Genomic DNA, 144,179 nt, shown 5'->3' on the forward strand with positions numbered 1-144,179 from the left:
TGGCAAAACTGAATAAAACCAGAGATCCTGAGATCTCTTACAGGGTTTCCAAGACTTGAGCTTACCCATCAGAATCTGGAACAAGTCCAAGATCAGAGGCGATGGGGGTTGGGGAGAGTGGCCTCTGGGAGACTGTGCAGAAAAGAGTTGACATAGCAGCCCTGAGACACCTGTTCTTAACAAGCCCTGCTTGCAAGGTTGGCCCTTGTCTAGCATCTGGGAACTTGGATTTCAGGAGTTTTCCCACCATTCCCTAATGATAAGGACAGTTCACTGTGTCTAGACTGTGCAAACAATATGTTCATGCTGAACACCTGCTTCCTTCTGGGAGTCTGAAATTTTGACACGTGTTTGGCAGAGGGTCTCTACGTGGCCAGCCTCCAATAAAAAGCTCAACGATGAGGCCAGTGAGCTTCCCTGGCAGACACACTTTGCAAGTATTGCCACACGGTGCCGTGGGAGGAATTAGGCGCCCCCTGTGCGACTCCACTGGGAGAGGACTCTGGAAAGCTTCTGCCTGGTCTCCTCCAGGCTTTGTCCCATGCGTCTGTTCCCTTTGCTGGTTTTGTTTTGTATCCTTTCATTTCAATAAACTGTACCCGTGAGTATAACTACCTCTCAGTCCTGTGAGTCCTTCTAGCAAATCACTGAACATGAGGTTGGTCTTGGCGGACACCTGATACAGTGACCGCCCGCCACCCCCCCCCCCCCCGGTAAATTAAATTACCAGGTGAGTCATTACCTATACTTTTATGGTGACCTTTAGGGCAGAGCTGGGAATATAACTCCTGGAGTGAGTCTCCTCAAACGCGATGCTCCAAGAGTGGAGATCTGGGCAAGAGAAATGGATTAATGTCCCAGGTACCTTGCAGCCACAGGAGGGTTGGGAATGCTTTTCCTGAGGAAGAGCCACCTCTTCCATCCACGGCCTCCTCTGCCCTGAACAATTCTACTGCAGGGGAACCGTCTCACTGGTATGAAAGCAAAAAAAACATGCCGCTACCAGTATAGTTCAACATACCCTCAACGTAAATACAGCGAAACATTTAAGGAAAGCCAACAGATTGACAGGCATGGATTCAACAGACAGAACTGACACACAATCAAAAAAGAGTTAATATAGGAAACAGAAGGAAACTTAAAAATAAGTACAAATATGTAATAAAATTAAGAAATTTTTATTTCTAGAGTCCTCCTTACTGAGTGCACTTAGAGTATGTGTTGGAAGAAACACTATACGTGTTACTTGGGTGCTGGCTTATTCAGTCATTCCTGGGCATTTTAGTTTACCCTCCGATCCCCAGATCACTCACTCTCAAGCACTGAGGCACTTCTCACTTAAAACTGCCACCGGGTTATATAAGTTAGGCTTCTCTAAAGACTTGGCAGGGAGGGTGATAATAGAAGAGAATTATCTCACAACACAGGAGATATCTTGAAATCAGATTTTAGACAGCATCGAGGCCAGAGACCATTAGACAAACGGTGAACGAGGGAATTCCTTACTGACTGTTTCTTTCCTTGGGTCCTATTCTGCTTCCATGTTCCTAGAGACCACCCTTTTCGATTGGAGTGGCTTTTTCCATCTCCTCTTTCTTTTGGGACCACCAAGTGTAATCTTTGGGCCGCCAGGAGAAAAAAAGAAGTCCCTTAAAATGAAACAAACAAATCCCTCTCCCCAAACCTTACCTGCACAAAGATGAAACACTCACATTACTGCACAGAGCTATTTAGCTCCGCATTCTCTCAGTCATCCCTACTGGGATGGGCTGGGGCTTTCCTGTTGTATAATCAGAGGTCCCTTTAAAGCATTTTAACCAAAAAGGGGGAAAAAAGAAGAAAAAAAGCAGTTTTCACCCAAAGCAGTTGTTTACAGTGTCCTCAATGCCAGCAATGGCTGCAGTTTAAAAACTTCTTTTCTCTCTAGTCATCCTGCTCCTAACTCCTTGTCTTTAGTTCTGTCTCACTAAGGAAGATAATTTTTGTCCTCAAGAATATTAGCAAAACACCCTGAGCATGGCTTGCCTCTGAAGATCTTCTGCCCCTGCCCTCAGGTGCCAGCATCACCTCCATGGCAGAGCATCCTGTCTGCATACAGCTGTCATGTGTGCGCTGAGAGGTATAGCCGTGAATGGATACAAAAAGAGGTAGTTCCCCTCTTGGCTGCAGCAGGGCATAGGCCCCTGGGTGTTATTTTGTGCAGGACCTGCATTCCTGAGCTGGGTGCTGATAGTGGGGTGACTCAAGCCTCTTTTTCTCTCCTTCCCAGGTGACCATGCTGCTCTGTCCCAGAGGGTAAAGCCTGTTTATTTCAATAAGTTCCTTTTGCATTTTGGCCACAATTGTCAGCCCCCTTTATGCTGACATTGGTGTAAATTCTTTTTAGGCACTGTCAGATAGGATTTTTAATGCTGTTGAAACTTTTATATGTTCAGAAACTTAGATGGGTATCTTAGTAGGAAGTTGCAAGAAACTATATTGGAGTTTATTACCCTGATACAGCAATAACCTGGCAATTGAAGACTGGGAGATTTGATAAATGAGGGAAATGGAAAAGAGATTGAGCTGAGTATGGCTCCAGAGGCATGGGGTAAGTTGTCACTGTTGGAAGTTTTCAGTACTTTGGATACTGTATTCCTGGTGAGAAGTGATGGACACCGAAAGGAAAGAGAATGGGTCAAAGAGACACCTTGTTTACTTCGGAATTTTGCCTGGAGTTGGCTTTGTCCTCTATCCTCCAGGACACTAAATGGGAAATAAAGCCTAGAGAAGAGAGCCTCTTTACAACAGCTTAGTGATCCTCCGAGGAGGCCAAGGCCAAGGGCCAGGTTTCAGGGAGACCAGGTTTCCATCAGAATTCCTCCAGGTCCTGGGCATAAACCTTTTATTTTATTATTTTATTTTATTTTGTTTTGTTTTATTGGGATGAGAACACAACATGAGATTTATGCTCTTGGCAAATTATTATTTTTATTTATTTTTTAAAAATTTTATTTATTTATGGCTGCGTGGGGTCTTTGTTGCTGTGCATGGGCTTTTTCTAGTTGCGGCGAGCAGGGGCTACTCTTCGTTGCAGTGCGTGGGCTTCTCATTGCGGTGGCTTCTCTTGTTGCTCTAGGCGCGGGCTTCAGTAGTTGTGGCACGTGGGCTTAGTTGCTCCGCGGCATGTGGGATCTTCCCGGACCAGGGCTCGAACCCGTGTCCCCTGCATTGGCAGGCAGATTCTTAACCACTGCGCCACCAGGGAAGTCTCTCTTGGCAAATTTTTAAGTGCACAATACAGTATTGTTAACTATAAGTACAGTGTTGCACAACAGATCTCTAGAGCTTATTCATCTTGCTTAACTGAAACTTTATGTCTGTTGATTAGCAATTCCTCATTCCCACCTCCCCCAGCCTCTGGCAACCACCATTCCATTCTTTGATTTCTTTGAGGATCCATGCAACACACATAACTTTATAACTGGAGGCTTAATTTGTTACTCCAAATCCCAAATGGAACAACTTGCATGCAAAGGAGGGAGTTGCCCATGGGTGAGGTAATGTGTAGCTTAATGCTTCTATGCTATTTGGAAAGTAAAGCAGAATGGTTAGGAGTGAAGGCCCCAGAACCAACACGTAGGGGTTCAACTCCCAGCTCTGTCACCCACCAACTGCGTGACCTTGGGCACATTACACAAACTTTATTTGTTCTAGTTTTCTCATTTTTAAAATGTGGGATAATAATAATGCCAACCTCATGGGGTTGTTGTATAGATTAAATAAGTAAATAAATATGAAGTGCTTAGAATAGTGCCTGGGACATTGTGAGCACTAAAGTAATAGTAACGATGATTATTATTACTTGTCCTAAGAAACATCGGCATGAACTATATTCCCAAAGAATGTAAATCTTTTAAATTTATTCAAGGCCAAAACCTTGCGTCAACTTTCTTCCCCCTCCACATCCACACTAATGTAAACATACTAGCAATGTATTTTTAATTGTATGCAGAGCATTCTCATGGCAAGGATCGACAAGAGCTTAATCAAGAGGAATCCCAAAGAGGCGCTGTATTAGGCACGCAACATATTTTCTAACTCAATCCTTACAATCATCCTATGGTGTAGGCATTATTATCTCGAGTTTATCACAAACTAGGGCTGACGGAGGTTAATTAACGTGTCTAAGCTTATATCTAATAAGTGGTTGATCTGGGCTGGGAAACTAGTTTTTGTGACTTTACAGCTCATGTTGAGACAGATTTTCAGATCAGCAGGACCCAAAGAATAGTTTTAAAAAATCGACTGTGTGGCTCTTTATGCCATGAGAAAAAATTCCCAGCTCAGTTTTGAGTAGCTTAGAGGCAGAGATTTCTGTGTTCATTGCTTGGAAATTTCTATTAGGTAAAATTGGCTGTGCTCCCAGTTTCGACTGAATTATAGAAGATCTGTTGTTTTCTGAGCTCAATAAGTTGTGAGCGTTTAGTATCCTGAGATATAAAGTCAATACTGAAGAGAACATCCCCCTTCGCTGTTCATTCTCTGCAGAGATTGAAATTGAGCCTCCTCTCTTCCTACCGTTTCTAAAACATTTGCTTTTGTAAACACACACCCCAAAACCACCCCCTGACCCCGCATCCCAGAAACTGAAGGCACAGACGTAAGCAGCATTCATTCATTCAAAACATGACGTACATAGAACCCGTCCCTTTGCTTTGTTCATTTGGCTGCCAGCACGCGTCCCCTACCTTTCTGGAAACAGCACATAGATCGGATGCAGTCGTTGGGGTTCTAGGTCCTGACGTCAGCTAAGAGGCAGACACTGGACCAAAGCCAAACCAGACACTGTCTTTCTGGAATCAAATCTTGAGCAGAGACTAAAAGATGAGGCACTGCGGGAGTATGTGGTCTCGTGGGGCTTGGAGAAGGCCGTTGCGCGTCAGTTCCTGCTCCCTTGATACCTAGAGCTGCCCTGGATCCCATCTTTCTGAGCTGCTCCCTGCCATTCTAGTACCTTCCTTCTGTGTCTTTAGGTCAGCCAGAGCCAAGTTTGTTTTTTTGTAACCAGACTCCCAGCTGGTGCACCTGGCCTGCAGGAGCCTCAGTGGTCTGGCCCAACCCGGCCTCAAGCACACACACACCTGGCGCTGCTCTCCTCTCTCTCTCCCCCCTCCCTTCTCTCACTGCTTGTCAGCCGAACTGACTCTAGTTCCTTGGACACACAAAGCTTACTTTTGCCCCAAGGCCTTTACCCCTGCCGTTCCCAATGCCCCCCCAACCTGCCCCCCCTCCTCTTCAGCCCAAATGTCATCTCCTCAGGGAGGCCATTGCTGACCACCCCAAAACCTTCTTATCTCATCAGCCTGTTCAATTTCTGATATAGTATTTATTACTACCTAAAATTACCTTGAGCTTTATTTACTTATTTGCATTTCCCTGTTAGAATATCAGCTCTAAGAAGGTAGAGACCTTGACTATTTTATTCGCTAGTATCTCTAGTTGTTATAACAATGTTTATAGCATTTAATAGGTGCTCATTAACTACTTATTGAAGGTATTGTATGGGGTACACCCTATGTGCAGCAATCACAGTGCCCTATAACCAAGTGGGTAAGAGCGTGAGCCCTGGAGTTAGGTCATCTAGGTTCAAATCCTGGCACTTGTTTGCTGTGTGACTTTGGGCAAGTTACTTAACCCCTCTGTGCTTCAATTTTCTCATTTCTAAAATGGTTATAATAAAAATATGTAGGTAAGATGAAGATTAAGTAAGATGATTCACTTAAAGCCTTTGGGCATTGCATGGAAAACAATGAGATCCAATATATAGCCACTATATTATTAGAGTATTTCTCAGTTGTAAGAAAATTTGTTATAGATTGTAAGATGCACCACTGACAATATTATTGATAGTTCTTTTGGACAAAACCAAATACAACATAAAATGTATACAACCTTAAAAAAAAATCTAATTTACCACAGTGTATATTTATACCCACAAATACATGCTACTTTCCTCTTCAGAATGACAATCACAGTTGGGGTCTAAAATGCCTATCTCTCAATTATGGCCATTGGCAGCTACCTGTAATGGTCAGGTCACCCCTGCTGATGATCTGGACCTTGTTAGCATCTTTGTGATGCTGCAGAATAATTTAAACACATACCAAAGAATACTGTGCGTTCTGTGGGGTTTTGTTTGTTTGCTTGTTTGCATTTCCCTCTTGGCTATTTTGTTTGTATTATCGCTAACTGAATTACACATAACTAAAGTAAAGAGCTTTTTTGGAAAGTAGCTGGAAGCTTTTGACAGATTTGGACATCTGAATGATAGTTTTTAACTCATCTGTTGGTCCCAACAATTGAAAAGCTGTGATCTGGTCTCAGAATTTTGGCTATTTTTATTGCCTTCAATTGCATTATCCAGTATGTGATTAATTTTGTGTACACACAATATATTTTTTCTTTTCTATGTTACACTGTAGTGAGTTTTTTTGTTTTTTGTCCGTGCCACATGACTTGAGGGATCTTAGTTTCCCGACAGGGGATCAAATCCGGACCCCCTGCAGCGGAAGTGTGGAGCCCTAACCACTGGACCGTCAGGGAATGCCTTGTAGTGGGATCTTTTAGAAGATCTTTTAACGGGAAATTATGATGTGAATTTAAGTTTACCAGCTATCAATGCAAATAACTCCACAGAAGTAACAGACTGATGAACTGATGCTCTCCCCATCCCCACATCTTATTAATTTCCCAAATGTACAGGCAATAAAAACTGTCTCTGAGTGCATGCCACCCCCTCATCCCTTACCCCTTCATTCTCAACCCTGGCTGCATGTTAGAATCACCTGGGGAACTTAAAAAAGCCCGCATTCCCAGGCTGCATCTCAAGCTAATTAAATTAGTAGCCTGGTATCAGTATTTTTAAAGTCCTTCAGATGATGTCAATGCGTGGCGAAGGTTGAGAATCACCACTTTACCAGTGGTGAGTTTCTTTTGCTACGTGTGAGATGTATCTTCATTGCACAGATGTTAAAGTGTGGAAAACAAAAAATAAAATAACAAACAACCCTTGTATTCGAGAAATAAGAAAATAGGGTATTATTATTATGATGTTATTATTAGCCTATCCCCGATGATTCAGACCATGAAAAATATTATATTGAGTCAGACCCACTTGGTGGAAGAACCGATGTTTCTTTGTTGTCCTTTATAGTATCTTTGAAACTTTCTACTAGGAATGTGCCCCAGTGATTGAGTTTCCTATGGTTATTGCCAAAGGCTCGACAAGAGGCTTAAGGATGAAGCCTAACACTTGAGACCTCTAGGGAAAAAAATGCACGTGTGAAATGCATCTGAATCTCCTTGTTGCTGAATGTGCCCCTGTATCCTGTTCTCTCTTGTTCCCTTTGGGTCCCTGATGTGGCATCCTGATTGCCCTTGAACTAGCTCTCAGTGCTTCACCTGATCCGCTGGGATTCTCTCTCCCCAAGCCATGGAGAGCAGATGCTCAGATTCTCTCAACATCAAGGAAAAGTGTCCCCTCAACTTGGATGATGGACAACTAACACACACAGTATACATAACTACACTACATTTTAATTCTTGGTCTTAGTTGGAATCTTGAAGACAGGGAATTTAATAGTGGCATGGAGTTTTGACTGATCGTCAGGAGTTTCTAAGATTGACTGATTTCTTTCTGATAGAGATTTGTGATTTGTTTTTTCTGCAGGCGTAGCAGGTCTGAGAGCATCACTATACCTAGATAAAGTTTGCATATTCTGCAAAAAGCCCATTTATTGCTAAGCGTGAAACCAACCTCTTGAGAAGCTGCAATTAACCTTCACCTGCTCTTCATTTTAAGCCTGCCAACCGATAAGACTGGAGACTTATTTCTTCACACCTGACAGCCACGCTGCTCACCAGGCAATTAGGAAAATATATTGAGTGGAGTGGTCTTCTCACAGATCACATGTGGAAATCAGCCTTTACAGAAGGTACAATTAGGATCCTCATTTACTTCATATGACTTGCTCATTAGAAACTCATTAACTGTTAGGTTGAAAATACAGTCCAGAAAGAGTGTAGAGTAGTTCATATTTAATAACTCAATCTTTCCTTAAAAGTAGTTTGTTAAATGGCAGCATAACAATAAATCAATACATTCAATAAATCTATAGTACTAGAAAGTGGGTTTAGACAGGATAAAGATGGGCCCAGTTAATTAAAGAAGAAAACAGATGGCTATGGTATATAGGCAGGAATAACAAAGGAGGGTTTAAAATGTAAAATATAAGTTGGAGAGGAGTTTTAGAAAATTGATAAACCTATTGCATAAAGTAATCTACAGTGACTTAAGCCTCCTTGAGAAAGATCAGATGAATATTTGCATTGTCTTCTGGTTTATTAAAGTTTTAAATATTTCATGTTTAACATCTTAATATCTGAGATGTGATATGATTAAAAATATAGTTTCCAAATAGTTAACTAAATTTCAGATAATACTTTTCAACATTTTGGAATAATTTGCATTTCCTCCTTTGTGATTCTGTGTTCAACATTCATTGAAATATCTATTTCTGAGTTATAGCTGATTTTAGTAATACAATACCATTTTGATTATTGTGGCTTTGAAATAGATTTTAATGTGTCATATAAGTCAACTTACTGCTTTTTCTCAGAATTTCCTTGCCTATATTCTTCTGTTAATTGTTGTGGAAGAATTTGACAAAAGAGTTTTTGTCAAGTTCTAAAGACAGGCATTGTCACCCAAGAAGATGACGGTAAGAATCATTACTGACACTCAGTTGGTATCTTAGGGAAGGGATGGAACTGACATCACCAACAGATGGCACAGAAAAGAATAATACCTAACAGTTTGTAACACTCATTATGGGCTAGGTAAGGTTTGGAGTGTTTTACATTTATTATTTGGTTTAACCCTCAAAACAATTCTGTTTTTACCTCCACTTTAGAGATGTGGAAACTGTGGGTGAGTTTTCATTGCTTGCTCCAGGGCGTGCAGCTGGCACACCTTGGAGCCAGGACCAGAATTCAGACGGTCACCGACAGATGCTGTGCTCTCAGATGCTGTACCTGACCACTCTCAGGTTGTCTGACAGTGCAGAGGGTAGAGGTTACTTAATAATTATACTTATATTTAACATGTCTTTCATCTCTATTGCACAAAACACTTTTACATGCTTTACTTTGCTTTGTGCCCCTTTCTTTGTGCAGAACACATATAAATGCACAGCTGGACATATTGTTCTTATTAGAGAGTTTTAGCCAGGGTGGAGATTGACTCACTGGTTTATACCTTCATGAAGTTTCTCTCATCAAGGTGGTTTCTTTAGCTTTATGGTTTCCTTCATCATACACATTAAAAATCGTGGCCATACAGCAAAAGACATTTTGTAAGTTAACAGGTAATTGAACATTCAGCCATGCTTATTAGTGGAATTATAATTTATTATCTTCATTGCTTAGAGAATTTTAGGAAAAAATATTGGGGGAAAAAGGGCAAGAACACAAACAAAAATATTAGCCCTTTTAGATTTCACAGTGAATGTTTATTTCTACCTGGTGGGAGAAGGAAAAAAGATGTGAGCAAGATTCATACCCACCGGGGGTATGTAAGAGCTATTTTGAATTGCTTCCTTAACGGTAGCCAGGTTTTCTACTCTCTCTATCACTATGACCCTCAGGAAAGGGGCTGGTTAAAGTCCATGAGAGGAAGGCCAAGGACAAAATGTAGAGGCAGTCTTCAACACACAGGAGGAGGAAGCAAACCAAAGCCCTTCCACTGACTAAGGGAATATGGGAAGAGGAAGAAAAGGTAGAGCTAGGAGGTCAGTGTCTCGGTCCTCGATACCGCTCCCTCTCTGCCTTAGGCTTTATCTCAGAGGACAGGTTTGGGGAAATAGGAACAGACAATATTAAGTAGTTTGATAGAAGCTGTAAGGAGAGTCCTGGTCATGTCCAACATGGCCCCTCACCCCTTTAGAGTGTACAACTCAGTGATTTTTAATATATTTACAAGGTTATGCAACCACTGCCACTATCTAATTCTGTTTTATCTAATTCTGTACCTGCAGCTTTTCCTAGCACAGCTGTGGCAGAGTGGAGCTGATAATAAGTCCAAAGAACCAGGCTGATGTTTCTGTGTATTTAATTAGGTGCTTCCACTGTTCATTCCTATTCGATACCCTCAATTCTGTATGTATCCCCAAAACTGGTTCTTCAGAGAAAAACACGATTTAGGTAGCCTCAGTTATGTGTGATGTATTATGTCAGACCCAAGGTTCCCTAAACACCAGTCTCGGTGGAAGTAGCTGGCTCATATATTTGAAGAATATACACAGATGTCTTTAGCATGTTCATATAACTTATAAGGTAGTGTGATCTAAGAACTTCTTTAATTACTATAGTTTCTTTGCTCCCTCATCAGAAATTCTGATTCAATGGCAAGCCCTCCTTTCTTATCAGTGAGTTGAATAGATGGGCAAAAGATGAACGCACACATTAGAGGCAGAAAAAGAGGATTTCATTTCCAGAAAATAGGGTGATTTCTTGCAAATCACTTAGTCACTACTATGAGGAAATTCGAGGGGGATCAGAAGTTCTATTAACCTCAACACCATGGGAAGAGGAAAACATGGCTCAAGTGTTCCATTAGGTAGCAAACAGAAGAGAAGAAAACCAGAAGATGGGACCAATAGAGAAAGAAGAACAAAATATCGGGGTAGGCGGTGAGGAAAGAAGAGTGCAGAAAACTGGATGGACACAGCAGCAGCTCCTAACAACTGCCTGAGGTTCCACTCAGAGGTTACAACCTGGATCATATTGTTGCTGAACCAGGTTTTTTAAAAATTAATTTTATTTATTTATTTATTTTTGGCTGCGTTGGATCTTTGTTGCTGCACGTGGGCTTTCTCTAGTTGTGTCAAGCAGGGGCTACTCTTTGCTGCGGTGCGCGGGCTTCTCATTGTGGTGGCTTCTCTTGTTGCGAAGCACAGGCTCTAGGCACATGGGCTTCAGTAATTGTGGCTCACGGGCTCTAGAGCGTAGGCTCAGTAGTTGTGGCGCACGGGCTTAGTTGCTCCGCGGCATGTGGGATCTTCCCGGACCAGGGCTCGAACCCGTGTCCCCTGCATTGGCAGGCGGATTCTTAACCACTGCACCACCAGGGAAGCCCTGAACCAGGTTTGTTTTGCCCATGGCACAGCGTACCAAAACGCTGGGATGCTGAGGTTTCCAGCAAAGCAAACAGAGGAGGGAACAAATCTCAAACCTGCCTCCCCACCCAAGGCAAGGGGCTGGGGTATTTATGGGATAACTGCATAAGGAAGCAGGTTGGTCTGAGGTATGGGGCTCGTGGGGCGCGTGGGGGGCATGGGGAAAGGTGATTGGAAAAAGGTGCTGTAAGTGTCCTTCTGCCCAGCTGTAACTAATTACAGGCCTCTGTGCCTTCAAAAGGTCACCGAGAGGACACTCACGCATGCCCAGTTGAGGGGTTGGTCATCCTATCCAGTCTTAATCAGCTCAGCTGGAACTAGACACAGCTGACGCCAAGTTCCTGGAAAACCACTCCGGCAAACATCTTACAGTTTAGGCTGCGTGCGGAGTCCTAAAACAACCTAGATTAGTGCAGGCAGGTGAAATGGATTTAACCCGTGCTTTCGATATGCTTTTAGGTCATGTTTTCCTTTTAATATAAAACCAAGGCTGTTCATTTGAAAAGGCTAGTTGTTGTAATTATTTAAAAACAATCGTATTGCTTAGCCACTCCAAGAAGTGGTGAAGGAACCAGGTTAGAAAAAGTCAGTGACACTGTATCTTGCAGTACAAGTTTCTGGAGCTTCTAGGAGCAGGTTTGTTAAGGTGAGTCCCCAGTGTTTGGAGGCAGACCCTCAACAGCATCTCACTGTTAATGTTTCATACTAAGTTAAGATTCAGGAGGTCAGCACCACTAGGCGACAGTGCAAGGCTCCTGAGGAGATGGAATGAAGTGCAGGTGTTTCCCCGAGCTCTGCGGGACCTTCCAATGACACTTGGCTCTGACAAAGGCGAATTGTCCCCAAAAGGCAAAAACTAAGAGATTCTAAAGAGACATGGGATGTTCTCTCATAAAAATCATTTATTGGCACACCAGAAATATCCATCTGTTCTAGTACAGTAGCTGTATGCATCTATAACTGCAATCCTGTGTAAACTACGTGTTACCAGTCACTAGAAATCTAATTAGCAGGATGAATTTAATAAGGAACAAGAGTAACTATGAGTCTACAGCGGCCCAGCCATCGAGTCTCATTGGAGAATAAATCATATATCAAATTAGTGTTGGCCTGCAACAGAATGTTTCTGTAGCCAAGAAAAACCAAGGTGGACACAAACAGGATAGCACCTATTCAATAAATCAGGTACACTTAACTAGAAAAACACCACAGCTGATAGAAATAATCTAAATAAAGTAAGCCCAAAAGTAAATTATTGGCTATTTACAAATATTACTTTTTGCCCAAACTTTAATTTGTTAGCTTTCCCATCCTACCTCTTCCCTTTTGTTATTCTTGTTTTTTTTTTCATGGTGAATTTCTTGGCTCCCTGGCAAATATTTAGACAACTAACCAGAACCTCTTTCTAGGTGCTACGTTTTCTAAAACTTCATGTCAAACAAAAGGATCTGAAGGGTAGCTTACATAAGTCTGTCTCTACACGGAAGTAATAAGCTTATTATTCTGCTATCCATCATAGCAATGACCTACAATTTCATTTCCTCCCAAACATTATTTGAACAATTCCAGAAAGTTGGGATGTGAATGGCAGCAGAGAGGATGGATTGTTCATTTGTAACAGGCACAGATAGTGAGTCTACATGGAGACAAGCGCATTAATCCTGAGAATGTGAATGCTGTGAACTGCAACTTAAGATCCTCCATTACGGACAATGAGTCCTCCTCCTTCTGGTCATTAATTGTTTTTCACATTCATTTTTAAGGCTTAGTATCATTGCAGCATTAACAAATAAGAATGCTGACATCATTTCTACCAAAGAAGGACTCTGTGGTGAATGGCAGCAGGTACCATAATTAAAATAGCACAGTTGAAAAGGCATTGAGTTGGTATGTTTCTGGTGCTATGGCCAGAATGTATGGATTTTTAGCATCATTCTAGGGGATCTGAAAGATCTTACCAATGAGCCTCTTTGGCCCTTGTTTATTTCCTTCCTAATACTAATAACAATTTGTAATAATTTTATTTTTGATTTGTTCTCCTAGGACAATATAAGCTCCAGGAGGGCAGAGACCACACCTGTGTATTCACCACTCTGTCTCCATTGTCTAGAACAGTGCCTGGTCCAGAATCGGTTCTCAATTAAAAACTTGTAAATAAATGAACCAAATCATGAAGTCCCCTGCCCTGCCTATATTTAGAGACCTTCCAATTTCATTCAGTGACCAGATTTTCTGGCCTGTCCTAATGACCTAGCTGTCCTGTGAGCCTACCCCTCTGTCTTTGTGTAGTCGTGTTGCTGATATTTTTGTGCTTCAGTGGATAGTAAAACTTTTCATTGCTGAAAAGACTAGCTTTGCAGAGCTAACGTTGCATGAGAGGTCACAGGGTAAGAACATTCAAGAACATTCTAAACGGCCAGCTCCAAATTCAGCTCATTCTTCCTTACCTCTCCCTACTACCTACCTCTTTGACAGAAAGTTTAAGAAAAAAGTTATCAGGAGAATTTTCTCTTGGCAGTGCCAGTTCAGTAAGTCACCAATGACATGATCAAAGGAGAAAGAAAAGATAACTCACCTACATTTAAAAAAATAATGTAAATAAAAGCAAAATCTGGCTGTGGAAACAAAGTAACATGGTGGGCTGTCTAGGTCTTCCGTTGGTTAGAATTGCTGAACATGGAAGAGAAAGCAGGCTTTACAGCAGTAGAGAGGCTGGAGGGAAAGGGGGGCTGCGGGGTGTGAGGACCAGCATCTCTCTCCTCCTCCCTCTCCCTCCGGCTCTGGCTGAGCTCCTTGCTGTTGCTCTCAGGCGGAGGTAAGAACAGGCAGCTGGCGCCTCCACAGCACATCTTTAGGCTATTGATGCTCTGCTCGAGTAGCAGTCGGGGACTGGGAGCCCCGTGTGAAGCGTGACCTGTGGGAAGAGACTGTGAGTCCCGAAGGCACTGCAGGATCCCCCCCTGCACCCCCTCCCCAGAGCACAGTGGGTGTGTTCCTCACTCAGAAGGGGATCTGTTCAGTTTTCTATAACATCTATTCTAGCAGACATTAAAGAGAATTCTAGTAGAGTTCAGCCTGTGCTAAGAACCTGGCCACCACGCTGGGCTCCCCAGTCTTGGAGACAGTTGATAATATGGTTCGCATCCACTTGCTTCTTCAAAGGATTCTGGGGAGATTGTGTTCCTATGACTGAAGACACAGGCATTGATCTGCAGGTAGAAAAGCCTGTTGGCCACACAGCAGTGATGACTGCCATGTCCATGGACAGAAAGCAGATGCGCAGACAACCCTTCCCCTATTATTTGTCCACTAGTTATTCCAGTTAGGATAAGCCTTTCATTTAGGGATGGACTACATGATTGCCAGGTATGAAGAAACGTGAGCACTTCTTAATATTTCACTGAATTTTGTCCAACCTCATACTTCAGCTGCACGGACCAGGCTAGAACCATTTCATGTACTGCTGTCTGTCATCTCTCCCCTTCTTGTCTCGTCCCTGTCTTCCCTAGCCCAAGAGTCTTTCTCTAAAGATACTCAGAACATCCTGGAAACCCCTAAAGAGCGTCGAGTATAATATTCTTTGCAAGGGAAACAGCTGAAAATGTGAAAAACTTTGAATGTGGGTTTTCTAAGACACACTTCTAGGGAAATCTATAGCTTTCTTTTGTCCAATGTAGAGGCAGAACTCTGATAGATTAGATTTCAGCCATCCAGAAAAACCCATCTAGTTGCAGCAAGACAGAAGGGCAGAGGTCACTGGGTTGCAATCACTTCTACTGCACATACTGATAAACAACAATGGATTTTTAAAATAGCTCCTAAGACGTGGTTTTATATACAGCAAAAATCACCAGAAGTGTTTTGATTCTCATGCCCCATCTATCCTATCGTAAGGCAGCCATTTGCTGAATGAGGGTCACAGTTGATGATGAGTTTTAGCTCAAGACGGAAGTCAAAGCTCCCGTCGTGGCAGAGGCTGGCAGGGCACACCGTCCCGCATGGCTCTGATCTTCTCTCCCACGGCCCCTCATCTGCCCCAGCTGCCACCTCCTGGCCCTTCCTTGCTTAAGTGAGGCCCCTCGTGCCTTAGAAACTTTGTCCTGGCTGTTCCCTCTGCCTGGAAAGCCCCACACAGCTCACTCCCTCACCCCCTTCAAGGCTCAGCTCACCTGTGACTACAATAAGGCCCACCTATGCTGACCACGCTGCTTAAGACGGCCACTGCCCTCCCAACCCCGGCACTCTTGGTCCCTTACCCTTCCCTCGGTCTTCTCTCCACTGGATATCGCCTTCTAACATACTATATAATTAACATAGCAATTGTGCTTATTATTCACTGTCTGTCTCCTGTAACTAGAACGTGAGCCCTAAGAGGGAAAGATTTTTGTTTTGTTTTCACTGATAAACAACAATACTCATAATACTTCAGTAGTGCCTGACATATTAAAGGCACTCAATAGATATTTGTTGAGTGAACGAATGAGAAGAACTTGTTGTTTTTATTTATAATAAATCATCAGTATATGTTTTCTGTCCCCGAAGCGCCTGACAGAACTGATAAGAGTGCAGAGAAAACACCCCAAATTTCTGAGCATCGTGCTAGCACTTCAGGCTCACACCTTCACTTCTCAGGCACTCATGGCGCTTTGCCTCAGTCATTTCATTTGTTTTCATGCCAGCTGATTCAAGAGTTTCCTTTCTACTAGAGAGGAATCTAGGGCTCAGAGGGACGATCATTATCCAGCCACGCAGAGAATCCCAGTTTCCCACCTGCTGTTCACTAGATTGTGTCTAAATATAACCGAGGGGCTTATGCCGTCCTGGAATCATCTCACTTGTCACGTCCATCCCACCCGGCGCCCCCCCTTCCTCCGCTCCTCGGTCTGGGCCTTCGGTGGGCAGGGGCTGAGTTCGCTGCCCGCGGGCAGCCTCAGAAGCAGGTCTGCAGCTCACCTGCACGTTCCTGTTCAGGCTGACTGCCGGGAAGAACAGCCCTTCCACGTTCTCAAACGCGATGGGACCTTGCTGCTCGTCGTTGATAAAAAATGTCAACGTTTTTCTATTTAAGTCTAGGAGGACCCCGATCGTGGCCCCCTTTGTGATCCCTCCCTCAGTTCTGTGGGAAAAGAAAACATGGGGTTTCACTTGCCTGTCATCATTCTAGAAGCTTCCCGTTTCGTATGGTTAAACCAGTATTTTTTAACTTGTTTAAAAGTATCGTTCCTCATCCCCACCCCAGGAGCCTTTTAAAACGTTTTTCCACCTGATCGCCCCTCCTCACTTACAATTTTAATACCGCAGATATACTGTGTATCTGCTTATGGGCTGTACGTATATCTGTGCTTTATATATATAAAAAGTAAGATCTTTTGCTCGCTCCCTGGAAAACCAATTTTCACTCCCCTGTTGAGAATGTATAGGTTCACCGCGCTGCTCTGCTGTTGCTGAGAGTGAACTCCTTCATACAGGGTCTCTACACGCAGTCGCCTGGTAGAAAACAAAGCATCAAAGGCCAAGAGCAAAAAGTAGCCTTTGGGCTAGCAGAGCTCTGCCTAGAGCTAGGTCTCACACTTTGCACATATGGTGTGAATTAAACATCATTAAATACAAAATGATTTAATTTGAAAGTCAAAGAAGCTGAACCTAAAACACATGCATGAAAAATTGGATTTGGGCCCTTATGCTATCCATGAAACAGAAAAGTTCATTCCAGAAAGATGGTCATTTGGGGCATGCTGAATTTGAATTGAAAAGTTGGAGGCTCTTCATAAAATGGCAACACCGAAGAAGAGGAATCTCCTCTCTGTAAGGTGAAATAATTAATTATACTGTAGGAGGTGGAGTGACTGTCATTTGACCACGAATTGTGTCTTACGCTTCCATTGATGGTTTCACAAAAGCCATTAAGCATGGATGATCAGATTCGTCTTTTTCCTCCTCTTTGAGAGCTAGCAATACTGAACTTCAGCCTCATCTCAGCAGAGCACAGAAATGTTAGAGTGTTGTTCTTTCCCCCGGCACGCAGAACACAGACTGCACATAGTGGTTAAAACACAGGGGTATCAATTTCATCTTGGAAATTCACAGCTTCAGCAACGAAGGCACTGGTGACGTGCAGTTTGCGTGCAAGCAGATGTGTTCTGCCTTAAGAAAGTGTTTCTCTGCATAGTGTGGCAGTTGTGTTATTACTCCTTCACTCCAAAATAAAGAAGCTAAAAGGGAAAAGTAAGCGTGGTACATGGCATCAGGGATCTGGTGACAGAGGGTCCCCCCAAATGTGAATTACTGAAGACAATGGCTTATATACATCTAGTAGGATTTGATATCAGGCTGGAATGGCATGTGTGCTCACTTCAAGTGATGGTGAATGGTACACAACTGAATGCAGATGTATAGAAACTATCCAAGGGAACAGGAAGTGAAGGCCCTAGGAGTCCTACTGGCTAGAAGAGGGGCAGTGATGAGGCTACAGAAAAAGCTGAGACAGTGGAGTCCACTGCCTACCGCTGCCTGACTCACTTTCCTTGTGATCCAACTGAATACAACTGTATTTTTGTTTTTTTCCCAGAGACACCAATGAGAATGTATCCTGGGGAAATCTTTGAGAATAAGGTGGACCAGGATCCATAAAAGACACTTCTCTACCTAGGAAATTTGTGACAAATACATTTGAGGAAGAAAACACAAACCAAATGAAAGAGGAGGTCTAGAAAAAATATGATAGCATGGGTTAAATTATACTTGCCTATATTTTGGTGTTAAAGGAAAACCTTTACCTTTGTTCTCTTTCCCCAGCAAACTGGGTACTCTGAATCCACACAATAATAAGACAGTTCTTCAAGTCTGAAACTATCCGAATTGGCATCCATACGACTTAGTTTAATGAATGGCTACTATTCTGAGAAGTGGCATTGATAATAATCATAATAAGAAGAACAGTGGCTTCTATTTTCAGGTGGATGGGAGGCATTTTTGCATGATTCATGTAATCGTGGGAACATTTATGCGTGGAAAAACATGATTTTCCTAACTGGTGGATTTGCAAACCGATGTTCTAAGTATCTTGTCCAACAGTGTTTCTCTGGTAAGTTGTAAGTCTGGATGTTAGAATCCTGGAAGGTTTTTCTATAATACATATGCACGAGGATTCTTAGTTTCCAGCCCTGGGTGGAACGTAGCCATGAAGGACCTAGGAAAGTACTCATGTCTCTGTCACTATGCAAATAAAATAAAAGAAAACTCCAGGATGGACTCAGCCAAGAGCAGCAGGACTTCTGCTTAATAAAGATCGCCTGCCTGTCTTCCTTCGTGTTGTCTGTTTAACAGGCCTCTGAACCTGGGCTCTCGCTCTCGACCGGAAGCCAAGGTGAAGAAGGCTTGGCTGGGGGGTAGGGGCTGCAGGGTACCTGTTGGTGTGCGAGTTGTTGTGCATGAACCAGCTCCGGTTATTATCCACATACATTGCCCAGGCTTTGTCGTCCTTTCCTAACATCACATCCTTCATCACGTCGATGCGAGCCACGCCAAAGGCAGGGTCTGGGTGGTTGTCATAGCGATCCACCGTGAGCTCCCAGTAGTGGACGCCCTTGGAGAAGCCAGTCTTCCCCAGCACCACCCGGTCATCGTAGCTACTGCAGGTCACAGTCAGGTTGTCATTGGAGAAGATGATGTCAGAGTGCGCCGAGCCAGGGTCAAAAGCAAACCAGGCCACTGGGAACAACAGAAGGGAGGGCGGTTACTAAGACGGACCCACTGAGCTCACGCCAATAACGCACTCCTGGGCCGGAGAGGAGCGTCTTGTCCCGTTTTCATGCTTCCATGCGGGAAGGAGGTGTCCAGGGCCAGAAGGGGCTGTGAGTGAGCAGACGGGGGGCACTTCCTGGGAGCTAGGGCTCTCTGCGCCCAGAAGCAGACAGAGGACACACGACCGATTCAGCAGGGGTTACCTGGCTCAGACTGCACTCCCAGCCAGGTGATCCGGGAGTGAAGTGGCATCGATTTTGGAAGGCGCAAGTCCCTTCACCCGGTGACTGGCAGAACAGTACACCGGAGACATAAGGGGAGAGGGCTGCGCTAAGATGCCTGTGTAACCCTGAGACGGGGAGGCTAGGAGCTAGAGTCCTAGGTGGAGGAGGGATAAAACACACTCAGTGAAACAAGGAAATATCCCTTCTGCAGAAGTGCTCATATCTACTCGTTTGGAAAATTTCCTCAGTGTTAGTGAAAGCTCAAAAGCTCTGAAGCTATCAGCAAGAGAAACTAATTTTCATGAGTGATTGTGACTTGGATGTAAGACAGGTTGCTTCCTTCACCACAAATGCAGTTTGCGTGTTACTCCTAAAACTAACGTGTAAAACGTTTTGGACGTTAGGTGCAGATGGAATGACGTCTTTGTACACAGCGCTGTGCCCGAGTTCTAAATGTCACCTACCCAGAACATGCTCTGGACAGACGAAATGGCTGATTTATCAAATCTGTGAGCCACCTCACATGCACTTTGGTCTTTGCTATTTGTAACAGAATAAGGTTATTCCATACCTGCCAACAGCTTTTTAATATCAACTGTTGTCATTCCAAGTGAAAGGCATGGGAGAGAGAAATAGGAAGCAAAATTGACATTGATAAGAAAACATGTCTCTTTTGATAGACTAATACCAAAAAAGGGCTCAGTTTAAAACTGCATACACTACTCAGTTTAAAACTGTATCGGTCTGATTAGTACCTTTGCCCACAAGTGCTCTGCTTATAGAGTGCTTTGCATTGATGTACAAGAAATCCGGGGGGAAAGTAATCTTCTCTGAGGCATAAAATTTAAAAATACAGACTCATTTTTCTGCGTATGTGAGAAACTGCTACAATGGGATTTGAATGACAATTAGACAATTTTATTGACATAGAATAAGCTGCCACCCTTTATTTTGTGACGGGAGTGGAGCACACCAAGCACATAAGTAAAAGATGACAATGACAATAGGTATACTTGCCTAATTGAGAGTAAGGTGCAGATTGTGTCTCAAAATTGCATCCTATAAAGAGATACTACACATCAAAGCTATGAAAAAACAACCAGGTCAATAAAAATTATTTGTATACATGTAAAAAGCACCAGCTGAAGAGAGTCACCAGAGGCCTGATTCATGAAAAACCAAAGCCCTTTCTACGTTAGTTTACTTGCCTGGGTAAAAATTGCCTCTCTGCTCTTTCGAAATGAATAGTACAGCTTTTTTTTTTTTTTTTTCATTTAATGAAGTCTCCTCCAATTGTTTCTAAACTGTACAGCTTAAATTTTCATCATCTTCCAAGTTTAATCTTTTCCACAAAAGTTTCCATATTCAGATGAAAATGAGAAAAATTCATCCAATTGAAATGGAGAAATCACTGAATCTTGATAAAACTCCATTCTACATCACTATTCCATGTACTTCTAACTCTGGTTATGCCCAAAGGCCTTTGCTGTGACTTGGGCTCAAGTCACATGATAATTATATAACTAAATGTGTAATGTAATCCCTATGTTAGTAAATACAACTGGTAATTATTAATAATGACATGAATTAAATGTAGCAAATATGAGAATGACCTCATCTCTTTCTTAGATTGTTTTACTAGATGAGTCCTTTTCACCTAAGGGAGGGGAGGGGGGATGGTGCTGATTGGGGTGGGAGTGACCTCAGAGATGTGTTGGAATCACCTGTGCAACTTTTGCAACCATCTCCCTCTTTCCTTAACATACCCTTACCTACTCCATGAGAAGTTTCATCAGGGTGGATGAAGCAGTCTAGTCTTAAAATGTTCAAAGGTGTGTGAACTACAATTTCAAGTGCTGTCAGTGAAATGTGTTTTTGATGAGCACCAGGGTATCTCCTAGAAAGGATCATTTAATTTTTTTTCAATTCAGTAAGGCCCTTATGTGCTAAATAAAGGATAATACACTGAATTAAAAGAATTTTAGAAGAATTAAGAAAGCACCTCAGAAAGGACTGATTAAATTAAAAACAATTTGTAAAGATTATGATCTTACTTTTAGTTTTTTTTTTCTCTGGGATGAATTCATATGCAGAATAATCATTTTCTCCAACTCATGGCTGATACTTATGTTTAGTTGCTATCAATTATCACTTCAATTCCTATTCACAGGTTAGAACTTAGTACAGGACACCTGGAGTTTTAAAACTGAATCTCATATCCAGCTTTGGAAATAAATTTGTAGAATCTGAATAGGGCTTTTAAATTTTTTAAATGAATCATGCCTTGTGCAAGTCTTTTTCAAAACAAGTTTTCTGAAATCTTTTTTATACTACTTTAAACACACCATCGTACATTTAAGTTTCAACGATACAACTAGAACAATGGTGTCAAATACAGCCATCAAATATCCCCAAACCCACATATTTTATTCTTGAGACAATATACATTACAAAGACTATAACAATATTTCAGTACATTAGACACAAGTGAAAAGGCTTCCATAACAAAGCATGTTTAAAAGCCAATAGCGCACAGAAAAACAATAAGAAACATAAAAGCACAAAGAAAAATGTCATTTTAAAGAGAGCTTGAAGTCCCTGCATCCTTTTTGCACTGTCATGCTGTGGCCTTCTTCATTCCAGGATGTGGGATGAGCAAACAATAAAATAACAAAAAAAAGAAACCTTTGGAAATATGAAATGTGCATCATGTGTATCCCTGATTACAATATAGTCCTGAAGAGATCAAATAGGACTGCAGTTTAGATATTTTAAGATTCTATTGGCTAGACAGAGTTCACGGCATAGTATCACTAGTCCAGCTTCCTGAAATCAGCCTGAAGCCGTGTCACAACCCTTTTGGCTGTGGGAAACTTCAGGAGGCCAGACTTTTCAGTGACTCCCATCTTTGGGCCTTAGGCTAGTTGAGGGTTTCTGATTTAGCTGGTGGTGGTGGTTCCTCCCCTTTGCTTAGAAAAAAATCAGCCATGACCCTGACTGTCTGACCAGTGAGCACAGGCTTCGGCAGGAAATACTTTCACTTTCTGCTCTCTGGTTTGTCTGCTTTGTATGATGCATTCTGCTGTTGGCAAGGTTTTTACTTTTATTTTTTTCAATAAAGATCTCTTGAGTCTATGTTTAATCAGACCACTCCAGGCTGGATGCACTGATCCAGTCTCCCAGACACAGCTGGTTTCCTGGATACAGCAGGGTTGCAAACCTCCATACTAAGGCCACAGCCTCCACTCAGCCAGCACCTGCGCGTGCTATGCCATTGCATGTGATGACAGAGCAGGTTTCCCATGGTGGTACCAGCTTGTGCAAAAAGAACAACTTCACTCATCACTTTCCGACACCATTATATACATTGACCACAGCTCGATGGTTGGTCCTCACACCACACACACAAGAATGCCACAAAGCTCCATCATCCAAATGCTCCTCATACGGGAAGCAGGCCACAGACATAGAGACTAGCTCATCACCCCCTGCACGCACATGAACGCCAAGAACGAAACAGGTATTCAGAGATGCCTTCAAGGCACAGAGATGGAGAGGAGAGGTCAGACGAGCTCAGCTCACCCGGTGCATTGAGAGACTGTAAAGAGGAATGCAAGCTCAGCTGATGGGGTGAGGGCCGGAAATCAAAGTAGGATCTCCTGGGGAAGCTGGGCTGTAGATTAAGGGTGGAGGAGAAAGGACTCATTCTACGGAGCGGCAATCTTTCCGAAGGCACTGGAAAAGGGACTGTCTGTTCTTCTGAATCTGTGTCTAAATGTAAGATCAATGCAAACTAGAGATCAGAAATCCGCCACCTGCTGTGCACAGTTTTCCCCGAGACCTGCCTTATGGATGCACTTTCACAAAGCCTCATCCACCCCATAGTTGCCAATGTGGTTTGAGACTGGGAGGGAATTCTTGGCAGGTCGCAACCCATGACCAGAGGATACTTCAAATATCACAGGCAATTGTTTTCTCTTCTCCCAATTTTTAGCGGTAGAGAAAGTGTTAGAAGTTTCCGTTTAATTAAATATCTTTAGAGTTGAATTTAGAAACCGTAGAGGTAAATTTTACCCATTGATGACCAAGAGGAGATTAATACTTCACCCTCTCCAGCTCCCTTGGATGTTACTACCTGTACAACAATGGCCTCTTAAAGAGTTTCTATTTAGGAGGTGACGATTTTGACCAACTCTTTGCTGTTCCATATTTTCCCTTTTGTCTCTTATTTTTTCCGTTTCTAAATGGACGAGATGGTTTTTCTATACCAGCACACTCAAGACTTGCTCTTTGAATAGGAGAGGAAGATAGGGCTGAACAAGTAATCAGGGAAGGAGCCTTACCTTTGTTTCTGAATTAAGATGAGACCCTAGGGATGCCCTTGAACATCTCTGGTTCTCTAACAATAAGCAGACCATGGGCAGTGGTGAGGTGCATTTGTGGCAAAAATGTCTTTATTTTCAGATAGTCAGGTCTGGCATGAAGATCACTATTATCCCAGAGTAAGGACATATCAATTACTTGATTTGGTTCTAACATTTAGAGTAATTTAGAGGTAGTTCCTCTAAATTACTAAAATCATTCCTTTCTCTTTTGTCGAACAATAGGTGGTTGTATGCAGTAGGGTTATCTGGTCAGAGACAGATGTTTTACCAATAGGGGCCTTCTTAGAGCTCAGTTTGATAGTAATAATTTAGGAAATACAGATGGCATGATGGTAGTATTCTATGTCCAAAACCACCAAGGAACTTTCTTCTCATTGAAAAAATAATTTTGTTTTGGTGGCCAGAGAGTGTTCCTGGGAATATTTTTCTGGTTTGAGTTTGTTAGCATGTTCCTCTGTGTTGAACACATCCTTATGCTATCCAGATGCTATTCTGCACATGCTCAGTGGAGCACGTGTGTGCAGAACGGGATTCTATTTGAAGAGCGCAGAGCAAGGGCATTGGCGGAGCATTTCAGTTTAATACTGCCAACCCAGTCTCATTTTCATTTCTGAACATATAACATTAAAATTAGCTTTTCAGGCTTCAGACTTATCCTTGGGGGAAATTTTTTTCTTTTTCTTTTTTACAGAAAAGTGTAAAGAAGATTTTCAGAGAAAAGAAATGGCTACTTATGGAGTTAAGGCTTTGTGTTCCCAATAATAATACATTCCAATTTCCTTCTACCCAAACTTCAAATGGTTTGGATAATTTGGCATGTGTGACCATTTCCTTGTTCAGAAATGATTTACATTATAATGATCTCAGGGTGGAATCAGTCTTTTAGTTTAATGGAAAAATTTGAAAGATAATTGCACAGCACCATAAACTGATATGGGCTTCTTTTAGGGAGAGAATTTACAACTGTATTTATCTCAGTAAAATATTTTTAACAAGAATTTGCTTGGAAATGTATTTTTCACCAAGTGATAATAATTAATTCATTATACTTAAAATACTTGTTGCCCTGAAAACTAAGGGAAAGGACATATATAGTAGAATGAATTTCAGAGTATATTGAACTCTCGAGTAATCATCTGAAAACCAGTGAAGAGACGTGTACTGAATCCAGACTCAGGGAGCATATCCAATCCCATCATACTCACCTTTTCTATTCTCAGCACCAGGAAGAAGCACTTAGAGTTGGTGATGGCACCACTCTGCGGGATGGGGCTGAGGGCAGCTATGGTTATTCGTGGGATTAATAACTTGACACTAAAATGGTTAGCTTTTCTATCCTTTTATGTAGATCCGTTATTTATTGATGACCCAATTGTCCCTGACTCCTCTCAATCTTGAACCATGCTCTCTATTCAAGCAAGCTTATTTAATATACATGTTACCCAATCACTCCATCTCTGTCTCTGAATTTTTCCCACCTATGGCCTCCCATACCCTACCAGCTGGGCTCTTACCCCATTTTCTCTAAGAAGCTCCTAAAAAAAACTTCCTACCTCGTCATGAAAATTGTCCAAACGAAGTGCAAGAGAGAGAGCACTTTCCACTTGATCCCAGCAGACTCTTTGTGCCCTTCCCCATGGGCACATGGTGCAAGTGTTGGGTCAGTTGCCTACAGGTCATCTAAGTCACTTGATATTACCTTAGGTTGCAGGAGTCTTAGAGGGAAGACACTTATCTCAATAACATCTGAGCAGCAATCACAAGCTTCCCCTTGAAGTCCCCTAGGTTGAGGATCTCATGGCCTCCGGGCAGCCCCCTCCAGTTTGCAGTTATTGCTTACATTGGTCTGGATATATCTCTTTGGGAACTCGACTCCTTAATCGCAGCATTACTATCTGGGGCCCTACAGAACGGCGCGCTAGTTCTTCAGATATTTGAGAGCAGTCACCGGTCCGCTTTAAATCATCCCTTTTCTGGGATAAATAGAACCGATTTCCAACCTTTCTTCTAGGGTGTGGATTTCAAATCTTTACTCTCCTCATCGTGCCCCTCTGGACATGTTCAAAGACATGAACCAAAGACAGTAAGACAATACTGGGAACAGTGGTGCCACACCCATGTTTAGCCAAATCACACAACTAACATTGCGCCTACACACAGCTACCCGAGTGTATTCTGTGTTATACCCAGGATGCAGGAAGGATGTACATCCCACTTCCTTACCTCTCCTTCAAAGCACAATTACTGAGATCTGGAGAAGGCTTTTCAGCCATTAATATTCTGTTAGTCATGACAAAGAGGAATTGGGTTAGTGCTTTTTTCAGAATACATGATATGAAGCTATGTTTCAGGTCATAGCTAATAACCAGGATAACTATTATTAATTTTTCATGTATAGGTCGCTGGAGGAAGAAAAATAGCCCCTTCGAAGATTTTTAATTTCTTGTCATGTTTCATCACATGCACTGATCCTGTCTGCTGAAGAGCTTCGCTGAGCAAAAGCAGTTTAGCAGGAAAGAGCAATGGGAAACAGAATGCCAACGGAATACTGGTGTGGCAGCTCCGGGCATACCGTAACTCTGGGACGGGGACTGCGTTTATAATGGGAGCGTGACAAGACACACTTTCCCGCAACTCTGTCGGTGACCATCACTCTCCTCTTGCCTTTGCCTGGACTGCTTTCCCTTCCCACCTGGATTGGCTGGACTCTGGAGTTGGGGCCTCTGCTTGAAAGAAGTAATCAAGAATTATCAAAGCAAAGATTGGCTGGGGACCACACTTATTATTTACTGACTTTTGGGTTTGAGGCAAAAAAAGAATATTTAAGTGGTGTGCTCCTTTTTTGCCTTACTGTATATTTATTTTATTTGTTCATTAGCAGACACTGCGTTAGACCTGAGCAGCTGGGAAATGGGACACATGAAGTTGGGAGGAGAACTGACCGTATTTAGAGAAAATCTGTATCTCATACTACTAATTGGTTTTTATACTTCTGAGGGTAGAATTTCTTGGCTGATTCCAACATGTACAGTGCACTAAAGATTTCTACAGATGTGGAACATTTGGAAATGTAAAGTGCAGTCTTTGAGGTATTATTTTTGGAATTCAAAGAGGAAAGGCAAACTGACAGGGATTCCATACGCTAACCCAGCTTCTTTTGTGCTCTGGTAGAACTCTTGGTTATCTTCCTGTCTGGTAGTGAACAGCTTCATAACTTAAGCAGTCCTTGGATGCTGGTTCAACAAGATGGTTGTATTTCAGAGTACAGTAAGGCAAGATATGTCACTAAGAGCTGCACAAGCAGCGTTAAAGATGAGTTTCAGTTCAACCATAAGCTAGCTGTACAATAATTTGCTTTTGTTGGGAAGACTTTAAAAGAGACAAAGAAATGAATGAAGGGGTTGAGTGTCCTTAAATGATCTAATAAGCATCCAAAGTCACAGTTATGTCCCACTGGTACATAATTTACAATGAAAGGTGGTATTATAATCTTTCTTAAGTGTGGCGTTAATTGCAGTTGAGAAGTGAGAAACACTTCCGTTCTGAAAAGCTCCTTTTAAAAGAAGAAATGAAACAGCCTCTTTCCACCCTTGGGACAGCTGCACACTCTGTCACCAAGTCCTCCACTCCAATTTAGAACACCAAGGCATTATTTATAAGGAACTATCATCAGAAGAACTGAAAATTCCTATATTTTAAATAGATACAAAAGATTCCAAAGGACTAAGCTGCTCCCCAGAGTGTCAAGTGCAAAGCACATGCCCCAAAAGCGAAAATAGGGTTTGGGTCTAATTTGGTCCTATGGAAAATCAGGCAATTCCCTGGGATGTCGTGCATGTTGTCAAAATTAAAAGGAGCAAAGCCCCTCTTTTCTGGGCTCTGAAAGCCGTCATGATGCCTCTCACCTTGGATTTCATAAAATCTACCCGGATTTGTTCAGGTATGGTTTACCTACCTTGAGGAATTTGTCCTGGAAACGCATATCCCTCTAACTAGATACTTTTAATTGGGGCTGCAGGGACGGCTCTGGTGCTCGGAGTCACGAAAACTACAGCCGAGGCAGAGTGGACCATACGCTCTTCCTTGTGTGACCCTTTACCGGCTACTTCCCACTAGTGTTGAATTTTCAGTGTCACAGGCAACCTCTGAGACCCACTAGAACCCCTGGGGGAAGCAGGAGGCGGCTATGCCAGTCCATAGCGTTTCCTGAAATAGTAACAGCTTTCGGCAGTGATTTTGAAGAGAGAAGCCACAGAAGAAAACCAGGGGGTATTAACTGTAAAGAACTTAGAGGTCATCTGCTCTAAGTCTATAGTTTTAGAGACAAAACAATCCCCCCCCCCCCCGCAAAACAAAACCCTGAAGTCCAGAGAGATTAAGGGACACATCTAAGTCACACTGCCAGCTGTGATGGGATAGGATAAGGGCCCCAGGCAGATCAATTCCTGGTAGATAAAATTTGGGGGCTGACAAGCCCATTGCTCTCTTTTGTGCCTTGGAAATGTATAAAAGGTAAGGAAATACAGTATGCTAACACATATATATGGAATCTAAGGAAAAAAAAAAAAAAAGGTCATGAAGAACCTAGTGGTAAGACGGGAATAAAGACACAGACCTACTAGAGAATGGACTTGAGGATATGGGGAGGGGGAAGGGTAAACTGTGACAAAGTGAGAGAGTGGCATGGACATATATACACTACCGAACGTAAAATAGATAGCTAGTGGGAAGCAGCCGCATAGCACAGGGAGATCAGCTCGGTGCTTTGTGACCACCTAGAGGGGTGGGATAGGGAGGGTGGGAGGGAGGGAGATGCAAGAGGGAAGGGATATGGGAACATATGTATATGTATAACTGATTCACTTTGTTATAAAGCCGAAACTAACACACCATTGTAAAGCAATTATACTCCAATAAAGATGTTAAAAAAAAAAAAAAGGTAAGGTCGATGCTATAGGCCATGGGGCACATTCCAGTGGTCTCAGGGGTGACCAAGGATTGTGTGGAGGACCTAATTATCATTCTCCACGTCCTGCATTATACTGAGGATGAATCTTTCTTGTCTATATAGAGTAGTTCCGTGGACTGTGGTGGTTAGGAATTGAAAGGCAAATACGTCACCCTCCCCTTTGGGGTTCTGACCACACAAGGTGGGCGGGCTGAGATCAGATGAGGTTCTTTTCCCCCCACAAGGTTACATATTCTCTTGTGGGAAGCGGGGCGGGTGTGTGTCTCAGTACATTAAGGTTTAAGAGTACAGCACATATCCTGGCCCCAAATCACTATAAAATATCTGCAAAGAGACTTTTGAACAGATGCATCTGGGGTCATTCTGGGCCTATATTCTGCCTGCATCACTGAATATTCTCTGGGTTATTTTCTATGATGTGTGGGAGAAGGAGCTAGCACGCTGGAAAGGGTACTGTGATGCTGAGAGCCTAATGGGAGAGAAAAAGGCATTTTAATCTTTATGAATAACACCTTCTATGTCCCCTTTTAGAAAGCAGTTTCTAAGATGTGATTTCGAGAGTCCCAACCCTTTTGTTGTCATTAGATAAAACAATCCTGGAAAGCACTGGGGAGATGGCTTTTACGGCTGTTCAAGTAAGACCATGCTTGAGAGCACTTTTGCTCAGTGCTCTGAGCACCTGTGTGCAGAGAATGCTGCAATTTACAGTCTTATCTACAGCCTGATTCTCTCATGATCACTGATTATTCTCCCCACTTTTCCTCACAGTTGAGATCTGGAGGGCTGAGAGCTTCTGTGAATAAATAGCTCTGTGGTTTCAACCCGAGCAGGGCTCCCAGTCCCAGACCTCACTTGGTGGGGTCTTTCAAGGACCTCAAAGATGTGCCTCTGACATCCTTTTCCTTCCCAGGCAGCGACCCATCACTGCCAGCTGAAAGTGTCCACGTTGGAGAGAAGCTCACCCCGGGGGGCTGGGGAGCCAGAGGGAAGACATGGAAAAAAGGACAGGACCCAAGGAGGTGCTTGGATATTATACCGGAAATGACAGTCATTCCCACATCTTCTTAAAGCAGCAATATTATTCTTTACAGCAAAACTCTAACATGACTGAAAGTGTTAAAGTCCTATTTCTGCCTGGGGTTTCTGGATGAACATGTGAGGCAGCTACACAGTACTGCTTCTACAAGCTGTCTTCAGACATCTAGCAAACAGACTTAGGATAGTTTTCCCTCTTTCCCTCTTTTTGGTTGAGTGCAAATAGCACTGCTTTAATGTCAGCATCAAAGTGTACTGTGCTGGGCATTGGAGCTGAAAGGCCCAGGCCTGGCACGTCATTTATCCTCTCCCAGGCTCCGTTTTGCCATATGTAGAGTGGAATAATAATAATAATACTTTCCTCATAGAGTGTGGTAGGCAGAACAATGGCCCGTCAAAAAATCTCCATGTCATAATCCCCGGAATCTGTGACTATGGCACCTAACATGGCAAAAGGAACTTTGCAGGTGTGACTAAGTTAAGGATCTTGAGATGGGAGATTATCCTGGACTATCCAGGTGGGCCCAAGGTAATAAATCACAAGGATGCTTATAAAAGGGAAACAGGAGGGTTAGAGTCAGAAAGAGATTGGAAGATGCTATGCTGCTGGCTTTGAAGATGAAGGAAGGGGCCATGAGCCAAGGGATGCCGGTGGTTTCCAGAAACTGGGAAAGAAACAGAACAGATTCTCCCCTAGAACCACCTCCAAGGAACGCAGTCGTGCTGACACCTCACTTTTAGCCCAGTGAAACCCATTTAGGATTCTGATCTCTAGAACTGTAAGGTGATAAATCTGTGTTGTTTTAAGCTGCTAAGCTTGTGGTAATTTGTTAAAGCAGCAATGGGAAACTAATACATAGGGCAAATCTGGAATGTTGCAGCAACAGAACAGAAGGGAGGTTTAAACAATAGCAATGGGTACAGAGGTATAAGGTCTGTATAGCAGTCTTAGGGTGAAGAGAAAAGAATCCCTATTTTTAGGACCTTATAGTAAATGGATAGCTTTTATACAATTCCTCTGCTGGATTTCAGTATCCTAAAAATATTTGCTGGCTTTCATATTGCTGTCTTTTTTCATGGAATCTTTTAATGGGCAATGAAGAAAGTTCTTGGAAGCTCTACACAAAATTACCATAGTATATTTTTTGGGGGGGGTACTTATACTGTAATTCCATAAAGCCTTCTGATATACTTAATACTCCATTATCAAGAGTTCCAGAATACATACTGACTTTTAAATGTATTAGGTGGAAATCTTTCTAAAATGCATTATATGCTTTCTGACTTTCTGAGCATATGCCACAGAACGTTCTCTCTCTCTCTCTCTCTTTTTTGGATTGTTCACAGTTTTTCCAGTTACCTTCCTTGCTCAGTGCTGCCAACAGCCTCAATTCACTTCTATATCAAATTCCTTTCTCTTCTAATGTGATGTTTCCGGTCTGCTGTACTCTTTGCAAATGGGTCAATGAGCTCAGCGGAATTGTGCATAAAAAGAGTGAGAGCCAAGTGACAAGAAGGGCTCTGCCGTGAGAACAACGCAGGAGCTTCTGTGCCTGAACTTTGTCCTTTTTTTCCCTACCAATCACAGGTCATTGTTGCTTACATCTTGACTGTAAGATGACTACCTACACTGTAGGGTGGAAATCTTAGTTCTTGAAGGGTGAGGTGGTACCGTAGTTTTAGGCACTCTGAGCCAGGTGCTATGGAGTTCAGGGAAGGAGGAAGAGTAAAGCCCATAGGCACTGGGCAGGGCCATGCTGTATGCAACGCTGTGATCGTCAAATCGGCTCGCTCAATTAATGTTTTTGAGTGAATGAGGCCTCCTTTGCAAAGTCAGCTCAAGGCATATTTTGAAGTTTTTACCTTACCTACAGTTATTCCCTCTGTTAGGATTTCTCTCTCTCCCTTCTCTGAGAAGTCTCTCCTCCCCTTTGGATCATGTTCATTTTCCCTGTAGTGTGTTGTATTTCATGTAGCTATTAGATGTAAGACAATCAGAATATTATGTCTATGAAAATACGAATTAAAAAACCCTCTGTTAGAAACATTTTTACTTTCAGAAGAGGCTGCTTGTTAGTCGACATTAAACTCTAAATAGTAGAATTAAGGTGATATTAAAAATGGAATGGCTCATACATTTCTCGTGTAAAATCTATCCGGAAAGCAATTTGCAAACATAGATCAAGGGCTTAAAAACGTTCATACTCTTTAGTCTAGTAATTCTACTTCTAAGACTGTGTCCCGTGAAATGATCTTTTTCGCAAAGATGTGGATTAAAGAGTATTTTTTGCACAGAAGGTGCAACCCTCTGTGTTCTAATTCCCCTGAAGGATTGGAGAGCTGCAGCTCCTTCTGTGCTGAGAAGGCTGTGTGAAGCAGCTCCCTTGCTCTGAGAGCTGAGGGAAGTCACAGAAAGACCTTTCTCCAGCCAGATAATAGTCTCAGTGAATTATCTAAGCACCAGGAATATTATCTTTGGTCTATCTTATTTTTTCTCCAGATTTGAAAATAAGAGAAAAAAGTAGTCTGTTTAGATAGGTAGAAGGAAAATAGAGAAAAATGAACAAACATTTTTCTGTCCTATTCTCACCCATGTCTATTTTTCTTTGGGGGTGGGGGGCAGGAGAATAGTCTCCCAGACACAGAATGAGCTCTAGAACTCTATGTATTCACAAGGCCTTGTCACATAATATTTTAAACAAATACTCTTTTGTAGATGGTTTCAGAGACCGTGACACAGCCATCACAGCTATTAAATGAATTACTTTAAAGATATATACAACCAGGTTGTGGGCCTTATTTTAAAATTTCATTAAAATTATTAATTGTTTACAGTTAAGTTTCTTCTTCAGTCAGGGTAATTTGGTTTAGATCTGCAACTGGCCTTATTCTCATGGCTGTTTTAGGTACATTCCCAAGAACTTTGCTTTCAGGGAACTAAGCAAACTTGAACTCCTCTAATAATTTGTTTTCCTTTCCTTTTCTCTTTTGATAACACATTCTTTATAATTCCATTGCATTAAATTATTTTTCATTGTTTTCCTGACTGATTCCCTTATACAAATTATGTCTTCCTTATGGTCCCATTTCCTTCTCTCACAGTGTTTATCATAATTTGTAAATATGCAATATTTGCGTGTCTATTTCTTTAAGGCCTGTCTCTCTTCCTAGACTGTGAGCTCCGTGACAGCTGGGGTGACCTCTGCTCAACACTCTATACCCATATCAGACACTTATCAAATACTGCCCAACAAACTGACAAACAAATTTGCTTTTGAAAAAAAAGGTCAGAATTCACAACAATGTGGATAGTTGATCTCCCCTGCATAATGTTACCTTTAGGTCAACAGAAGGTTCTGTGATAGTTCAGAGAGTGTAAGTGATAAGTGATTTAAACCTTGGACTAAATGCATGTAAATACGAGTTAGACTTGCTATCACATTCGAGATCGTACCCTTCTGTGATACAGACTTTTTATTTTGAACCTTGGAAAGGGGTTAACTCTTGCTAAAAAGAACATAAAAGATTTTATTAAAGTAGAAAGCAAACCAACCATCCCTCCCATCACCCACAATAGCAGCAAAGAAAAAAAATCTCCAAAGCAAATCTTTCCAGGAATGGTAAGAAATAAGATTAATAAAGTATAAGTTCAGTTAACTTATTAAAACTCTGTTAATGGCATTTTTCTCATTGGTTTCTAAAAAACAAAAAAAGAGGTATAATTCTTTAGTTCTACAGGCTTTCTCAATTGTTACAGATTGATCAAATCTTTTGTTTCCTAATAAGCTATTCATTATATTTTTTCTTGCTTTCTAAATCTTGTCTCACTGTTGGAATGAATTAGAATGAGGGAGAAACAAATAGAACAAACCAAAGTTATGGAGAAAGTATGTGTGTGAACTTTATTTCATCATGAGAAAATCACTTCTGTGCAGTAACAGAGAATACTGATATCTACACGAGGATAGGGTTTTCTTTGTATTTAGATACATACCTTATATTTGTACACAATATATAAAATTCATGGAGGAAATTAATTTCTACAGTACAGTTTCTTTGTTGGAAGAGGACTTGTTCCGTTAGTTTCTTTTAGAAAATGACCCCCAGTTCTGTGACTGTGGTACCAAGGATCGCAGTTCCAATCCTGTAATTTATTAGACACCATAATCTTATGAACATTAATCAAAACTTAGAAACTACACCCTCCTGCAGGATGAAAAGAGAGACATAAGTGCTCAGGCTGCTATGCTAATAACTGATTTTAGCAGAATAGTATGATTTCCATGATGCATTACGAATAGAAATAGTTTTCCCATAGGTCTGGTGACACAGATTAACAACGTTGCTGCAAATTGTCTCCCTGCTCTGATGGCATGCACTTCACTCTTCAATCAAACCACTTTGTACACACATGGGAAACAAGGCCATCCCCATCAAGGGCCTGCTGCATTGCACCTAGGAACACTTCTGGAGGGCTTTAGCATCTAGCATGGTGCTTTGGGAAAAGAGGCAATTGCTCTCAAGCTGATAGGTCTCTTCCCAGAGAGAAGCTGCTAAAATGATCATCCCGTGGGACGCTTGGCTACCACATCCCTATAACCCAAAGGGGGATAGGTATGTGGGCATTTCCCCTTCACCAGATCCTTCTCTTTGAGTAGCATCATTCAGACTTACAAGTGCTCCCCAAGTGTGGTTTGCACGACGAGGGGCCTTTCAACCTTGCTGTGGGATTTGAAGTTGTGCTTATTTTTAACCATGTGAACCATTTTAGGGGTGACTGGCACATGCTGAGGTTTGTGGGAAGCGGAGCACAGTTCTTCTAGCTAACATTTGGAATGTGAGCAAAATCAACATAATCAGTTATGCAGAGGGAAGTTACAGAGAATGCCATGGGATGGGGGTGGCTTCTATGATTAAAATGACACCCAGAAGGTCTGAAAATGCTTTGGCACTGACCACAAATACCTCGTCATAGGTTTAATTTCATGTGTTGCAATTGCTTTTAGAGTGAAAATGTTAAGAGCCTCAGAGGTTATACCTGGCCATCAAACCCAAGTCCCTCTCCTGAGATGGACGGCTTGCCTTTGATGACCAAAATATTTACAGTATAGCCGAGAAGCGAAAGTTGTCTGGAGATGGACCTTGTGCGGAGGCCCCGGGCAGCCTAACCAAGCCTAGAGGGACTGGCAAAGGTGAAAATGGCGAGGTAATGCAGAGGCGCTGGCCTCTTCCTGGCTGGTGCCCACAGGGAGCCTCGGTCCCAGCGTGTGAAACGGAACTTGCTGGTTAAGCCAAGAGTGGCCGACAGGCCCTCTCGGAACGGCTCCTGCGCCCCACACCCCTTGGAAACACGTTCAGTCGGATAAACCCACAGCTGGAAAGGACCTCGGCCCCGCCCTCAGACCCAAGCCAGTGCTACAAAGCAATTGAGAATCGTCTGGGCAAAACTGGCCAATGGTGTGTATCGTGGAGAATGGGAGCCTGCCCTAGAGCCTAGATACATCTGTCTCACACACCGCGGCACATTGAGGCCTTCACTTTTCAGCTTCTTCTGCTGCAGCTTATTTAGAGCGTTATCAAAGGAAGCCGCCGGCCAAGGCCATTGGAACTGCCACTGTGGACTCTTTGGTTTGATCACGTCCACATACCATGGGCTCTCTAAAGGCAGGAGAGAAACAGCGGCTCTGTGCCAGAATGCAGGGCAAGTCATGGAAACACTTGCGAATGTGGGCAGTGGTGGGGTTACCTCCGGGCTTGCCAGCCATTCTAGATGCCTCGCAGTTCTCGCTCTGAGGGATACTGCTGAAGGGCCTTACCCTCGGACGTCTGGAGGACCAGGGTCTTGCTGTACTGGCTGACTCCTGTTTTGTTGAAGGCCTTGATGCGAGCATTGTATGTGCTGTTGAAGTGAAGACCATCCACGGTGCACATGGTCTCCTTTCCAACATACACTTCCTGAGGGGCAGAAAAGAACAGGCCACCATTTAACTCCAACCCTTGCCCGGGGCTGGTCAGGAGGCAATGTTGCAGGGTGGACAGGAGCAGGTGCTTTGGGGTCTGCCTGATCTGAGCTCATCCTGTGAGCTACTGGGCACTGAATTGACCTCTTTTAGCCTCAGTTTCCTTCTCTGTAAAATGGGGACAAAAATACCTACCTTATGAGGTTGGTGTGAGGATTATATAAGGTCATACGTGCAAACTGACTAGCACAGTGCCTTGTGTTTAGCATGGGTCTGGCAGCTTACTGAATGCTAGTTATTAGCAGATAGGGATTAAAAGATTAAAACTGGGTACTTACAGTTAGCATTATACTTATTATTATTATTGGCATTTATTCAGTATATTATATCTACTGAGCAATATCTTTATTCATCAGTATGATTTGTAAAAAACAGGTTTGAAAACATGAAGTGGTCTCTATGCTACGTTTATAACCCACTGATAACTTCAGAAACTGTCACAAAGCATGGGAGTTTTGAAGTTTAGGAAGGGAAATCATGAGTATTCAGATTTTCACCACAGTACAGAGGGAAGAGGGAGGAAACAGGGAAGGGAGGAAGAATGACATTTCCAAAGCTTAAAATAAATCCTAGCATAATGCATCCTTAGCATAGGTTAGGCAGTTGCCTCTCTCTTTAGCTGTACACGTTGCAACATTATGCTGATGTAACAAGTAAAAATAATTTGCATCCAAAGCACAGCCTTAAAATGACAACTTGTCAGTGGGATACTAAGTAGACTGGGGTCTGAGATTGCAGTATGCTAAGAATTTTATATGAATTATCTAAGTGGCTCTTAACAACAGTACACGAGGTACATGTTATTATTGTCATCCCCTTTTTACAAATGAGGACCTGAAGGCTCAGAGAGCTGACAAATGGGCACAGTCCCAGAGCCCAGTGGGGGAGTTGGGACTTGAATGCAGGCAATCTGACACCAGCGCTTGCAGTACTGCACGAATCAATATTTTCTCTTCAGAAGAGTGGGGCAGTTTCTATTCAGGGACTCCTTTGCCCTTCTTTGATGGGACATGGAGAAAGCAGGCCTCAGATGAAGAGCAGGCAGGCCCTGCCGGGATGGGTCGGAGACTCCATGGTGGGTCCTCCAAGGTCGTCCCCAGTTTTGGCTGACAAGCCGTAGGTTCTCCACTTACCCGGAACTGACCACCATTGCCGTCATCCAGCTCCAGAATGTATCCTTCGGCGGGCACCGTGGACAGGGGCGGCTGTTTCCAAGACAGCGTAGCGCTGTTGTTGTGGGTGCAGCACTCCTCCAGCTGTAGGATGGGGGTCGCTGGGACTGGAGAGGAAGCTAAACAGAAATTAGTGTAACCCTGGCTTCTGTCGAGCTGCCAACATTTTCAGTATCTAGGAATGAGAAGCACGCCCTTACTTCGGCCAAGTGGCTGGGCTAAGCAGCTAGCCTGGTGTGCATGGAGGTGCGGGGCGCCTGAACCGGATCCCTCCTAGAGTCTCCAGGAGTGGCCGTGGTTTCTGGTCTACTGCGCTGCCTTTTCCCAGCTCATGGTGGCACTTCCTACCTTAACTGGCGGGGAGACAACGGCTCTGTTCTCACCCCCTTGAGCACCGAAGGCATCACCCCTAAGAGAAGTGTTTCACGTGGGAAATGGATGTCCCATCCAGCCCACTGAAGGCTGTTTCACCCATAACATGGCTGATGAATTTATCATAGAGTTTATTCTGAGTCTTAAACCACATTTAATAAAATGGGAACTGCCTATGCTGAGAAATAGCTCTGAAACCACTATATTTCTAAGGTTCTATAATTTTTTATTAGTGATTCCACTCAAGGTTTTGTGCACATAAGTAGCTATAGCTCTGGATTTTTGAAAATTTGGTACCAAGTGACACAAACAGTGATTTCTCAGTTTTGAAACTTCTGAGGAATTTGACATCATTCTTTCAAAGCAGCTATACCTTGAAAAAGGCACTAGCTCAAGTCTGTTCTTTCTGTAGGTGTAGAGCAGTCAACTGTGAGCCTAGAGAGTAGTATGGGAACAGATGGGGCCTGGCAGGGAAGGTCAGAGTGTCCTCGTGACCTTGTGAGAATCTGTCACAGTGTTACTAGTCACAATACCCCCCTGCCCCCCCCCCCATTTTGTGTTGAGTCTTGTATTACTTAAAACTGCAGATTAGTTGAGCCTTCAGACATACAGACAGAAATGTCAGGGAATGAATAATCCTAGTTCCTAACATATGAACTCAATTTATGTACCTGGGAGCAGTGTTTTTACTAACTGCTTAAAATTATTTTTCAGCACCAAAACATGAATTTATTTTTGTAGCACTTTAACACAGGAGAGAATGGTGTGGACCACGTCCAGGGACATTCAGATGAACAAATGTTAACTGTGGAACACCTGGTATGCTGTACCAAAACTGGACTTGGAGTGTCATGCACTGAATTAAATCTGCTCCTCGCCAGTCACCTGACTAAGATGGTTAATTTAACAGCAGTTTAGAAAACAGGTTCTATGGTGGATTACCTAGAAAACAAAAGCAGTGACTATAAGTGATGTGAACGGGAAGCAGGTCTATTATCTTATACTTAAGAAGGCTGGTACATGACAAGAAAACCATGCCTGAGTTACCAGATCAAACATAATTAAATCAAAATTACGACCAGTTAATTGGAGGTCATCAGTTTAGGAAGGGAAATAATGTTTCAAGTTTCAATTGCACAGGGTTCAGGTGGAACCTTATCAGAGAACAATGGCTCTGCAGCCTCAGAGGAAATCTGGAATTGGAGGAAAGGAAATAAATGCACTGCCTTGTCCAATACATAGACTACAGGACTGGCTGGGAAGAGAAGACAGAAGACAGAACTCCTTTGAATGATTCTAATGACCATCTACATGTAATAGGTATCATCTAGGAGTTGTAACTGGAGGTTAACTTAAGGTCATTATTCCAGTTAGGAACTTACTTTGTCATTTAAATTTTTTTCCGTATAAACAGAATACATCTTAACATATTAACAGTGGAGTAAAATCTGACAAGTTTTAGCAAACCATTCTTCAAAGGGCTTCTAGAGACATGGAATGATTCTCCCTGGGGATATTTGCTCTTAGCTGTGCTTAATGGTTACAGCATTCCATAAAACAACAATTTCTTGGACTCTATTTCATTATCTGCCCTATTAGTCTTCATTTTCCCTTTGTTCATGTTTCAGGCAAGTCTACATTTCATCAATTTTAAAATCAAAGAATAAGATCACAAGATGTTTTCAATTTGAATCATGCAAATACTTGCAATATCTCTGATAAGAAACCTCAAATTTCCCATATAGACATAGGTATAATTAAAAGATTAATTGAAATACATGGTGTCATATGTAATTAAAACATGTGAACTTCATTCATAAGTCCTCAGTGGATACACTTTAAAAGGCCAAGAAGAGAGAAAAAAGTCTAACCAGTCACTAATCTTCAGATCTTAACACTGTCCCAAATTTAAACAAACAAGCAAAGAAAGCAAAGTGAGAGAGAGAGAGAGAGAGAGAGAGAAAGGAAGAGAGAGAAGGAAGGAACCCAGAAACATTTGCATGTATCTAAATCTATTTCTCAATGTGCTGAGAATTATTTTTTCTTTTTCCTTATTTACCCCAAAGTGATGTTGCATATAAAAGGAAATGTGACATAATTACAGCCTCATTAGCAAAGACTAAGGCTGGCATTTCAGAACAATGGATTTTATACTGGGTGTTATATTATTATTACCCTTTTTCACTTTATTAGGTATAAAATAAATGACCTACAAGAATCCAAAGTATTTTCAAATTGATTTGTCTCTTGTGTTTTGGAAATGGACAGCATTACAATTCCTGGGCTGAACTCTGAGAGAGAAGGTTTTATTTTATTGAAATTCCTATCATTGGAGCTACAATAACTATCTTAACACCTTCATGATCATTCCTGGACATCTTTATTTTTCCTAAAGAACTAGTTTCCCCTGACCTGATCAGAATTCTAGTACTCAGTATCCTTTTAGCCTGTAAAATCAAGCTTCAGGCTAAAAATTCTCTTCGACACAGGAGGGTAGCTGTTCTTACTGACTTCCCTGGGGTCTGGTGGAGCCTCATCTCAAAATTAAATTCTGCCACAGTGGCTTGTTATACCAAGGTTTTCAAATGTCTTACCTTTTAAAGGCCATTCTAGTTCAAATTATCTCTCACGTTTTTCACATTTGTTTACTTTTCCCTCTTCCCAGTACTTTTCAGATTGAGAGCACTCACAACCATCCAGAATTCCTCTGTGAGGTTTCACAGGAGTGTGGTGAGGACAATGGGAGAAAAGAGATCCCGTGATGTGGAAACACTGCTGAGGCCCAGACTGTGGGCAGAGGCTTACATGTGTTCACTCATTTAATTTTCAACACGACCGCACAATGTAGGTACTGTTATTATCCCTATATTAGACAAAGAAACTGAAACACAGAAAGAGTTCACCACTAGTCAGTGGCAGAGCTGGGTTTTGATGCCCAGCAGGTTGGTTCCAGGGGCTGGATGTTTTTATCGCCTCTCCAGTCTGGGGTTCAGTAATAGTGAATGACAGGGAAAGTGTAGGCCTAATTCCAAGAGGAATGAAACATTTTTGGTTCCTATAATGTGAACAATAAAGCTTCTCAAGAATTGTTGGTATAGATTAAAGAAACATTTCACCTTAAGAGCTATGGTGGTTGGGAAAGCAATTCTACTCTGTCATGTTCTCTGAAGGTTCCTTTGTAGACTGTCTTTCCTTTTTATGGTGGTTGAACAATACAAATGGCATCTGAGGAAAGTTTAGACTTTAGAGGAAGGACAGGCTGTTTCTGGAAAGCTATCACTAATACTTTGCTAAGGATAAACGTGAACACAGGCTTTGAGGACACGAATTCCAGGCCCTCAGACCATGAACAGATTCCACACGAGTCTGCACGCGTGCTCATCACCATCACTGCCAAAGCTCTGTGCATTCGTTCTCCATGATTTACAGGAGGGTCTGTTCAGATCATACTGGCCTTGCCCATGACCTTGGTGCATACTCAGGGCTTTTAACATTCAACATTAGTTAATGAAGATAAATGTGTCCTTAGGTGAGTAGAGGCACTCAAGGGATTAACAGCCATTGGTCTATGTGCTAAAAACGCTTGATAGACCATTAGGTCAATGTTTCATCCTGGGCTGGAATGAACACACTGGTGTTTCATTTCAGTACTGACTCCTGAACCTTGGAACACTTTGTGTACTTAGGCAATTCTGGGGTAATATTTTTCTGGGAGAGGGTAGGTATCTGAAATCTATTCTGAGCCAAGCAGCAGAGCTCTTGATAGACTGGGAAAAAAAAATTAAAATTTCCTTCCCATGACCTGGTAAGAGTTGAAAATAGCAATTTAGAATTAAGGAAAAATGTGTTTATTACTCCATAATAAAAACAGAAAACAAAGTTTAATCAGTTGTTTTCTACAAAAGAAAAGCCTGAGAGATCAAGCACAACTCCCATAGTCTAGAAAGAGGGTAAGATGATTTTCTAATCAAAATGCAACTGGAAAACATGCCATCACAATTTAGGGATGTTTGAACAAAGAGGGTACCAGCATTCTCCACTCAAATCTCAATTGCTTGAGGGTGATGTGGAATCGGAAAGAGCAGATCAGTTAAATCCTTAACTAATAAGAGAATAATTTTAGGCAATGCATTTTAGCTGAGTAGCAGTTGGCCTAAGTGGAAATATTTAAAAACCAACCACAGACCTATCTTCTTTGATATTAAAAAAAAAAGGCACCTGAGATGAAATTTCAAAACCAGAGAGATACTCAGATTTTGAGTCAGGAATTAAACAGATATTCTAGTTGTAAGTTTGAATCATAGCTTTAAATGCATATTTCTAGTAACTTTGAAAATATTTTAAACTTTCTACTAATCCACTTCGCACAATTAGATATCATATATTGAAACTAACATATTGTTAGTCTCACAATGGTCAGATTAACACCATTCCAAATGCTACTTAAATTTGGCCATTTGTACATAGATATTGGGGTGTAATTTCTTGAGATATTTTTACTGACAAGCTGTGAAAGCACAGTTTATTAAACTGACTATGAATATCCTAAGAAAATAAAAAGACGAACACTACACCAGGCACGGTTGTGTATATACTAACAGATATCAAAGGGGCCAGTAGGAGAAGTCTTAACTACCGTCAATCAAGTTCTACTGTGTCATACCTTTTGGCTTTTTCTTTCCGTTGAAAGCATGACAGATAAAAATTATTCAGATTCTAAGGAGGACTGGGCTCTCACTGAATTAATTAAACTTAATGAGCACAAAGCAAAGCTTATAAATGAACTCTGCAGAGGGATACTTAACAGAAGTAAATTAAATTAACATGAAGTGTTGAAAAGGAAAATGGAATAATCCAGTCTCATACCAAATGACCTGCTAATATTAAATTCATAAATAACTGTTCTGGATAATTTTGTGTTCCAGGTGAATTTTTGCTGTGAGAGTTTTCTGCATTTTGGCCTTTAGCGTGTGTGGCATTCTCTCCTGTGTGTACAGTCATGTCCACACTTAACTCCTGTGTGCAGCCCTAAATGGCCAAGCGAGAATGCTTTAGGAATGTGGTCTGTGATGCACGACACGTGAACCTGCAGTTCCCACATCAGATGAAGGGCCAGTTCACTCCAGTACAATAGTTACCATGGTGCCAGCTGGCCGGGACTCCACCATGGCAGATGGACATGACTCAGGACGGATGGGGGAGGAGAGGACTCTCCAGCTGATTAAACCATCTGAAAGCCCTGAGGTTTCTATCCTCTACCTGCCCCTCCTCCTGCCCCATCACCAAGGCTAATTGGATTGGCTCTTTTTTTTTTTTCTCTTCCACCAAAAGCCCTTACATTGCTCTTTTGTGACACATTTTCTCCTCTGAGCTGCTTGTGACATAACCTTTCAATGATTCTACCTCCTTGAAGGAACTGGGCAAAGAGAGAGGCTGATCAAGGGGGCTTTACCTCAGGCTCTCTATACTACTTGGATGGTGACACATCACAGGCTACCATGTAGGTGTTAGAGAAAAACAAATTTTAAAGCTTGAAAGCACTGCTGCAACAAAAAATTAAATTTCTGAAGTTTAAGAGAAGACTTCAGTTATTCCTTGAAGAAGCCACTTAGTAAGGCATTAACTTTGCAGCACAAACCAGAAGTTGTGGGTGTGGGTTCTGGAACCATGCTCCCTGCGTTTGAATCCCGGCCGTGCCACTCACTAGCTGGGTGAGCTCAGGCAAGTAACCCAGTCTTCCTGTGTCTCAGTTTTCTCAGCTGCCTACTAGGATTGTGAGAATAAAATGAGTTAATCCATGGAAAGCAATTAGGAGTGTGTCTGGTTTGGTAGGCAGTCAGTAAATGCTAACTATTTTTGTTACTACAACGAAGGATTTTTATTTATAATCTATACACTGCTTACTTCGAAAATTAAGGCATCCCAAAGCAATACATATGAAACAAAAAGATGAGAAAACTGAAAATAAAAGAGGGCCAAAATCCATTAAAAAAATGAGGGACGTACATGTACCAGGGACAGGGATGACTGTAACTGCACGATGTAGTCTGTAGCCCTAACGCTCGCTGGGTTATATGGCTCTCTCTGTCTAATAAAAGCACGCATGCAGATTTTTCTTAAGAAACAAAAATGTTAAGGCACTGAATTCTAAGTTATTTACTACACGGATGCTTAAATTGGGAGAAGCAAGGAGCAAATCAATTTCTTCAGTTTTAAAAAAAGATCAGAAAATGACAAAGTTAGAGGGAGAGAGGACAGATCAGTGGTTGCCAGGGATTGGGGATGGGGGAGGGGAGGCGTGTGGGTGTAACTAAAAGGGGCAGCAGGAGGGAAATCTTTGTGGTGATGGAATCGTTCTGTATCTCGATTGCAGAGGCGGTTATACATGTGACCTGATGGCACCGAACTACACACACACACTGTACCAATGTCAGTTTCCTGGTTTTGATATTATGTGATAGTTAAATGCTAGATGTAACCACTGATGGAAACTGGCTGAAGGGTACAGGGGACCTCTCCTTAATATTGCTGCAACTTCCTGTGAATGTATAATTATTTCACAATAAGAAGTTTTAAAAAATCAGAAATATTTTTCAAATGGGCTATTACTTACACTGCCATAAAAATATCATTGCATGTTTGGTTTGAGCTTTTACCTGTTTTTCAAAGAGTTATTTTCCTTAAGATAATTTTAAGTACTTGTACTTCCCCTCAGCCACCCCAAATCGCAAACAGATCTTGCCATATCCCTGAATTGCATGGACCAAAAAGTTTAAAAAGTTAAAATTTATTTCATATTTTCATTTTCCTTCTGTGTCCAGGCTCTCATTTTCCTGACCACTATAGGCAGGCTGACTCTGATCCTCTCAAATTCCCGCTAATCTACACTCAATTGTTTGCCACTATCTCTACTCCTGTGGAAGCAGTCTCAATTCTAACTCCCTTGATTTATATCAATATATCTGGGTTACTATCTGTAACAAGATTTTATTTATGTACAGCTCTCTCTCTTTCTTCCTCTTTTTATGTCAGCTATTCTCTGATGCTGAGCATGTGAAATCTCTAAGATTCTCAAAGAGGCGAGCATTGAGTTGATCTTGACTTATCTGACTTTCTGAGAGGCAGGTCACCCAGCTAAAAGGGTACATTTCTATTACATGATAAGATAGGAGCCACTCCAGATTTTTGTAACATTAACCAGAGGGGTGTGCGTGTGTGTGTGTGTGTGTGTGTGTGTGTGGACTTTCCCACCTCTCAGCTGATTTATAAACCTGGAGGCTGCCTTTTGTTTGCTGCAATCTGGCAAGCCGCCTTTATCCTGCTTCCAGCACCAGGATCCACTCGGGGTACTGCTATGACTGGGCGGGGGGTGGCGCAGGCACTCACTTTTCATCTGCACAAAGTCGAGCTGGTGGATAGACTGCAGCAGAGGGCTGTTGTCCAGACTCAAGTCGAAGTCCGTGGTCATCCTGGGAGTGAGCGTGCCTTTCCCCCACTGATCCTCAGTCAGGTGCACTCTCCTTATGAGGGCGTCAGAAATCTACCACAACAAAAACCGCAGCCTAAGAAATACATCCCCACAATGGACACAGAGCTCTTCGGCTCTTCCAGAGCATCCCACCAAGTGCCTCGGGACTCACCCCCTTCCTGTCTCTGTGCAGGCAGCGAGGAGCCTCTTACGACGAGGGTGACCCGTGATTTATCATGAAAATCTGAACACTTTTGGGAGTCAGAAGGAGGCACTATATATAATCAGCTGCTGTTAATTGCTCTAATATATGATCTGGATATATGATCATGCTGTTTATGACCTATCAACTAAAAGCCAACAACATTAAATAATGATATGTTAGCAATTAGTTAAATCTACTAGAACCAATGGCCCTAAGTTTCTGATAGGAGCTGTGGGTATCCTGTCAAGACTTAGAAATTAGTTTTATTAAAGAGTTCAGAGAGGCTGCATATGCTAACCTGTAATATAGAATTTCCTACACTTTAAGCACATCATCTTCATGTATGACTTTATTCTTTGGTAGAGAACTTTTTCATTTCTTATATTTAGGTCCCCTCTGTTCTTGGCCAGTTTGGTAGAATGTCAGTTGGAAGGAATCTACATGTTCCTTAATAAAAGGTCCCTTAATCACTGGGATCAAAAGTTAAGTAAAATTTAGCTGACATCATAACATTCACTAAAACAACTCTGAAGAAATCATGAGACATCCAAGGAATGAAAAAACTTCAATTTATTTGGGAAATCACTGACTTACTGGCCAGAAGGAGGTGTCAAAAAAGGTAGAAACCTTGTATAATTACATCTCTAGCTGACAAAACTGTCCAGGATATTAGTAAAGGGACCCAATTCTTAAGCAAGGCAATAACTCTGCTTTGGAGGAACTTAGAGGGAATTATGTTTTCATGATCAAACATAAACAAAAACAAATTTAAAAGCCCATGCACTTCTCAATCTTGTAGCACGTGGCGGCAGAGACTTCTGAGAAGCCAGTGAAGTTCCGCAGGCACCCACGTCCACACGGCCGCACAAAGGTGGGTTCTGCTGTGCAGGGGCCCATGCCCAGCCAGGGCTGTTGGGAGTCTGGCCTTGGCGTCGTAGACTCAGTCTCGTGGGGCATTGAGAATCTGAAGCAGAAACTAGTTGACGCTTACCTGCAAAAAGCCACTAGGATCATTTTCCTTAATCACCTCCAGGCAGTACTCCATGAGACCCGTGGTCTGGCGCAATTTCACTGTGCAGTGAGAGATCTGATCTCGAACCACCTAGGATTGAGGAGACAACAGAATGGTCCAAAATGGCAGAGGGTAGAAAAGAAAGCAAACTGGGACTTTGGAAAGCTTCTTTCAACCAGAATCCAAGAGCATCATGGAATGGAACTAAATTTATGAGAATATTTGTGGCGTGGCAACGTCTGCCGTGGACAATGGGTCTGGAAGACCGATTGGATACTGGCTCTTACGGGGAGGGGCTTATAACAACTGGACCCATCAGAAAGGCACGCAGATGTTGGACCTCTGGGAAGCGGGTTACCTTGGTGCCTCAAGGGACATCTTCCACAGGTCCCCCTCACTCCCCTCTTCTGGGAGCTGCTCTACGTGGGAGGTCGTGGAGAGCCTGTCAAGGAGCTGAGTAACCTGAGGTGCAGCTGCAGCTTCTGCTCTGGGACAGAAGCCCTCTACCAGTCCCTCCTAAAGAGCAGACATCATCTGAACCCAGATCCTCTCTTGTTCCGATTCTCTTTTCCCTGGGTGGGTGGTAGAGTAGGGCTAGAGGTGGAACTTGCTGAAAGACAATGAGCTAATGACAGCAAGTATGCCAGAGAAAGATGGATACAGAATCAAGTTATAATCCACTTAGCATCACTCACTGCTTCACTTTGGAAAGCAGTTTCAAAGGCTATTTGCCGAGAGATGAGTCTACCTTAACCTAGAGAGGCATCTCTCTGAACATGCAGTTTTCGTCTCCAGGAAGTTGTCTTTGCCCAGTGTCAAGGGCATGGCAGTCCTTGAAAAGTTTCCTTCTTTAGAAATGTTCATCTTCTGTGTCCTCTGCTCAGTGACCCAAATCCTGAAGCAGTTTTTGAAGCACAGAGTTGAACAAGGGTTTTCTAGGAACCACAATTACTCATCCTCTATATTTATACTACTTGCAAAAAGCCTCAAAAATAACCACCATTCTGGATTTTATGGGTAATAACTAAAAGGGGTTTTAATAACAATTATTTTAAAACTTTTCCTTGTTCCTTCTTTTCAGTTTTCATTATAAATTTATTTTCCATGAAAGATTATGACATCCTCTTTCAAAAACAATAGGAAAATAAAAAAAAAGCAAATCACCTCACCACTCCAATGCAAATGGTTAAAGCATTTTGATATTTCCTTTCAGTTTTTTTTCTGAGCTAGATTTAGTTATAGCTGCAATTATAGTATGTGACAATTTTATCTCCTCCCACTTAACACCATATCATAGGCATTTCCCGTGTTGCCGCCATCAATAAATGTTACTGGTTACATAAATATCTGATTGCGTGGCTTATCATAATTTATTTAACCTATTTTTTGACACTTAAAGTTCTTCCTAATTTTTTGACAGTTCATCCGTTCATTATTGTTGATCTTCCTTTCTGATTTTTTAATTTTCATAAAATATACATAACATAAAACTTACTATTTTAACTATTTTTAATTGGACAATTCCGTGGCATTAAATACATCCACATTGCTGTGCAACCATCATCACCAACCATCTCCAGAACTTTTTCTTCTTCCCAGACTGAAGTTCTGTACCCATTAAACACTAACTCTACATTTCCCCCTCCTCCCAGCCCCTGGCAGCCACAAGTCTGCTTTCTGTCTCTAGGAATTTGACTACTCTAGGTACCTCATATGATTGGAATCATACAGTATTTGTCCTTTTGTGACTGGCTTATTTTTCTTACATAATGTCTTCAAGGTGTATCCATGTTGTAGCTTGTGTCAAAAGTCCCCTCTTTTTAAGGCTGAATAATATTCCATTGTATGTATATACCACATTTTGTTTATCCATTCATCCATTGATGGACACTCAGGTTGCTTCCACCTTTTGGCTGTTGTGAATAAAGTTGTTATGAACATGAGAATACAAATATCTGTGTGAGTTCCTGTTTCAATTTTTTTGGTTCTTGTTTTGGTATATACCCTGAAGTGGAATTGCTGGCTCATATGGTGATTCTGTTTAAAATTTCTCTTTTGAGAAATCGTTATACTATTTTCCACAGCAGCTGCACCATTTACATTCCCACCAACAACGCACAGGGTTCCAATTTCTCTACATTCTCACTAACACTTATTGTTGTCTGTTTAAAAAAAAAAAAATTGCCATCCTAGTGGGTGTGAAGTGGTATCTCATTGCGGTTTTGATCTGCATTTCCCTAATGACTAGTAATCTTGAGCGTCTTTTCACGTGCTTATTGTGTATCTTCTTTGGCGAAAAGTCTATTCAAGTCCTTTGCCCATTTTTAAATTGGGTTGTTTGGTTTTTTTGCTGTCTTTTGATGCACAAAGTTTATAAATTTTCATGAAGTCCAATTTGTCTACTTTTTCTTTTGTTGCCTGTGCCTTTGGTGTCATATCCAAGAAATCATTGCCAAATCCAGTGTCATGAAGCATTTGCCCTATGTTTTCATCTAAGAGTTTTACAGTTTCAATTCTTACATTTCAATCTTTGATCTACCTTGGGTTAATTTTTATACATGGCTTTAGGTAACGGCCCAACTTCATTCTTTTGCATGAGGATAGCCAGTTTCCCCAGCATCATTTGTTACAAAACTTCCTTTTTCCCATTGAATGGTCTTGGAACCCTTGTCAAAAATCATTTGACCGTATGTGTGAGAGTTTATTTCTGGGCTCTATTCAATAGTGGTCTTTTGTCTATCTTTATGCCAGTATTATACTTCATAGCTTTGCAGTACATTTTGTAATCAGGAAGTGTGAGAACTCCAATTTTGCCCTTCTTTTGCAACATTGACTATTTGGAGTCTCCTAATATTTTGACAGCTGATTTGTTATTGCTTTTAAACTTTTAATATAATTAAAATAACAAATAAAATGTAGGCTTTAAAATCTCTTTATCGGAATTGGTGAAAGAAACCAACTTTGATGTGAGGATTGTTTTGTGATTTTGACTGGCGGGGGTGGAGAGATCAAATTTTAAATTCACTGTTTGATTTATTTTCTTCTGACATCTAGTATGTTTCCGTCAAACTACCACCACCGTCTGTTGGTCTGGGCTCAAGGAATGCAAATTACTATATTTTATTATTTTACTTTAAAATCGGAAAGTAAAGAAAGGTTAAGTTTCTGCTTCTTAGGGGAAAAAAAACACCCACAGGTTAAACCCTTAAAAATGCAACACACAGGTGACCTACAGCTAATACGCTACTCCTCTCTGCTATATGAGGCTTGACTAAATTGTTCCCAGAAAATGTTTTTACATTTCAGCCGCCAGTGCATCAACGCCGCTAGGTAGCAGAAAGCTCAGCAGTCACCATTCACTATCCAAACGGCATCTGCTCTAGACTATGCAGAACTGACTGGTACTGAAAGTCCAGATAACAAGCACAGCCTGGATCTGAGTGCTGTAACCCAACGTAAGTCTGCTTGTGAGACAAAAAAGACGGAATTGTGTTTACTTTCCGGAACCTTCAGCTCAATGATAATTTTATGACCTAAATGTGCTGAAATAAATACATTACTCAGGCCTCATAAAATTCTATGTCTGCCTCTATACATTTCCTTCTCAAGCAAGGTTTTTTGATGCCAAAGGAGCTGTGGGAGTGTTGGGGGCTCTGACTACTCTGAAGAAGCTTCACTGTTGCACTGCCAAGAGTCTGTGAGTTTCAAGGCTGTTTGCCATTGGCTCCTGTAGTCCATGGTTCAAGCTTCTTGGAAGGACTCAACATCCCTAAATTCCTGGCTCTCAACTCCCACTGTTGCCACAATGGATGCTGGTCCATTTTTAAAGCATTTTAATAAACCGTTTCGCAATGATCACAGTAGCCTGTGATAAAAATCACTGTTAAAAATTAAACAGTGGGGTTCCCAGAAGCAGCATTTTTGGATGTTTCATAACTAACTTTTTTTTTTATAAGACTGAAAAAATTTTATTTATTTATATATTTATTTTTGGCTGCATTGGGTCTTCGTTGCTGAGCACGGGCTTTCTCTAGGTGCTGCGAGCGGGGGCTACTCTTCGTTGCAGTGCATAGGATTCTCCTTGCAGTGCAGCACAGGCTCTAGGCGCACGGGCTTCAGTAGTTGTGGCACGTGGGCTCATTAGCTGTGGCTCACGGGCTCTAGAGTGCAGGCTCAGTAATTGTGGTGCACGGGCTTAGCTGCTCCGCGGCATGTGGGATCTTCCCAGACCAGGGCTCGAACCCATGTCCCCTGCGTTGGCAGGGGGATTCTTAACCACTGTGCCACCACGGAAGCCCCCCCACCCTAATAACTAACTTTTAGTTTCTCAATTAATCTAGCAAGATTTCCCATCTTATGGAAATCAGCCAGATAATTAAATCTTTTAAGAGTATAAATATTTTTTTCTCTGAGTGTTTTTTTTTTAAAGATCTTTTTGATGTGGACCATTTTTTGAAGTCTTTATTGAATTTGTTACAATATTGCTTCTGTTTTATGTTTTGGTTTTTTTGGCCACAAGGCATTTGGGATCTTAGCTCCCGGATCAGGGATCAAACCCGTACCCCCTGCATTGGAAGGTGAAGTCTTAAACACTGGACCGCCAGGGAAGTCCCTCTCTGAGTGTCTTTATCAGCTTTCTTACTTGCTACCTTCTTTACTCTGTGTTATTTCTACCACTTATTATTATTATTTATTTCTACATTTTTTTATGGAAAACAATTCTTAGGAAGCCAGGCCATATCACTTTTTCTTTGAGTTCCACATTTCTGTGCAGTGGCTCTGATGCTCCGGAGAAACCCTTGGCACCATGTTTGCAGCTGGCTGGATTTAAGGAGTTTCTTTTATTTATTTATTTTTTATTTTTAATTTTTTTTGACTGCATTGGGTCTTCGTTGCTGCATGCAGGCTATCTCTAGTTGCGGCGAGCGGGGGCTACCCTTTGTTGCAGTGCGCGGGCTTCTCCTTGTGGTGGTTTCTCTTGCTGCGGAGCACAGGCTCTAGGCCCTTGGCCTTCAGTAGTTGCGGCACGTGGGCTCAGTAGTTGTGGCTCGCAGGTTCTAGAGCGCAGGCTCAGTAGTTGCGGCACACGGGCTTAGTTGCTCCGCGGCATGTGGGATCTTCCCAGACCGGGGATTGAACCTGTGTCCCCTGCATTGGCAGCCGGATTCTTAACCACTGTGCCACCAGGGAAGTCCGGATTTTCTTTTCTTAAGAAGGAAATGTACAAGTTGCAGGAGTGACACAAATAGGAACTTGGAAACAATCTTCCCTTTTTCATGTGCATTAAAGCCTAAACCAGCTCTCAGGGGACAATTAATCTGTGGTCCACTGTTTCAGAGAAGGCTTCCACAATTTTATAAGCAGTCACCATCTCTTCTGGATGGCAAGTCCTACTGATCACTCGAAGAGCTTTATTTTGTTGAGTGGCAAATTTATAAAGGTCATTTCTTGGGTCAGGATATGACACTGTACCTTTTTGGAAAAGGAGAATTTGAGAACAGACTGTTGTGCCCCTTTGAATACTTAGACTTTTTTAGTGTCAGAGAGTAACCCATGAGAGCTTATACAGTACAAATGTGAAATTTCATTCTGCCTATCCACAACTACATTCTCCCGCCACATCTCGAACAGGCCAATCTCTTGCCACTCAGCTCAGGTGATACAAAGAGCAGCAAGAACTGAGGTTAATTAAGGGGAATTTCATTATTTTATCCAATATTGACCTTGACACATTTCCTCCACCTCCATTCACCTCTCCATCGTACATGTGGTTCTTTAAAAATTGTTCTTTAAATCTTCTTTTTAATAAATACTTTTTCTCATAGTATTCTCTCTCATCATGGGGTCTGGAGGGATAACACTAATGAATTTTTAGTCTAAGTAAATACTAACATTCTCTCTCTCATATTTCAAGATATTCTTTCTTAAATAGAATCTATACATTTCCATCACCATTTAAAACAATTTCCTCTAAGTATAATGCAATTCTTTTTTTTTTTTCTGTCTAAGATACAAGTACTTTCAAGATACAGTCTTGAAGAATTTATTCTTCACAGGTCCCTTTGGTCAGTGGGGATAGTTTTTTCTATGTGTTCCATAATGTCCTGAAGCAAGATGCCCAACTGATACTTGGAATTAACTCATTGGTGAGTTACAGGTGAAGTACTTTGACCATTAGATTCATCTAGTAAAATAAATAATTCTCTTGATTTTCTCCTAGAGTAGAATATTATCTCCTATGTTATTACATTCACTGAAACTTAGAGGCATTTAAATTAAGGAAGAACATTTTTAATTTCTCACGTGCCACCATGCTCCCACATGGTTTATGGAAATGTGGCAGCTATTTCCCCCATTCTCTAGATACCATCCTCTGTACTAGTGTTATTAATTTAACCACATTGGCAACTAATTATTTCAAAGACAAGTCGGAGGTTTTGAGTTTTTAATCAATAAAAGGATCATTTAGGCCTATTAAATAAATAAAACACATACCTGTTTTGAGGAAGGCTTAAGATTTTAACAGTAAAACTGTGAACTTTCTATCTCAGAAGTGTGAATGCCAATAACCTCATCAATAAACATCGAGTGGAATATCCAAAGCATGCTCTTAGTGTATAGAATACTGTATCCTTGTACAGAGAAGTTAATGAAGGAAGAAATACAAGGTATTTGGAGGGAGAGAAGCATCCTGGTGTGGTCCCACCCACACAGGAGAACATTTACAATTTATGGTGTTCCGCAATGAAAGTGATGCATCCAGTATGGTGTTTGGTAAGATGGGAGATATGGTGGATTATTCCATCATCTTCAAAGTGTTCTGTAAGTGTCTTCTGGAGCTAAGAGTGTCACTCATATGTGGGTTTAGGCAAAGGGCATTAAAGAAGTTCTGTGACTGTGCTTCATTGGCATTGCCAGAGTGGGTTGAGGGTGTTTAAAGGTATGTCTTCTAACCTTGGTGAGTTCCAACTGTGTGTGGTGGCGTCCTGATGATTCCACGGGCTTCTTGGGCACTCTATTCCTTACAGGCCCTCTGTGACTTTTGCTCCTACACGGTGGGAAGCAGAGGACCACAGAATTTGCCGAATGAATTCCCCATTAATGCTAGTCTTGTAATCAATAATAACTGTGGTTAAATTATGAAAGTTGATCCCCAAAAGACTTCTGCTGAGGGCAGTCAAAGGTTTCAAGTGTTCTAGTGTGCCTAATTTTTCCAAATGTCTTCATTGTAATAAACTAATGGAACTCCTTGCCAGTAGTTTTATGGGAATTGAGTGCGTTATTGACTTTTTCTTTCTAGTTTGTTGTGTTTCTTTCTAGAAATGACTGTAACAGTCAAATCCTATCTAATTATTTTTAAATTCTTTGTGAGCTTGGTCATCTTTCCTTCCCTCCCTCCTTCCTGACTACCTTCTTCCTTTTCTTCCATTCTCTCTCTCTCTCTTTCTCTCTCAACCTGAATCAAAGGATTACTTGCCTATTATGAAGCATTGGCAAAATGGCTTAAGTAAGCCAATAATATCCCTAGGGTAAATTTCTACTCTTAATGATATGGCCGTATAACTAATTTTTTTGCTAACATAATGGGGACATACAGGCAATACATGGTAAATAATAACAAAGGTAACAATGACAATCATGATAATGAATCTAACAAAACCCAATGGTACACTTGGATTCAAAAGCAAGCATTCCATAGATAACTACAATTGGGACATGGAAGCCCTCTGTAAAAGTGAAAGCTCTATAAAACAGTAAGCTTTATGATTATCTCTCAGCATTCTCACTGAGTAATGTCATTGGTATGTTAATTTACCAACCACACATGGAAATTAAAGATTAGATTTTCTCAGAATATATTTGAATAGCTATAACTATTTTTTTTCTTTCAGAGGCTCTAGAGTTGCAAGGGAACCAAGAAACCAAGAAGACACCTGTCACCTATCACCTATCATCATAGTTGTGTACTATTCAACACATGAATTCATTCTAAAATATTGGGGAGAGAACACATTTAAGATGATTGTGGAATTATTTCAAATTCTGAATGTTACATAAATAAAAATAATTCTCAGATATTTCTTTGGGCTTACCAAAAGAAAAATGACATTTGTAAAGTTCCTGAAAAAAAGCATAGATCTCATTAATGGCACATTTTAAGTGTTGTCACAAATTCCCTCTGAGGATCACAGACAATGAAGATATTTTAAAGCCTTACTCAGCTAAGGAAGACCTGGGAAGGATGTTAACAAAACACGCAGTTCGTACAAGAAAACTGGGGACCCAGCTGACTCTGCTGATAGTGGGAATATTGCCCAAGTAGTACCAAATGTGAGTTAGTAATAGTTTTTGAAAGCTCAAAAGCATTTTTTCCCTCCAGTAGCTTTCTGACATTTGATTAGTTTACCACACCCTGAAAACAGACATTTGGCTCCCAGTGTGTTTTCAAACCACAGAACAGCATTAACTATAATTTATATTTCAGACAGTGTTCCTAAAATAGGGTCACATCTGCATATGCCTCAAAGCCTTTTTTTCAGCTTTTCAAAATAGCTCACCAAATTTGGTGCACTATTTTATGCGATGATCAATTATACTGAAGCCGCTAAAGAATTTCCTAGGTTCAGAGACAATCACACCAGCACATAGGCTAATTTTACAATATGAACTCTGGTATTATGGAAAATGAGTCCCTAGGAGCACTTCTTCAGTGTGCTGAGTGAGACCACATTTCCAGTCTTCCAATGACAGCAACCATAAAGCTAATATCTTGAGTACTGTGCTAAGCGCTTTACAATGCCCTGTGAGGTGTTGACTACGTCTAGCCTTATTTTACACACAGGTGAAAGAAATGGAGCTGTAGACTTGTCCATGGTTAGAGACCTAGTAAGTGATAAAGTTTGTCCTCACACCCCGTTCTCTATGACCCAGAATCTGGGCTCCTCATCCCTCAGCTCCATCTTGCCTCAGAACCAGAACCGTTCAATCTGCTCAAGCAATCAGTGCTTTCAGAGAGGGGCATGAGTAGATTATAAAGACTGCCTTTATGCACACTTGCTTTCCAGCTCCCCTAGCCTTTTGCATGGCTCAAGAAGAGAAAGTTGCCAGAAAAACACACACATACAACTCTCCTCTTTGTCAGCAAAAAGCAGGCCCCCAAGAGAACTCTGCCAAAGGGAAGCGGAAGACCATAAGATTACCCCTGCCAGACCGTGAGTGATGGGCTAGCCAACAAAGACAGAAAGAAGTACTGTGCTTGGCAAGCGATGTCTATAAAAGGCCAGTCTTTTCTCACAAATCTGAGGCGCAACAGAAGTGACAAGAAAGGGAAGAGGCAGGAGGAGAAAAGCAGAGGGAGGGAGACATGGAGGCTGGCATCAGCAGTCACGGTGTCGACCTTGCTGGCTGTTTTCAGAAGCAGTGACATACAATCCGCTGAAAACAGCAGAGAAACAAATCACTGGAGACAGAAGACAGAACAGCTTTGCTGCCGTGGGCCACAGCCAGCCACCTGTCTCTCGTTTCAGTAGCCCTTTGGGATCTGGGGCAGGGAAGTCCACCCCGGGCAGGGTGTAATGAGGGCAGGCAGCTGCCTCTGCTCAGTGGTCCCCGAGTGCATCAGCCTGGCCGGTCAGACCACCAGCACCGATGAACTGACGCTGGACGTGGGGTCCCCGAGACGCATTTCAGCTATTCCTGTGCCATCCCCATCCGTACCCACAGCACAGCCTATAACTGATTTCCACACAGTCCCGTCCTGCAGAGGCAGCACTAAGGAGAGGGAGACAGGGGGCTCTGCAGTTTTTGATATGGATAAATGATGTTTTCTCAATCCTCGATCCCCTATCTGTCCAGATTGCTGCCCTTACATCTCTCCCGTATAGAAAACCCGGAGTTGCCACTATCGTCACCCTATGACTTAACACAAACTGTTCCCAGTGTTCTGTTTAAAGATGCCAGGAAAGTGTCTGCAATGTTTCACAAAAGAGACGTCCGTTAAGGAAAAAGTTAAAATTTTATGGCTACATATTAAAACGGCTGGTCCACTATTAGAGGGAAAATCCCAGCTGTCCAGCTCATTACCCGAAGACAGCTGTGGTTTTATTTTAGATACTCTATGTGGTTCAAATGACATTTTAAGTTCCACTATAACAATAAAAGTTCTGGGTTTCCGAAGGGTGCTAAAAGGAAGGGCTATGGTGATAATGTTTTTAGTAGTGTTAGAGCAGGAGATGGACACAGAAAGCATCCATCGGTCCTCATGACGAACTGGATGCAGCAAGACCAGGGTGCACTCTGCTGATCACCCTCTTCTTCCCGCACAGCTTGGCCCATCCCTGCAGGCAAGAATGCAAGTCGCCATCAACACACGCCTCCCAGAGTTTGGGCTCCTCCAACGCCAGCTTTTCCATGAGGCGCTCTGTGACCCTTTTAGCTGGAAGTAACTTTGCCCTCCTCACAAGTCTAACGACATGGGCCACCTTCTCCTGGAAACTCACTTTCTACCTGCGTTGGAGTCATCTGTGGGTGTGACTGATCTCATCCACAGGACTGTAAGCCCCATAATCCTGAGTCACCTTTGTGTCCCCCTCCCCCTGCCCCTGTGCCCAGCACTCAGCTCCTAGCAGGTGTGCATTAGGTAGGTGCTGGCTGACTGGTGAACGGATTAGGTAAATCCCCGTATGCCTTCTCTCTGCATTGTACTACCAGCCAGAGGCAGTAGGGGGCCACGGTCCAGATTCTGGGTTCTGAAGCCAGGTTACCAGGACTGGAATTCTGGATCCTTGGACCAGTTCTTAATATCATGGTGCCATGGTTTCCTCATCTCTAGAATGTGGATAATAGTAATAATGACCTTGCAGAGTTGTTGTGAGGAATAGAGGAGTTGATCCCTGTAACACAGTTTGTATAGTGTTGCCTCAAAGAAAGTATCCGCGAACGTTAGCTATTGCTGTTATGAAAGCCAGGGCTTGGTCATCAAGGATGCTTATTCTGTGTTGCTCCTGGGTAACTACAGAATCACATTTCACAGCACTTCTAGATTTTAATTCAGATAAAAAATGGTGACTCCAGAAGAAATTTTCATTTAGGCCTAACTTATCTTGGATGAAAATGCTTATGGATTTAAACCCATTTCCCAGGTTGTTGCAGCTAAATGTATAAGATTAACATCCACATAGTACAACCTTCAGAGAACTTTCTGGGTAAAAAAACAGCATCTTTAATACACCCACACTTGTCTCCCGCACATTTTAGGAATGACTACATATGTTACCATGAAACACACACACAGTCCAGTGGCCCTTTACAAAAGTCAAAAGCAAAAAACTTGATCACAGACACTAAGGGACAGGAGCCTGGAAACTGATGAGCTAGAGAAAGTCGTCTAAGTAAAACTTGCCCTGAGTCAGCACTTTGTGAGTCATGCATGACACGGGTCAGTGTGGGTGTCTCCCGAGGAAAACCCAGGGCTCTGTTGATCACCTGCAGTTCAGTGCGAAGTCTCCACAGGGCTGGGGTTGGTGTGGTGCCCCTCAGGGGCTTGTGTTCATTCTAAGATGAAACCGAGAGGGTCTTCCAGTTAGGCCCACCACCCCGAAACAGCAATGGCCTCTCTGGAAGAAGCGGTAAGATCCCCAGCCTTGGTTTGCTGTCCAAGCCAACAGACTGAGGCTCTCTGAACATTCAATCCCCGGGCACTTTTCTTTCCTAACTCCTGGTTCAGATTCCAACTTTGAGACCTGCAATTGTCTTTAACAAAGAATCTGCTGTGCCTCTCCTTGATGCAATTGCTCTTCTGTGTCACATCGGGAACACTCAAAGGGACATGGCCCTGATATGGCACCAGTGAGGTCAGGCCGGCCAACTTTATTGTAGGGCACAGCCCTCACAGGCCCTTTCTGGCTTGGACCCTGTTGTCACAGCTCAGCCTCCATGTCACAGGCACCTTCAGAGTGACAGGTGGGTAAGTCACAAAGGCAGAGGAGAGAGGTTTATATTCCAGCCACATCACTGCCCTGGCTTTGGGGAAGGAAGAAGCGGGTATGTGGATCTAAATGTGTTTTGAGGAGCTGCAGGTGGGTAGCAGAGGAGGGAACCTTAAGGAAGAAGATAGAGTTGGGGTTTCCTTCAACTTTGGAGAGACCTGTTAAGCTTCCCTGGGGAAATGTTTCTCTTTTCATGCTGCCCAGCTCCCCATGTTCACAGCAGAGTCCCCTGGGCCCTGGGTGCTGGTGTGTGTTGGGCACAGATTAAGGACGGTGACTCCACTGCTCAGGGCTCAGCATTGCCGTCTTGCTGCAGGTCTTGCTGAGGTCTCGTGCCCCAGTTAGCAACTAGTTTCTTGCCTTGTTTCTAGTAACCATGAACTGGGCACTGGCCCTGCTTGAAGCTTCCCTGCCACCATGCTTTGGCCCCAAATCTTGTAAGCTCTGTTGTCTTAGTTCTTCATTTTGAAACTCTCCCTTGGCTCTCCTACTGGAATCCCACTCTTTTAGAAATGGGACCTCCTTTGGTTCTTCAGGGACTAAAGCCTGTTCCAAGCCTGCTGGGGATATCTGCCACTTCCTGGGCTGCTCACCAGCCACCAGCTCCCCCGAGGCTGTGTCTACTCACTGTTGCCCAATACTGAAGCTCCCTGATGCTGACTGCCTGACCCCAACAGAGGACCAATGGTCAGACCTCACTTCTCCCTCCACCCCAATGCCAGGCCAACATGGCACACTGCCCACCCACCACCCACTGGTAGCCACCCTGAGGCTATTGGCCATGTACGTGGCCCTCTCCTGATGGCCTACTTCTTGCTTCCTTCGGCTGGGCGCTGCCCGTCTATGTCTATCCAGCCTGCTCTCACGTGTTGTTGCCCTACTCCAAGGGGGCAATAGATGGGGTATCAGATGTCTCCAGGAAGATCAGTCCTCCTGCCAATAGGGCCCCAGACTCGTAATCAATTGATTCTACTGTGTGATGACCAAAGTCTGTACAGCTGTTCAGTTGCATAGTTTGCTTCAGAAGTTAAGACAAATCTTGTTTGTTTTTTGGAAAGTACAGATTCCATTTCCCAATTCAAAAATACATTTGCCTCTGCATGGTTGTCTGGCCACTCTGTCTAAGATTTCAACCCCCATCTTTCGTATTCCCCACCCATTTTTCCTTATTTTTTCTTAGCGCTTTTTACTAACATACTGCATATTTTACTTACTTATCTTGCTTCCTGTTTATCCCTTCTGGTAGAACATAAGCCCCAGGAGGGCAGGGATTTTTATTTATTTATTATCTGTACCCAGAGCAATTCCTGGTCCAGAGAAATCCCTAAATGAGTATCGGTGATGTAAAGGAGGGAGTGAGTGGTGAACGAAGGGAGGTGCCTGCTTCTCCCCGGCCGGGCTACTGGCCATCCAAGGCTGTGGGCGGACGTCTGCCTGTCACACCCTGGGAACCTGGCTTGCTGGCCTTCTGCTTCCCCCAGGGCACGGCGCTCACCTTTAGCTTGTGCTCGTGTTCCTTGTTGACACGGGCAAGCAGCTGGGCTTTCCTCCTGTTGAGGGCGTCGATGAGGGCGTCACACTGAGCTACCAGGCAGGCCTCAAACTCCACGCTGTTCTCCTGCGTGAGACAGCACAGCTCTCAGCCGCCAGGTGCCTGGGCACCGGGGGCTGCCAGAGACAGCAGAACCCCTGTCCACTCGGGGGGGCGGAAATCCCTGCTGAAGGGAAGGAAGAGGAGCCCCGTCCACAGTGCACATTTGCTTTTTACAAATAACGGAATAAATTTTATTCCACAGTGGTGGTGTTTCACTTTAAATTTAGATTCAAAGGAGTAAATATTACTGAATACATTTATTCTTATCAGAAGGAAATCATCTCCACAGTTTGACTTATATCAAGTAAAGTAAAGTTTTAGTCTGTAGAGCTGAACATGAATCCTTTTGAGGGCTGGCATGCGCCCAGCTGTGCACGGTGGAAGGTGGCATTCAGAAAGGCTGGTTGCTGGGGGAATGGGGTACTGTTGAGGCATGAGGGAGAAAGAATCATCGAATCCAGGGGGACAAAGAAGAAAGCAGATGGCAATCGTCTTCGATATGAAACAATAATCCAATGACAACAGAATAATCAAGGCAAAAGCCCTTGCTCCTTTCATTAAAAAAGCAAGCCATGGGTGCATGTAGGCAGTGAAGAATAACTGGTATACGTAACAGGCATCAGCCTGCTGTAAAAATCAGATGTGAACCAACCAGCTTGTGGGGAACAGTAAGCATGTTCTAAATGGATTACAGCTTTCCCATGACGTTTAAATTGAATGCTGGAGCTAAAATTTTTTACGTGATTTAAATCTGTACATGCTACAGACATTTCTTATAAGCAATTCTCTCCCTAAATTATAAGCATTCATTAAAGGTAACCCTTTCAATAAATTACATATGTAATTTTGATTCTCAAACCATAATCTGGAAAACAATTGTAATTTACAGCAAATGAAAGCTGAATACTCGTCACATATACAGTAATAGTATTGAAAAAATAGCAGTCAACTGAGTAAACTGAGTAAAATTTGGGGGGCTGGAAAGGAAGGAACAGCTCAGCCTATCAAATTTTAATTTATTCCCAAAGTCATCAAGAACTGTGTCTCTTAATATAAGGATCTATGGACAGGTATTAAGTCACTGTCTCAAATGCAAGGTCTTATACACGCCTGTATAAGGCGTGCATTTGTAGTTGCTTCAGCAATGACTTCTACAAATGTTAAGTTTTGGTGTTCATGGCAATTGCTTTTGAGCTCTCACAGAACTCTCCTGGAAAACATCATTGAAGAGCTCTCTATGTCCCAAGCAGGGTAATATTGGTAGGGAGGGGGCAGCTGTCTTCATACAGGCTCTGATTTAAAGCAGAAAGAAAGCTTTGCTCTGATGAAGAGGTGAGGGGCAGAGGCAAGCCTGGGGTTGCACACTTTATGCCAGCAAAAGCAAAGAAGGGACCAACTGATAGACTCCACTGCTTTGGAAAACAGAAGGAAGTGTACAACTGTTAGGTTGTTAGGGAATCAAAAGTTTTAACATGGGCCTGCACGCCAACTAAAGGCAAAGAAATCAGTGTGAGATGCTCTGGAAGCCAGGCTTACATTTAAAAAGCCATTTCTGCCTTGACATAGGCCAAATATTAACTCAGAAAGCCAATCTACTGGAGGCCAGAGCTAAGGTTATTTCTGTGAGGCAAACCTCAAAACATAAGAACAGTAAACAGTGAAAAAGGTCATTATTTTAGCATCTCATGCAATTTCTGGCTTCTCCCCTTCAGCTATAGTAGAGAGCTCACAAGCTCTCAAATGTCAGCTGATCTGTTGGTCACTGTGCAAATTATAGTTGCCAGGGGATCACGGTTGAAAAACATTTAAGTATCTAAGTAGAGGAGAAGCATTATTATGGGATAGGAAGGAAGGAAAGAAGGAAGAAAAAAAGAAAATGTGACCTGTTTGCTACCGTTAGATAAGATGTAATTATTGCAAGGTGCTTTGGGAACCTATAGAATTTAAAAAACTCAACAATAATGACTGCATTCACAAAGAAATAGGTATCTTTCTTTGCACAGCAGCAGAGAATTAGGAGCTCAGTGTGGAAGATGGGAACCAGTTGGAAAACGGGGTTGTGTCTTTGGCCTGTTGGGGAAACGTAACCACCTTGAGAAGGGGTATATTTGAAGTTGGCCTGTATGTGTGTTCGTATGTATTAGAAGAGAAAGATCAGGAAAAAAATACATAGGAAATTTCCCACAAAACATAAAAATAAAAGAGACAGACACCCCCCCCCCCCGCCGCCCGCCCCACAGTTACATCTTAACCCGCGGGGCGTGCTTTCCGCCTCCGGTGCTGCCAATACCTGGATCTGCTGGACCATGTTGCGCAGCTGCACCAGGAACTCCTTGGCTTCCTTGGCCCTGTCCGACAGCCCGTTCAGCGCCTGGGAGAGCTGGCTCTGCAGAGACGAAGAAGGAAACCATGGAGCTCTCATCACAGGAGGCAGCCACAAGGCCACACAGGGTGGTTTTCATCCAAGACCCAGGAGACCTCGCCCTCCTCAGATTCCTCTTGTCTGAGCTGGGCCACTGAGCCAACATCTGTACTCGAGGATGCTGGTAATAACGGCATCCCGACTCCTTCCAGAGGCCCCCCGAGGACTGTCTCCTCTGAGAAGGTGAAAACTTCTGGCCATCGCAGTCAAAGGCCCTTCCCAGCTGATATCTGCCTGGAAGTTCCTCATCTCATTAATTACTTAATTAATTCAGCAATAATTTATTTAATTTTAAATTAAAAAAAAAAACAGTGAGTCAGGTGATCTGATACTTATCAATATTATTTAGCTCCATGTGCTACTGATCTGGGATTAGGGCAGAAAGAGTGAAGAGAGCTCAGAACAGGATGAGGGAGGAAAGGGTGAGAACCCGTGCGATGCTCTGGGGTCACTTAAATGTAACGACAGATACAGAGGGCAGGATGATGTTTTTCCTCATCAGCGTCTTCGTCCTTCTCTCAAGTGCAGCCCTGTTGCCCCAGCTCCTCTCCACACTAGCCTCCTAAAGCAAGGTGCACTCTCTTCTGACTTTCCACACTGCCCCGTCCACATGCGGATGCAGTTCTGCTGGGGGGGCCAGGTGTCCAGGTAAGTAGTTGCTGCTGGGGGGTGGCACTTGGTCTCTGGGAGGATGCACTGAATTCGTTACCGGTTTCCTGAGCCTAAATAATAGTGGTTCTGAAACATCCTGCACAGGGGCTCCCAATCTCTGTTGCTGATTGACGAGACCTAAGTGGAAGTTGGCTGGGGGCTGGAGGGGTCTGAGAAAGATTCTGCTTTTCTGCTAACATGGGACCACTGTGGCTGGTGCAACCTTTTCCCTTTCGCTTCTGACTTTATGGCAGATGCCTTGTGACTCTCAAGAAGAGAAGGCCAACGTGGTAAGGGAGGACGGTGAAAGGAGAAAGTGCCTGGGTTCCAATGGCATCTTTGAGCATCTGAACCAACACTTGAAGTCTCCTACCACCAAACTTCTTGTTAGGGTGGGGGGAAAATTACCTCCGAGTTTAATGCCTGTACTGGAGTTTACCGTTACTTGCAGCCATTACCACTGTACTTGGTACAAAATTCCTGCTCCTGGCAGACTGGGCAAGTCCTTCCATCCCTCCTATAAATTACAGAGACACGCTGCCTTTCTCCACAACACCTTCTTTGAACACTAAAGCCCTTTCTCCTCCTTGCCAACACAGTGCCTCATCCACTCTGTCCTTTCAGTTAAAGGGCAGAATCTTAAAATTATATCTCTTGGTCCTATGGATGTTTTTCACTTATATTTGCATTATTAAATACCCAGTCAGGCATTGAATCTCTTTTTTTTTATTATTATTATTCATTTTAATTAATTAATTAATTAATTAATTTATGGCTGTGTTGGGTCTTCGTTTCTGTGCGAGGGCTTTGTCCAGTTGCGGCAAGCGGGGGCCACTCTTCATCGCGGTGCGCGGGCCTCTCACTATCGCGGCCTCTCTTGTTGTGGAGCACAGGCTCCAGACGCGCAGGCTCAGTAGTTGTGGCTCACGGGCCCGGTTGCTCCGCGGCATGTGGGATCTTCCCGGACCAGGGCTCGAATCCGTGTCCCCTGCATTAGCAGGCAGATTCTCAACCACTGCGCCACCAGGGAAGCCCCCCTGAATCTCTAAAAGTGTGCACGCTACAGGCTTGGTGCGAGCACTGTGGGGAGGCAGGAAGAGCACAGGCTTTGGAAGGGTTCAGATTCTGGCTCTGTCCCTTCCTAAGCGTGACCTTGAGAAAGTGACCTCTGCCTGAGTTACTCCAATGGAAAAAGTGGGAATAATAATATTTTGTAGTTGGATTATTGTGAAGGCTTAAGGCATTCATCAGCGTGAAGCCTCCTGCTAATAAAGGATAGTGGTTAGGGGAACTATTCCAAATTCATAAATGCTGCCAGTTACCGGCTGTTCATATCTTACACATAGTTTTACCTCATCCATAAATGAGAAGAACACTACGATTCTTGGGTGCTGTGGGCATCACATGAGATACTGTGTCTAAAGTCCAGAACCCTGCTGGCACATGGTGCATGCTAATAAATGTCGGCTGTTATTAACTCTTACTCCCCTCTTCCTTCCTGCCCACAAACACCTGCGAACTGACTGGGGTGGGATTCACAGGGCAGGTTCCTGACACAGGATCTTTTGGGGGATGCCCTTCATCACTTGTACTTTGATCGAGGTACTCAAACTCTGGGAGTCTAAACCGATGCAGCCCAGGAAGAAAAAGTAAAAAGTGAGCCTACAGTTGCTGAAAGGGCTACTCAATGATTTATTACTGGGTCCCAGCTGCACTATGACTTGGGGTAAAAGTTTTCTCAAGAACTTTTTCAGGAGCCCAAGGGATGAAGAAGGTAAAGAGAGTCTTATTTGGAAGAGTGAGCAATAGAATGGGAATCATATTCTAAAGGAAAAAGTTTGTTCTTGTGACTTTAGAACTCATATTCTCTCTCCTTCTAAATGAGTCAGAGTTTGCTGGGCTACCACAGTTTTCTTCCCCCTTTTATTGTAACCCATGCCTAGTAACCACATTTGGAGGGTTGAGTAGAGAAGTCAAATTCATTCAGCTGCACAGAACTGGAGTTACCTGATTTCTTACAGTCCAGCCTTGCAACTAAATGTGTGTGTATAATGTAAGTCAGACCTGACGCCCAATAAGAATTGTTGACCAGGTGCTGCTATATACTTAGAAGAAAATTATACTATAGTAGAAAAAGAGTGCTGGCCTCAACCACTCCCTGGATTTTATACAGTAAAGCAGTACATAAACTGCAAAACTCAATTTATTTGCAGATTTCCTCCCTTTGTGTCTATGTTCAGGCCTTCTACCTGGCTAATGATTGTTCTGGTATTTGATAAACAACTGCATTATAAGATAAAGATCTAGAAACCTTTCTCTTAAGATTTGCCACCTTGTGGAAACAGAGCAGGAGACAATGAAAAATCCTGGAAACGATCTATCACTAGACAATGCTCTTCTTGTAAGGATTTATATGTGCATTGCTTTTATAGGACAGTCTTTTGATTACATTTATAAGCCACATCTGATGTAGAAGAACATTATTTTTGATTGATTTTATTTCCCAGAAGCATTTAAATTCCTGCTCTATGCTAACAGAGATGTTCTGTATTCAGGACCACAGAGCAGCCCTGTAAATTTATACCACGACACTGAAGATGAAAATATTTAGTATGTGTTTTCATTTTGGCATCTTTGGCTGTACCTGTAGCCATTAGAAGCTGTTTATAATGCCTAAGCAATGACATCCTGATTTCTTGGATATCTGTTTTCCAATTTACTTTTGAAAAGATGTCATGATCAGAAAGTGAATGGGAGTGGGAAAATGATGTAGCCAAAGAAGCACTGACAAATTTCCAGTCCAGAGCTCAGAGAATGCTCGGAATAACCAAGATCGCCCAGAAAGATGGCACGTTGTTTGGAGTTTGAAGGAGAGAAACAAAGAACTCCACCTCCTCCCTTCCTTCTCCCGGGCTTTTTCCCCTCCAGCTTCTACCCTGGCTGGCTCCCCTAGCCTCCCAAAGGAGTGTATGTTATAAGAGGTCAGAGCTCAGTCTGGGAGCCCCTGTGGAGGATGTTTCAGAACCACTATTATTTAGGCTCAGGAAACCAGTAACGAATTCAGTGCATCCTCCCAGATACCAAGCTTTCCCAGACAGAAAGTCGCGTCTTCTTTCCTTTCCCTGCCGTGAACATTATTCTTCCCCCCCTCAATTTACTACAAATACTGGATGGAGACAAATTGGAACAAATGAAAGGAAGCTTCCTGGCTGTCTGGAATCTGAAGTTATAAGCACGAGATGGGTCAAAAAGGGTCAACCAAGAATTGGTACAAAATAGGTGAGGCGGCAAATATACAAAGGCACCTTGATGGCCCCGAAAATGACCTTGCTGCCACCCTGGGCAGCTCTGACATAGTGCAACCCGCTTGGGACTGTGGCCCACGCCACCTCTTTGCCAGATACCAAGGTCACCACAAAACACAGGAGAAAAGTGAGGATCGATGCAATGTGATTCAGAAAGAACCACCCCCCACCCCCGCCCCCCGGGAGAATAACAATTTTTCTTGAAGAAATACTGATTTTTGAGTCTCACTACATTACTGACATTATATAATTAAAAAGTAAAAACAAGAAATTCAAACAGTGTCAACATATTGGTCATTTCTTATGAGCCACGAACTCTGATGGGTGCTTTTATCAGGTGTCCTATTTAACCCCAATCACCTCCCTGCCATTTTGCAGAGGCTCAAAGGTGTGGATACTCCTGAGTTAAGGTTTTACCACTCACTGGTTCATGGAAGAGCCAGAACACAAACCCTAGTCTGATTCCAAAGCTGTGCTCTTTGCTCCAGCCTCCTGAGAAGAGAGTTCTTTCCTTACCCACAGAGGAAGAAACAAAAACAACCCATGGTGAGAGCATGTAACACTAAAGAATGTGAGTTGAGGAGGGGATTATGATTATTAGGGAATTTGATTATGCTTAACAGTCAGCTTACATGTAAACCACAGCAAGACTGGTTACCCTATGAAATGGTCAACTTTTTTCCTTCATGAAGCTCTTTTAGTGACTTTAAAAAGGACCCCTGTCAAAGAGAGGGGTCTCATGGGAGAGGGCCAGAAGCTTTAGTTTGGGGTCCAGTACTGGCTTTATCACCTGCTGACCTGAGATCTCGGGCAGGGACTGGGCTGAGTGTGGAATGAGATCAAGGAAGAGAAGAGTGAGTAGAACCCGGGGAGCCTCCAAGCTGAGCTACCCAAGGGGCCTGATTCTCCTTCCAGTTAGAACTTCAGTTCCTGCCTGTACCTCTCCTCCCTCCATGAAGGGCTCTTTCCTCTGGTCTCTCTGTTGGTGGGAGATCCCGGATCTATCCCAGCCCCAGCTCACGGTAGTTAGATGGGTGGGAGGCCTCAGAGGCTGGCCTGCTTGGAGCTGCCACCTTGTCTCTTACCTAACAGCAGGGCTGGGGCAGCGAACAGGCTGCAATCTACAAACTGAGTAGCTGGGCCTGGGAATGGAAACACACAGTCCAGGGGCAAGTGTGTGTGTGTGTGTGTGTGAGTGTATGTGAGTGTGAGAACATGTGTGTGCGAGGCTGTGTATGTGAGTGTGTATGCATATGTGTGTGCGAAAGCCTATGTGTGATTGTACGTAAATGTGAGTGTGAGTGTATATGTGAGTGTGAATGTGAGTATAGAGTGTGTGAGAGTATGTGACTGTGTGTGTACGAGCTATCTCATCAGTGGTGTATGGGGAGGCTCTTGGCTTTGGATGAGGCTTGTATCACAGGGGTCTTAAGGGTAGGGCACTGGTCCACTAAACTGCTGCTTATTGCTAATTGGTTGTGACAAAGAGTCTCTCCTTGACCAAACTCTATCTAGCCAGGCTCCTCTGAGCCCTCTTGTTTACTTTATAGGCCTCAATTTTGGCCTACAAAGACTTGAACAAACACTGACATAGTTTCTAATAGCTCAAGACTGCATCCCTAGGATGACCCTAGTCTCCCTTAAAGTGTCTGTCTGTCTATGTTTTCCTCTATGAGTTTTATAGTATCTGGCCTTACATTTAGGTCTTTAATCCATTTTGAGTTTATTTTTGTATATGGTGTTAGATAATGTTCTAATTTCATCCTTTTACATGTATCTGTCTAGTTTTCCCAGCACCACGTATTGAAGAGACTGTCTTCTCTCCATTGTATACTCTTGCCTCCTTTGCAGGTGGACGTGGGTTTCAATCCTAGCCTTTTACTAGCTGTGTGGCCCTGGACATATCACCTAACCACAGTGCATTCTGTGGTGCTCTGCCCAGGTTCCCTTTCAAGGCTGCTGCATCCTTCTTCCAGCTGGGACTATCTGCTGTTGATAAATTACACTAGGAATTGCTCTTGGCCATAGCAAACTGGGTTGCTCAAGGCTATGCCCCCTTCCAGGGGTGTCCCATGGGTAGGGACCGGCTGGGACCCCCTTACCTTGTTTTGAAAATAATCCTGAAGGGTCATCCCAGCTCCAGAACTCCCTGCAGGATTGGCTGAGGCTCCTGCAGGTCAACTCCTCCCTCTGCTCAATCCTGGCCTTCTCACTTCCTTGGAGGTGGATCTATGGAGACCACTGAGCAACAAACCATCCCTATTCAACTCTCTGAATCTGTGTCCAGGGGACCCTATCTAAAAAAACAATTTTCTAGGCTTCAGTTTCCTCATCTGCAACACGTGGATAATAACAGTACCTGTATCATAGTACTGTGGTGAGGATTATGTACTATATAAAGTTCTATACAACACATGGCATATTGTAAGCATTTAGTAAGTAGTATTGTTTTTACAATGAGAATTATGTTAAAATATACATACATAAATCATTAAAACACTTTGTCATACCACATGTCCCAATGTGGGGTTTGGTCAATTACAATTATCTAGACAGTTGGGTATATTGTAGTATTTACAATTGTTTGTTCCCTCCCCATCTTTGCCACAGGACTTGGAGGACCTCCTGTAGATGGAGCATGTGTTCCTGCCCCATTGTCACCCTTGGCCATGTGATTTGCTTTAGCTTAAAGAGGCCTTGTGATTTTCTGCCAGCTCTTTTGCTCTTCCTCTTTCTCATACAGATCCAGGGGTGTATTGATAAACTGGCCCTCGAAAAACAAAAACAAGAAACAAACAAATTTTGATTTTCAGTGTTTGCCAATTCCCATGGTGTAAATACATAGTTAATTTTAGGCCACCAACATGGCATCACTGAACAGAGCTGGGGAGAGATGTGCACCATCAACTCTTTTGAGCTGTGGGCTGGTATAAGTCAGATCAGTATGCCACAGGGCATATCCCACATGGTGGCTGTGGCCCTTAGAAAGAAGACATGTATAATGGAACTTCAGACTACTTCCTATGACATAATATGAGCAAGAAATAAACCTTTGGTTTATAAGCCACTGAGATTTGGGGGGTTGTTTGTTACTGCAGCAAAACTGACTAATACAGATAGCAATTATAACTTTCCCTTCATGATTTATTAATTTAATCAACCTTCCATTTTTACCATGGACCAGGCACAGTGATTCATGCCAGGAAAACAATAATAAAGAAAGCAGACATAATCTCTTACCTCAAGGAACCATCATTTCATTGAAACTTCCACCATTCTGAGCTTAATAATGTCCCCTTTAAAAGTTCTCTCCCATAGGCTCTCTAATAAAGCAGAAGAAAGCTGGAATATTCTAACAATTAACAACAGAAATGTAGCTTCTCCACTTCTCAGGGAAAATGAGAAGTATCTGCTTTCCTAGTAAGACATAGCCAGTTCTGGCCAGAGTTTGATTCCAGAGGTTCTCTGCACAGCCTTTATCCACCAAACTTCAGATCCTTCTCTGTCTTAGACAGAAAACACTCAAAATGGAGATGCAAATCAACACTGAAGGTTTTTTCAGCAATGAAATAGAGGAGCCACTTTTTACCTCATCACGAAGCAAAATAACTGTTGCCTCACCCCAATGTTCATAGTTTCTTAGTGGAAATTGATTTTCCATGTCTCTATGGCTTTTGCTTAGAGTGTTGCAAGCTGTGAAAAAATTCATGCAGAAACTGTTGTGATTGAAGGCTTGAAACTTTAATAAAGTGGCAGGTACACAGGCTGTAAGGTCAACACCACTCTGCCCAAGGCAGAGCACGCCTTTCTGTGGATATTCTAAGCCACCACATGTGTGTTGTTGGCAGTTACTAAGTATTTACAGCCGAGAATCAGAAATATGCCTTCCTTGGGCTAAGCCTTCGTGCAAATATTGGATTTTACATCCTGGAGATGGACTACAGGATAGATCTCCTTTGTGTGTGTGTTGCCTTTTCTCCTAGGAGAATTCTAGGGCCCCAACCAGCAGGCTCTGAGTGCTTTTCCAGAAAGCTATTTTCTCTGTGGATCCCCCTGGCTGCCTTCACGTCTGCACTGGTCCATCATGTTCTTCCAGGTGGTATTACAGTATTCTGCTTTGTCTGCTACTGCCAGGGAATTGTTTTAAGACAAGCAAAACAGATTTAAGATCTATAAATTTTCAGTTCTTAATAGTATTTAAATACCTCAGATAGAAACTCTCAGTTCTAAAATAAGGACTTTTCACTAAATAGTTTAAAACATGATCTTAGAAATATACATGAAAAGGTAAAAAAGCACTGAACTATTTTTCATATAGAAATGCTTTGTGCTTTTTCAGAGACTCAAGTTTTAAGTGCTCAAAACGGGAATGACTTCTTACTCATCCCTTCAAGTTTCCAGTAAGGAGAATTGGCAAGAGCAAGACTTTTTATTTGTTTTAAGAAAAAACTTTTCCCACCTTATTTCAAAGGCAGAACATGCTCATTTCAGAAAAATCAGAGAATAAAGAGACTTAGAAGAAAAAAAGAAAACCCTCAATCTCACCAGAGACATACTACTAATAGCCTTGATAATGAACCCTTGAAGTTTATCTTTTGAAATTTTGTATACACTTATAGTCAATTATATATGTCTCCATATAGTGTATATCAACAAAATTGGGATCATGTCATATACTTATTGATGTCTTGAAATCTGACCTTTTCATTTAATATGCTATAAATATTTTTCCATCTGACTGAGTACACTGACTACTTATCTGACTATATAATAGCTATATAACACTTTGATAACATTTACTACTTGGCAGACACTTCTCACAAAGCTTTACACATATTAACTCATCTTTTTTCACAAAATAACCCAGCAAAGGTGGTGACTATTATTATTCATATTTTTTATAGGTGAGAGATTGAAGGCAAGGGAGGTTAAGTGGTCCAAAGTCATACAGTTGTTAAGAAGCAGAGCAGAGATTCAAACCTAGGAAGTCTGCAGCCAGAATCTGTGCTATTCACCGATAAACTGTAGGGTAACCACTGTGCAGGTGCATCATAATTTATGTAAATAATCTCCTATTTTAGGATATTTAGTTTGTTTCCACCTTGTTGCAAAGAGCTAAAATGAAATTCATGTAGGAAATATTTGGACACATTCTTGATTATTACCATTTCCAAAAATGAAATTGCTTGATCAGCAAACTTCCATAGTTAGAGGGTTTTAAAGATCATGTTATCAAAATGTCCCTCTAAGTAATCATCTAATTTACACTCCTGCTGAAGGTAATATATAGGCAAGTATTATTGTCTGTATATCTCACTCTAAATATTATAATTTGTATCTATCTTTGTAATCTGATAGGCAAAGAATGGAACCCCTCATTTTTAAAATTTGCATTTTAAAATTACCAGCGTGGGTGGGTGGGTTTTTTTCAAAAGCTTCTTATTGATCTTTTCCTAGTTAAGGTATATGTTCTCACTAGTATTATTTGTGAAGCCCTTAGAAGAGGTCCTCGTCCATGGGGTGCTACCTAAGTGTTTAATTACAGAAACTAGTTTCTTCCCACTGCTGATGACCAGACAAGGCTGGCCTCACCACACGTGTTTGCTTACCTTAGGGGTCAAAAACTGGAAAGAGATCTGGAAAATTCAGGTTGCCTGTTGGAGAGGAAGTGAAGTCATAGGTTGCTAGTTTTAGTAGATTATGGTCAGAATGTCTGGTTCACAAAATCTCTACTCTTTTGAATTTATAATCATTATTTTGTGGACAGATACAAGTACACGATAGCTTCTGGTAAACATGTAACGGGCATAAGAGATGAATATACTCTCTTCTTACAGGACAGGATATGTATAATATAAAGATGATATGCATAATATAAACCCTTGTAACATATTTGTAAACATACTTGAACTTGTTAATTGGGTTATTAAGATACTTTATATTTTTGTTCATTATCTGTCTACTTGACTTATAATTTTCTAAAACAAATAGATATCAAATTTCCCACAAGGATCATGTTCTCCTTTATTTTTAGGAGTTTTTGCTTTCTGCATCTGTGGCTTTCTTCTTTGTTATATCTTCTTTATACCTTTTAACACTAGATCTTATCCTTCTATGTTTCACTTAGTTCTTTTGGCCTTGAATTCAATTTCATATGATACTACTATATATATACCCTCCTGTCTCTCTTGTAAAACTTTGCTCATCTTTCATTTTAAAACTACATTTGTTTTTAACTCAATCTGATTTTTTTTCATTACCATAGGGAAATTTGGGCTATTTACACTTATTGTATTAATTGATATAGTTGACTGTATTCCATCAATATTGTTTATATTTCTCTTTGTTATAATACATTTTTCCTTTTTAAAAAATGTGTGGCTTTCTCAGATTTCTTTTAATATCTTAATCCCACTCACCAATTATTTGTATGTTTTGCTATGCTTTTCCATTTGCAAGCTGCTACCTTCCCATCTTCATCCCATGTAAAACTACATTTGTCCATTACTGAGTCAAAATTAACTAATAACTTTGATTCTCCTTTCCCACTACAGTACCCCAAATGCTTCGCTTAATGTATCTCTCAGAAGTTAAAAAATACCGTTCTAAATAACCCTTGGATCAAACTGGAAATTGAAACTGAATTTATAATTTATCTAGATATTAATGAGGAGAAATAATTTGTGAAAATATATTACAGTTAAAAATATGATTATTTGGATGAGGTAGGAAACCCACATAGTCTTTATAACATTGTTCCTACTAGAAATACTGTTCTTAGATGGAACTTGGAAAACCAGCAATATTTTTTTCCCTTCTCCCTATCCTGCACCTCCTAGACCCAGAATAGAATCCTTCCCAACTCTAATATACTTTCAAAAGTAAATCACAATGGTGGCCAGATCATAAAAGAAAGAAGAGGCTTTTTTGCACTTAAGTGCTTACATCAGGATGGCTCTGGCAGACTCTTCTTATGTTCTGAACATTCAATAATTTCAGTGTCTTTTTTTCCAGTATTAAGTTATGAGTTGCATGGCAAGATACAGTGGTCTCTAACTCTTTTAAAAATATTTTTCATAACATCAAATAATAGCTCACAGCTAAACAATCCTGTAACTGAGATTAAAGTCACAAGTTTCCTTTAAACTTTACTGGGAAACAAATACAAGAGGTGGCATACCATCTATTCTTCAGCTTTTGTGACACTTTGGGAGGAATAAAAGCCACACTTGTGGCATCTACACCATTAAGCAGCATTAATGAATGTTCACTCCAAGGGAGCACCTGTGCCTTGGTAGTGTCACTGAGAGCAGGGCTCAGCCACCATTATCAGGGTGACCAGGTTCAATCCCTGGGTGTCGATTCTATTTCTTGATGTAGTATGCAGAATAATGCCCCTCCCCCAAATGTCCACGCCCTAATCCTTGGAACCTGTGTTATCTTACCTCACATGGCAAAAAGAACTCTGCAGATGTGATTAAGGTTATGGACCTTGGTTTGGGGAGATCGTCCTGGATTATCTTGATGAGCCCATTCTAATCACATCAGTCCTTAAAAGTAGAGGACCGTCTGGGCTACAGTCAATGAGAGAGAGATGTGACAAGAGAATAAGGATCAGGGAGAAGCCACATTGCAGGCTCTGAAGCTGGCCATGAGCCAACGGACACAGGTGGCCTCTAGAAAATGAAAAAGGCAAGGAAACAGATTCTCCCCAGAGCATCCAGAAGGCACTCAGCCCTGTGTGTTGGACTTTTAACCTACAGAACTATAAGATTTAAAAATCTGCATTGTTTTAAGTCATGAAGGGTTGTGGTAATAGAAACCTAACACACCTGAGAAGGTAGTCAGTTAGGAGCTGGATGCTTACTCCCTTGGGCAATGGCCAGATTGCTTCATCTTATATATTGTAAATGTATTTAGAATATGCATCCTCTGTTCTCCCTTTGACATTGGACTAGCTTCCAAAGAAAAGTAGAATGACCACAAAGAATTTGGCCCAGTGAAATCTGTGGACACATTTCAAGGTTAAGGAACAATAATTGGCTATTCAGCCCTTTACATACACATGTGAAGTATCTGAGGCACCTGACCTCCTCATAAACTAGAAATTCTGTGAATTTGAGCTGTCTCAATAGCCCTGTGGCTAATCACCAAGAGTGAAGCTTCCCCATGAGGTTGGAGTCAGCTATTGAATTTCAGTTATTTTAAAATAGGGACCGGAAACCGATTTTTGGTCTCTTCAGAGCAAGTGGCTATTTGTTCACAAGCCTAAACTGACGTGTGTTTTGGATACCAGTGTTCCTTTCCACTTGAACCTGTTATGACCATCAGTTTATATATACTCTGAAATCTCAGCTCACTTGAAATTTTACTTATCTTGGAAAAGCTACATTTTTCAAAGTCATGGGGTCATTGGGAGGCTGGGAATTGTTAATCACAATATCTGAATTTTTATTTTGACCTCAGGACCCTCCTATAACATTGAGGCAGATATTAGCACAGCTTCTTTAAAAAGCTTCTTTAGAAAAAAGGGCACACACAGAGAGACCACTACACACCTACTAGACTGACAACACTGAGTGCTGGTGAGGATGGAGAGCTTCACACAGGCTAATGAGAGTTAAAATGGCAAAACCACTTGAGAAAACAGACGCTTTCTAGGAAAGTTAAATATACAGCTACCCTACATGACAGCATATGTCCACAAAAGACTTAGATAAAATGTTCATAGCAGCTTTATTTATAATAGCCCCAAGCTGGAAACTGCCCAGATGTCTATCAATAGTAACATGGATAAATAAATTCTGTATATTCACATAATAGAATACTGCTTAGCAATGAATACATTCAAGATAATGATATATGTGAAGCATAAATGAGTTTTAAAACATTGTGTTGATCAAAAGAAGTGAGACACAAAAATATATCTATTGTATTTATGTAAAGTTTAAGAACAGGCAGAACTAATCCATGATAATGGAAGTCAGGAAAATGGTGAAAGTGTTATGTGTAGGGATATGTTCTACATCTTGATCTGGGTGGTGGAAATATATATATAAATGTAAAAGTTTGTATATATATAAAAATTCATCGAGCTGTAAATTTAAGGTTTGTATATTTTACTAGAGATACTTTACGCTTTTTATTTTAAAATGAACATTTTTTTCCCAAGGATAAATACTCCTTGTATATAATTAATCTTTCTTTACTAAGACCCCATGCTGTGGGGTTAGTATTTTTTCAGATGACTTTGTCTTTCAACTGAATCTCTGAATTTAAACAGATACTCACAAAACCCTCAAGCATCTTATAGTTGACTACTAGAAATATTTCACTCAATTTTCTGTACTACTTGATATTGGGAGCTGTTGCTGCCTTGGATGAAGACCGTCATCTCTCAACCCTTCCTCTGACCATGTTGTCACTTCACTTCTGTTGCAGATACCCAGCAGCACCTGAAATCTGGCCACATGGCATCTGCTAACTCTGGTCTGTGTGCCCTCTCACAATGACATCATTGTAATTTAAAAGATGTGTCTGGTTTGATAAATAACAAGGTCCTACTGTATAGCACAGGGAACTAGATTCAGTATCCTCTGATAAATCATAATGGAAAAGAGTATACAAAGGAATGCATATATATGTATAACGATCACTTTGTTGTACAGCAGAAATTAACACAACATTGTAAATCAATTATACTTCAATAAAAAATAAAATAAAGGATGTGTCTGGTTGAAGGTCCTTTAGGAGGAAATGTATGCCTAATCTGAAAAGTAGTAATTTCTCAGAGGGAGCAGGAATGATTGGGGCTATGGAATAAGAAATGGGATGGCTCACACCACCTCTACTAGTACCTCCACCTACCCTTAGAAATGTCCCGTCCTTTAGGAAGGCACAAATACCATAAGGCTCGAAATACACATGTCCTTTCTGGTCAACTCATGACGCCGTAAGTTTGTAGAAAGAAGAACTTGTGTGCAGACGTGCTTGGTTTGACTATGAGTTTGAGATGCATGCGAGCCTTTCATATTCATGATAAATCCACATATTACTTCTCTGACAGTCCTAACATTTAACTTATAAAGCCTAAATATAAGGACATTGAATTATCCTTAACATAACTCTCTCACTACCATGGCTTCAATTATTCTGAGAACAAATTAAAACACAATCTTATTATTCTAATAAATGATCCTCTTCATTGACAAAAGAGAAACTCTTTGGGTTATCTCAAATAGCTTCTAAAACATACTTCGATTTTTTTTTCCCCCAGCATTGAAAGGTTTGTTAGGATCCAGTATTTATAGGTCAATTTTCCATCCAAAGTAAGATTAATAGCGATCATCAGTATTGTTCAGAAAAATGGATTTAAGCTACGTCTGATTTCTTTTTACCCTTTCCCTCTGCGTCTTTGTCAATCCGTCTCCAGGCAAGTGAATTGCAGCTCCTGCCTAGTGAAATGGGAATGGTTTCCATGACAACAGCTTTTCGCTCTGCTAGTTAGAATCTAAGATTTGACTCCCGCAGAAATAAATCTCACCATGGGAATTGGTTGATTTTGTAAACGACTAAATAACTGTGCAATCATTTCCAGAGAAAAGCCTGTTAAAAGCTTGCATGAGCAAGGGTGGGATATGTGAGGTGACTGCCGAATCTGCCGCTGACATCACGCAGACACAGCGATGTGCAGGGAAAGGCCTGCTTGGAGCTGCAGCTCGCTGCGTTCTGCACCCGCCAAGTGTGGGCTGCACAGCCTAGCCCTCCTGTGAATTTCAATGATGTTTTCATCCGAGGTAGAAGGAATAGATTTTAGAGCACCTCACAGCAAATGACAAGTGTTCACCCCCAAATGTCTTTCCTCTTATTTCCAGAAACTATTAGTTCTTGAAAAGACGAGCTTCCCGGAGCTGTTCTTAAGTATGATATGAATTTAATTGCTTATTATCTCTGTTAAAATAAGGTGCTGCTATTGTCCAAGAATACTCTTTTCTCTTTACCATCATTTCCCCTTCTTAGTAATCTTATTTTATCAATTAAAAATAATTTAAAATTTATTATTTATTCTATATGTTAAGATATGTAGGAACATTTTCAGGTTTTTTATTTTCATTTCAAAACCTAACATGATGTTCAGAGTTTCAAATAATGTTTTATAAACATATTTTCCTAATAACATTTATACAACTCATAATGGTTAATTCTGATTTGTAAGAAAAAAATTGCCATCAATCTAGCAGTATATAATTAACAAAGTGAATTTCATTAATTCCATTCCTGAATCCATTAAGCCACACTTCCTTCTGAACCATGGGACTCACTGCTGGAGCAGGAAGTTCTGTTGGAGTGAGGTGGTGTCCTCAGCAGAGAACTGAGAAGGGAATGAGTATGCAGCTTTGAATAAGGATGCTGATTATTCAAGACTGTGATGAGGACCCTCTGCAAAGTGTGAACTTGATAGCTAAATCAACCCCTCCCTCCCCAGCCTAAGTTGCATTATGCTAAGTGGTTTTTAAATGTCATTGCAAGTGTTACACAGGAATTCCTCAGTATCCCACCTGTCATTCTCCCCACCCAGCAGAAGATAATTATGGCCAAATCTGGTAAAGTCTGCCTCTCCGTGCTGTGCACCTTCCTTGTCCCCTCAGCCTGTCCCCTGATGTCAATTCTTCTCCTTCTTCCTTTCATAGCTTAGGAAGGATCGGATACCAGTCACTTAAGAATGATCGAATGATTGACCAAATACGCCATTATCCTGTCATTGAAATTCATTCACATTAAAATTTTATCTAAACCAAAGAGTTCCCTTTTAAATCTTTTATTTCTAGTTGTCAAATGAAAGACTTTGTAGTTAAGGGAATTTTTGGTAATGTTGAGAAAACTGGGAAGAATTTTGGTGAGGAAAGGGGACCTTGAAGTTACATTAGTTTTACAAATGTGCTGGCCACAATGGCAAACCTGAAATGATCTTTTTAGGATAAAGTTTCTCTCCTCCCATCCCTCCCATTGGGCATCTTCCTCCTTAGGGTAAGAGCAGCCCTCTGAGGCCTTTGGAGGCCTGGTCCTATTGGCAGGTGTGGGTGGAGGAACTGGTGTCCCTTCATCGTGAGCCTTTCCCAGGAGCTGAGCCAAGCCTGCTCTGCTACAGACCTGCCTGCTTCTTCTAGACCTGGCCTCAACCTTCTCTGGGTGAACACAGGGCTGGCCTCCTCTTCTACCACTTCTAATTACATATATATCACACATATATATTCCCAGCATAAAATATTAGGCTCATGGTTAATAATGTTAACAGCTTAACTTGCTTATATGAGGTCCTAAAATGCATACATTATAACTCCTATAGTGTTTTTACCTCTGAATTTCTGACTGAGAATGTTGTTACTAGAGTGAATCAGCTTTATGGGAATTGTCTACCTGAATTGTCTTATATTTAGAATATCATCTTCCGTCTATTTCTAGTTATATATTTAAAATGACAGAACTCTGGTATGCTGATGGCTAATTGATTAGAGTTAAGTATGGAGAGAGGAGAGGTGTTGGGGAAGGAAGAAACCAGAGTGGGTAGAATATGTGGTCTCATGGGCAGAGCACAGCAGAGACATCAAGCTGGTGGGGGGGCATCCAAGAGGGGAAGGCAGAGAATGGTGGGAACGATGGAGAGAAGAACAAGATAGAAATGTAAAAAGAGAAGATAGAGAACAAGTTAGAATCAAACAATAGACCATCTGGGGTAGTGTTGAAATGCCTGTTGACTCATAAGCATTCTTGATCAATTCCATCTACAGAAGTTTTATGTGAAATTTGGTCAGGAAACCAAATATTAGGATTTATAACTTAGAGATCCTTTACCTGTTTTTATAGGATGTGCATACAGAGTTAATAGAACTAGGCATCTCACTAATTATATGACTACTTTTCAGTTCTCTGCTTGTAGAAAGAAACTGAGAAGCGGTGGTGGCTTTGAAATGTGTGAAGGAAAGTAGAACTGCATTCTTCAGAATTCCCTTTTTGGATGTCCAGTTAGGGTGGGCCACAAGAGAGATCCTTGAGGGAGATTTGGAGTGGGGGAGGGAATTATCAGTCATTTGGTAACTTACACACATTGTCACTTATCTGCTGGTTCAACTAGTTGGCATGAGGCAGCCACTGAGCCAGCAATTGCTCCACCTTCCCCTGGACCCTCCAGCTTCTCCAATTCCTGGGCCAGGGGTGTGTGTGGTTTAGTTCTATGACAAAAGGCCCCAAATTCTGCAAGACACCTGCATCACGTCACCAAGGTCAGAAGCAAGAAGAACTGACATGGGTTTCGGTCTGTCCTCATGAGCTCCAGTTTGTGCTTGTGTGTTTCAGTCTCCTCTAGTTCTGCCCTGTGGACTTCAAGTTCCAGGATCAGATATGAATTCAGATAACAGCCTTACAGAGACTGCTTAATCACTTCCTCCTACAATTGTGTGAGGTCAAATCCTTGTCACAAATCCCCCTGTCTGTCTGTCTAACTAACTAACTAACTAACTAACTAACTAACTAACTAACAGGCATATCTCCTAGTGGTACTGCTTCTTTGATCGAACACTCGCTGATATAGAAGGGAAAGAAAGATTTGAAAAACATTTAGTTCTAGAATAAGCAAATAAAGTCTTCTTTAATGCTAAGAACTCTGTGCATATAAAAATCAAATTAAAATGCAAACCAAAACCCATTGAGATACCATTTCATCCCCACAAGGATGAATATAATAAAAAAGACAGACAATAACAAGTGTTGGAGGATATGGAGAAATTGAAACCTCATACATTGCTGGTGGGCATGTAACAGGGTGCAGCCACATTGGAAAACAGCTTGGCAGTTCCTCAAAAAGTTACAGAGTTACCACATGACCCAGTAATTCCACTTCTAGGTATAAACTCAAGAGAACTGAAAACATATGTTTACACAAAAATTTGTATAGAAATATTCACAGCAGCATTATTCATGAAAGCCAAAAAGTGAAAAAAATCCAAATGTTCAATAACTAATGAATGGATAAATGAAATGTTATATCTATGCAGTATTATTGCTGAATATTATTCAACAATAAAAAGGAACGAAGTACTGACATATGCTACAAAATGGATGACCCTTGAAAACACTATGCTAAGTGAAAGAAGCAAGATGCAAGAGGACACATGTTGTATGATTCTATTTCTATGAAATGTCCAGAATAGACAAATCTGTAGAGCCAGAAAGTATTATAGATTAGTTGTTGCCAGTGGCTGGGGGAAAGGGAAATGAGAGTGACTGCTAATGGGTACAGAACTTCTTTTTGGAGTGATGAAAATATTCTGGAATTAGATTGTAGTGATGGTTGCACAAGTCTGTGAGTACTATACTAAAACCCACTGAATTGTAAACTTTGAAACGGTGAATTTTAAAAGGGTGAGTGAATTATATCTCAATAAAGCAACTGCTTAAGAAATCAATCTCAAAGTCTTTTTGATCAATGAAGCAGGGTTTCAGCTATATAGAATCTAAATAAAATTTGAAATGTAGGCAATTCTATTTTCAGTATAAGCTAATAGAAATCATGAAAGAAAGACTATGAGCCTTTGTTTCTTTCTTAGTAAAAATGGGATAACCATAGCACCCACATCATCGAGTTGTTGTGAGGATTAACTGGCTCAGTATATGTACAATGTTTACAACAGTGTTGGCATATCTTAGGTGCCCAGTAAATCACTGGTTCTTATTGCATGAACACTATGGTACCACTGATATAAAGGTGGAAAACAGGGATATGTATATTTATAGTAAGACTATAAAGAAATGCATGGAGGTGATAAATACAAATTCAGGACAGAGTCACCTCTGATAACAGGGAAGGGAATGTCCCTGGGGAGGCACACACTGGGAGCATCATTTGTCTGTATAATGTGTTATCTCTTGAGTCCTGTAGCTCAAACATCACCTCCCCTGAGATGCTGTCCTTGACTGCCCTGCCCCAGGTGAGACCAACAGTCACACTCAGACAGCACCTTCATCTACCCCTGCCTCAGCACTCATTCTTCCACGGCTGTGTCCCCACCGGAGCTCCTTGATGGCAAGGTCATGCCCACTGGGCAATGGCTGAATATTGAGGAATGAACATAATGCTTAGAAAACCATCCTGCAGGATGATGAAATCATGGGACTGATTTGTTACCAGCCGTGTTACAAAGTTAGGAATCAAGAGAGGACAATTAACACTCTGCAGCAAGTTATTTGATTGGTAATTAATTAAAATATTCCGGATGCATCTAACATGTGCAAGGCACTGGTCTAGGCCCTGCTGTACAAACACAAACAGGACAAGGGACATAAGATCTAGTACAGGCAAGACTTGCACATATGATCTGTATCTGGTAAGAAAAATGGCCAAAGACGGGTACCAACCAAATGCTATGGGAAAATCTTGAGAGATTCATTTTTTTCTCCCCAAGTGAGAATAATGCAACACATTTTAGAGAACAAGAACTAAGCTTTCAATTGAAGTATATAGCTTTTAGCAACATTTCATATAAAAATATTTTCAATGGAAATACATAGCTTTTAACAAAAATTTATATTTCATTGTAATTTAAAGAAACACCTAAAAGAGCAATCTATTTCGAATATATATGTTCTTATACAATTTATTCTTTTTAAAAAGTCCCCTTAGCTAATCTTATCATTGTACAGTCCATGCCTTCATTCAGGCCCTGAAAGGTAATATTTTCCTTCCTGATTAATAGCTTGCTCCAAGATGCCATTTCCTAAATTTTACTCCCACAAGGCTCTATTGTTAATGTTAGAAAAATGAATATCTAGCTATACCAAATTAAATTCTCCAATTGTTGCACATGCAGAGGTTTTCAGGGTTAAACTGGATGTCTGGCAGCTTAGGGAAGGATCATCACATGGGCAGTCCCTGCCGTGTGAAGGTTTGACTGCAAGTGATATAGAGGTCGTGCAGCTCTGTCCCCGAAGGCCTGTCCTGAGAATTCTCATCTCACAGACTTTACAGACAGGAGCCACATTCAATGTAACAGTCTAGGAAGAGAGCCACTAATGCTTTTCCCCAGTGAGAATGACAGCAGGGTGCTGAGCACGTCTTCCCTCATATTTTCAAGAGCCGTTCTCAACAGAGCACTGTTAAGAAAGTTCATGCATTTGTCTGTCTGCCTGTCCATCCATCAAATCCTTCTACTGAGTGTGTCCTATGTCAAAGTCATTGGTTAGTTAGTAGGGACACAAAGACCAGCATGACCCCAGACTCTCCTGGAGAAGCTGGTGATCCAGGAGAGGGGGGAGGCATGCGAACTTACATAAATGCAAAAAAGTGTTATGGTGCTGTGAGAGGTGTGCGTCAGGCTACTGTGGACTTAACAGAATGCAGCGCCTGGTTCTACTTTGGGGGGGTGTGGGTTAAGAGAGTGTCAGGAGGTAAAGCTCAAGAGCTGTAGCATTCCCAGCGAGCAAAGGCGTGGAGGGGTAAGATGGCCCGGCTTGGTTGGGAACTATGAGCCTTTCAGCATGGCTGCAGCAGAGCAGTGAGGAGACCTGGTCCAGAGATGTCTTGACGCTTTCTCTGCTTCCCGTAGTAAGCAGAACCATCACTGATCAAGTTGTTGCTAAATTTCTTAAATGAGTAAGTATAGGCATTATTCTTGCTTTTATTCTGCTGGCTTCCAGAAAAGGTCTGAACTCTCAGCTCCTTAGCAGTACCATTTCCCTTGAACCCAGTGATACGCAAGGCAAGCCTGCCTTTAAAATCCACTACAGAATGCTACTTACCCTGAAGTTTTAACTCTTTGATATATCATCATTAAAACAGTGCTCCACTACTTCAAAAAGCCTCCGAGATTGTTGATTTTGGCACAATCAACAAACGCAAAAGCAAAGCAAAGGGCTGGGTTGGACTCTGAATCCACAAATTAAAAGTCATCCCGTCTCAGTCTTATCATTTACGTTAACTTAGTTTAGTGTAAGCACCATGATGGGCTTTTCTTATTCTTTCATCAAGACTGAAAAGATTATACTGGGTCTCACTGTGACTTAGCAGCTAGAAGGTGTACAGGCTGTGGAGCGCTGCCCTTCCTAATCCTCCCAGACACACTCATTACAGTGCTGCCAACATTGATCAGAGCAACTGGGAATGGCCTTCAGGAAGAGGTGCCATCCCTTTTTATTTTCATTCACTCATTCAACACACACACACACACACACACACACACACACACACACACACACAGAGTGAGCACTTACTCTGGGGTAGACACTGTTCTGTGTATTGGAACTCACTTGGTGAACAAAATGAGTTCCTGCCCTCATCGAACACATATTCTGCTGAGAGGCAAGAGAACAAAGCTATATCTGTATCTAATATATGACATTATATAAATATAGATCTCTATCTCTTTCTATCCATCTATCTATCCATCTATCTCTCTATCCATGATGTCAGGTAGTGACAAGTGCCTTGAAGAAAAATAGAGTGAGGTAAGGGGAAAGACAGGAGAGAGAGAAAGTGAGTGTGTACGTGGGCAAGTAGTGAGGGGTCACAGGGAGGGCCTTTCTCCGAAGGTACCCTTTAAACAGAGACCTGAATAAAGCCAGGAAGCAAATCATGTGACAATTTGGGAGAAAACCAGTCCACGGAGAGGGAATGTGCTTAGCAGGTGTGAGAAGTGTCAAAAAGATGAGCGTGGCTGGAGAGGGGTGTGGTGGGACAAGGGAAGTAGAAGAAGGCTTCACAGTGAAGGGCTAGGTCATGTAAGGTTTTGTAGGTAAGGAGTTCTTGAAAGTAACTGATGGAGAGCCGTTAGACAAACTGATATCACCTGATTCACCATTTACATAAAATAGTTATTATAACCATATAACCACAGGGAACCCTCCCCGTGGAAGACTGTATTTTTCAAAGATGGCCATATCTATATATTTATCTCTTCCTAGATGTACTTCTAACAACGTGACCCACCAAGAGAAGTGGTCTATGTTCCCTCTCCTTGAAGCTAGAGAGGGGCTTGGGATTGTCCCAATCATTGCAGTATGACAGAAGTGATCTTACGTGCCTTCCAAGGCTAGGTCATAAAGAGGATAAAGCTTCCTTCTGCTTTGCTTCCAATCTCTCTCTCCCTCTCTCTCCCTCTCTTTCTCTTCTCTCTCTCCCTCTCTCTCTCCCTCCTTTCCTCTCTGTCTCCAGAGATGCTCACCCATAGGAACCCACCTGCCAGGTTGTGAGGAAGCCCAGATCCCTTGGAGAAGCTGATGCAGAGGAACTGAGGCTTCCTGCAAACAACCAGCACCGATGTGCCAGCCATATGAGTGAGGCTCCTTGGATATGGATTCTCCACCCCTACACAAGCCTTCAGATGACTTTGGTGCCAGCCAGCATCTGACTGCAACCTCATGAGAGACTCTGAGCTGGAATCATGAAGCCAAGCCACTCCTGATTCCTGACCCACAGAAACTGTGAGAGATGACGAATTGTTTTTAGTCACTAAGTGGTGTCACTAAGTGCTAGATCATGTAAGCCTTTGCAGGTCATGGTAAGGAGCCTGGATTTAATTCTAAGTATGATGGAAAGCCATTGGAAGGTTTTTAGTAAGGAACTGATATGATCTGATTTGCCAGTTACAAAAAATATTATCATAACCAGATAACTACAGGAAACCCTTTGTCCCTGAACATGTATCTATCTTTTCTCCTTCCTCCTGTCTCTTTATCTCATCTCTCTCACCTGTGCTCTCTCTTTAATGCCCCTCTCTCTTGTTGTTGCTCCTTTCCTTTCTCTCAGTTACTCGCATTCCCTCCCTCCTTGGCCTCCCCAACGCCACTCAGAGGAGCTGTGATTCTCTTAGCCAAACCACCACTGTGGGGAAAGGATTGAAGAGGAATTTGGGGTGGGTGAGGTGAAGGCAGGCAGTTCTCACCTGGCAGGCCTCTGCTGCACATTGAGATTGAGAGATTTTTTTTACAGAAAACACCCAGGAAGAGATGCATTCACCTAACTTGCCAGTGTGGGTGTAATTAGCAGAGGAGTAGAATGCAAATAGCTAAATCATCCTAAACTTGGACTGTTAGTGAGGTATAAATGGAGGCTCCCTGAAGAAAAAATGGAGCAGTCAAACAATCCATACTTACGGTCTTTTTATCTAACAGGCACAATGATCCAGCTACTGAATTCTATTAATACCTTATGTGGCTTGTCATTAAATTAATTCTCTCAACGTGTATTTTTCCGAAATCATTAGTATGGTGGAAAAAAGGCCTATAAATGTTGTAAAGCAAAATGCCAACTCCCTAACACTTGAGGAGACACTTTACAAATAACAAAAGAGCCAAGGTCTGTGAAAAAGATTAGGAATTGCTTTTTAGTTAATAAAGACTCTTCAAAACATTTTTACCCCCTGTTGTGTGTCTGCTGGAATTCCTCTTCTCAGGAGAATTAAACTTAATCATCAACAGTCTCGTCCCTTAGTATTTTGGCTATCGTTGCTATTAGCAACATTTAATTTGTGTTTAATCCCTATGGATTTGATTTTGAATGGGAAGGAGACAGTGATTCTGTTGCCTGAAGCAGCGTACTCTGATAGTATCATCACTCTTCAATTGATACAAGTCCCCGATTTCAAAGCAGAGTTTTGACATAGGCACAGAGGTTGCCAAGATTCTATAATTCAGTTTAGCGGCTGCCACTATGCACTCAGACTCCGTTACTTAAGCAGATTCCTCTTTAACCCTCATTTTTGACCCCAGATACAGACATCGTTGGCTGTAAATCTCTAAGTGTTGAGAGTTAGGATTCACAGGTCACATCACTTTATTGATGCACAGTATAAGCCCCATACCTCATTCCTGACACTGATGGAGAGAACTTGTCATTTTACCATCTGTAGACTAAACAAACCAACAAAAAACTAAGAATTGAAAAGAATCTTGAAAAATACCTTGCACTAAGCACTCATTTCATATTTATGAAATGTTTTATTAATGATAATTAGATGAGCTTTATTTTAGGTACTCTCACACTATTTATCAGACTCTTAAGGGTCCCAAGATGAGTCAAGCTGTCAAGCCCATTTCCTCCCAAAGTCCTGAGGGGAATCATCGGTTTCTTCCTGGTACTTTCTTTTAAAGAGCTTAGTCTTTATGGAGCTGGGGAGGCTCTTATTGATGAGAAGCGATGCCCTGCACACACTGACAACAGGGGATGAGGCTTCATTCAATTCAAATGCAGAAAAGTTCATTCAACACTCAGTTTGTAGTTCATACTTCACACTCTTTGGGAGTGTCTCAGACACACAAGCTCAACTGCAAGATTGATCAGAACGAGTATTCTTAGGGATGAGAGGGGTTACAAATTATCACCTGAAGATAAAGACTATCAAATGTACAGGAAATATTTATGGGCAAAAATGAATCTACAAGCGTCTGCTTTCTTAAAATCTTTAATAAAAGAAGTTGTCAGTTTAATCAGCCATCATCTCTAAAGATAAATGAATGGTCAACCTGAATTTTAAAAATTCATTATCTTAAAATTTAGTAATTGAAGTCCAGGGACCATCACAGAGTTAGTTCATCTTTCTCTAGAAAGAAGTTTGACATCATTTTGAGAGTATGATTTATGACTCACACAGAAAAGAAAGGATTAAGCCTTATTTGTACTCATTTGGCATATTACTTTGAAGTTACCATAAGTTATTTCATTAGGTCTAAATGCCATCGATCCTAAGAAGCACCATCATTTTATGCTCCAATAAGAAAGAAAAGCATTGCCAGTTAAACTGTGAAGCAATTGTTTAAAATCACATTGATTGTAAGTCATATCCTGATTGCAGAAATGATAAAATGTGAAAAAAAATGTGTGTGGTAGGCAGAATAATGGCCCCCAAACATGTCCACAACCTGATCTCCAGAACGCACAAACATGTTAGGTATTCATATAGATGAATACATGCAGATGGAATTAACGTTGCTAATCAGAAAATGGGGAGATTATTCTGGATTATAATCACAAAGGTCCTTGAAGTGGAAGACAGAGGCAGAAGAGTCAGAGGGAGATATGATTACAGAAGAATCGTCAGAGAGGAGCAAGGTTGTTGGCTTTGAAGATGGAGGAAGGAACTATGAGTGAAGAAGTGTGGGTGGCCTCTAGAAGCTAGAGAAGGCAAGGAAAAAGATTTCCCTCTAGAGCCTCCAGAAAGAATGCAGCCCTGCTGACACCCTGATTTTAGCCCAGAGAGATCTGTATCGAACTTCTAACCTACGGAACTGTAAAAGGTAATAAACCTGTGATTGTTCAAACCACCAAGTTTGTATAATTTTTTTTTTTAGTGAGAAGTTTTTTTTTTTTTTTTAATTAATTTTTTTTTTTTTTTTTTTGGTCGTGCGGCATGTGAGATCTGAGTTCCCCGACCAAGGATCGAACCTGTGCCCCCTGCAGTGGAAGTGCGGAGTCCTAACCACAGGACCGCCAGGGAATTCCTGAGTTTGTATAATTTTTTATGGCAGGGATAGGAAGCTAATAAAATGTACATCTTAGAATCCATGAATGTAACTTGTACAAATTTGAAATTATAATATTTATATTTTACTAGATATATAAATTCGTGAGACTTATTCAATTGTTATTCATAAACAATTTTAGACAAGCCTGAAAAGCTTAATTATGCACTCCATTCCTATAGGGGACAACCTTCATTAGGATGTATAAATTCAGATAAATATGTTCAGGAACCAACCTCACTACCCAACATTTCACTTGTCTCTGATGTTTTGCTCACTTCTATTTATTACAGACGTGGAAAAAAACCCTTTACAATGGGACAAAGTAATGCCTATGCATTCATAATCCCTGATCCAGCTAAAAAATTAGAATATTCCAGAGTATTAAAACCTCTCTAACCAGACCAGACATTAGTTTTTAGTCAGTGAATCTTTATCATGTAATGGAATGAAAAACATTAATTGGTATTTATTTGGTTTCAAAAATTTTTAAATATCAAATTCTTTGTGTTAGCCCTCAGTCTAGCACATAATACATTCATTCTATACACATGTATAGTTTGCAACTGTACTACCTAAATCCAAAGCTGAATTTCTAAAAACAAAATAAACAAACTAATCTTTGAATAATCCCCGGCACCAGGTCTACTATACTCTAGATCCCAGATCTCATAATCTCATGTATAAAACCTTGACATTAAACAAACGAGTCCAACATTTTTCAGGCAATTTGGAAATGTCACCTCACATGGGCACAGTGAGCTATCCCTCAGGGGGCACAGTACTCTGAATACAAAATAGATGACCTAAGCATTGGTTTGGAGCACCAGCTCAGCAAACCATCAAAGAAAATTATTATTTTGTTATTCTTATGTCATTATCCTTCGAGTTTCACAATTCCAGGAAGGATCTTAATTGTGGCTGGTCCAAGATCTTGTTTTTTCTGGCCAACAGTTTTTTTCTTTTTATTTCTTTGTTTCCTCTATCATTGTTGTCTTGTCATACATAATGCAATTTTCCCAACCCTTTCCCTGATCCTCTTCAAATCGAAGGTCAGTGTTTCCAGCTTCTGGGATCAAGAAGCAAATATTTATTACAGTGAAATAGAGATTTAAGGCAATATTTTGTACCTTAATATTCATCTGGCTTGGCTTAGCTTCTGCCCATCAGATAAAAAAAATGAGTAAATGAACCCACTTCCCATTCATTAACAATCATTCTGGAGACATTCATTTTTTGGAGCACTTATTGATAAGGCTCTTTGGGCAGCCAGCATGGGGTTTCAGACATATTATACCTGCATGGCCATTGATAATGTGCTCTAAGTCTTCTGATCCTTATTTCATCACCGTAAACCACCCCCCCACACACTTTGACAGAAATTGCTGCTCACACTTTCAATGGGAAGCAAATTGCTTGGGTGGTCTCAACAGCAAATGACTGAGCTAATGAATTGTTCTATTACTGTTATTAGCCTGATTATTAGAAGTGCTGCTCATTTTACAGAATTGAAATGTTTCTGTTTTCTAAAATAACCCAAAGAAATTTACAAATATTCTTTTATCTGTCTTCAGGAAGGTTATAATGCAAGTCACACTATTTCCTCTTAAAGATGAAGGGATTTGTTTTCTGGGAAGTCATAATAATTAATATTATTAAAACTTGAGTCCCCTATCTTTTAGAGTAATATTCTATCTGCTAAAATAAAATACATTAAATTAAAAATACTGCTTTGTCATATTTGAAATGTTTTTCTTAGATTTTATCTTTAAAATCTGCTTGTCAACTGTTCATTTGTGACCCACTGAAAATATGACATACAGTACATGGGCAGAATAGCATTGCACATCAGTAAATTTCAGAAGGTATGAAAATCATGTTTTATTTTTGTTAAAAAACCAAAATCATGGTCTTTTAATCTGAATTTATTCATCTTTCTTTTAGTAATATAGTCTGTTGACTAAAAAATCACCAAGGTTATAAAATCCATAAATTAAAAAAATTCTTTTGAGACCAAAACAATTTGTACAGGCTAAACCATCTCTCTGGAATTCAGTAAGAAAGAAGAGGTGGGTTGGAAAAGATGTCGACAGAGCCAAGTTGATACGCAAGTTTACCCGCTAAAGATCAATTCAAGATAATTTACTCAGAGGAGAGAAAGTTGGGCCCTGATTCCAAGACAATTTACTCTGATTTTAAATTAAATTCTAACAACCTTGATTATTTTGTTTCAAAGTCTACGACTCATTGAAAGTAAACGTTTCTATAAACAGATTACAGCAAGAGACAACAGTTGATAACCTAGTAAAGAGACTTGAAAAACAAGTGAAAATGAAGAAAAGTCCCATGGTGATCTAGGGGCCTGGGCTAGCACATTTCAACCTTCCTCAGTACGGCTGAGAGGGTCCTGGACTTACAGCACAACACAGTCTTGCACTGGAACTGAGAGCTGAAACGCTAGTCTAGTCCAGACATAACCACTTATTATCTGAGTGCCCTTGAGCTAGTTACTGAGGTGCTATGAGTCTCACATCCACCTAATGGGAAGAGTTATTCCTGCGTTGCCTATTCTATCAATGTTACAGGTTGGGAAGACTAAATGAGATCACGTATGTATTAGGTTATTGATTCAGCTGCACGTGAATTCTTTCCACGAGAATAAAGACTGTATTTCTTAGCCTCTGGGTGTGGCCCTAGAACTAACTCTGGCCATGGTGGTGGTGAGAATGCAGGTATGGTGGTGAGTAATCCTGGGCCGTGAGGATGATGGCAGCAAGACCAAAGGGACATACATTCCTGATGACTCCTTCAGCAGAACAGGTACACTCAGCTCAGACTTTTATGTAAAAGAAGAAAATTTCCATCATGTTTAAGTGCCTTCAATTCAGCTGCATGTGGTGTGTCTCTATCACACTAAATCTGAATGACCTATGCCCTGAAAATTCTGGATGGGATTTGTTATAAGATGTTTGAAGAATAAGAAAAATGTTGCTGTTTCTTAAGCTTAAAAATTGTACTCTTAGCTCTCCACATACAAGTAAGAATTCTTGTGATGATTTGCATTTTTCTTCGGAGATCGTAGTAGGAAACAAGGATTTTGGGACCCATGGGCTGACTGCACAGGTCTCCAAGTTCTGTAGGGCAGGTCAAAATGTGATTGTTTTTTTTTTTAATAAATGTATTTATTTTATTTATTTACTTTTGCCTGCATTGCTGCCCGCGGGCTTTCTCTAGTTGCGGCGAGTGGGGGCTACTCTTCTTTGTGGTGTGCGGGCTTCTCATTGCGATGGCTTCTCCTGTTGTGGAGCAGGGGCTCTAGGCGCACGGGCTTCAGTAGTTGTGGCACACGGGCTTAGTTGCTCCACAGCATGTGGGATCTTCCCGGACCAGGGCTCGAACCCATGTTCCCCGCATTGGCAGGCAGATTCTTAACCACTGAGCCACTAGGGAAGTCCCCCAGAATGTGTTTTTAAGGAAGAAGTGATGAAATGGAGGCTAAGTTGGCTAGGCCTAGGACCAGCCCAATATTAGCCCAAAGCCCATCCTCCCCATAATGGTTTTTGGGAAATCAGCTCTTTCCTCCAAGGAGGGAAACAGTGGAGCACAGAAGATCAGAGATAAGAAGAAGGGCTGGGATTTTTCATTTCCCCTAAACACCACTTCTACAACTTTGCCTGATGTTACCACATGACTTTTGAATTAAGTTCTACAGAAAGAGCAATTGTGGACACCATAAGCATAGCGTTTACCCAGGTGCCTTCGTTAGTAATAGGAAATTACAGGCCATCTGCTAAAAATACATGATGGGGTAGTCTTGTCTTTCAACATTTACTTTCGATTGTTCACCACAAATTGGGGACATAGAATTGGGGACACAATGAGAAGAATGGGAAAAAATACAGCTTTACTAGGGAACTTAATATTCCTCTAGCTACAGCTATCAGTGCAGGTTCTTTAGAATACTGGTTACTAGCAAGGCTCTAAAACCAGGTTCAAAATAATTCATTAAGTGGAAAATGTGGAATAAATTCTGTAAAAGAAATGTTTTGTCCCAGTTTCAAGATTTTTATGGCTCTTTCACTCAAGAAAAATTCCACTAAACTGGAATACACAGGTGAATCACCTCCTGCCTGGAAAACTTCAGAATTTGTAATGGGTTTTCTAGCTTTCTGTTTCTTTCTTCTATAAAGAAAAATGCACTTGACTGGCAGGATAGTCTTCAGAAAGCATTTTTATCATATTACTTACCTGTCAAGAGTCTAAATATTATTATTTCGTTTGGTCAATTCTCATTCTCTAGACTACCCTTCAAAGTCCTATATCAGCCAGTCTTCCTGTTACCACCTTGCCAACCTCTTTATTCTTTCGTTACTTCTTAGGTCAACATCATAACATTCTCTGCACATATCATACTTTTCTTATTTTTTATAGAACCATACAGTATATGTTCTTTTGTGTCAGTTGCTTTTCCTCAACATCAAGTTTTTGAGATTCATTCGTTCTGTTGCATGTTCATTCCTTTGTGTTGATGAGTAGTATTCCACTATGTGGATATTCTACAATTGTTTATCCATGCTCCTATTCATAGACATTTGAGTTGTGTCCAGTTTTAGGTTATTATGAATATGACTACTATGAATATTCTTGCACAAGTCTTTTGTAGACATATGTTTTCATTATTCTTGGGTAAATGCCTAAGAGTGGTATTATTGATTCATAGTGTAATAGTGATCAATTCATTATTGATTCATGTTTAAATCTATGAGAAATTGTCAGCTTTCCAAAAATCATTTATTCGCCCACCAGTGATGGATGAAATTTCTAATTGCTTCATACCTTTGCTAGTATTTGGTATTGTCAGTCTTTTTAATTATATAAAAATTATGTAAAATATAATATAATGTAAAAAATAATTATAATGTATAATATAATATAAAATGGTATCTTATTGTGGTTTTAATTCACATTTATTTAATGATTAATGATGTTGAGTACTTTTTCATGTGCTTAATGGCCATTCCTCTATTTTCTTTGGTAAAATGTCTATTCAAGTATTTTGTCATTTTAAAATTGGATTGTTTGCTTTTTGTTGCAGGAATATATATACCAGATTCAAGTTCTTTGATATATGTTTTATTTTTTCCTAGTCTACATCTTGATGCCTTTTGATTTGTAGAAAAATTTTAAATTTTGATGACATTAATTTATATATTTTTTCTTTTATGGTTAGCACTTTTTGTGTCCTCTTTAAGAAATTTTTGCTTTTTCAAAACTGAAAATATATTCTTCTATGTTTTCTTCTAGAAGCTTTATGGTTCCAACTTATACTTTTAGGTCTATGATCCGATTCAAATTACTGGGAATATCCCCAATTCTTTCTGAAATATTTCAAGAAATTTATTTCTGCCTTCTCATAGGGAAACTTAATTCTCACTCCCAAAATAGTTGTCTTCATACTTTGTCTTATTACATGAGAAAAAATACTGAAGGAGGATAAAGTAATTAGGCTTCTATGGCAAACCTGTTGGTGTATCTGACCCACATCCAGCCATCCAAGGAAAGTTCCCTAAGCTCTGAAACAGTGAACTATTCTTTATAATTTTCTATATTCTTGCCAAAGAATCACTTATAGATGAATAGATTGCACTCCCATATCTAAATAAGGATTTAAAAAATAAGACAGCTCACACAATATGCAAGAGGAATTCAATTTTTAGTGGACAAGGTTCTAAAAAAAAAGACTGAGGATACGGAACAAAGCTTTTCTATTGAGATAATTGAAAGGAAAAAGAAGCCTTACCTCTGGAAACTTTAAAAAATTCATATTTAATATGGAATCAAAATTACTTTTTTGAGATTACTTAGGTTTCAAGTCATTTTTTTTCTTACAGAGTATTTGAATAGCTCTTACTTTCATTTAAGAAAGAATTGTTCTCTTTTGAAAATGTATTTGCATTTGCACTGTTTGCTCTTAAAAAGCCCTTTTCCCTAAATTGCTTCACAATACTGCTAAGTGACACTATGAAATATGCACAAAATCTGATGACTTGATAGGCAGATGTACAGTGTAGAGAAAGCAGAGGTGGCAAATCTTTTCTAATTAGCACCTCTGAGCCCCAAGGAAAAGCAGCTTATTTCCGAATTAGGGATTTTTTAGTATCTGTGAGTAAAAAAAAAAAAAAAAAAAAAAAAAAAGAAAGAAAGAAAAGAAATTTAAAAGACAAGTGAGTAGGGCTTCCCTGGTGGCGCAATGGTTGAGAGTCTGCCTGCCAATGCAGGGGACACGGGTTCGAGCCCTGGTCTGGGAAGATCCCACATGCCGCGGAGCAACTAGGCCCGTGAGCCACAACTACTGAGCCTGCGCGTCTGGAGCCTGTGCTCCGCAACAAGAGAGGCCGCGATAGTGAGAGGCCTGCGCACCGTGATGAAGAGTAGCCCCCGCTTGCTGCAGCTAGAGAAAGCCCTCGCACAGAAACGAAGACCCAACACAGCCAAAAATAAATAAATAAATAAATATTAAAAAAAAAAAAAAGACAAGTGAGTAATAAGAAGGCAGACAACTCAATGGAAGAGTGGGCAAATTACTTAGCTGACTGCATGTAAAAGAAGATATTAAAATGACCAGAAAAACATATGAAAACCTTCTCAATACCATTGGCTATCACAACACTGTGATACCGCTATATACCTACCAGGATAGCTAAAATGCAAACACAATTAATAGCAAGTGTTGGTGAGAATGAGGAGTGCTGCTGGTGGGAACGCACTACGGCACCGCCACCTGGTAACACTGTTTGGCAGCATGGACTAATGGTGAGCTTACGTGTACCCTGTGACCCAGCAGCTCCCTTCCTAGGGATATAACACACAGAACTGCTTACGAGCGTACACCCAAAGACATGTACTATAATGTTTACAGCTGCACTACTCGTAATAGCCAATACCTGGAAACTGCCCAGATGTCCACCAATGGTAGAATGGATACATTGTGGAATATTCCTAAAACGGAATACTATAAAACAATGAAAATGAATGATTTAAAACTACATGCAACAATATGAATGAATCCAACAAACATAAAGATAAGCAAAAAAAAAAAAAAAAGCCATGCTGGAGTGTGTGCTGTCTGATTACATTCACGTGAAATACAAAACCAGGCACAATTAATATGCTGTTAGAAGCCAGGATACTTGTACCCTTGGCAGGGGCAGGTGCTAATTACACAGGTGTGATCAGTTTGTGAAAATTCATTGAGTTGTACATTCACGATTTCTCCACTAAAACTTGCTGTAACGTTTCCTTTTTTTTTTTTTTTGCAGCTGCAGGCTCAAATAATTTTAGAAGTAATTTCAGAAAACTTGCAATCTGGCACTTCCTGGGTCTGACATAAAGCAAAAGCACTAACAGTGAGTGGTGGTGTGCTGGAGCTGGCTTGTTCTGACTTTCATCCCAGCTCCAAGGTCATTGCTTTCACATCAGGATAGCTTGAAGTCAGATATGGCAAATCCTACAAATCAGGGCTTTACATTTTTTTTTTCCGGTGTGCCACTGAATCACAGCAGTGATAAATTTCTTCTGCATAAATAATAATCACTTGAAATTGAAGAAATTTGGCATCTAAAATGAACATTCCCCTTAGAAGATTAGCACCAGACTGGCTCTTGCACTGAGATAAGGAACTCCACATCAAGACTCAAACTTCAAAATCCTCATGGTGGGTAAGGGAGAAGGCAAAAGCACATTTACCCATTTTGTTTTCACCTTTTATCTCTCTCAATCATATCTTCTCATTTTAGGAAGTAAATAATCAAAGCAGCTTTTTAATTCCTTTTTGACCACCCCTCTCCGCCCTGCCCTTTTCTTTCTCGGCAAGGAGGTGACAATGAGTGTCATCTGTAGACAGGGGTCATTACAGACCCGCCAGTGGGTTGTCCCGCCCAGGATAGAGAAGCAGAGGTCAAAGCTGGGGGGCGCGTGCTCCCCTCTCCCCACCTAGCTGCCTCTGCCCATTCCACCCTGTGCTGTCAGCCTCCCTCTCACACGGCTCTGGAGCCCCTGAGGCACTTCCAAGGCCAGGGTAATAGGAGGGGAACGGAAGATGCTGCAGCTACCCGGTCCATCTTCTTTTGATCCCCAAATATTGAAGGCCCAACTGAGAAACTTGAAACACTAGGAAAATTAAAGGGTCTCTTCACAAAGGCACAAGCAGCAGGCAGCAGACGGTTTTATCCAAGAGGTGAGTGAGAGTCAGGAATCCTTGGAGCAGCCATTGCGGAAGAGCAGACGGCAATGTGGATGGCTGCGCTACCCTCACTCTCAAGCCTTTGGGGAGAGGAGTCCGATCTATCTGTATTTCTCACTGTTCTTGGCCAGCTTCTGACTAACCCAATGTGATGATTAATTTTATGTGTCAGCATGACTGGATCACCGGTATTTGGCTACACATCATTTCTGGGTGTGTCCGTGAGAATGTTTCGGGATGAGATTAGCATCTGGATTGGTAGACTGAGTAAAGCAGATTGCCCTTCCCAGTGTGAGCAGGCATCATCCAATCCACTGAGGGCCTGAATAGAACAAAAAGGTGGAGGAAAGGAGGATTTGCTCTCTATGACTGACTGCTTGAGCTGGGACCTTGCTCTTCCCCTGCACTCAGACTGGGAATTACACCATCAACTCCCCTGGTTCTAAGGCCTTCAGACTCAGAGTGAACTACACCACCAGCTTGCCTGTGTCTCCAGCTCGTAGCTGGCAGATCATGGGACTTCTCAGCTTCCAATTGTGGGAGCCAATTCCTAAAAATAAGTCATATATATATATGACTTATTATTATTTCCTGTCCTATTTAACAGGTAACAATAGCTCACATTAATCATGCACTTATTCTGGTCAGGCTCTGTTCCAAGGGTGTTGTATCTACCATTCCTTTCATCCTCACAACAATCCTTGGAGATGGATCTGATTATTATCTCCATTTTACAGATGAGAAAACCAAGGCACAGAGAGGTCAAGTAACTTACCCAAGTTCATGCAGTTAAATGGTAGAAAATCTAGGGTTTAAACCCAGGCACTCTGCTTCAAGGTCCGTGTTCTTAACTCCTCCACTGTGTTGCCTGAATAATAGCAGACCCAGGAAAAGAACACAGCTCTTCTGGCCCTATACTAACTTTTCTGGCCCAGTACCATGCAGGCAGTTCCACTACAGCTTTATCATGAAAAGGCCTTTTCAGCTGGGCTCTAGTCCTTTGGTTCTAACTCTCGTTACAGCGCTTGCTATAAAAGGGCTTAACCAGAGACTAGTTTTTACATTCCACCATGCTCATTCTATTTCCTGTTTCTCCTATTTTATTGTCTGTTACCTGAATTCCTGCTGTGCATCTCAGATTCTTCTAGCTTATATATAGTTTTAAAATGCTTGCCATCATTTGCTCTCAGCCAACAAGGCACTGATGTGGCAACTTCACAATGGCATACATGATCAACCGCTTTTAGGAGTGGGGAGGAAGGAGTCTCATGTTTCTGGTAGGTGACATGGTGGCCTCAATAGGGTATTTTAAGGTTTGAGGTAAGGTGATCATGAGCTGCCAGGCTTTAGTCCTGGCCCTGAGTCTCAACTTCAGGCATGAAGCCCTCCTAACCCAGTTATAATGATGATCACTGTTAAATCAAGGAAATAGTTCATGGTGGAAAAGACACTGATGCGACATCACATCTCATAGCACAGTTCACACAGCAAATCCTGTTCTAGCAACAACTGTTCCGTGACCTTTGTTTTAATACATTACAAGAACCAGTTCTTCTCAGAGGTGCTTGGGAGTTAAAATGGTCACACGCCATTATCTGTGTAACCATTATCCACTCCTCTTTCTGGGTGTATAAAAGTGCTTTGTTTCTATGATCAAACTGGAAATCTCCCTCATTGTATGAATTTCCCCAGTTGAGCAGCTGAATAAACCCGGAGCTCAGTGCTGGCTAAACAGCCAGTGGTCTCACGCTACACCATCAGTATCCTGAACTTGATTCAACAGCAGTAAGGTCCTCACTCAGCCCACACTGGGCCTTGAGGAAGTTACAGTGAGGATTGAGCTCTGAATACAGACCATCTAAATTCCTTAGCATGGCTGGGAAGATTAAAGAACAGTAGGAACTTAGTGGGTTTAGTAGACCACTGATGAATATGATTTAATCCCTGAAGAAAATCATGTGATACGAACAAATACTAAATGAAATTAGTTTTCAAATTAATATTTATGCAAATTTTATACCAATCCCTTCAGATATACTAACTATAGAATTTCTCTAAAAACACTGGATTAATTTTTGATGGCTGTATCTCACAATAATAACCTTTTATACATAGTTTTAGAAAACTTAATAATTGACCATAACCCAAAAGCCCTCATAACATGCAGATTAAATAATGTAAATTGTAAATTGATGACTTTGTTCTTATAAAAGTAAATATAAGACCTAAGGGAGTGAAATTGTAATATAATTGAACTATTTGGCTCCACTCAGAAGAGAGTAATTGACCAGTCTTTGGCTAGCCTCCAAACTGGGTAATAATCTTCTACCTACTAATTCATTCCTTCCCAGTTTTGCAGATAAAATTTATAAATTATTCTTTAATTCCTGCCTTCAATGTAAGCAGAGCTTCCAGGTTCTACTAAATAGCTGCCATATTTCATTTCAGTGGTGGCTATAAGTCAATGGATTCTGTGTTTGTATTTAGTTAAATCATTTTATGGCATGTTTCAAAAGAAAAGTGTTATGTGAGTTCATTTTTATACAACCCAGATATATATGTTGGAATCTTATTTTAACATTACAGGTGATTGGCCAAGTACATTACAGTAATCTTTTGCTGGGATCAGTGCCGGCCCTGCAGCTGCTTCCCACGTGGTATGAGCTGAGGAGCTGTCAGCACTGGGACGTTTAACTGGGAAGGAAGCCAGGGCTGGGAAAGTCAGTGTTCGGTTGGAGGCAGAGGGTGCACAGGCCAGATGGGCTGGGCAGAGAGACTCCCCGGAAGTTGCTATCAAGGGTCTGAAGCTAGATGAGCAGACTGGAAACACACTGGTCAGAGCAAGGCATGGAGATGGCTGGAGGGAAGGTACATACATTGAAACCAAAGCTGGGCCCGCAGACAGGTGAGCAGAAACCAGGAGATTCACAGGAGACCACGGCGGGGGGGGGCGCGGGTAGGAGTAGAAAGGGGTGGTGGCCAGTAAGGTGCCAACAAAGCTGGCAAGCAGTGCACCAGAAGGGGGAGAGGAACAACAGGAGACTCTTTCGCGTCATCTCATAAACTTCTTTTGTGCTTTTGGCCAGGGCGGGAGCCAATCAGGGGACAGCCATGCTGCAATGCAGCAGTTCTCCCCGCGAGAGGGACAAAGGAAAGCCTGTTGCCTACAAATTCTTCCTTTTCCAGCCTTTATGCTGAAATTCCTACCATTAGATCGATGCTTTGAGCAAAGGCACTATCTACTGAAGGCAAATGTTAAAAAAAGACTATCATTTATAATGAAGGAACATTATTCAATAGTATAGACATATATAATTTCCCCTTAAAGACAGAACAACAAGGTTAAGGTAAACTTTGATAGTTGTAGTCAAGGAGTGTGGAAAAAAAAACTGTGATTATGCTTGTCTGGGGGCACGAGAAGGCCTCCAAAAGAGAGAAAAGGTGTTTCAATTGAGCTTCACACGCATGTGCGTGCAAACACACACACACAAATACACACATACACACAGAAGCAACTGAAAATAGGTCCTTGGTTGTTCAGAATAATTAATATAAGTTCTGAGAAATCAAAGGCATTTTTGGTAATACATACTGTACATAATTTACTGAAGTGCTCTGGGATTTATTTCTCTGACTTTTGAGGGGGTTGGGCAAATGATCCCAATTCTATCATTTTATAACTCTCAAATATAGGGGAAACGTCCACCACTTTGACACCCTGAAGTGACTTTTTTGAATACCACAATGGTAACCTGTAAGTAACAGAAACCACAGAACCACTGGAACTTTATAATATTGTACTAAAGTGAACTCCATCACTAAAGTCAGGAGGAGTGGAACTTGAGGTAAAGAGGAAGCACAGCCATCATATTCAGGGATTTTGATAACGAAATTATTTCCTCCCCCTGCTTTTGGATTTTTCCATGTTTCCTATTTGTCATGAGCCAATCCTGGTAGAGCTTATCCGAGCTCTGCTTCAGAACTGGCTGATAGAGGTTACTGGGTAAGGAAGCAGCAGTAGGTCCTGGTAGGCCAGTCTTGACAAGTTTTTTCTCCCACTCATATCTGTGTCAGCTTTTTATTTCCTGTGTCTCTGAGAGATGAGAGGCTCACATCTCTGTTCCTGTCATTCAAAAAGTGAGTAAACTTCAGAATATATAAAGAATTCTTACAACTCAACGATAAAAGAGAAGTAACCCAATTTCAAAATGGGTAAAGGCTTTGAATAGACATTTCTCTAAAAAATATATAAAGATAGCCAGTAAACACATGGAAAGATGTTCAACATCACTAGTCATTAGGGAATTGCAAATCAAAACCACAATGAGACACCCGTTCACATCAACTAGGATGGCTCTAGGCAAAAAGCCAGGCAATTACAAGTGTTGGTGAGGATATGGAGAAATTGGAACCCTCATCCATTGCTGGTAGGAATGTAAGATGATGCAGCCTCTTTGGAAAACAAGAATCAAGGATATCCTCAATGCTGGAAGCATTAATTTTCTCTTTGGCTTGCTGTTTTTTTAAATTAATGTAAAATATTTGTGTGTTGATTTGCCAATTAATACCAATTTTTATAAATATGTTTTTTAACCTACATAGCAGGACCTTACTGTCAAGTCAAACTTTTCCACAAAATTTCTATATACAGTGACCAGAGCAACCATTCTTAGTTCAGGTGGAAAGGTGCCATTTTTGAATGGTAAGGGAATGGTAGTTACACTCTGTACACTTGCTTATCATGTTTGTTGAAGCTAGCCTGGAAATTCATTGCTCGTACAAGTTCCTATATTCCGTATTTTCTGTTCCTCCAAGTAGAATGTAGAGAAAATTTTATTAAATTCTGAATAATATTTTAGTTCCACCAACGGCAGATTTGCTTCCATAATGGCAGAAGGTAGCCAGATAACACGAGTTGAATGTAAACATGGAGCTTCTTCACACTGCACTGACTGTGTGCTAAAAGCTGTTTATCGTATGTCCTTGCTGAGTCTGGGCCAGATGATTGATGGTCAATAAAATCAATAATAACTGCTTGTTAAAAGCACCACAGATTTATCTGTGCCGTGTAAGATTTATTAGACTGGATGGAAGTCCAATATTACATTTGATTTTATGTAACTAATGCTCTTGGGATAACATTTCATAGACGTGGGGGTAGGGATGGCATAGCACAAGTGACACCATCTTCTCAAGTTCATGAATTGGTGTGTCTGGGTGATGGCATAAATATCCTCAGTAAGTAGCACTATGTAATGGACACACATCTATAGTAAAATCAGCTGTTGATTACTTGCACTGATGAAAAGAAATTATAGTACAGATGATCAAAACTGGTAGATTATGTTATAAAGTCACTTCCCTTTGGCTTTGGGTGAGTTATAATTACAACTGAATCTGTGTATATTTGACCTTCTGAGCATTTGCTCCTTACAAAATCAAAAAGCCTGTTATGAAGACCTGCCTTAGGTAGAAACTGTTTAATCCCCCCACATTCACATTTACTCCTCTCTGCAACTGGCTTTGTTCAGAGACTAGATAATGTCTTACACTGATATACAGCACAGGTCAGAGCAGCACGGCCCTCTCGCAGGCTCTTCCTGGAGCGTGGCAGAGAGTGATAAGTGTTTGGTGTCAAACAGTTGCTTCTTAACATGCAAGCTGCAAGGAAAGTAAGAGTAAAGAGAGAATAAAGAAAAATCTCAGTAAGGCTGAATAGATGCTATCTGGCTGGAAAGTCAGCTTCAATGAATAAATCAGCAGTAGATGAGGATTAACCATCTATGTGTACCGGCTAATGACAGAAGGTAGTTATTCCCACACCAAAGCACAAGGTTCAGCATTCTACTTCCCAAGCTTATTTTTTAAGGAACAGTTTCTTCTTTGATCAGAGCTATTAGGATAAAATGTGCAGTTCTGGTTCTATGCAAGGCTTATGAAAAACCATTTTATTTGGTTGTGCTTTAATCCATTCTTAAACAATAGGCTTTTCCAGGTCACATATTCCTTTTGTTTTTTTTAAAATTAATTAATTAATTAATTTATTTTTGCGTGCGTTGGGTCTTCGTTTCTGTGCGAGGGCTTCCTCTAGCTGCGGCAAGCGGGGGCCACTCTTCATCGCGGTGCGCGGGCCTCTCACTATCACGGCCTCTCTTGTTGCGGAGCACAGGCTCCAAACGCGCAGGCTCAGTAGTTGTGGCTCACGGGCCTAGTTGCTCCACGGCATGTGGGATCTTCCCAGACCAGGGCTCGAACCCGTGTCCCCTGCATTGGCAGGCAGACTCTCAACCACTGCGCCACCAGGGAAACCCCCTTTTTATATTTATGGTAAAAGGCAGGTTAGGTCTTTTCCTGAACAGGAATACACGTAATTTTTTTTAACCATCTTGGCAAAAGGTGCAAGAAAAAACTGAAAGTAAACAGAATTAATAACTGCTTACAGGTTTGAATGCATTTTTATGTTTTCCAGGATAGACTTATAAATGTTTTAGATTTACAGAAATATACTTAAAATGCCAAAAAAAATCTACTTGTTCTTTTATATCATTTCTGCCTATAAATTTTAAGATGATTATTTTGTTAGAAGAGGACAATGAATCCCTGGCTGAGCTGATAGAACCTTACTGCCTATCTGTCACTTGCTTGGTTCTGACAAGGCCGAGGTATCCAGCACACTTCCGATGATCTGGTCTATGGAACACTCAACATACTTGTCTCTCCCTTCCCTCTACCCCCTATTTTCCTCTTTAAATTTATTTTGTCACAAGGGGACTTAGGAGACAAATGACTTTTAATTTCTCACTAATTTTCATACATGAGAACTAAAAGATCTCAGTTATGTCATTGAATTTATAAGACCATAAAACTGTGCTTTGCAGTCATATGTTTCCTGGGATTATCAGAAGGTAGGACAGAAGAGCAGTTCGACACAGGAGCTCTGGAGTCAGCCTGGATTCAAACTCTGGCTCTGCCTCTTACAACCGGTACGACTTTATAACCTTTAAAGTCCCAGTGCCCCAGTTTTCTCAGAGGAAAATATGTGAATTCTGGAGATTAAATGAGAAAGTGGCTAGAAAGGGCTTAGAACAGTGCCTCGCATGTAGTAAGTGCTCAATACATCTTTTTTAAAAAGAATAATTTATTTATTTTATTTTAGGCTGCATTGGGTCTTAGTTGCGGCACGCGGGCTCTTCATTGCGGCGTGCGGGCTTCTCTCTAGTTGCGGCCTGCAGGTTTTCTCTCTCTAGTTGTGGCACGCGGGTTCCAAAGCACGTGGGCTCTGTAGTTTGCGGCACGCAGGCTCTCTAGTTGAGGTGCAAGAGCTCAGTAGTTGTGGCACGTGGGCTTAGTTGCCCGGCGGCATGTGGGATCTTAGTTCCCTGACCAGGGATCGAACCTGCGTCCCCTGCATTGTAAGGCGGATTCTTTACCACGGGACCACCAGGGAAGTCCCAGTGTTCAGTACATTTTTAACAAAAAGTGTGAAATACAGGTTTTCAAGTCTAATTATTACAGTCAGGCTCATATGAGAAACAAAATATTAGGATATGTTGCTAATCATTAATCTTTTTCGTACTGATTCTTTTTTTCATTAAACAAACCTTTTTAAAACATCTTCTGAGTGCAGAAATGGGGGGAAACAGAGATATATAGGAAAAGTCTATGACTTTGAGTTATTAGGGTCCAATGGGAGATTCTAAAACATGCAATTGTAATACAGTGGGAGGATGTTCAGTGTTAGAACACAAAGATGGGAGCTCTGCGGGGGTGGATGGGTGGGGTGGACAGAAGGTAGAACAGAGTTTGGGACCACACTGTGAACAGGCAGGGCACTGAAATGACCGGTTCCGTTCCAGACATGCAGGTACAAGTGGGAGTTGAAGCCATGGGGTAGATGAGTCTCTAGAGACAGGTGTGTTGAGAACAGAAAAGTCAGTGATGTTTCTTTATTCATGACTAGAAATTCAAGACGAGTTTTCTTGCTCTTTCAGCTTAAAATCAATCAGTCAAAATGAAGAAAACTCTTTCTACAGTTATGGAAGAAAAGTGTCTGTAATTAAACCCAGCTGGGGTGGGAGCTCTGCTGGTGTAGGAGAGGCTCTGCTGGAACGCAGAGCTGCACCCAGGTTCCCGGCGGGCACGCCGGTCTGGGGCAAGGCTACTGAGGCTGGCTCCTGTGAGCTGGGCCTGGCAAGCTTAGTGGGGTGATTTGAAGGTCTAGTCTAAGAAAATGGTGGAGGGAGGCCTGGTGGACCGGGAGAGGGCTGGTGGGGAAGCTGGAAGGCCATGAAGGTCAAGAAGGAAGAGGTAACTTAGACAGGCAGGTGGGACTATGGCTGTATCTGTAACGTAAACCAGAAAAGTTAAGAAGATGGCAAAGTCAGGGCCAAACAGAAGTGAAATGACAATTTCCCTGACAATGATGTCAAGTGCCTTCTGTGCATTCTGCTTGGGTTTTTCCGAGTAATCTTACTCTGAGATAGTTCTCAGTTTAAGACAGGGGTGCAGTTTCAGGTTAGGGATAAAACTGCTGTGAGAACACCCCAGGACAGTGGTTTTTGGCTTTGAGATGTTTTGGGGGATGAATTAGACATGCTGTTGACAAAACCTAGATGGTCTCTGATAATCTAGGTTCTCTGCTGGTGGCCATTTCATACTAACTCCTTTTCCAAGGTTAAAAATTGATCCTGAATGTCAATATGAAAATATTAGAAAGGCTGGGATGTAACAGGCAAAGTACTACTCTTAACTTTCACACATTGTTCTGCTCTGTTGTCACAGGAGCAGCACCAGTTTTGACCTTTTAATATTGTCCTTTTTTGCTTTATAAAAGAACGTTTAAAACAATCTATTTCTATCTATCACAATTTAATGAAAAACTCAATCAAGGGCTTCCCTGGTGGCGCAGTGGTTCAGAGTCTGCCTGCCAGTGCAGGGGACACGGGTTCAAGCCCTGGTCTGGGAGGATCCCACGTGCCGCGGAGCAACTGGGCCCGTGAGCCACACCTGCTGAGCCTGCACGTCTGGAGGCTGTGCTCCGCAACAAGAGAGGCCGCGACAGTGAGAGGCCCGCGCACCACGATGAAGAGTGGCCCCCGCTCGCCGCAACTAGAGAAAGCCCTCGCACAGAAACGAAGACCCAACACAGCCAAAAATAAATAAATAAATAAATAAACAAACAAATAAATAAAAAACAACAAAAAAACACAACTCAATCAAGCCAGTCATTTGGCATCATGTATACAAAGTGTAAAAGTAGTCAGAAGTAGATCAAAGCAGTTATTTTTAATTATATTACATTAGTATTACTGACATCCAAAATCATTTTTCAGTTATTTATAATAGAAAGAGAAGCAACATATATTAAATATATGTACATACATACTACAAAATTTATATAATTGCTTTACCTCTTTGTCTTTGACTTTAATATTTAAGGAATAACATAAATTTAACTTTTAATATTTTAGATTTAACATAAGATTTAAGGATAGGCTAATTAGGGACATTTATGTGCAGGGTGGAGTTTTAGAGTAGTCTACTCTGCACACACAAGAAATTAAGAACACTGACCTCCTTACTGACTTACTGGCTAGTCATTGCCTAGAATGATGTCTCCCAAACTTGTGTGGAAGCAAAGAGAGCTTCCACAACCTAAGTGTCCATCAACAGATGAATGGATAAAGAAAATGTGGTATATATATATACATAAATATATATATATACACCTACACACACACATACAATGGAATATTATTCAGTCATAAAAAGAAGAAAATCCTGCCATTTGTGGCAATATGGATGGACCTCGAAGGTATTATGCTGAGTAAAGTAAGTCAGACAGAGAAAGACAAATACTGTATGCTCTCACTTATATGTGGAATCTAAAAAATCTGAACCCAAAGAAGTAGAGAGTAGAATGGTGGTTGCCAGGGGCTGGGGGTGGGGTGGTGGTGGGGGGAAGTGGAGAGATGTTGGCCCAAGGGTACAAATTTCCAGCTATAGGATAAACGTTATGGGGATCTAACGTACAGCATGGTGACTATAATTCAAAATGCTGTATTATATACTTGAAAGTTAAGAGGGTAAATCTTAAAAGTTATCACTGTAACAAAAGAAAGATAATTATGTGAGGGGATGGAAGTGTTAACTAATCTTACTGTGGTAATCATTTTACAGTATATACATGTATCAAATCATCATGTTGTACACCTTAAATTTATATATACATCAATAACGTCTCAATAAAGCTGAAAAAAAAGGAAACGAACAAACAGAAAAGAGTTTCCAAAGTCAAATAAGTTTGGAAAATTCTAGGTTGAACCAAGCAGGTTTTTCTGTCTCAGGATCGATCGGTATATGGATATAACAATGCAGAATGTGGACCACCAAGAGCATGTGTAGAGTAGAGAGTCTCAAACTTATTTAATTATGGAAACTTCGTGGGAACACACTTAAAAAAATTCCAACCTAGAGAATGGGTCCAAACAACATGCATGTCTTCAGAAGTTTCTTGCCTTTGAAAACAAACAAAATTGATTTTGGGCAAAAGTTTGATTTCAGAACCTCCCTGTCTAGCCTATTGGTCTTAACCGTAACATCACCATATATGCCGAGTAATTTAGAATTGGTTAAAAAAAAATCCCTGAGGCTTCTTTGTAAGCAATCTCTCAATAAGAATAGAGGAAACTAGCCAAAAACTAGTGAAGATTACACAGTGGTCAACGAGTAGACAGAGTTAGATTAAATATTATATAATTTCTGCTTCATTGAATCAAAACTACTTTTTTTGTATTTATGGCATCAGAATGCAGCCTTCCAACTACAGTATTCTAGAGATGATACTTAGAATGAATAAGAATTAGTATCTTCAGATACAAATGTTTATATGTGCTAAATCTCAGTTGAAAGCGACAGAAAACCAATACAAACTAGCCAAAGAGAAAAAGGAGGGGGAGGTTTGCTGACTCACATAACTGGAAAGGCAGGAGGGGGTAGAAGGGGGTTATGAAGGGTTCCAGGGACTCAACAGTGTTCTCAGAAGTCTCTGTTTCTTATCTCTGTAACTCTGGGGATTGCCTTACTTTCTTCTACTAATGTAAGAGGAAGAGGAAGAGGCAGGGACACAGACACCTCTGGCTTTTATTCTAGCTGCAACAAGCCCAGAGGAAAGCAATGCTCTTCTGTCCCTGATTCAGTATCTATAAACCTCAGAAGAGGACTCTGATTGGATTGGCTTGCTTCATGTGCTCATTTTTTTAATTAATCACTTTGGCCAGTGGGATAGGGTGTGACGATTGGTCAGGCCTATGTCACATGCCCTCCCACTTGGCCAGGTAAGGCACAGCACTGGATTGGCAGCCCACCAGAATCACAAGGACTGGGCAGAGGCAGGAATGTGGTGGTGTGGGGAAGCACTTAACTAAGTAAGAAGAATACTACCGTTATGAGACCAAAACATAAACAACACAAAACACTAAACTCTATGGTTGCTATACACTCTTTTCTTCTAACAAATAGATGGAATTATTGAAATGAAACTATATGGTTCCCCCCACTCCCAACCCAATCACATACTTTTAAAGAGGCACCTGAAGTTAGTGCAAAATAGTGTTTTGGCACCTTCTGTCCTCCTTCCTCCACTCATACACAAGCCAAGTGAGGGATCACTTTGCTTGTAGGTGGCCACATTTACCATAATATATAATAGCAGTAGGAATAACCACACAAACTGCTTGGTGGTGGAGCATTACTGGGGAGAGGAAGCACTGAGCTATAGCTGTCAGTGTTCTCTACCCTTTTCTGTCTTCTTTTTCTTCATCAACTCTGTTGCTCCACTTTTGAAGCATCTCAAGAAATTAGTGCTGTATTTAAAATGCAGAAGATCCAGGGAGAGCAAAAGGGCTTTCTTCTGCACTCAGAATGGTTTCCTCTTAGACTGTACAAGAGGCGCCGGTCAGTGCCTCCCTGCCCCTGCTGCTCACAAAGGCATTCTGCCCTGGGCTTTCCTCCAGCTGAACAGTGAAACCAGGAGCCAGGTTTGTATCAAGTGTCTGTTCATTAGGGCCAGGACTAGGGTGAGGGGAGTAAGGCACTCTCCTTGGATGCAGAATTTAAAAGGGTGCTAAAAAACCTCAGTAGTCAACATTAATATTTTAATGGAATATTTTTAAAAATAAAAATGAATGCCCCAAAATACATGATGAACAAAAGAGCAAAATCTTAAACAAAGATAGGATCAATACTACTGATTTTCCCTTCTGACTCAGGCTCCAATATGGCTCAGCATGGCACTGTAACTGATCAACATTTAAAACGCTGATATTCTGCTCATCATGGATTTTTTGTATTCATCTTTGTTTTTTAAGATATTGCCTTATAATATTTTTTATCCTGATTACTGAGTTTTTGGTACCCCCTTATGTTTTTCACCCAAGGTGAGTGCCTCACTTGTCTCACCCAAGTCTACTGCATACACCTCACTAAAGGGGTGGGCTTGTGACCTAGGCAGTCATCAGTAAACCCCTGACTCAAGCTGGGCCAATCACATTCTTTCTCTAAACTTCAAAATGTGGCCTAAGAGACACAGAGACACTAGTTAGATGAGAGTGGATACTTGAACTGAAATGTCATGCTGCATTGCGGCTGGAGGAGTCATGTCAGGCCTTGTGCAGCCCAAGGAAGCCCATCCAGAGAGAGGAGCAGGCATGAGAGAGTTAGGCATATGCCAGACTGTATTATTTGTTCAAAATATTCTCTGTCCTCCTCTACAAGGCTCTTCTCGGTGCCTTTCTCTGTTGGAAGAGTGAATTTCCTGTAGCACGGACGTCAGTCTTGGCCACATGGTTTGTTTTAGCCAATGGAATGTAAGCAGAAGAGACACGCAATGTCTGAGTGGAAACTTTAAGTGCTATTGAGTGGTTCTGCTCTGCTCCCTTCTCTCTGCCATAAGGTTGGCGTGTTCCAAACATGCTCTTTCAGCCTAAGTTCAAGAACAAGGAGGATGTGGAGAAGGGCCAGAGCTGACTTTCAGTGGGTATTATTGTAAGAAATTATATGGTATTGTTGTAATTCATTGAGAATTTAAAAAATTAATTTTTTAATTAAAAAATTAATTTTTTGTTTTTTTAAAACAAAAAATTGTTTGTTACTGCAGCATAACTTAGTCCAAGCTGACTGATACACAGAAGTGAATTTAATCTCTAGCTTTCCAGTTCCAGTCTCCTTGTGAGTTGATTTTATTTCCCATGAAATCCTCTGAGATCCCCTAAGTGGGTTTCTGTTCCTTACCACCAACAATCTCTGATAAAACTGATAAAAAACAATATTATTTAGAACTATCTTTTTCTTAAACATTTATCATATAATAGGTTCTAGCCTCCTCTGTGCCGAGACTAAGTTATACGAATACACACACTTTGAAAGGTGCTTAGGTGAGAGAAGTGCAATTTATTGTACTCATGGTAAGGATAATTTTTGCCTGTGCATTATATTTATTACTCAATGACAGATGGCTGTGATAGTTTTCTCTAACTTTATGAAAACTGTGATTTGATCTGAAATGCCAGTTAATAGCATCTTTTCATGGTATATACAGGAAGAACAATTTCTGCTGCTTCAAAAGTGATAATATCTTCAAAACTGAATTATATCAGTTATCATTTTAGCTTTGTAATTGAAAAACAAAATACCTTTGTTTAATATACAAATAAATCTTTGTGTGTGTCCTTGTTCCTTGGGGTTAATTCAACTGACTATTCTCGGAGGACCCATGAGGATCTGGCTCACTCTTTTAGGCCACCTTTAAGAGTAGCCTTTGTACGGCACCTTGTGCTCTATAAGGAGCAAGCAAATTATCCCAAGTTGGGGGATGAGATTTTTATGCAGTAACTGTTGACTAGTGAGACAATAACTTCCGTTTTACGCAAAAACTTTCTATTTTGCCAACTGAAATTAGTAAGTTATAAACATCTAAATTACTTTTTCAAAATATTTTCACAAATATAGTTTTAGGTTCTTTACATCCTGTGTGTAGGAAGCACAGAGAGGTTATAGACTTGCTTAAAATTACCAGCGAGTAAGTGGCAGCATCAGGTCTGGAACCCAGAACCTCATCTAGTTCTTTCTATTTTTGCCTCAGTACAAAGAGGAACAATTCATTCCTCTGTAACATTCTCCTTAATAACCTGTAAAAATATTTACATTGCTCACAGAATGTTCTGATTATACGAAAAGTAAATTTTTAAGAATTTAAAAACATGAACATATGTTACCTGTTACACTTACCATATGGACATCTAGATTATATTGTATTTACTGTTGATATATATATATAATATATTATAATATATGTAATATATTATAATATATATAATAATATGTATATTATATATTATAATATAATATATAATTATAATTATAATATATATAATATATTATATATTTTTTAATATATATATAAAACTGAACACCACTTTGGTTACATTAAATAACACATTTACTACACAAATATTTGATGAGATGCCACCATACTACAAAGCAGGTATTTTTTCCAGAAGGCTTTGAAGGTGAAAGCATAATAACTGATGGTTTATTTTAAAATGTTTAACTTGCAAATCTTTGTTTAAAAAAAAGAAGGTAAGAGAGAAATAACATTTGAGACAAGATTCAGAATGAATAGTCAGTGTTTAGAGTACAAAGGAAAAGAAAATTCTTGCTCAACAGTACAAACACAAAGGAACGGTTACAAATATATTACTGGTTCAGTGATTGATAAAATACACCAAGAATTCAAGGATAATGTTAGATTTAGAAATATGAATTGCTAAAATTACAAAGTAATAATAATGGTTCCAATTGCCTATATGAAAATGTCTACAAAATCTTTTTTTGTGTAAGTGGCAATTCTTTATACCAACCTAAGTTTGATAAGGAGTAGAGCAAGTGCTGATACTAAATAAAAAGTGTCACCAGATATTTGCCCTATAAGGCCACTTCCTGCATTATTTTTCATGGATTTTGAAGGCCATCTATATCTGAAACGTATTTTAATTTAGTCAATTGACAACTAATGAATTTCAACCAGTTGTTTTTAATACCATTTAAAAGATAAACTTCAGCCATTTTGTCTTAAATGTGTAAGATGATGACTTTCTGAGGGAAACAGTTATTCACAGGGTTTTCTTTATCACTGGAAATGACTAAATATTAATGAAAACTTTCAGGTCTAGTGATAACTTGTGTGGATAACTAACTGCCCAACTTTGGGAGAACTACTTAGTGTAATTCTTTGCTCTCCTACGTTTTGAAGGACATAGAAATTCTGGCCCATAAGCTTTTTGTGAGGATGGAAGATAAATAGACATAGGAGAAAATCGCACGTTATCACATTACCTTATTAAGGAGATAAGGTGGGGGAATAATGTTTGTTGTTCATCTAACAGATGATAAGTGAATGTTAAAATCTGTCATCCTTCTGCCTTATATTTATTGGCAGTTTAATAATCTTGATATTGACTGAACAAAAAATATAACTATTTACTCTTTTGAAAAAATGTGCAAAAGATCAGAGAAGAAATGGTCTTTCTAAAAAATGAACCAATATTCCCTTCCTAGCCTACTTATGTCATGTCTGAAAGGCTTTACATTATTCTTTTTTAGCAGACATCCAAATTTCAACCTTGTCCACGCCACAGTGTCTACTCACAATGTCCATTACCGATAAAACAAATAGTTTAACTTTTCAAATCTACATGGGGCTTGGCGGAGATTTAAAGACTGCCTTTGGTCTTAATGGATAAGGTATAGGCTCTTCTTCACAGAAGAATAATGCAGTGGTTTGACCATCCTAATTAGCATGTGCCTCTAAGTTCTTTTTCCAGACAGGTGATTAGTTTCTTAGTTCCAAGGAGAGTTTTGTAGGGCAATTTAACATAGGCTATAGTTAGCAGTTTAAGAGTGAAATCATAATATGAAGAAAAAATTGGCCATGAACTAAGGTTCTGAAAACTTTCAAAATTAAACATCATTTAAACAACTTAAATTGAAGTGTTTAAAAAATAGTGGCATGTGCCTAGGAGGGGAGCTCAAATTTGTGCTGAATTAAGTCTCTCCATCAGTACTAATACAGCTTAATAGACTATATGTGAGAACATAAATGACTGTAAACATGGATCCAATTCAGTATTGAGGTGAGCTCCCTGATTGCTGAATATGGTGATGTTTTATTTTATTTTATTTTATTTTTTCTTGCTGCAAATAAAATATCAATGTTCCCCTCCTTAACCCCAAGGCCTCTCTCAAAGGCTAGCCTTTCTGGTCTCCAAGGAATGCCAGGAAACCCTGAGTGGGGCAGAGCTGATGCCTGAATACCACCTCTACTGCCCTGCCTCATCCTGGGGCTTGCAACTCAATGATGTGAAGAAAACCTCCCTACAACAGTCCTGAACCCCTGTCTTGCCCTTTGCACCCCCAACTAAGTGGATTATTTAAAAAGTAAAAGTCCAATTCATGTACATCTCCTCAAGAGTGGTTCCCTTCCTTCTAAGCAGTGTGGACAATAACATTATAAAGATCTCTTTCCTCACGAAGCTTATTTTGTGTGTGTATGTTGGGGGGGGGCAATAGATAAATACAAAAGTAACATGATAGTTAAAATATATAGCGTCCCAGTTAGTGGTTAAGTACTACCGAGGAAAATAAAGCGGGGAGGGAACCAAGGGGTTCAGAAAGGTCTCACTGCAAGGGTGACATCTGAGTAATGATCTGAAGGAGGCAAGAGAGTGAACTGTTCAGATGCAGGCTGAAGGAACATCAGATGCAAAGGCCCCGGGTCCAGAAGGGGCCCGGTGTTGGTGGAGGAACAGCAAGAGGGACTGCGTGGCTGAAGCAGAGGGAATGGGAGGAAATGAGGGCGATGAAGCCAAACGGGAACAGGCCATCTGAGGTCCTGGTGGACTATCCTAAGGACCATCTAAGAACCGCGGGGGGCAATTGGAGGATTTTGAACAGAGGAGTGGCATCACCTAACAAGTCGTTAAAGGCCCTGTTCTTGAGGCTAGCTTTGGCGGAGGTACCATCAAATGACATCAGAAAGATAAATTTGGTAACAGGTGTCCCCAAATTTTCACAGACAACTACTGACTGTGAGGAAAAGGGTTGGACTCTGGACAAATGGGTGTGTGGGTGATCGATAGGAGGGGGTTACCCTGGGAGACTGGGAGATGCACCTGCCTAGCTTTCAGGTCGCGACCGCGCAGAAACCTCCAGTACTGCTACTCCAGCCCAGATCCCCTCCGCGAGGGTTGGGGCCGCAGCCTTCAGGCCGCGTTGCCACGGCGACTACAGAATTTTTTTTTTTTTTTTTCTCCTCCACCCCACTCCACATTCGCACACCTCTTGCGCGCAAAGCACCCGGACCCGCATCCTTACCGCGCTGCCGCTGGGCTTGGGCCAGCGCCGACTTATCAGCATTCAGCTCGCGGCTTGTTCCCCGCCCCCGCTGCGACTCCAGGCTCCAGCCTATCCAGCAGCTCCAGCACCCCTCGGTCCGCGCCGCCCAGCCGCGCCCACCTCCTCCCCGGGGACCACGCCGGAGCCCGACAACCGGCTCTGCCCTGGAGCTTCCCTGGCGGCCCTGAGCACAGCCGCGGATCGGCCCAGCTACTCATCGCCTTGCCGCACGCTGGTGGCCGCCGAGAGCTGCACGTCCGCGGCGGGGAGGGGGCGCCCTAAGCCTGGCTCGCAGGCAGCGTGCACCGGGAGACCCGCTCTACGCATCCCCGAAACAACTCTCTGGAGAGGTTCAACTCTCTGGAGAGGTTCAACTCCCCTGTGCGCCGTTTACGGTCCCCTGCGCTTCCTGCAATGCACCAGACGGGGGAAGTAGATATTGGAGGCACCTGCACTGCGCCCCAGTTGGGAGGCAGTGTGCGTAGAAGAGGGGGATCGTCTGCTGCAAAACCGGAGGATCGGAAGCGCGGGGAGTTAGGGGTGGGTTTTCTTAGGACTCACCTTGTGCAGTTTCCACATGGCTCCTAGAGCCTTGACTTCGTGGCTGGAGTGTTTGCCCTCCTCCAAGCACTGGTAGCACACGGGCATCTTGCACTGCACGCAGTACATGCTGTGGTTCTCCAGCTCGTGGTCTGTGCAGGTGGAGACCTTTCTTGGGCTCAGCCGCCGGCTCACGCGGCCCTGGGCCGGGGGCACCAGGCGGTGCTTGGCTAGGGGCCCCCGGGGCGGGTGGCAGCGCAGGCGGCACGGATCACAGTAGAAGACATCGCACTGTTCGCACATGACGGTGGCCTCTTTGGGTGCCTTCTCGCAAAGCTGGCACTTAAGGGCCGCCGCTTTGCTCTGCTGGTAGCGGTCAATTACCCCTTCCAGGACGCGGTTCTTGGGGAAGCCGCGGAGCCCCCGGTCATCCAGGATGAGGCTGCGGTGGCACTGGGGGCAGGTGATACAGGAGTTGCGGGGCACCGGGGCCAAGGCCGGTGACAGGTGGGTGGCCGGTGGCGGCATAGCCGGGGGGAACACACGGACGCCGTTGGGGGACTTCTGGCACGGGGTAGTGGGGGCGCTGGCGAACCCCCCGTAGGAGCCATAGCCGCTGTCCGCCTCGCTGTACAGGCTCATCTTGTCAAGGTCCAGATAATCATAGTCGGAGACCCCGGAGCCCGAGGCCCGTCGGCTCTGGGGGGACTCCGACTCCGGGGTCTGCACCAGGATGTTGCGGGCGCACGCCTGACATATATTGTGAGAGCAGGGCAGGATGATGGGCTCCCGATAGAAGGAGCCGCACACGGGGCATTTTAACTCTTCTTCCATCTCTTCCATGGGGACCTGGCTGGGAGCGAAGCAGAGGCGGCTGCAACTGGAGCCTGAACTGACGAGGTGGCCGCCGGCCTGTCGTGTCCAGCACCTTGGCCAGCAGCGGCGGCGGTGGCGTTGGCAGTGGCGCCTTCCCGCGTCGCTTAGGCGCCGACTCCCTGTGAGGCGCTCTCTCTGTGAGCCACCGAACCGCGGCGCCGAGCGCCAACCCGGGACCGCCCCCTCCTGCCCCTCTAGTCCCGCCCCAGCTTGTAAGCAGCGGCTTATTGGACGGCGGGCGAGAGAGCGAAGCTCTCATTGGCCATACGTCCCGTCCTTCTCCTCTCCTCCGCAGGCCACAGGGGGTTTGGTGGAGGATTCTGAGGATGAGGGGAGTCTTCGCTTCGGGCTGCATGATCTCGGGAGGGGGCCGGCGTGCGGAGGCGAGGGGACCGGGAAGGAGGGATTAGGCGGGATGACTCATCCCTCGCCCCGCTTCCTTCCGACCTCCGGCTCAGTCGCCCAAGAGCGGGGCGTGAGAAACCCCTCCCCGCAGCGAGGGGGCTGGCAGAGGGGCTGGTGCCTGTCGACGGCGTCTGCGTTTGGCTTGCAGCTGTAGTCTCCGCGCCGATCTCCGCTCGCCCGTGCTGCGCCGCGCGGGAGACCCCCCCTTCTTCCGCTGCTGGCGCCTCACCCAGGCCTACGTTTCTGTACCCGAGCCGGGCCATTCTCCCGCTCAGGAACCCGCGGAAGCCGGCCCCTGCGCTCCTGCATCCCGGGGGTCTGACGGCGCAGGCCTGGCAGGAGCCTTCTCGCTTCTTTTTCTCCCAGTTCCTGGTGTCTAAAAGGGGATTGACAATATCGATTTCCTAGTGTTGCTGTGAGATTTAAATTACGCGACCCACGTAAAGGCTCAGTATATTCGTTAAAATCTATGTCACCTTCATTTCACGCTTTCAATTCAGGCTCGGCCCAGAGGCTTCTTACCCTGTGGTGTGAACGTGTCTCTATATCCCCTCTTCATGTAAAAGAGCTTCTGTCCCCTCTTCAGTCCCCCTCCCCCCAAAGCTGTCCTCTCACCGGGGCGCTCAGCACCTGGCTGAGCTTTCACAAGGCCAGTAGAACCTTTGGTTCAGTTGAGGCAGGAATGGGTTGCTTATTTCTGAGTGCGCATAGTTTAGTAAACTAGCTCTGTAGATGAATCACTGTGTCGCTGTAGAGTCTCAGTGTGTGACTCCAAATAGCTTTATTCAATGTTATGTGGCCCGAGCATCTACCACAGCTTCCAGAATGATGGGTTCTTTCTGTTTCTTCTAGTGAAGTGCGAGAGGTGCTGGTGATGGTGGGGGCCTAGTTCTAGTGTTAATCCTCATATATTAAGCTCCACTCTTCTCCCTCTCCCCAAACATCGCTGGAGATAATTGGTCCTGCCCCTTGCCTGCAGAACTGTTGATTTGATGATGGCGAACAAGAAAATCCAAAAAACAAAAAAACTCATATTTAGGTTAAGTGACTTAGTGATATTCTGAGGTAATAACTTATTTGAAGTTGCACATGGCTGTTTTGCTGAGTGATTCATGAAGTAAATGACAAAATTTCTTTACAAGTTTTAACAAATCTTCCAATTTTCTGCCTTCCAAAAAAGAGATAACTTGATTATATGCAGCTCATTTAAATCACACTACTGTGCAGGAAAAAAAAAAAAAAAAAAGGACTTTTTATAACCCTGCCCTTGGAGAAATAGTCCGTAAACTAGGTTATCTTTCCCACGTTCAATTGCAGTAAAAACAGAACGTGATCATTGTTTGGGGAAAAAAGTTTTCATCGTTTTTTAAGTTATAGTAATTACAAATGCTATGTGAGTTTTTAAAAAGAATTTATTGGAGTATAGTTGATTTCTATGTGATTTATTTTTAACCTAGCTTTTAACTAGTTGAGTCCAGAGCATCCAAAGGCATATGTACTCTGTTTATAAACATTGAACTTCTTGGAGGTTGGAACATTATCTATTTGCAGGATACATCTAATTTATAGGTCCCAAGAGAATTTGCTAATAACAAGTAGTTAATAATTAATAAATTGTTAGAAAGGAGCGTCAGTACCACGCATAATTTACAATCCTTCAAATGACTTTTATATGTGTTTGGCTGATTGTAGTAGCCTTGGGCCAGTGCTTTGGACATTTCAAGGTATGCAGCTGTTACTCTTTTTAAGAGTTTGAACTTTGCTTATCACAGTATAACATCTGCTATGGATTGAAAGTGTCGCCCCAAAATTCCTATCTTGAAATCCTAACTCCCAAGGTGACGGTATCAGGAGGTGTGGCCCTTGGCAGAGCCTTCATGAATGGGATTAGTGCTCTTATAAAAGTAGCCCAAGAAATCTCCCTTGCCCTCTCCATCATGTGAGGTTACCATGAGAAGACCACCACTGTGAGGATCTTCACCAGTTACCAAATTTGCCAACACCTTGATCTTGTACTTCCCAGTCTCTAGACCTGTGACACATATATATGAAATCTATGAAATATGAAATATATTGAGATGATTTGTTAGATCTATTTGGTCAGGATTAGCTAAATCAAACCCAGGAGATTTAAATGACTATCATTTGTTTAGTGTTCACACTGTTCCAGGAAGTAAGTTAATTTACTTACATGCATACCTAGTTCAATCTCTGTAATAACAAGAAGAGATGGGTATAATTATCCCCATTTTAAAGATGAGTAAACCGAGGATAAGCAAAGTTCTGAAGGTCAAATATTGGTGAGGCTGGGACTCCTTTCTTTCTTTGTTCATTCATTCATTCATTCAACAACTGCTGAGCTCTACTCTCTGTCAGGCTCTGTGCGTGATAAATACCCCAAATGATCTTTTTTAACTTCCATGCTTATTCTGCTTACCTTCTCTGATAGTTCAGCATTTTCTTGAATTTGTTTCTCTAAAATATTTTATATTTTCCCCTCATGTTGCAGTATTTGGCCATAATGTACTTTACAACCCTCCAATGAGTTGTATTTAAAGGAAATAAAAATCTGAATGTAGTTGATACTATAGAAATACTATAGGGACTATCTTCTCTCTTCCAGCTGGTGATCAGCCCAGGCCCTGAAGCACGAGGATTGATAGCCCTGTAATTTTATCATTCCTGGGGTGACTGCAGATGTTCTCATTTGTGTAAAGTGCCTCTGAAACTTACTATTCACCCAAATGATGTTCTTTAGCAATAAGTTGAGCAAATTTAAAATGTACTAGCGGCTTTTCCATTTTTTTTAAAGTGTTTTCCAATGAAAAATTTAGGTGCTTTCCTATTTACTTTTGACTACAATGCTTGATTATTAACATAACTGTCTCTGATTCTAAAGAATGAACACTCAGAGGAGAAAGAATTCTCTCTCTTCCCCCCACGTTCTCTTCTAGAGCCATCAATCCTTAGTTACAGGGGGGAAAAAAATCAATGAAAGGAGCTGATTAAAGGCTCTGGCACTTTAAGATTCTCTGACAAATAGATAAAAATATTCTGTATTTATTTTGTGATTAAGGATATTGCTGAATGTGGTTTGTAAAAATTGCATTATTTGAAAGTAATGGAGGTGATGTTCTATTTCAAAAGAAATTTTGAGGAAACTTTTTTTTTGATGGGGTAACTTAATCCATTAATATTTAATTTTAAACTTGTAATGTTTGTGCCATCCTTTAATAACTTACATATTTATTTATTGTTGATATTCTTTTTTCTTTTTAATTATGCAATAATTACAGTAAATTAAGAGTGTTTTGCCCATTTAGTACTACTGGAACATGATCTTATTCAAATTCTGTTTCTAACTACAAGTAATATGGGACTAGTACTTTGGAAAGGGTAGACAGGAGAATCTGGGAAGATGGAAATCTAATGAATCTTATATTAAGGTAAAACAGCTGGAGAATAAATCCAGGAGACCCAACTTGTGAATAATAGGAATCCTAGAAAGAGGAAAAGGCACAGATGGAGGAAAGATCACAACTGAAAAAAATAATTTTCCTGAATCAAATAAAGATATAAGATTACAGATTGAAAGGATTTTAGAATTATATGTGACATTGATTTTAAAAAAAGACCCAAGCACATACAGATACAATTCTTGAACTCCAAGGAAAAAAGAACATCTACAAGCTCTCAGACAGAAACAACTTAATTATAAAAAGAAAAGAATCAGATTGGCATTGGATTTCTATTTTGCAGCCCTGAAGGCACGAAGAATGTGAAATAAAGTCTACAGCCTACTAGAAGTAAAAGAAGACGTCTAAGTATTTTATAGCCAGCCAAGAGATCACTTGATTGTCAGGTTTAAAAAAGATTTTGCAAGAATTTAGAGAATACAGCGCTCACATATTCCATCTAAGAAAAATACTTGAGAAGGATTTTAAACTAAATAACAAATGAATCTTAGAGTCCACAAGATGCGTAAGGAGCTGATGGGAAAGTAAAAGTATTCTGAGGACCTCAGAATTGGGGAGAGAGAAAAAATGTGAAAGGATAGGTGAGAAATAGAATATTTTTGTTGGAGGGATTACTTATTATCTTTTCTTTTTCACTTAAGAGTAAATATATGCATGCATTATGAGGCCTGGGAAAGGAAATATAACTATTAATATAATGGAAAGTACAATATAACTCACAATTAACAAACCTGGGGGCAGTACTATGTGAAACTCAATGACAACAAATTTTAAAACTTAAAGAAATGGATATTTTCCTGGCAAAATAATATATTAACTGAATTAATCCTTCAAAGTAGAAAGCTTAAATAGACCAACCTCCATTAAAGAGATTTGAAAGGTTAAGTTTTGATTTATCATTAAAAAGGATAGCATGGTTGTACAGATGAGCTCTAGTTAACTTTTTAAGAGCAAGTAATTTTAATGTTATTGAAATAACCTAAATTAAAGAAAAATATAGAATGTTCCCTAGTCCACTTTATAAAGCCATCATAAGTTTAATAACACAATATAATAATAATAATATACTTAACAGAGAATGCAATAAATCAAAAACTATAGACCTAAACCACCTAAGTAATAGATGTAAAGACGCTAAGTAGGATATTAGCAAACAGATTTCAACACTGTAGCAAAAGATTAGGATCTTAGGATTTCCCCAGGAATCTTAGTACAGTTGAGTGTCAGGTAAACTATCAACACAAATTATTACATGAAAAATGAAAGGGGCAAAATTCCCTCTTTTGGCCATATGGGAATAATCCTCCTTCCATAAATGACTAAAAAGCAGGATTAACTATAGGAATCAACTATTGTCAGACACTAGATAACAGACAGTGTAGAGTTATAATTCCTGAGAGAAGGCAGACAAAGAGGTGAGCCCTACCTTCAACCAGGCTTTCGACCAAATGGTAATTTCCAGACTGTGATACAGAGGAGGAATCCAAACAAAGCCCACCAATCTCCCTGAGTTGAGGAGAAAGAGATTCAATTTTGGGGAGGTGAAGGAAGCTAGAATTGGAGAGAGGAAAGAATTCGACAGTTTCAAGGATCTGCATGGGGATTTGCTTGAGTGCTTGAACACAATGTGTGCATATATAGGGTGACTCTCCACCAGAATGGGCAATAACAACTTCTGAGGAAAGAGCAATTATTGGATTTGTAATATAAACAATTCTCAGAGCACACATAGGACCAGGAATCATTCATATTCTCTTTAGCCGGAATGAAGAGGAAGCATTGAATATACAAAAATACATTAGCAATGCACAATCAGCAACTGATATTAAAACTGTACCATTTATAACAGCATCAAAAACCATGAATTTGAATTAATAAAATATGTATAAGATCTATACACTGACAACTACAAAACGTTTCAGAGAGAAATTAAAGCAACTTTAATAAATGGTGAGATATGCTGTGTTCATAGATTGGTAAGACTCAATATTGTTTAGATGGCAATTTCCCCCAAATTGACTTATAGATTCAATGCAATTCCAATGAAAAATTTCAGAAGGCTTTTTCTGAGGGTAAGCAATTGACAAGCTGATTCTAAAAATCTACTTGAAGATGCAAAGAAGCTTGAACAGCCAAAAGTATTTTGAAAAAGATCCAACTTGAAAGATTTATACTAACTGATTTTAAGACTTACTAAAAAGCTACAGTAATTAACCTGTTGTGTTAGTGGCTTAAGGATAGAAATATATATCAATGAAGCAGAATAGAGTTTAGAAATAGACTCATATATCTATGGTCAATTAATTGTAAATAAAGATTCTAAGTAAGCTGTGTGGAAACATCTATTAAAGTTAAAAACAAACATCAATAAAGTTAAAAAGTTCAAAAAGCAAAGAAAAATGTTGCCTTAGCCTTTATACACTTTGTTCTAGGTTATTTCACTTTTTGTAACAAACGTGTTACAAGTGTGTTATAACTTGAAAAATATCTAAAAAATAATTCTTACAAGAATTTTGAAATAATTTCTGAAGGAGTGTGACTGTTACTTGTAATTCCCTTTCTCCTATCTAATCTTCATTGTTACATGCCAGAATTAAAAAGCATCTCATGTTTCTGATCTTAAATTTTGGAATTCTACTTTACATATGCTGTTACAGTGTTAATCTGACTATATATCATTTTATTCTATCCTAATAGGAAACCAGAGCTAGTTTCTGCTTAAGCTTCGCAGTACAGTTCCAATGCCATTGCTCCTTATAGTGTTCTCTGGAGCTGTCTTCCTGGTGAATTTCTCTACTTTCTACAAGTGTTCAAATATTTTTTCCCTGCCTTTAAGAAGCAGATAATTTGCTAGAAAAATTAACTTGTCAGCAGAATTCTTTTGCTGTAGGTGTTCAGTAAACATTGCCCCAAGCTCTTCTCTGTTTCAGTCTCAAAGACAGGAGTCATTCACAATTTCTTTTAAATTTAGTTGTTATTACTTTTGGTAATGCTGGAAGACCAATATAGGAGAATATAGGATATAGGAATATAGGAATTCTTCTCTGAGGATTTTGAATTTGGGAAACTGAAAGACTGAGTATGTTAATTGGAGGTGCAAAACATAAAGGTCATGAAGTGTACTAGAGGCCAAATTAGCCAGTATGGTTATATGGAAGCTAAAGTTTCAAGGAACATGTCTGGCGCAGCAGATGTTATCAGTGCTTAGCAATATCTTTTCCCTCCTGGGCGTATGTATGGGAGACTATGCAAACTTTTGTTGTTAGGCAAGACTTTGTGACCAGGTCTGGCCATAGAAATGTGTGCAGAAATGTGTGTCACTTCCAGACTGAGTTAATAAAAAGCTCCTGCACAAAGTTATGGAAAATGTCTTGAGATTTTGTTGAACCATAGATCAAAGCTGTTTGGATCCCTGAATCTGCACATAGAAAGCAGCTATCAGAATTGGTGGTTCACTGCCTGAAGAACAACTGAGGAAAATTAGCTTTTGTGTGTTAAGCCAGAGATGTGAGGGTTGTGTGTTACTGTAACACAGCACAGCCTAACCTGACTAATATAGTAGTAAAGAGAGATAAATGGAAGAGACAGGCAGAGACAAGTCATGAGTATAGCCCTTAATAGAGACAAAGTAGCTATATTGCTTCTTACCTGTTTATTTGTTATAGTTCCCATCAGACCTGGCATTACTTTGGTTTCTGTACTGGTATGCCACAAATTTATTGGTATCTTTACAATAAGTTTAACTTTTCTTGGTTAGCTGAAGTGTGCTCTCTTTCCTTCCAATCAAAAGACCAAAATCAAACTATTCAGTTAGTCACATTTTAATCACTTAGATATTGAGATCTGCATTGTCGTAGATGCTGTTGGTGCTCTGTCCACTTTTCTTTAGCATGTACCTCTTCATGCTAAAGGCCACTTAGTGCAAAAAACTGTGAGTTTTTGAGGGATTTTTCTAGCCAAGGAGCATGCTCAGCCAAGACACAGGGGAAGCCTGGAGAATTAATGCCCCTGGAAGCAGCCCCAACAAGTGATGCTGGGTAGGTGAGGGGTTGGTGGATAAATAACTAGGTTCCTAACATCTCTTGGTTGAGATAATTTTCAGACTTTTTCCACATTGTCTCCCAGAGTTCCCTAGTAGGATCAGCTCAAGTTGCCCAAAGTGGCTTAATAACTCACCCTTTACTGGCTACCTTCTTGTCTTTTCTTACTTCAATTCCTTAACAGTGTTCCTTAGGATCATCCCCCAAATAAAATACTTGCACTTAAATTCATGTCTCCAGATGTGCTTCCAAACCAAAATAACCATTTTGTGTGCATAAGAAGGCAATGAATAGAATCTTCATCTCATGAAATTGTCATTTTTTTCCCCTATTTTTTGTGATGTTCGACCCATTCTGCCTTTTATACTACCTAATTTCAACTCCAGAATTTTAAGTTGGTTCTTTTTTAGTTTCCATCCTTTGTTTATGATTCATTTTTTTTCATGCATCATTTTCCTGATTTCATTTAGTGGTTTGTTTGTGTTCTATACACATTGAACTTAAGACACCAATTTTGAATTCTTTGTCAGGTAATTCATAGACATCTGTTTTTTTAGGGTCAATTTCTGGAGATTTATTTTTGTTCCTTTGATTGGGCCATGTTCCCTTGTTTCTTTGTATGCCTTGTAATTTTTTTCCTCTGAGAGTGGGATATTTGAAAAAATAGCCACCTCTTCCAGTCCTTATGGAACAGTTTTGTACAAGGGAAGACCTTCACCAATCAGACGGGCCAGAGATTCTGGGGACGTTTCAAGCCTTTCCTGGGAACGCATCTTCTGTGGGCTTATGCAGATAATTTCCCAATCAGAGAGATTTGCTGGCTTACTTTTTAGGAGCTTGTTATCTCATGCTCTTTCTGTGTGTTTGTGGTACTGCAGGTTCTTTGGTGCTGCAACAAGTCCCAGAGTTCTCTTTTGTTTTCCATGACGCCCAGGCATTCAAAATATCAGGAAGACAGAAGCCAGTCCCTTGGGGAGCCCCTGAGAAGCCAGAACGTTGGATGCACATTCCAAGCTTCTCTTTCCCTCAAGGGAGAAGCCACGAGTTGGGTGTTCTCTCTCTATTGTGCCAAGCTGTGCCAGCTGAGGTGAGGTGCAATTGCAGACAGAATGCAATGGCTTTCCTTACTCATTTCAGCGCAGCTGTTCTTGGCTTTGCACTCACCCGGCGTTCTGCAACATCTTAACCTGTTTCTGAAGTTCTTGTGAAGGCATTTTGGTCTATATATTGTTGAGTCAGTGTCTCTGTATGGGAACGAGGGCTGGAGCTTCCTATTCTGTTATCTTTCTGACATCATTCTATTTCTTTTTAAACATCTTTATTGGAGTATAATTGCTTTACATTGTTGTGTTAGTTTCTGCGGTATAACAAAGTGAACCAGCTATGCATATACTTATATCCCCATATCCCCTCCCTCTTGCGTCTCCCTCCCACGCTCCCTATCCCACCCCTCTAGGTGGTCACAAAGCACCGAGCTGATCTCCCTGTGCTATGTGGCTGCTTCCCACTAGCTATCTATTTTACATTTGGTAGTGTATGTATGTCAATGATATTCTCTCACTTCATCCCAGCTTACCCTTCCCCCTCCCCGTGTCCTTAAGTCCACTCTCTACGTCCGCGTCTTTATTCCTGTCCTGCCCCTAGGTTCTTCAGAGCCTTTTTTTTTTTTTTTTTTTAGATTCCATTTGTATCTGTTAGCATACAGTATTTGTTTTTCCCTTTCTGACTTACTTCACTCTGTATGACAGATTCTAGGTCCATCCACCTCACTACAAATAACTCAGTTTCGTGTCTTTTTATGGCTGAGTAATATTACATTGTACACATGTGCCACATCTTTTTCATCCATTCATCTGTCGATGGACACTTAGGTTGCTTCCACGTCCTGGCTATTGTAAACAGTGCTGCAATGAACACTGTGGTACATGACTCTTTTTGAGTTATGGTTTTCTCTGGGTATATGCCCAGTAGTGGGATTGCTGGGTCATATGATAGTTCTATTTTTAGTTTTTTAAGGAACCTCCATACTGTTCTCCATAGTGGCTGTATCAATTTACATGCCCACCAACAGTGTAGGAGGGTTCCCTTTTCTCCATACCCTCTCCAGCATTTATTGTTTGTAGCTTTTTGTTTGTAGGTTTTTTGATGATGGCCATTCTGACAGGTGTGAGGTGATACCTCATTGTAGTTTTGATTTGCATTTCTCTAATGATAGTGATGTTGAGCATCCTTTCATGTGTTTGTTGGCAATCTGTATATCTTCTTGGGAGAAATATCTATTTAGGTCTTCTGCCCATTTTTGGATTGGGTTGTTTGTTTTTTTGATATTGAGCTGCATGAGCTGCTTGTATATTTTGGAGATTAATCCTTTGTCAGTTGCTTCGTTTGCAAATATTTTCTCCCATTCGGAAGGTTGTCTTTTTGTTTTGTTTATGGTTTCCTTTGCTGTGCAAAAGCTTTTAAGTTTCATTAGATCCCATTTGTTTATTTTTGTTTTTAATTTCCATTTCTCTAGGAGGTGGGTCAAAAAGTATCTTGCTGTGATTTATGTCATAGAGTGTTCTGCCTATGTTTTTCTCTAAGAGTTTTATAGTGTCTGGCCTTACATTTAGATCTTTAATCCATTTTGAGTTTATTTTTGTGTATGGTGTTAGGGAGTGTTCTAATTTCATTCTTTTACATGTAGTTGTCCAGTTTTCCCAGCACCACTTATTAAAGGGGCTGTCTTTTCTCCACTGTATATTCTTGCCTACTTTATCAAAGATAAGGTGACCATATGTGCATGGGTTTATCTCTGGGCTTTCTATCCTGTTCCATTGATCTATATTTCCGTTTCTGTGCCAGTACCATACTGTCTTGATTACTGTAGCTTTGTAGTATAGTCTGAAGTCAGGGAGCCTGATTCCTCCAGCTCCGTTTTTCTTTCTCAAGATTGACTTGGCTTTTCGGGGTCTTTTGTGTTTCCATATAAATTGTGCAATTTTTTGTTCTAGTTCTGTGAAAAATGCCATTGCTAGTTTGATAGGGATTGCATTGAATCTGTAGATTGCTTTGGGTAGTATAGTCATTTTCACAATATTGATTCTTCCAATCCAAGAACATGGTATATCTCTCCATCTGTTTGTATAATCTTTAATTTCTTTCATCAGTGTCTTATAGTTTTCTGCATACAGGTCTTTTGTCTCCTTAGATAGGTTTACTCCTCGGTATTTTATTCTTTTCGTTGCAATGGTAAATGGGAGTGTTCCCTTAATGTCTCTTTCAGATTCTTCGTCATTAGTGTATAGGAATACAAGAGAGTTCTGTGCATTAATTTTGTATTCTGCTACTCTATCAAATTCATTGATTAGCTCTAGTAGTTTTCTGGTAGTGTCTTTAGGATTCTCTATGTATAGTATCATGTCATCTGCAAACAGTGACAGTTTTACTTCTTTTCTGATTTGGGTTCCTTTTATTTCTTTTTCTTCTCTGATTGCTGTGGCTAAAACTTCCAAAACTATGTTGAATAACAGTGGCGAGAGTTGGCAACCTTGTCTTGTTCCTGATCTTAGTGGAAATGGTTTCAGTTTTTCACCATTGAGAATGATGTTGGCTGTGGGTTTGTCATATATGGCCTTTATTATGTTGAGGTAAGTTCCCTCTATGCCTACTTTCTGGAGGGTTTTTTATCATAAATGGGTGTTGAATTTTGTCAAAAGCTTTTTCTGCATCTATTGAGATTATCATATGGTTTTTCTCCTTCAATTTGTTAATATGGTGTATCACATTGATTGATTTGCATATCTTGAAGAATCCTTGCATTCCTGGGATAAACCCCGCTTGATCATGGTGTATGATCATTTTAATGTACTGTTGGATTCTGTTTGCTAGCATTTTGTTGAGGATTTTTGCATCTATGTTCATCAGTGATATTGGCCTGTAGTTTTCTTTCTTTGTGACACCTCTGTCTGGTTTTGGTATCACGGTGATGGTGGCTTCGTAGAATGAGTTTGGGAGTGTTCCTCCCTCTGCTATATTTTGGAAGAGTTTGAGAAGGATAGGTGTTAGCTCTTCTCTAAATGTCTGATAAAATTCGCCTGTGAAGCTATCCCGTCCTGGGTTTTTGTCTGTTGGAAGGTTTTTAACCACAGTTTCAATTTCAGTGCTTGTGATTGGTGTGTTTACATTTTCTATTTCTTCCTGGTTCAGCCTCGGAAGGTTGTGCTTTTCTAAGAATTTGTCCATTTCTTCCAGGTTGTCCATTTTGCTTGGCATATAGTTGCTTGTATTAATCTCTCATGATCCTTTGTATTTCTGCAGTGTCAGTTGTTACTTCTCCTTTTTCATTTCTAATTCTGTTGATTTGAGTCTTCTCCCTTTTTTTCCTGATGAGTCTGGCTAATGGTTTATCAATTTTGTTTATCTTCTCAGTGAACCAGCTTTTAGTTTTATTGATCTTTGCTATTGTTTTCTTCATTTCTTTTTCATTTATTTCTGATCTGATCTTTATGATTTCTTTCCTTCTGCTAACTTTGGGGTTATTTTGTTCTTCTTTCTCTAATTGCTTTAGGTGTAAGGTTAGGTTGTTTATTTGAGATGTTTCTTGTTTCTTGAGGTAGGATTGTATTGCTATAAACTTCCCTCTTAGAACTGCTTTTGCTGTATCCCATAGGTTTTGGGTCATTGTGTTTTCATTGTCATTTATTTCTAGGTATTTTTAAATTTCCTCTTTGATTTCTTCAGTGATCTCTTGGTTATTTAGTAGCGTATTGTTTAGCCTCCATGTGTTTGTATTTGTTACAGTTTTTTTCCTGTAATTGATATCTAGTCTCATAGCACTGTGGTTGGAAAAGATATTTGATACGATTTCAATTTTTTTAAATTTACCAAGGCTTGATTTGTGACCCAAGATATGATCTATCCTGGAGAATATTCCATGAGCACTTGAGAAGAAAGTGTATTCTGTTGTTTTTGGATGGAATGTCCTATAAATATCAATTAAATCCATCTTATTTAATGTGTCATTTAAAGCTTGTGTTTCCTTATTTACTTTCATTTTGGTTGATCTGTCCAATGGTGAAAGTGGGGTATTAAAGTCCCCTGCTATGATTGTGTTACTGTTGATTTCCCCTTTTATGGCTGTTAACATTTGCCTTATGTATTGAGGTGCTCCTATGTTTGGGTGCATAAATATTTACAATTGTTATATCTTCTTCTTGGATTGATCCCTTGATCATTATGTAGTGTCCTTCTTTGTCTCTTGTAATAGTCTTTATTTTAAAGTCTATTTTGTCTGAAATGAGAATGGCTACTCCAGCTTTCTTTTGATTTCCATTTGCACGCAATATCTTTTTTCATCCCCTTTCAGTCTGTATGTGTCCCTAGGTCTGAAGCGGGTCTCTTGTAGACAGCATATATATGGGTCTTGTTTTTGTATCCATTCAGCCAGTCTATGTCTTTTGATTGGAGCATTTAATCCATTTACATTTAAGGTAGTTATCGATATGTATGTTCCTATTACCATTTTCTTAATTGTTTTGAGTTTGTTATTGTAGATCTTTTCCTACTCTTGTGTTTCCTGGCTAGAGCAATTCCTTTAGCATTTGTTGTAAAGCTGGTTTTGGTGGTGCTGAATTCTCTTAGGTTTTGCTTGTCTGTAAAGGTTTTAATTTCTCTTCAAATCTGAATGAGATCCTTGCTGGGTAGAGTAATCTTGATTGTAGGTTTTTCCCTTTCATCATTTAAAATATGTCCTGCCAGTCCCTTCTGGCTTGCAGAGTTTCTGCTGAAAGATCAGCTGTTAACGTTATGGGGATCCTCTTGTATGTTATTTGTTGTTTTTCCCTTGCTGCTTTTAATATTTTTTCTTTGTATTTAATTTTTGATAGTTTGATTAATATGTGTCTTGGCATGTTTCTCCTTGGATTTATCCTGTATGGGACTCTCTGTGCTTCCTGGACTTGATTGACCTTTTCCTTTCCCATATTAGGGGAGTTTTCAACTATAATCTCTTCAAATATTTTCTCATTCCCTTTTTCTCTTCTTCTTCTGGGACCCCTATAATTTGAACTCAGCGTGTTTAATGTTGTCCCAGAGGTTTCTGAGACTGTCCTCAATTCTTTTCATTCTTTTTTCTTTATTCTGCTCTGCAGTAGTTATTTCCACTATTTTATCTTCCAGGTCACTCATCCGTTCTTCTTCCTCAGTTATTCTGCTACTGATTCCTTCTAGAGAATTTTTAATTTCATTTATTGTGTTGTTCATCATTGTTTGTTTGCTCTTTAGTTCTTCTATGTCCTTGTTAAATGTTTCTTGTATTTTCTCCATTCTATTTCCGAGATTTTGGATCATCTTTACTGCAATTTCTCTGAATTCTTTTTCAGGTAGACTGCCTATTTCTTCTTCGTTTGTTTGGTCTGGTGGCTTTTTACCTTGCTTCTTCATCTGCTGTGTGTTTCTCTGTCTTCTTATTTTGCTTAACTTTCTGTGTTTGGGGTCTCCTTTTCACAGGCTGCAGGTTTGTAGTTCCCGTTGTTTTTGGTGCCTGCCCCCAGTGGCTAAGTTTGGTTCAGTGGGTTGTGTAGACTTCCTGGTGGAGGGGACTGGTGCCTGTGTTCTGGTGGATGAGGCTGGATCTTGTCTTTCTGGTGGGAAGGACCACATCTGGTGGTGTGTTTTGGGATGTCTGTGACCTTATTATGATTTTAGGCAGCCTCTCTGCTAATGGGTGGGGTTGTGTTCCTGTCTTGCTAGTTGTTTGGCATGGGGTGTCCAGCACTGGCGCTTGCTGGTTGTTGAGTGGAGCTGGGTCTTAGTGTTGAGACACACATCTCTGGGAGAGCCCTTGCTGATTGATATTACATGGGGCCGGGAAGTCTCTGGTGGTCCAATGTCCTGAACTCAGCTCTCCCACCTCAGAGGCTCAGGCCTGACAGCCGGCAGAGCACCAAGACCCTGTCAGCCACACGACTTTTGGGAAGTCTGCGGTCTTCTGTCAGCATTCAGTAGGGTTTCTGTAGGAGTTGTTCCACATGTAGATGTATTTTTGATGTATTTTTGGGGAAGAAGGTGATCTCCACGTCTTACTTTTCTACCATCTTGAAGGTCCTCTCTCTTCACACCTCCTGCTGCTAGAGGGTCCACATTTCATTTGGAAAGGACATAAATCTGGCAATCTCACTTCAGACCTAGCCCATCCACCTTTTTTCCCTTTGTGCTTAGTCTGTTTCACTTGCTCATAACAGGCCCCATGCAGAGGCCTTGCCCCTGGCCCTTCAGACCAGAGTTCCTCGTGAAACGGCTGAGCCGACACCTCAGCTTGGGACGTGCGCTGAAGCTCCTCATAGGACACTCAACTCAAGAATCTGACATCATTCTTATCCTACATTTTACAAAGAGAATTTAAGTGGTTTGTATTTCTGCCCCATAAAATTTTCTCTTTTAATCTTCAAAAACCTTCCAGGAAATGAAAGAATAAATAATAAAAGTGCCTGTGTTCACTCAGAACTGTATAATTTAATAGAAGATATTCACATTAATAGATATATTAATAGAATAAAAGGTATCCACATTCACCTTCTAATTTGTTAAAACTCTGTAAGGTAATTAAGACAGGCATCTTAGTTTTACAAGTACAAAAACAGGGACTTAAAGAAATCTAGTGACTTATCCAAGGTTACAAATTAAGGAGCAGAGCCAGGACATTAAGCCAGGACTTCTTACATCTGGTCCAATTCTCTTTCCCCTACACTGAGCTATCAGAAAAACAAGAATAAAATTATTGTTTACATACTGCTTAATGTTGGTGAGGGAAAGAACAAGTTAAGGAAGTTTGTAAAGATCTTGGACTTGAATATGAAGACTCGAATGGACTGATTCTTTCAACTTGGCTGCTCCTTGAAGAGGAAAGCACAGATTACAGTTCTAAAATTAGATTTCTCAGGATTGTTTGAGCTATATGATCTTGTGCATGTCCTGTACCACGTGGGTCCCAAATTTCCAAGTCTTAAGAATGCCTGGATGGTTCCTTGGGTCCTTTGAAGCTCTATGGAACTCTGGCGTTCATATCCACATTATATTTCTGGGAAGAAGGAGGAGGCAAAAGAGAAGAGGATAAAGAAGGAGTAGAGTAGGAGGAGGAGGAGAAGGAGGAGGAGGAGGAGGGGGAGGAAGAGGAGGAGGAGGAGGAGGAGGGGGGAGGAGGAGGAGGAGGAGGAGGAGGAAGAGGAGGAGGAGGAGGAGGAGGAGGAAGAGCATGTGTCCTATAGTCTTCAAGGAAAAAATGTTTCATATCATTTTCTCCCCAGGCTGAATGAGAATGAGAATAGGCTCTGGGGAACACGTAATACTTAAAGCATCCTGTACAAGTTCTTGCAGTAAGTGAAAAGTCAGAACCACTTGCTACATGATAACATCTAAATAGGATAAAATAGAACTCAAACTCATTTGGGAGAGAAAAATTACTAAAATATGGCTGTAGTACTACTAGACATTTCATTATTAATTTCTGTTCTTTGGTATGAATTTTTACTCAAATATCAAGCAGAAAATATCTATTTATGCCTTAAAATAAAATACAAGTTTAATGTAGTAAACATATTGATTTAATATTTAAGCAGAGAAGAAATAATACCTTTGGTATGGTACCCCATTTTTCACTAACATTTTCATGTATTAGATGTCATTTGGTTCTCATAATCCTGGTAAGTGACTTTATCTTTACAGACACAGAGATTCTTAAAGGTTAAGTGGCGTGCCCAGGGTCATGCAGATGGCATTCAGTTCATACATAGGAGTAGCCAAACCAACTTGTAAGAGAATATTTTGTTGTCATAATTTCTAATAGTAGCGTTCTATTATGCAATGTTTTCTCAGCTTCAATGATATTTGTAGGGTAGTAACATAGAAAATGAGGTGCCACTTTTTATGAAGGGGCTAATATTTATTGCTCCACATTTCTCTTCCTTGATGCCACCAATGGATACTGTATTAGAAGGCCTTTATGTAGATCTTAGGATAGTTTCATTTATTGCTGGTTTTTGAGCCCCAGATTTTCCAGTTTTACTGATCTACTTCTGATGAGAGCCTGAATGAGCAAGATCATTTTTCCTGCTCCAACTCCATAATTCAAATCTCTTTGAATTGCTTGCAATCACCTCTTAATTGATTGGCTATTAAATTATTTCATAACACTTCACAAATTTGGATGTACATATGGTTCTTCACTGCAACCTCCAATTATCCTGGAATTATTATTTGTGCAGTGTAGAGGACAAATAATTATTTATGGGTTGAATGAAAATCCTCTTTTACATTCTTCCAGATGCAATAACTGTAACATGGGCTTTTATTTGAGTGGCATGTTTATTTGTGGTTTTGAAAATAGATGGTTCTCTAAAATGACAGTTAAAAAAAATCTGAGTAGAGATAATTATGGGCTTAATTTTTAAAAATAACACAATCAATTAAAAATATTTATTGCTCATTTGTTGATTATGAGAGACCAAAGGAAGACATCTCTGTCCTTTCAGAGTGAATGTTTATTAGAGAATAAGACAAAATCCCTCTAGATCACAGTATAAGACTGTGAGTGCCATAAACATGTTCCATAGTGTCATGGGGGTCAGAGGAGGGAGCATGTGTGGGTGAGGTTATGAAGCCTTCATGGGTTGGATTTCAGAAGAAACAGGGTTGCGAAGAACATTTAGTAGGGAACATAGTAAGCAGAGAAGTTGGAGTTTGTGGTCTTTTGAAAACAAAATTTGTAGTAAAGGGAATCAACCCAGAGTTATTATTTTAGTGTATAGGACACAAGAACATATGGATGGAAGAAGGAGCTGGACTTTTTCCAAAAGGGCAGAAACATGTCCATGAGCCTTAGCATCCTCTGAAAGAGTCAGAATAATTCCTTGTTAACTAACAAAAATCTGATACTCTCCAGAGTCTAGACAGGAAAAAGGGAATTTAACAATATATTTTAAGTAAAAAATAATATATGTTAATCGTTTAAAAGAATAAATAACTTAGGGACTTCCCTGGTGGCACAGTGATAAAGAATCTGCCTGCCAATGCAGGGGACATGGGTTCGAGCCCTGGTCCGGGAAGATCCCACATGCCACGGAGCAACTAAGCCCGTGCGCCACAACTACTGAGCCTGTGCTCCAGAGGCCGTGAGCCACACTACTGAGCCCACGTGCCACAACTACTGAAGTCCGTGTACCTAGAGCCTGTGTTCCACAATAAAAGAAGCCACCGCAATGAGAAGCCTGCTCGCCACAACTAGAGAAAAGCCTGCGTGCAGCAACGAAGACCCAAAGCAGCCAAAAATAAATAAATTAATTAAAAAAATAATAGTCATAAAAAGAAGAATAAATAACTTAGAACCAAGAATTGAAGTACTTTTACTTTTTTGGGTACTCTAGCTCTTTTATTGTAGAGCCAAGGCAGGGTCACATAGAATTTATTCAGGTTACACAAATACTGTAATTGTCTCTTTGAGTTCCTCCATTCTAGCTGCCATGTGCAGTGAAAAAAAGCATGAATATTGGGATCAGACAGATCTGGATGTAAACCCACTTATTAGCCACAAGAACATGGGCATAAATTCCATGAGGACATTGTTTTTCTCATTGCTATATATCCCAGCATCGAGAACAGTGCCTGAGATATAATGAGCGCTTTGTAAATATTTGTTGGATAAATTAGTGCTCCTTTTGAACCTCAATTTCCTTATTAATATAGTGGGAAACATAATACCTAACTCAAGGAGTTGTATTGAGAAATTAAATAAGAAAATGTTAGGGAAATCCTCTAACACAGTATCTTTCATGTACCAGGTTTCTAAACACATGACTTTCTTTCCATCTTCAGATCAAGATGCACTAACTGTATCTTTCATTAATTAATTACTTTTTTATTTTTATGACTGTACATCTGGTTTTTAAAAATATGTGGTTTAATATCTGTAGGCCCAAGAGCCCCATGAAAATGTGCTCTTTACATGGATTAGAAAAAGAAACCAGTATTGGCTGTGATGCTTTTTGCTGGCTCAGCCACAGCCTGGCTGAGAGAAATGGAGACAAGGCACAGAGCGACAGTAGGGCGAATCCGTGATTCTCTCCTCTGTGTCTGTCTGGGAGCACCAGTGGGTTCACCTGTTTTCAATGACATGACCAATGAATTTAGTTTTACAAAAATGAAAGCAGGCCAGTTGATCTAGACTTTGTCCATAAATGCAGCTCAAGTTAGAAATAAGTCACTTAAAGGACTAGTTCCTTTTATTCAATATAGATAAAACTCCTGTACTGATAATTTCATTGAATTTTACAAAATCAATCCAATAAAATGTGGGCCAAGAACCATGCTAGATGCTAGGGGTCACAATGGCAAATAAGAAACCTCATTCTGTTTTTAGACTCAGGATAAGATTTGCAAGTGACAAAGGAGAAGAAATAGTGAGGCTTTGCCTGTGTAGGTCAATCGACCTTTGAGAATAGCTTAGATACACCCACAAAAGTGGCTACTGTTAGGCCCATGGCTGGATAGGCCTCTGAGTAGTAGTAGGTTAGCTCAACCTTAAAAATTAAAATCTCCAACCACCACCATACCTTAGATTGCCAGTCCAACCTCTGGCTCTAGAGAAAGTCCTTTGCCACCCTCATTGCAAGACCCACCTCCATTCCTATTCAAAGATGACTGGCAGTGAGCTGTCCTTTCCTGTCCCCGGAGACTGACAGGGAAACATCCATTCCCTTTAGGAGTAAATAGGGAAAAAATTTCTTCTCCCGCTACTAAGGGCAGAGATAGACCCAATACATTATTAAACTGAACACTGAACATCTCATTGGGAAGTATGTGCAGTCTAGTTAATGCTGACAAGGCAGTTTTCCACCAAACAAAGGTGAGTATTTGCTTAGTTTGGAGATTTTCAGGAAAAACAACAACAAAAAAAGAATCTGTTCCATCGATGTTACCACTGCTAAAGACAAAAAATATATTCCCTTTTAAATAACACTTCCCCAGTTCAAGCCTCCATCACCTGCTGCAGGAGATGATTAAGCCTGGCATCGTAAGTGTCTGTGGTGTGTCAGTGACTGCACTCTGTGAAGGTGCAGACCCAAGTCACATTTTGGTATCTTCTTTGTCCCATTGTCTGTTAATGAGTATCTACTAAATGCTTATGGGGAGCATTACATTATATTTGCTGCTTTTAATTTCATTTTATTCCTTTAATTATTATTCTAAGGGAATTCTGTGATCGAGCTAGTCATAATTATATTCTCTAGTGGGTTCTTTTGCGTGTACAAGATAATAGATCTGCTTGTGAGAGCATATGAAGATTTTATCAGGTCCTGCAAAAGGCATTGCAGGACATTTGTGGAAGCTGTCACATCCAGTTGTATCAATCCAAATTCCTCTGTGAACCACTAAAAAAAATTCAGAGGATTAAATCATTAATGGCTTTTGTCTCCTTTCATTAGTATAGCCTAAAAGAATTAAAAAAATAAAAATCACACTGGTTGATAAAATTGACTGACAAATTACAATGTGATGAAAGGAGAGACAGCATAGTTAAGTCAGACACAAAATCAGTGACGTGGGGAATCAGTGAATCAAAGACTATGGGTGTGCACTTGCAAACCAAGTTTACCCGTGAATAGCTAAGCCAGCCTAGGGACTGAGGTCACCTGAACAGTCAGAGAAGCTTTTTGGAGATAGAAGAATGTAATACAAAGGAAATCAAGTGTGGTCCTGTCTTCCACCCTCATGTTTCACTAGGGGATTTAAATGTAGAGAAGCTGAGCTAAATAGACCTATTGATTCATCATTACTTAAGAAAAGCAGAAAACAAATACATCTTTACTGGGTTCAGCAATTTAGTGAGCGAAAATATATATGCAATAAAGTTTCAGTTATAGCATTTATAATAACCACAAGTCAGTTTTTCTTCTCTCTTCTGCTAGACAATGGGGAGGTGTCAGGCTAACAGGAGCTGAGGGAATGTGTCATTGTGGTCATTTCTGTTCTGATGGAGATGTTGAGAAATGGTTTTCTGCAAGGCTCATGTAAAGAACCATTTACAACAGAAAATTTCACTTCAATTCAAAGGAGGTTACTTGCTTACATTCTTCTTGAAGAGAAAATAGAAGTCTAGAAAATCAAACCTTTCTCTATTTTTCTTTTGTTAGGCTACTTCTCCAAAGATTTTAATGTATATTTGTTTTGGGTGAATTTTGGATTTGGGGAGATGCTAAATTATCAGGCTAATGATACACTCTTAATAGCCAGGCTCCAGAGGCCTGATATAAGAATGGGACCTGGTACTCAGCCTCTCTACTCAGAATTTCTTGTGTCTGTTGCATAATGCGATCAGCTGTATTGCACAGGGAAATAGATAAGAGATAGATAGCTAAGTCAGAAGGGGAGGTGTAGTGGGCTTTGGGTACCAAAGAACAAATGAGTGGGCCTGGCAAGAGGAGCGAGGAGGACAGAAGAGAACACAGAGCTGCAGGATGGGTAACATTATGGACTCCAGATTAATGAATGGAGACATCTCATGCCAGAGTTGGGATACAGAGACAAAGAGAGGACAGAGCAGCTTTCTGCTGCTGAGGAGGAATGGCCAGGGGTAGACTGTGCACACTGGGAATAAGACTCAGAAGAAGGCTACATCTGGTTTTATATTTTGGCATTATGTACCTGGCTGTTTCAACCTCAGCTTTATTTCCATTTATAGATAAAAGCGCAGGAAAAGCCTCAAAATATGCAGTGGATACTAATGTGCTCACCTCTAAAATCCCAGAACCCAGAGGTCCAAAGTGGCTCTGTTCCTGCTTCCTGGAGGGATGCAAGGCAACCGGACATGTTATACTGATTGTGTAGATTGCCTTGAGGGAAAATAGTTTTCAGTGATCTGTTTCATAACCTTTTTTGTAAAACTGTGGGGCAGGAGAATGGTATAAGTTTTAGTGTTGTCTTCCTTTCCCATGTAGGGAGTTTTGATTGCTAGAGGAACCATTTATACCAAAAATAACTTAAGTGTTAAAATACAGAATGTTTATTTGAAATTTAATGTGCCTGGCCTGAAACCACAGTTATTAGATAACTGTCCTCCAAGTCAAGACATTTACCTGAGAACCTACACTTTAGAGGCTTCCTCAGAGAGTTAATTAGAAACAAGCTACTTACTTATTAGTAAAAATGGTTTAATAAACTAGTGGTTTTAGCATAATTACTCACTGTTCTTTAAGTTCAAATTTTATTTCATTTGTTGGTAGACTCTTATCTGCCTCTTTTACTGCAGTACAGATTTTTGTTATATTTTCCCATAATTCTTGTCTACATTTTGGAGACCAAGACCACATCTGTAGCTTCTGATGCCAACTGTATGGGAATTAAGGGCCCCTTAGGAGTGAGAAGCCACCATTGCAGTGTGATCCAGTAACAGATATTTTTTGAGTATCTGTGGTGTAAAGACAAGTGATGTACAGAAGTACTGATTTCGTCAGTACTTTGTATCCAGTTAAAATTCTACTGTAATAATAGTAATAATAGTACTTTATGAAGTGCTAAGTGCCAGGTACCACGCAGACCCTGTGCTAACCAATAATGTATATTGTCTCATTTAATCCTCACACCAAAATGTCCATCAACAGAGGAATGGATAAAGAAGATGTGGTACATATATACAATGGAATATTATTCAGCCATAAAAAAGAACGAAATAATGCCATTTGCAGCAACATGGATGGACCTAGAGATTGTCATACTGAGTGAAGTCAGACGGAGAAAGACAAATATCATATGATATCGCTTATATGTGGAATCTAAAAAAATGGTAAAAATGAACTTATTTACACAACAGAAATGGAGTCACAGATGTAGAAAACAAACTTACGGTTACCAGGGGGAAAAGGGGGAGGAGGGATAAATTGGGAGATTGGGATTGACATATACACACTACTATATATAAAATAGATAACTAATAAGAACCTACTGTATAGTACAGGGAACTCTACTCAGTACTCCGTAATGGCCTATATGGGAAAAGAATCTAAAAAAGAGTGGATATATATGTATATGTATCACTTTGCTGTACACCTGAAACTAATACAACATTGTAAATCAACTATACTCCAATAGAAACTGAAAAAAAAATCCTCACACACACCTCATGAGACAGGCATTATCATCTCCATTTATGGTTGAGAAAACTGAAGCTCAGATAGTTAACTGACTGAGATTTCACAGTTCCTAAATGGAAAAGTTGTGATTCTAACACAAGTCTGACCAACTCCTCTAAGCTATTTGTACTAGTCTGCTTGGGCTGCCATAACAAAATACTACAAACTGGGTGGCTTAAACAACAGAAACTTATTTCCTCACAGTTCTGGAGGCTAGAAGTCAAAGATCAAAGTGTCAACAGTGTTGGTTTCTTCTAAGGCCTCTCTCCTTGGCTAGTAGATAGCTGTCTTCTCCCTGTGCCTTCACAATGTCTTCCCTCAGTACCTGTCTGTGTCCTAATCTCTTCTTCTTATAAGGACATCAGTCATATTGGTTAAGGCCCACCTCAATGATGTCATATAACTTTAATTACTTCTTTAGAGACCCTATCTCCAAATACAGTCACATTCTGAGTTACTAGGGGTTAGGACTTCAACATAACGAATTTTGGGTGAACACAATTTAGCCCGTGTCTTTAAGCCATAAAATCTGTGTATTGCCTATAAGAGGAAATATTAAGCCACTAGTCATTTCTACTCTGGTATGAACTAGTTTTTCCACAACTAATTTCCTGCAGAAAGATTTTGATGATGAAACTAATGGAGAAAGTTGGGGTGCTGTGTCCTTTAGAGAATGAAGAAAAATGAGCAAGAAAGGGGACCCGGGGATGCTAGAAAGCTGGCATCTCCCAATTTGCTACTTTTGGTAGAGCCAGATTTATGGAAGTAAATTAAACACAAGCGTTACTTTCTGTTTTTATTTCTGTATTTCATCTTTCTAGCTTCATTTTCTTTTCTGAAAGTGTCACTGCTATCCATCCAAGCCGGCAGCCTCCTTAGCTCTTGGAAAAGCTCCTCAATAACCTCATTGTCACTTATAAAATGGTACACACATGCATACACACACACACACACACACACCCCAGTAATAATCTGCTAGACTCTCTATCACTTAAAAATAAGTTATTAAAAATTATAGTCCTCTGTTGATACTGATTGGAATCCAGAAATTGTTAGGAGGTGTTTGGAATATTTAATAAGAATTCAAAGGGAGCCAATCATGAGGGATGATTTTTTCCTGGTGAACTCCCAATTTCCAACAGAGCTGCTTCATGGAAAGGAAGATATCAGAGAGTAAATCTGAGCACTGCTCACACCCTGCTTTCCAAAAGCCCTGATTTCTATAACCTCTAGGGAACCAAGCCTAATGGGAGGGGCAGGGCCTTCCCCTCTACCCTCATCTGTCAAGAGTGGGTTCTCCCATGACTCTCTCTTCTCCCACGCTAGTGAATTTGCCCATGGATGTATCCTGCTGAATTTGCCACTCTTCCAGTGGCAAAATTAACTACCAATTTACTTTTGGACATCAAGCTCAATGTTAATAGCCCTGCTTGACAGCCTTTTAAGAGCTTCCTGAATCAGGAAGGGCTAATAGGTTTCAGTTTACACGCCAGCTCCAAATGATTGATTGGTAGTGACTGTCTAGGAGAGGGTGGTGTTATATGAAGGTTGTGAGGCCATTTTTTAAAAGAAGGAATGGCATAATCAGTTAGTGAGGTCTACTGTGGGAGACAGACTAGTGGCACAAGTATAAATTAGCTTCCATCATTAATAAATTCAAAGCTACAATTCATTGTGTGCTTACCCTGTGCCAGGCACTGGGCTCAGCCGGGTACATTCATTATCTTAGTGAACCTTCACAACTCTGCAGGATAGGTGATATAGCCCCCCTTTGCAAGGGTAAAGAAATGTAGGCATAGTGGGATTAAATAACTAGCCCAAGATCACCCAGTTAGTTAGAACCAGAGCAGGAATTTGCACCCTGGCAGTCATGACATAGACTCCTTGAAACAATACACCAAATGTGTGGATTAGAATTTGAACTGAGGCTGCCACAGGCAGAGCCGTGGTGCTCCAATCACCACTAGACAATCACCACCAAGGACCAGGAGGTGCCATTTCCTTAGATATGTCCTCTGTACCTCCTTTCTGGCTTACAGATGGGGATGGAGGTAAAGGTGGGGTTTGGGAGAGGAGGACTTGTCTTCCTATAGTTAGTCCACACATATTTAATGAGCACCTACTCTGTGTCAAGCATTTGGGGATGCAGCAGCATTTCCTGCATTCAAGGAGCTTATACCCAAGAGAGCTTATGCCCAATAAACTTAAACAAATAAGGTAACATCAGACCCTGAGAAATGTTGTGGAGATGATTAATCAGGGTTACAGGGTGGGACTGAGTCGGGGGGTGGCTACTTTAGCCAGGGGTGAAGGCCTTTTGAGAAAAGACCAGAAAGCTGGGAAGGAGGCAGCTAAGGGAAATCTAGGGACAAGCACCCCCAAACAGAAGAAGTAGCAAATGCAAAGACCCTGATATAAAGAACTTGTCGTGTTTGAAGGAAAAAGGCTCAGATATTTGCTATTACCTCATTCAAGACTAAAGACATGACCATGCTACAGGGATTGTCTGGGGTTCTCCTGCACAAAACCACTTGGCGGGGGAGACAGAGGGAAGGGATTTGCCTTCTTTTTTCTCCCTTTCACCCTCTAAATGTATTATGTTGATAAATCAATGCGGGGTCACAGGTGCCAAAACCTTCAGCTTTGGGAAGGATTGAATTAATTTGCTTGGAGAAGAATATGAATTACCACATGCCTTGTAGAAAGTGTGAATTGATAATATAATGGTCACACACTGATTAAAACTACTAGTAGAATACCTTTATTTACATGATTTACAAGTTTATCTTTGTAGAGAATGGGTTAGAAGATTCAAGAAAAGGGGAGTCATTTTCATTAGTCCTGCTACATCAATCACGTACTTCCACAGAGTAGACTCTCCTTGTCCTAAGCACAGGACCCTTTGGAACAGCTGTGGGGGATGGATAACGCAGGTTAAGGGATTTAGTGAAATGACAGAGCCTTTTTTTTTCTTTGAGTCTTTTCCAACATTGATTTGAGGTTGATTTACATTAGCTTATGTACTTTTTAAAGTAGAAGAATGTATACGTCTTTCATGATCATTATAAATAGGACAATTCTTGGCTAAAAGCCTGAATTAACCTTTGCAAAATGGCTTAACCAAGTTTCCTCCTGAGACAGAACCTCTGGCATTGCTGTTTCACATGCCTGTGCTTATTTAAGGAGCACTTATCAGGCCCCAACTATGTACCCAGAAAGGGCCAAATTCTATGGGAGATAAACTTACAAGCAGAGAAGTCATGGTGTGTACCCTTGAGAAACCAGCATTTAGTTGGGGTAATGGTTGGATAAGTATTTGAAAGAGCTAAGGAGCAAATCTAGAGCAATGCAGAAAAAATGATAGTAACTAAGATTGCATAGCACAGTATAGTTCTTAGATCATTTTCACATACCTTTCTTTGTTTCACCCACACACTGGTCCTTTGAGATAGTTATTGATGGTATCCCCATTTCACAGATGAGGACACTGAGGCTGAGAGAGATCAGATACTCAAGACAATTAGTAAGGGGCAGAAGCAGAGCACTGTAGTAGTTAAGACCTTGGACTCTGGAGTCAGACAGATTGAGTTTTTATTTTTGGCTCCAACTCCAAGTTCCTTACCCCTTCTAAACCTCAGTTTCCCCATTTGTAAGGATAACAATAGTTTACTTCCCACAGGTGTCGTATTAAATGAGAAATGTACTGAAGATGCTTAGCACAGGGCTGGGACCACGGCATGCACTGGATGAATATAGCCTTCGCTATGAGGAAGTAGCGAGACAGGACTGAATCCCAGCATTTCCAGCCTCTCAGTACAAGGCCCTGGGTGTGTGACTGTGAGTGAGCTATTTAACTGCTCTGTTCCCTTGTTTGTAAAGAGGGGATAATATAGTGGTTACCTCATAGGCTGATGTGAAGATAAAGTCATTTATTACACATACAGCACTTAGAACAGTGCGTGCACACAGTAAGCTCCCTAAAAGAATGTACCGTAAAGGCTGAAAGATGGAGGTGGGGTGAGTTTAGCTAGGAAGGCTTCTTCCAAGCAGCACTTGTCACGTCTATGCTGATGGAACAAATACCAGTAGGAACCTACACGCATATCCTGCTGATCATTCACCTCGCACAGTTGGGGGAGGCATCGTGGCTTGATTTGCAAACCCACCTCTGCCGCCTCTCTTGCACTTGTTGAAACTGTAGGGGCTGCTCAGCAATATATGAAAAATCTAATTTGCTATAAAGTCATTTTTTTTCCCAAATACATCTGTCCATACTTGAAGGTGGCAAAACACATTTGAGAATTCGCAATCCCGCATAGAGGGTATGAACTTGTCAGCTTGTTCTGTCAACAGGTTTGATGTCTGAGCGTTGTTGTCATCACAGAGAGGCTTGTTATCTGCCAAGCCTGATTGTTTCTCTCTCAAGTGGGAATTTGAAGGTTCTCTGTCGGGAGAAAAAAGCTTTACTAAGCCCCAGATATAATTAAAAGCCACAGCCCTTGACTTTGTAAAGTGGAAGGTTTGGTCTCTGCGTTCTCAGCTGGTTGAGCTCCATGCCCTAAGGCTCTTTCCTGTTTCTCTCCTCCCCTCCCTTCACCCTTCCTTCCTTTTCTCCCCTTCCAAGGCCTGTCTAATGGGGGTGGGAATTGGGTCAGCTTTGTTTGCCACTCTGTATTTTTCAAATTAAGTTTCTATTTATTGTACCTCTAACAGGTGCTTAATACATGATCTTGTTTAGTCCTCAAAAAAACCCTGAGGATTTGAACATAGGCCTGCCTGATGACAGAGCCTGGAATTTAAACCATGATGCTCGCCCTGAGTCTGTGCAAAGAGCTTGCCTCTCTTGCCTGTTAAGTCACGTGAAGTTTTGGGTTTTGTAATAGGGGACTGTAGTTTAATTGTATACCTACATTTTGGACAACTGAGAAGGGTCAAATATAAGCAAGTAGTAGATTAAATAAAAAACAGGAGAAAATAATCCTAGATATAGAAATTAAATTAGATGAATCTTGGTGGCTTCTTATAAGTGTCATTCAAATAGATTTTATTAAAATATGACTGGATAATAAGAAAGAGGTAGATCTCTGGCTTTGGGATCACACCCATGTGGGATCACATTCTGACTCCATACATGGTCTTGGGCAAGTTATCTCATCTATTAAAGAGACTTAATTTCCTCAACTACAAAACAAGAGATGATAACACCTAAATTATAGAGTGGTTAGGAGGACTAAATAAGCTAACATATGTAAAGCACCTGGCTCATGGTTACTCCTAAATTAGTTTATACTTCCCTCTGTTTGAATCACTCCTCTCTTTAGTGGATATAAAAGGGGACATTTTTCAACAACTCAAAGAACCACAACATGAATGTAATTTTATTATAAAAGAAACAGTCTTCTGTCATGACCTGTCCAGATAGGTAAAAAAAAAAAAAAAAAAACTTAGAAAACAAAAACAAAGGAGACTAGTGAGGCAAAAAAACAAAACAAAACAAAACTCTCCCCCCATATATATGTATGTATACAAATATATATATACACACACACACACACATATATATATGTATATATATAAAATAACGGCATCCTGCCATCCAGTAAGAGTGGCTTTTGGCTGCCATTACAGCCTTTTCAATTAATTTTTTTGGGAAACCATTGCTAAATAGCAAAAAAGAGATTGAATTAAATTAATAGAATTTTCAGCTTCTTAGAGGAAGCTCCATTGGTATACAGCATAATTGCCAGGAGAAAGGAGTGTATGTTTTGAATATGGGCAATGACCTTAGGAGATCCAGGCTGGACTTAGAGAAAGCAATGTGAACTTAGGTCATTTTGCTCTGGGAGATTCCAGTTTCCTGTAATTGATGATACTCGTGCCAAGGTCCACTATCATAGAAGACAAATGATGCAGATGTGGGCATCTTTTTGTTGCTTTGCTAGGGTATAAAAAGGGCGTGTGGACAAGTCTCACTGGTAACCAAGTGTCATAAAAAGTTACTTGGGAATGCTACTTTTTCCATAGACTGATTTTGGGAAGAGTATTTTGAAAACCACTCTCTTCAAGCTGTTTAGTTGTAAGTAAAAATAATAAGTGAAAATGTCAATTAATTTTATGGTGGAAAAACAATCAAACTTTAAAACAAAGATACGTTTAATGAGGATTCAAGAACTATTCTTCCTTCTCTAGCGTTACTGTTTATTGCTTCCTCTTGGCAACTTCCGCCATGTCAACTTCAGTAATAACATATGGAAAAATTATCAAGTTCCATCCATTAGAACTGATTTATCCTTTAGTTTTTTTAAACCAAATGGTTGGTGGTTTTCACAAAGGGAGACATTTTGCTCTTGCTAAATGACTAATGGTACACTTTGTTTTACATCACCAAAAGAGGCGAGTAATTGACTTGAGAGCTTGTTTAGAAAGGATTTTTGAAGGATTTTTGCCCCCATCTTCCAAGAATGGGGCACCTGAAGCATGAATGAAGGTCCTAATCAATCCTCCTTTGTTTCAGAAAATTGAAGACTGTTAAAAAAAAATAAAAAAAGAACAGAATGCAAGGAAAAGATGAGATTCTAGAAAAGGCACTGAGCAGAAAGAAAAGCTGATGGATTTAAAAGTTAGGGACTCAAAATGTTAACATTGGCATCTTCTCCTTTTGTAGTATCTATTTTCCGTAGGCTTTAAAAAGTATAAAAGTG

General features: G+C 41.0%; 1 protein-coding gene across 20 annotated transcripts; it reads right to left on the reverse strand.

Annotated features, from left to right (window-relative positions):
- Positions 1-14,067: 14,067 nt before the first annotated feature.
- Positions 14,068-114,378, reverse strand: TRIM9 (tripartite motif containing 9). Of its 20 annotated transcripts, none has more exons than XM_061182524.1 (13): positions 113,542-114,363; positions 61,693-61,788; positions 59,304-59,426; positions 45,801-45,911; positions 44,523-44,676; positions 36,726-36,871; positions 35,389-35,527; positions 22,766-22,954; positions 20,201-20,242; positions 19,755-19,778; positions 18,623-18,926; positions 16,170-16,332; positions 14,068-14,130 (listed from the first exon to the last, which is right to left on the reverse strand). In XM_061182524.1, the coding sequence occupies exons 1-13, from the start codon at positions 114,361-114,363 to the stop codon at positions 14,068-14,070; spliced, it is 2,376 nt and encodes a 791-aa protein (XP_061038507.1). The 20 variants fall into 20 exon arrangements, with proteins under 20 accessions (XP_061038507.1, XP_061038510.1, XP_061038512.1 ...); XM_061182527.1 differs by having other exon boundaries at positions 22,766-22,918; positions 36,726-36,883; XM_061182529.1 differs by having other exon boundaries at positions 18,677-18,926; positions 36,726-36,883.
- Positions 114,379-144,179: the final 29,801 nt, after the last annotated feature.

This window comes from Eubalaena glacialis, chromosome 2 (assembly GCF_028564815.1).
Source record: "Eubalaena glacialis isolate mEubGla1 chromosome 2, mEubGla1.1.hap2.+ XY, whole genome shotgun sequence".
NCBI classification, from domain to species: Eukaryota; Metazoa; Chordata; class Mammalia; order Artiodactyla; family Balaenidae; genus Eubalaena; species Eubalaena glacialis.

Excerpts from the sequence above, each read along its gene's own strand:
- TRIM9 (XM_061182521.1), bottom strand. The coding sequence starts at position 114,363 with ATGGAAGAGATGGAAGAAGAGTTAAAATGCCCCGTGTGCGGCTCCTTC. Across the intron at positions 44,677-45,800 it reads ATCCTAGTGGCTTTTTGCAG|ATTTCTGACGCCCTCATAAG; the intron begins GTAAGCGTCAAC and ends TTGTTGTGGTAG. Across the intron at positions 16,333-18,622 it reads AACAACTCGCACACCAACAG|AACTGAGGGAGGGATCACAA; the intron begins GTACCCTGCAGC and ends CTTTTCCCACAG.